Consider the following 139910-nt stretch of genomic DNA (forward strand, 5'->3'; position numbering starts at 1 on the left):
AAGTTGTACGTGATGAGAAGAACAAAATTAAGGAGGAGCTGACTGATCTGTGCTTCTCAGACCCGCTGGATCTCCATAGGAGGCTTCATCATGAATATCTGGAGACTGAGTCTGACTTGTTTAAATTGAAGCTTCAGAAGGTTGTGGCAAGTCGCTTTGTGTTGCCAGATATTTGCAGATCTTATATTGACATCATTGAAAGGCAGCTTGAAGTCAGTGATTTATCTATGTCTTCTCGTGTGCTGTTAATGCACCAGGTTACAGTTTGGGAGCTTATTCGGGTCTTGTTCTCAGAAAGAGCAACTGGCAACCAGTTAGAGCCTACTGGTGATGAGGACCAGGAGGGGATGATTTTAGATAAGAAAGAAGGTACTGTTGCCATAGACCTTGAAGCACTCCCTTTGGTTAGAAGAGCAGACTTTAGCAATTGGTTACAGGACAGTGTTTGTCATCGGGTTCAAGGAGAGGCGGGCTCCTTAAATGATGCCAGGTATCTGGAACATATTATTCTGCTTTTGACTGGTCGGCAATTAGACACAGCCACAGAAGTTGCTGCCTCGAGGGGTGATGTTCGACTGGCAATTTTGCTAAGCCAGGCAGGTGGGTCAATGCTAAATCGTTCTGACCTTTCTCAGCAACTGGATCTGTGGAAAACAAATGGTCTGGATTTTGATTATATTCAGGAAGACAGGTTAAAGATATATGAGTTGCTTTCTGGTAATGTACAAGGCGCGTTGGTAGATTCATCAATTGACTGGAAACGGTACCTTGGTTTAATAATGTGGTATCAACTATCACCTGATGCATCACTTGATATTATCATTCACTCTTATCACCAGCTCCTTGGTGAGGGCAAAGTCCCATATCCTGTACCTGTATATATAGATGAAGGACCCCTTGATGAGTCACTTCAATGGTCCCCAGGTGACCGCTTTGACATATCCTTTTATCTAATGCTGCTTCATGCAAATCAAGACGAGAAGTTTGGGATGCTAAAAACTATGTTCAGTGCATTCTCATCTTCATATGATCCCTTGGACTACCATATGATCTGGCATCAGTGTTCCATTCTGGAAGCTATCGGTGCTTTCAGTTCAAATGATCTTCATGTGCTAGATTTGAGTTTTGTTTACCAATTATTGTGTCTGGGGAAGTGCCATTGGGCTATCTATGTCATTCTACATATGCCTCATCTTGATGACGCCCCATACATCCATGAGAAGTTGATCAGGGAAATTTTGTCACAATATTGCGAATCATGGAGCAAGGATGAAACTCAGAGAGTTTATATTGCAGAACTTGGTATTCCAGTAGAATGGATGCATGACGCTCTGGTGAGTAGCAACTTCGTTTTATACAAATTTTCTGATAGAAATGCATGTAGCTTTAAAAGTGAAATGAGCATTGCAAATTCTTAAGAATGCGACTACCAGGAAAATATTGCACTTCAACCTTGTGTAACTGATTATCTTTATACAGGCTCTTTACAATGAATACTATGGAGATCAGCAAAGCGCACTGGAGAATTATATTCTGTGTGGCAACTGGAAGAAAGCCCATACAATTTTCATGACATCCATTGCTCATTCTTTGTTTCTGTCATGTAAGTTTTTCATACATTACTCTAAACAAATAGGTTTTCTAAATACTCTAATTCAGTTTTGCGCCTTGTTTCCTGTACATAAATGTACAACTATATTGACCCCAAAACCTAATAATATGAAGCTTCTTACAGATATCTTTGTTATTCTGTTTAAATATTTTTTGTTCATATGTTTCATGAAGGTGTCTTATAGATTTTTTTTCTGCTTGTGTTGATAAATATTGCATGGTTGTCATCATGGTATGAGTTTTCAACCAGACGTTCTGTTAACCCATTTTTCAGCTAAGCATCAAGAGATCTGGGACATTACAAGCTCTTTGGAGGATCACAAGTCTGAAATTGCTGACTGGGAACTTAGTGCTGGAATATACATAGACTTCTTCATTCTAAGAAATTCTATGCAAGAAGAAAGTACCATGGATGATCCAGTAAGTTTTTGTTTTTTACAGTTTCAACATGTTCCTGAAAGTTGTGGATAACACAACCTTGTTTTATCTTTCAGGATCAACTTGAGAAGAAAAATGAATCATGCAGCGCTTTCTTTGGCCGGTTAAATGATTCATTGATAGTCTGGGGAAGTAAATTACCTGTTGAGGCAAGGTAAGATGTGATTCTATGTTGTAACAGATCCAGAACTTGAAAAGAAATCAAATATCGATCTCTGCGTGAAATTACTGCCACTTATTTTTCATGTTTAAAGTGAAGCAGCCTCAGTCCGAACGACATAACACAGTGAATTCGTAACCAGATTTGCAATAAGCTATTTTCATTTTACCAGGATTATATATTTCAATCCAAAACCAAACTATGGCCAGTGTGGAAATTCATGGTCATTACACGATCATGCACGGACAATCTGACTATGTCTATTTTGAGTTCAACACATACTGGTGCATTTTCTAGGCTTCTTTTTGAATCTATTCTCAGGATTTGTTCTCAATTTTGAGTATGCAGGGCATGCTTCTCGAAGATGGCAGAGGAGCTGTGCGAGCTACTAATGAACTCCCCCGGCGAGGGCTTGACGCCAGATCTCTACATGGGCTGCTTTCGGACGATGCTTAACGCTCCTGTGCCCGACGACCACAGGTCATCCTACCTGCAAGAGGCGGTCTCTGTTTTCACCGACATACTTTGCAGGGACTGATGCATGATTGCTTGAAGATCCATGGCATTCTATGATATCTGCAGAATTGTTGGAAGTTTCCCTGATCTATCTATTGGGTTTTAACCTATTGGTTATTCTGATCATACACGGGATCTGGGTGCACAAGAAGCTCCCGGCTGCCAAGTCGCAAGTCAGTAATACAGTGAAGAGCTCCAAAAGTTCGTCCCTTGCTCGAGTGCAGTGAGGAAATGTAGATCAGCTATTGATGGTGCAGATAACTGCCATGCTCATCAAACTCCTGAAGAATGTATAAGCTGTGTGCTAAGCTGTACCAATCAACTTTCAGATGTGAGCTGTACCCGTCATCTTTGTTCGTTTTTGTACTGTAATACTGTTACAACGGAAAGCAGCAAATCGTGTACGGTGTATGTTGTGCTGAAGAGCTCGACGAAGATAAAGCATCCAGCTGGGCCCAATTCTCTGCCGAAAATACTGAGGTTTTACGGAGCTGTAGGCCTGTAACAATTGCAAGGGGATATTTTTTTTTTCTCATCACACGGAAAATGCACAAAGCAACAACCCCACACTTGCACACTCGTAAATTGGACTGTGTCAGTGTGGCAAAGATTTGAGAGCTTAGGTAGAATATTTCTTCTGTCGTGCACGCGATGTCGCGATGAAATGAAAAATCACAATGTTGGAGTGAGCCAAAACTGCTTTTGCAGAACCATGTGAAGCTGTGGTTTGTCTGAGGAGAAACATCCAGAGTGCCCAAAACCGTGGACAGCTAACGTGGGTTCCTTGTATTCTTCTGTTTTATTTTCCCCTGCTTAATTTTTGGTTTTCTCATATATATGTACCTTTTATTCCGTTATATTTAGCGGCATTCCTGGTTTTGTAGGACCCCTGATTTCGTTTTCTCATCGTGCTTTTCGTCCCGTAATCATTCACGCGCATGAATAGCAGGGAGACAGCAACGTTTCCCACTCGCAACATCGCAAACCATACTGTATCTTCACTCAATTATTCTGCAACTGAAACCATTATTAAACGAGAAAATTTTGATTAAACATACTAATGCGTCTGATTCTGAACGCAACGATTTGACTCCAAACTTAGTCCTTGTTGCCGGCCGGTGGTGCAGTAGTGTGAGCCGCATCAAGCGTAGGCGACTTTCACGTTAGTTGCATATACAAACGACCACTTGTCTCAGAGTTTTTGTAGTCAGCTGCACATGGAAATGATAGCGCTATACCCTTACACCCAGTTGCCTAAGTAAAATAAAAACTTGGGTGAAAACTCGCAATCACAAATCTCGTAGTACAATTGTACAAATCAGCAGGATGAGGGACGTACAATTAACCTGTCTGCCTCACCGAGGCCTGCACCACTCAAACGAGCACGATGTGGTGTGTACTGGTGTGTGCCTCCATCAACGGCTCAACGCTGGGCAAAGAGAGAGAAAGGAAAGATATACTACTGCTGCCACGACATGTAACATGTGACTGTTCACGGTCATTTTCATCCCAAAGACTATGCGATTGTGCGATGGTAACGTGCGATTGTGCGAACGATTAAAAAAAAAAAAACTTATCTCAACCCCATGAGGCCATGGCCCTGTGTTAGCTTTTAATTCAGTTGGTTATTTTTTTTCAGAGGGGTTAGGGGCTTCTCCTACCACTCGATATCAAAAACTATAAAAAAAATATTAGTGTGTGTTTATCGGTAGATGCTGGATATGTATAATGTATACCATTTTCATTATTAAAAAAAACTCTCTTACAACTTCGTGTCCAATCACCCAACAACTCATAACTCCGTAGTGATCATTGTGACAATTTTGAAAGAAAGAAAAGAAAAGAAATAAATAGGTTATTGACCAAATTATTATAGTGAATTATCTACATTATATATATATATATTAAATGTTTCGATAAATGTATTAACTTATGATTGATTAAGTTTTAATTATTATAAACTTGAAAAATAGATTAATATGATATTTTAGAATAACTTTCGTATAAAAAGTTTTCGCACGAAACGCACCATTTAGTAGTTTGAAAAGTGTGCCACGAAAATCTTAATCTTCATCTAACTCTTGTTGGAGAAAAGAACATAGCAGTAGTAGTATTTCACTCGTCCTAAAATAAAATAAATCTTATGTCTAGTACTACCTCCGTTCCATCCCAATATAAGTACAGTGTAGGTTTCCGTGTTCAGATCGTCCGTCTTATTTGAAAAGATATTATTTTTTTCTTATTACATGATAAAACATAAACAATACTTTATGTGAGACTATTCTTTTTAAATTTTTCATAAATCATTTAAATAAGACGAATGATGAAACGTTGAGTGCGGAAAACCACGACGGCGCGTATAGTGGGACAGGATGTAGTACTACTCAGGCACCAACAGGAGGGGGGAAAAAAAAGAATCCATTTGCTACAGAACGTTTCGCACGCAGGAATGGACCATGACCGTGGTGTCGGTCCAGGAGGCCACGACTCCTTCAGCTTCACCCACCCACTGACCCACCCGCCAACGGAATTGAAAAAGCGCTAGAACAACCAACGTGAACGTACGGCCGCACCCAGAGCCGCGTCCGCAAAAACAGGCAAAGCGCACCCAGTAAACAAGGAAAACCCAACAGCGACCCATCCACTGATCCATTCCAAAGCCACGAGCCCATCGACTTATCCGCACCCATCACCCAGCCTCCTCTCCACGCAAACGCAAACGCAACCCAACCCAAACCCCCCTATAAAATCCCTTCTCCCACACACAGAATTTCACAAGCCACCCACAGACACGTACTACGACACCGAGTTTGAGCTTTGAGCTTTGAGGAGTGTGTCTGAGAGTTTGGTCATGGCGGACATCGCGTTGCTGGTGACGGAGGAGTTCGAGAGGAAGCTCAAGAGGGGGGCGCCGGGCGAGGAGGGCGCGGCGGCGGAGTCCAGGAGGAACTTCGGCGCCGTCATCAAGGTGTGCAGCTCGTGGGTCGACGCCGCCGCCGCCGGGGTGACGGTCAACGTCGCGCTGCTCAACGTCGACCCCAAGTCCGGGCCCGCCGTCGCCGCCATGGACGGCGCCTTCTCCGCCTAGTCGCTTCACAGTTTTTCCTTTTTGTTCTTCTTCTTTTTTACTCAAAAAAAAGATAAGTTAATTAGGAGGATGAACTAGTCTATTATGTATCTCTCCTCCTTTGATACAGCTCGGTCACCGTGTTGATGTAAATATAGCCGCTTAATTTTTGTCTTTTGATTTGAAACAAGCTCATCATTCATCCATTCGTTTTGGTTTCTCTGAATTTGTCGATTTGCCATGTGTTCGATCGAACCCACAGGAGGACTTTGACCAAAATATCCATATTTTTTTCCCGTCGCGGTCTCGCGCAAGTGGCAGGATGGAAGAGCTGACAAAATTCTCTTTTTTTTTTCCTTTTTGAGAGGAAGGGCGCACACATTAGTAGTAGTAGAGGCTATCAAGCAAACGGCCCAGTTACAAGTTCAATGGACAAGTAGCCCAAACCACAAGCATCGTAGCAGTAGAATCAGCTTGATTTCCTTTCCATTTGGTTAGATTATGATGAAGAAAACGAAAACAAGAGGAACTCCACTCTCTGTGGATATCAACGCTTTCTCCGGTTGTTTGATCACATGGCCGATATCTCGGTGACAACCTGGGCTTTGTCGGCCTCGAACTGCTGATCCTCTGCAAGAACAGAGCAAGTGTCTTAGCAAACCGGTTTTGATTTATGATTTATGATTTTATCATGGAAAGAAGTGATCACAAAAGGTACACTTTACCTTTTTCTATTGTGAAATCTGCCAAGAACCTGAGGATTTTGCTCTTGTTTGTCACCAGTATACCCACGATCTCAGGTGGCTTCTTCGGATTGCAAGTGAACAGCTGAATGTACATGCAAGAAGATGTTCAGTATTCGTTTTGCAAACTGACGAATTTTTCGTGCGTTAACACGAATTGTACCTTGAAAACGCGAAAAGCCTCAACTTGAATGGCCCTGCTTTGCTCCTGGTAATGACAACACATCATATCATATTAAAATAAACTCATATTAGCTACGAGATTACTGAACAAAGGAAAATTAAGGAACCAAGATGCGACAGTACTGTTGTATTTCAATTTTTTTTGAAAGTTGTATTTCATTTTTTAACAACAAAAAGAACATAGACGGCCTTAAATATAGATTGAGATTAGGACACAAAAATGGTATATGAGATATGAGATCTTACCCTTAAAAGGTTCATTAGTATTATGAGGTTATCCTTTGAGCTAACATAGCGCACCATTGCTGTTGTGTTTGACTTATCCAGAAGAATGTCTCCTAGTAGCTGAAAAACATATCATGTGCATATCACAAATCATCAAAATTCGAGTCAATCATCATGTAAAATTTAGGTGAAATATACAGCTAACGCAAGAAAAAATGTGTACCTGAGTGGCTTGCCTTCGAATGATATAGTTGGATGATGACAGCAATTTTGAGTTAAATTCCGGAAAAAACTGTCACATGAATTGCAATTATATGTCAATGGAGGTTTGTCAAAGGTCAAAAATAGAAGTTGATGAATACTAACATCTCCGTTACTAGCAATGAGAAATCTTACCCAATCGTAATTATTTGAAAAGAACTCAGCAGCACTTGATCTATGCCTTGTGAGGAGTTCCTGTTAAAAGTTAAATTGAGCACAATTGCCATTATCAACACCAAAAGACATTTGTTCAGACAACACACTATGATGATTGCTCATATTCTGTTAAAATCGTTTACGAGTCCCAACAAAGGCAGAAGGGAGCATAAACAAACATGATCTAGAAAAGGATGAGTCTCTCCTTTGGAATAATCGTCATTCATCAAGGAGAAGATTAAAAGTACAAGATGGACGACATAATCACCTTAAAGGTCTTGAAGGCATCAGATGCTATGTTGAAGTCTGGATATTGTATATAATCAAAAAATTTCTTCATATGCTGAGACTCTAATACATACCTGCAAAATTATGAAGTTGATTAATTGAAGATCATGAGAAAGTGAGTGGTAACTGGTAACCATATAAATAATTCGCCAAGCAAACAATGATATATTGGATAAAGAAAGAAGAAACATGATATTAACGGTGATGCTTTGTCCTGTGAAATTTACTTGCTATATTATATATATTTTTTAATAAAATGTATATATTTTTTTCATAATTAATTAAAAATAGTAATGTAAATCATGGTCTTGTTACCTTGCAGCGACTTGGTGCCGTATGCAGTCCCTTAGAATTGCACTATAATGTATTGCAATGTCCATGTTGTCATACCTGTACACAGGTTGTGTAAATGTAAAGAATGAAGATCATATAACTCTTTTATGGGTTGAATGTGAAGAATGAAGTCCATAACATTTATGTCCTAGGGAAAAAAACATATCATAGAAATGCATGGTTAAGGAAGAACTAACTGACTACTTACCCAGACATTAGAACATCCAAAAGATCCTGGTTTTCTTCCAAATAATCAGAGGCAACCATCCTATAATCTACCTTTTGCCTTAGCAAATTCGCAGTAACTTGAGTGACATCCTTCTGAGTCTGAGTAAAAGCGAAAGAAAAACCCTCTTAAATTATAAGAAGTTTTAAATTATATGTGTTGGTGCAGATAAGCTTCTTGAGGATAAAGTGGGTCATGGTCCTATATGGGTTTCCTTTATCTAGAGAATTTCTTAAACAATAACTTAGATTAAACAAAATGCAGAATCTAAATTCTTGAAAAATATCAAATATATATGGATCCCTTTGACATACTTCCAGGTCCATGTATGGAAGGCAAACAACTAGTAGATGAAGACTATTGGTATTCTCCTTGAAGAACTCCTTCGTCAACTGCGAGCAAGCTTCATCGACTGGGTCTGCCTCGCCATTTCCATAAAGGATGGATTTCATCTCCCCGATGCTTTTGGCTAGATCTGCCATCTACATGTTAGTTCAAGTGCGTATTTAGTCACAAATGCATAAGATCCCCCTATATATGATGATATGAATGATTAAACGTATAAATTGTAGTGTCTAACCTTAACACAATTTTGGACAAACACAACTTCCCCCTACATATGTTTATTGTTTTGTTGTTATACTAAGTTCCTGCTCATTTTGATGAAAGCAGAGCGACTAATATAATCATGCCTAGTTATTCTAGTCAAATCTTCTGTTTAATTGGCAACAGGCTCAGCTGTTAATTGATTCTACAATAATAAGGTGGTGTTTTAATCCAAGGACTTAACTTTAGTCCCTATATTTAGACACTAATTTAGAGTATTAAATATAGACTACTTATAAAACTTATTACATAAATGAAAGCTAATTCATGAGAAAAGATTTTTAAGTCTAATTAATCCATAATTAGAGAATATTTACTGTAGCATCACATAGGCTAATCATGGATTAATTAGGCTCAATAGATTCGTATCGCGAATTAGTAAGATTATGGATATGTTTTATTAATAGTCTACGTTTAATATTTATAATTAGTGTCCAACATCCGATGTGATAGGGACTAAAAAGTTTTAGTCCCATCTAAATAGGGTCTAATACAATCTTTGGTTTGAAATTAATGTGGCTTTCGAATATGCGCAGACAAAATTAAACACTTTAATCAATAATATGTTAAAAACGGGGTTCAAAATAATATGTTAAAGTAGTTTCTCTTTTTTCCTACCTGCAGTTTTTTTTCTCCTTCCCCTGGCATAGGCCTATCTGGTTGATTGCGATGTGTAACAAAAACTCTTCTACCTTCTAATATATTGACGTGTAATTTTTTTTATACGTTCGCGAAAAAAAAGTTGAAAAACGTCGATGTATCGTGTGAAAGCGACATTGGTAAATTGTCATATAAAAAACTTCCATATCGTTAAAATTGGAAAACGTTTTCACGTTTGTGTTTTCTATTTTTTTAGAAGTGTATTTTTTTACCCGGTCTCTACATCCAACTGGATATATGCAACCTTTAAACTTTTGCGTTTTCAGATCAGGCTTTAATTTAGGACATATCTCGTCATCTCTCGGTTGAAACGGAACGGAACGAGCGAACGATACATGAAAAATGTGTATCACCCACCTTGTGTTCGCGTTTGACGTCGCGCTTGTCACCGCACGCGTCGTGGTTCTCGGCGAGGAAGGCGAGGAGCTCCCGCGCGTGCCGCACCACCTCCACGGGGCCCCTCGCCTTCGACCGGAACAGGCTCCCCGCCCCGTCCGCCGCCGCGCCGCCGCCGGTCACGCACGGCCACAGGCACCCCGCCATTAATTCACGCGAACGCGGTCGAGCTCGTTCGCTCACCCAGCAGCCGGTGCTAGGCGCCGTACGTCGGCAGTGACGACGACGACGACCCAGATTATCACCTCCTGCGGCGCTACAATGGTGATCGGTATGGTGGCCGGCCTTCTTCCTCGCACGTACGCCGCCGCCGGCGCCGGCGGCCGCGTGCTCGGCCGTTCGTGCGTGCGTGCGTGCGTGCGCTGGGTGGCGAGATCGCGGGGAGATGAGGAATTTGCCGAATTGGATGGGGAGCGACGGGCGCGGAGCGGGCAGCGAGCTCACGTTGCGCGCCTCCTAAAGTTTTACCGATTCGGCGCTATTTTTGGATCCAAACCGGCCGCGATTCTGATTCGATGGATCAAAACCGGGGTCACGCGAGATTTTCGCGTGGCTGGGCCGGATCAGTATGAGTTGGGCTCGTCCACGTTGTCGTGTCCTTCTCGGTTCTCCTCTCGCCCGCCCGCCCAATTATGTTCTTCCGCTGTGCTATCTAGTACGAGTTGAGAGAAGAAAAACCGTACATATCTTCTTCGAATTGGGCAAAGAAAGAGAATACCGATAGCATGACATTCACGACGTGTACACATTTGCGTAATGCCTTATTATAGTTCAACGAAAATAAGATTTTCTTCCCCCTCTTTCGTATCTGATATAGCAATACAGTATTGAATATGATATATCTTTAATACTACAAGTTTAGGCTTTCATCGGATGGCCTATACAGCCAAAGAAAAAGCCAAAATTTAAATTTTTAAACTTAATTTTGATATTGATTTTGGGATATTTTCAACGTAGTTTCTTTTTCAGCATTGACTTTTAAGTAACCGAAAACACATATATAAAAGTTTTACCAACAAATTTAATTTTATTCTCTAATAAGCCGTTTTGGTTTATTACGAAAAAAGCCAAACGATGAGGCCCTTACCATATTATAGAATGAAGGGAGTAGCTGATATAAGAAACAAATGACATTTTATTCTACCAGAGCGAAATTGAGAAGGGATTGACAATGACACACATCATCGCTACGATCGCTTGGGAGTGAAGGAGCGGAACCACCAGTGGGTCGTCGTCCCGGGGATGCCCCACACGTCGGCGTCGTACAGCGTCGTCTTCCAGTTCGGGCCGCCATACACGGTGACCACCAGCCGGTAGTTGTAGCCGCCGTTGTACGGCTGCGTCTGGCCGCTCACCACGCTCACGTACCGCAGAAAATACAGACGTGTGATCTGCCTATAGATCCACAGGCCGAACTGCCCCGCCTGCTGGATGCTCTTGTCGTTCACGTTCGCCACCGCCGTCCACCCCGCCGCCGCCGCTGGCGGCGCCGGCGGCAGCGAGCTTGCTAGCGCGCCGTCGGCGTTGTTGGTGATGGCAACCAAGGTGACAGAAATGACGACGACGATAATGCTAAGACAGGACGACTGCCTCATGTCGCGAGTACGTATATACCCTATGTGGTAGTGCTAATTGTGAGATTACGATATGATTAGGACGTGTGTTGAGCTAGTTTGTGTGATGACCTAGAATTTATAGGGGTGTACGATCGTGTCTTGTCTCAGACGTACTACAGCTAGAACATACTCCACACGGTTATTAATTAGTAGCGTTGACAAATTTTAGCTTTAATTAATTAGACAACAATCATACTTTAATTTGTTCGCCTGTACTAAATGCAGATGCAAATGCAAATCCTTTTAATATTAAATTGGTGTTTGGTGGTTTTGTTGAAGGTTTCAAACAACCGATCGAGCCTACCGCGCGTGAATACGGTCAATATGTCAGTTAGAAACTATGAGCGCTTTGGTTCGAACATGCCTAACGATTTCCAGAGCTCAGAGACGACTCTATTAGGTACTATAATTTGATTTAATTTTCTTAATTAAGACACGATTCCGCATTTATGCTCCAGTTAGAGTCCAGTGGTGCTTAACATATCTCCTTAATCGGGATCTAATCACATGATAATTGATTAAGCCTTAACTAGAAAGAAATTCGCAGGAAATTTACAAGGCCATGTGTGTATGTGTGCAACAACTATACAACCGACATCTACAGCTAGCGAAGCTCATGGCCTCATGATCGAGGCCCCTTCGTTCCACACTTCCACTTCCAAAGTCCACAGCGCGCCCGAGGGCAGGCTCAAGCTGGACCCCGGCTGAACAACAGATCAAATCTAGACACGGCTAGTTATAAATTCCTATTTTTATAAGACGCTTTGAGTTTTTCTAGTTTCATCATTTTTTTTGAAAAAACATAATTTTCTTTTTTAAAATATAGTACAAACGCACACACTCATAATGTGTGCACACTTATTTTTAAAAACATACACAACCACACCCTACCCCTATAAACACCTCCGAAAAATTGGACCGGTTTATCTTATTATTGATGAAGTCATCACGGATGACTCGTTGTCGACGGTTACATCGCCTACATTTTGAATGTCAAATAAACATACTATCAAAATATATCCTATTTTAGATTTAATGAAATTATAATTTGGTGTTATAAGAATTGCTAAATTTCGTTAAGATACATGTTTGACTTACAAATATGTACCCTCTCCTGGTTATATATGAATGATTTTTGAGATGTGGCGGCAATGCATGCAAATATATATTTTTGTCAAAGGACGGCCGGCTAGCTAGCTGAGTATGCATGTCAACACCAAACTGCCAGAATGGTAATGAATTGTTTTGGCATGTGGGGAAAATGCATAATATTTTTTCTCTTGCACTGAATTCAGAACGTTGTACCCTAAAAAAAATTCAGAGTGTTGTTAAAAAAAAAGTAGGGATGGCAACGGGTCGGGTCAGGCACGGGTAGAGCAAAACCATGTCTGACTCGTTGCTCGATGTTGTCTACCCAAACCCTGCCTGCGAGGGTTAGCGGACAAAACTCCATGCCCGTTTCCGGGCCACGGGCATTGGCTGATGGGTACCCATGGGTCTCACATGCATAGTATCTCGATAGATATATAATTTAAAGAGAAACAAAATCAATAATTTACCAAATTATTAGTTGTCAACAATAATTTGAATTGCACAACAAGTTATTATTAGCTAGCATCACAAATGAGTCAAGAGAAAGAGATATGAGAATAAGAGATGTACCAAAATCAACTAATACACATGTATCGGATTAGACATGGGTTAGGTATGGGTAAAATATAAAACCCGGTTGTTGCCCACTAACATGGGTTAGGTATGGGCATGCCCACGAGTAAAAAGTTACACCCACGCACGTAACACTTTGCTCTCTTATCTAATAAAAGTGACAAATAGTTAAATGTACGTTGTAACACTTTGCTCTCTTATCTAATAAAATCGATTGGCGATCCTCCGCCAAAAGAGAAGGGGGGAAATTAAAGACAAAACACAACAACATAACGTTAACGAATTTTTGTTTCAGTACTTCAACGTTCATGTGCGTAATGTGCTCAACGCAAACGAGATGACGACCCAGCCCACTAATACCTACAGCCATGAAAAAAAAAAACCAATGTCAACAGCGTAATTAAACAGCTAGTACTAGAATATGAAACATGCACATGCACATGCACAGTGCTTTAAGTGCAAGTTTAATAGTATAGCCAACTACTAACTCTAAATCATCTATAGCTAATTTAATAGGTCAATTTATACAATAGTTACATATAAATATATGCTACACCATTGATATATGGTCCCATCTCTCATACACACAAAACGTGTTTTGGAGTCCGTGTTACAGGCTTACAGCTGGCTATAAATTTGTATCCCGCTTTCTTTCTCTCTTCTCTTATCATGCCCACGTGTGTTTATAGCCTGCTATTATAGTCGCTCTAAGCCTCTAAAAACAGTCTGATCGATATGCAGGGTTGCACTTGCACGCACACATGCATGACAATTGACACACATCGATTTTCACGTGGCTGGGCCGGATCAGTATGAGTTGGGCTCGTCCACGTCGTCGCGTCTTTCTGTGAGCTGGGCTCTCGGTGCTCCTCTCGCTCGCCGGCCCAATTATGTTCTTCCGCAGTACTGTCTTCTAGTACGAGTTGAGAGAAGAAAAACCGTCACATATCTTCTTCGAATTGAGCAAAAGAAAGAGAACACAATAGCATAACATTCACCATGTGTACACATTTGCGTAATGATCGATCTTACTGATAGTTCAATTAAAACGAGATGTCCTACCCTCTTCATCCATAATATAGTAAACCTAGTATTGAATATAACATATTTTAATACCACACGACCTCTCGTGTACAGTACCATACCATGTTACCATATGGGATGAAGGGAATAGCTGGTACGAGAATCAAACGACCTTTTCTTCTAGCGAAATTGACAAGGGTTTGACAATGACACACATCATCGAACACCCAGTTGGTTTAGGGTTAGGGCCCTGGCAAAATTGAGAAACAAATGACCCTAAGGTCACTTGGAGTGAAGGAGCGGAGCCTCCAGTTGATCGTCCCGGGGATGCCCCAGACGTAGGCGTCGAACAGCACCGTCTTCCTGCCCGGGCCGACCACGGTGACCACCAGCCGGTAGTTGTAGCCGCCGTTGTATGGCTGCATCTGGCCGCTCACCATGTTCACGTACTTCAGATAAATCTCCTGTATGCGCTCATAGATCCGCACGGCGTACTGCCCCGCCTGCTGGATGCTCTTGTCGTTCACGTTCGCCACCGCCGTCCACCCCGCCTCCACCGAAGGCGGCGAGCTTGCCACCGCGCCGTCGGCGTTGTTGGTGATGGCGACCAAGGTGACAGAAAAAATGACGACTATAACGCTAAGACGGGACGACTGCCTCATGTCGCGAGCTAGCACGTATATACCTAGAGGGAGCAGTGCTAATTGTGAGAGTACGATATGATTAGGACGTGTTTGGAGTTGAGAGCTAGTTTGTGTGGTGACATAGGAGTAGTATTTATAGTGGTGTACGACCTTGTCTTGTCTCAGACGTACAGCTAGAACATAGTACACGGTTATTAATTTGTAGCGTTGACAAATTTTAGCTTTAATTAAACTGGTGTTTAGTGGTTTTGTTGAAGGTTTCAAACAACCGATCGAGCGTACCGCGCGTGAATACGGTCAATATGTCAGTTAGAAACTACGAGCGCTTTGGTTCGAACATGCCTAACGATTTCCAGAGCACAGACCACTCTATTAGGTACTATAATTTGATTTAATTTCTTAAGACACGATTCCGCATTTATGCTCCAGTTAGAGTCCAGTGGTGCTTAACATATTTCCTTAATCGGGATCTAATCACATGCTAATTGATTAAGCCTTAACTAGAAAGAAACCCACAGGAAATTTACCCTGCCATGCGTGTTAGTGTATAACAACTACAACCGACATCTACAGCTAGTGAAGCTGATGGCCTCATGATCGAGGCCCGCTCGTTCCACACTTCCACTAAGTCCACAGCGCGCCCGATGGCAGGCCCAAGCTGGACCCCATTTGGACTTACAGATCAAAAATAGACACGGCTAGTTATATATTCCTTTCATTTTTATAAGACGCTTTTTATCAATTTTTTTAAGTTTCATTAAATTTGTAGAGAAACATAATAAAAAATAAATGAAGCAACCACAAACATTTTTTAAATTTTTTTATATCTCTATTCTTAATGGTTTAAAAGCCAGTGCTAAGAAACAAACTATGAAAAAAACCAAATCAGCTATAATAAAATTTATAATTTAAATTTTTGGTTGCGACTGATATCTCATCAAACGGATCGACTAAGATGAATTGCTATGAGTTATTATTATTTTAAATTAATTTCTATGAGTTATTATTGGGTAAGATAGACTAGTGATGCTCACTTATCTCTTACAAATGTTCAGACAAAAACCCAAAAATAAACTCTAAGATTATATCTTAAAATTCAAATGTTGGTTGCAGATGATAAACGTTTATCAACAAGCAGTCAATGAGAGGCTTTGCTATTTATTGTGGTGCGAGATGTCAGTGATACTCACTTATCTTAATTCTTATGAATGCTCGAAATAGTCGTTTTTCCTTGTTTCAAGATGCAAATATCGTCAAGCACGTTTCAATTTCACATGACCTGTTCATCAACAGGTTACAATGCTAGCCTAACATGACGCAATTGTAGCACGTCGGTAGGACCGGCTTGGGTGCTTAGGCAAATGCTAATCAATTTTAGGACAACACACTGGCTCTGATTTTAGACACAGTTTTAAAAGTGTGAAGAGAACAAGGAGCTCATACATACTTCATGTCGAAGTTTAGAAGTTACCGTTATGTAGATTTTCGCCAACTATAGATGGAGATTAATAAATAGACTTCAATAATTATTTTCTCCTTTATTATTCTAGTTCTTATTGTTGCCTAATACTGGCACTTTTTGAGAGTTTTTTTTTAATAATAAGTGATGGTAACTTCTACAAAGGCCAGAATTTATATTTCATTATTTTTTTAAAAAAATGCTAATCAAATTCATAAGCTTAGTACGTCATACATAGTGACCTCTATGATTACCTCTAGCACATGCCACTACCACTTTCAAGCAGAAAGGGTTGGGTGCAGATATTGAAAGCTGATTTGGAAGGCTAAGGCCTATGAAAAGTGCAAATTTTCCATATGGTTAGTCAGCCGAAGCAGATGCATGGAGAACAATCCTCTGATTGTTTTAGATGAAATTATCACCAGAATGGTAGATTTTCAGTTAGGTCAATGTATCTAGCTCTTATTAATAATGGTTATATTGAGAGAAATAAGATTATTTGGAAGCTTAAGATGCCGCTTAAGATTAAGATCTTTATGTGGTACTTGCTAAAAGGGGTTGTGCTAACTAAGGACAATTTGGCAAGACGAAATTGGAATGGTAGTTTAAGATGTTGTTTCTGTATGAAAAACGAGACCATTCAACATCTTTTTATAGATTGTCATTATGCAAAATTTGTTTGGAGAGCAGTTCAGTTCTCATTTGGTTTATACCTTCCTGGAACCATATCTAATATGTTTGATAGTTGGCTTTTGAGGGTTGACAAGAAGAAGAGTAAACTCATACTTGTAGGAGCATCTGCCATATGTTGGGCTCGGTGGTTGAGTAGGAATGATATGGTATTTGACAAATCACCATCTATCTCATATTTGCATGTAATTTTCAGGGCAACATATTGGCTCCGGTGTTGGGCACAGCTGCAAAAGTGTGAAGATGATGGAGAGCTTATGAAGGTTGCATGTCGCAGGTTTGAGACGACAGTTATGCAACTTTTTGCAAACTATGGATGAAGATTAACAAATAGACTTAAATAAATGTGTACTCCTTGTCTCGGTTTGGTCTTTCATTTCGGTTTGGTCTTTTATTTTGTTAGGTGTGTTTAATTTCATTATGAACTACGCTCTTCGTTTGAGTGATACTTTATAATAATTGGCTATAACTTTGATGAGTAAAGGCTGGAATATTCATTCCATTATCTAAAAAAACAATATAATCTGCAGAAGCGTGGGTGGCCAAGTCAAACATTCTGCCCTCTTAATTTGTCACACGGCAGAGGAAACTTGCAACCACTTGCTGTGCGTTTTCACGAGCCAAGTCTGGACGTTGGTTTGCCAATGCTATAGGGTTCAGTAACTGTTTCCTGCCGATGATGTCTTTGCCTGGTTGATTCTATGAGTAAGATCTTGATTAGATGGGACCAAAACTTTTTAGTACCTATCATATCGGATATTTGGACGCTAATTATAAAAATTAAACATAGACTATTAATAAAACCCATTCTATAACCCTAGACAAATTCACGAGACGAATCTACTGAGCCTAAGTAATCCATGATTAGCCTATGTGATGCTACAGAAAACATACGCTAATTATAGATTAATTAGGCTTAAAAAATTTGTCACGTGAATTAGCTCTTATTTATGTAATTAGTTTTAAAGTAGTTTATGTTTAATACTCCAAATTCATCCGATATGATAGGGACTAGGAACCGGATCCTATGATGTAGCGATTTCTACGTCAGAGGGACGTCCGGCTATGCTGCTCCGTCCGATCGCCATTGGACGGGAGCGATCGAGCAAGCTAGCTCTTGCGGCCCATACAAGAAAAATCGGCCCACGAAGAGGCTCCACCGCCGTCCCCCCTGACAACCGAAGCGCCGCCGGTAAGGGAAAGAGAAGGCAAAGCATAGGCGCCGCCAAGGGGAAAAGCTGACTGACGTGGTCTTCATCTCTCTCGAGCTACGGTGTCAGGAGGTCGCAGGAGAGACGGGTTGAGGTGGCCTTGGCTTTGTCCGAATCTTCCCTGCGCTCCCCGGCAGGGCTCGCGCGCACGGCCGCGCGCATGTGGTGAGCAAGGCAAAGGTGCTGGTGCGGCGGTGCGGCTGGACATCTGGTGCCCAGGTCCCGAAAGCTTGTGTTCCCGACGTTGCTGGTGGAGGCGTCGGATTACATCGCGGCGTTGGAAATGCAGGTGCGCAGTGCGCTCCACGGCAAAGCTCCAGTTTGTGCTTCAGTCACGCCAACGGCGGCGGCGGCGGCGTCGTGATCTCCAGTGGTCCAGCTCCAAGCAAGGAAGGGCTCATATGTATCTGTGCATCTCTTTTTTGGGGTGTTCGTGATCCCATCTATGGTGAAAATCATCCATAATCAGTGTAAGATGCTAGTGTTTCTTTTTAGAGTAAATTGCGTTGACGGTACAAGAACTTGACGGGTGGGTGCGATTAAGTGCGAGAACTTGAAAATTGGACATACCGATGCAACAACTTGGCTAGGTGGGTGCGTTTGTGGTTCAAAAGGCTGCCACATAAGATTTTTTGCCACGTCAGCTTTCCACCTTGGACAAAGTCCCACGTTAGCATCAGCATCATAGAGTGATATCCCATCTCATTTTATAAAAAACCTCCTAGTAGTTTTTATATTCTAATTGGTTCTTTTGTTTTAACACAGCAAAAAATATATGTGCCTTGGTTCTGTTTTTCTGTCCGTGATTTACTCACCTCAACAGATCGAGAGGCGACGGCGGCTAGCAGCGAGTGCACAGCAAAACTGCATCGCCTCTGCGCCGGTTGCGAGGGCATCATATATGAGCCAAGCTGATATGAGATCATCCCAAACTGGTGCGCTTAGTAATTCAGACCTACGAATTGATCTGACGTGATCGCCTCGTGCGCTGGGATGGCGCCGACTCGGCGAATTCTTGGGGCGTCCCCTCCTTCTTATGGTAAGTAACTCCCTAGTGATTACATATTTTCGTTTTTGGTTCAATTGATTGTTGTTGATAAAGTTAGGGTTTCATTGATTTGTACCGGTAATTGCATGTTTCTCTGTTTTTTCTTGAATCTTGTGATTGTATAGTTTGGTCTCTATAGCTACAGTTTGATGGTTTGGTCCTTGCTTCCTCATTTCTGTTTATTCATCTAATTAATCTCCATTATAACCTATGAGACAAAGTGATTAAGTATATGATTAATGAGTAATATGTTGTTGTAGCGCCCGTTCCGTCTTGGCGCCCAGCGGCAAAACTAGCTCTTAAAAATCCTATTTGCGAAATCCGTTTCTTTGCTTGTTGTCTAGTGCCCGTGCCATCTCAGGTCTCAAATCCCCGAACCATCGTCGAGTTCAATCCCGAATCCAAACCCTTCCCAAATCAAATCCCTCCGCAAAAGTCTATTTTGCCTCCCTAGGGTTCGATGGGCCGAATCCCTCTCGGCCCATCTCCCCCTCCCTCCCCGGCTCTCTCTCTCTCTCTCTCTCTCTCTCTCTCTCTCTTTTACTCCCTCCCTCTCCCCGCTCTGCCCGAGCGCTGCACGCGCGTGCGCGCGAGCCGCGCGGAGCCGAGCCCTCCCTCGCGCTACCGCTTCCCGCCGACGCCGCTCAAATCCCCGCGCCGCCCGTTGCTTCCCGCGCGCGCGCGCCGTGGTGGCCGACCGCCTGGTCGCCGCCGCCGTCAGCCTCTGCCGCGCCTGCCGCCCGTGTCGCCGCTCCGCTCCAAGCCGCCTCCGCCGTCTTCGCCGTCGTCATCGACTCGGCCCCGCTACTCCCCGCGCGTGCTTCCAAAGGATGGAGGCAGAGCTCCTCCTTATCGCCCTCTCTCCTTCCTCCTTTTTCCGAAGAGGAAAGGGGCAAGCCCCCTTTCTCCCTTCCTTTTTCCCTTTTCCCTTCCCCGCCGGCGTCATCCTCCCTGTCGCCGTTTTGGCCGCTAGCCGGAGCTTCAGCCCGCTGGCTCGACCGCCTAATGTCGGTTTCCCCCTCCCAAACCGACATTGCCGCCCTATAAACCCGAGCCCTCCCCAAACCAATCTTCCCCGTTTTCGCCCTCGCCATTGCCGCGCCCTGCCCTGTTCGCCTCCGCCATTCGTCGCCAAAGCGCCGGGAGAGCCGGTGCGTGCGAAGGACGCGGAAGGGGACTCCGGGCGCTCGTCTACTTCCTCTTCCCCGGCCCGAGGCCGGAGAGATCGCTCCCGTGCCGTCGGCCTCTCGTCACTGCGCCCCTTCACCCCGCACGGTAGTGTCGCCCTCCGTTCTCCCTCCTCGTTCCATCTCCTCCCCTTAGACTCGGGTAGTAGCACGAGTAGCCTCCCCGTAGCTAGCTGGCGCCGCCCCGACCATTGCCGCCGCCCGCCGTGTGCTCGCTGCCGTCGCCGCCCGAGCTCGGAAGCGCCGCTCGTCGCCGGCCTCGCTCGGCGTAGCTCCGCCCAATCCGACGCTAGCAACGGATTCCCGTAGCCGCGTGGATGCTCTCACCGCCGGGAATCGACCCCTCGTGACCTCATCGCCGTTTCCCCCTTCTCCTGCCGCCGGTTGCCGCCGCCGCAATCCGCCGCCGTCGAGCATCCCCCGGCGAATCCGAGCCGTTGGCTCGTCTCCTCTCGTCCCGTGCAACCTCCCGGTGTGCTCGCTTTCGCCTGTATCGCCGTGGTTCGCTCCGCCGCTCGCCGCCACCGCCCGCCGTCCGTTTCGGCCGACGTCGTCGTCTACCTCCCGCCGGCCCGCGTGGCAGCCACGTAGGCGCCACGTCGGCGCCACCTCGGCCGCGACCGGGTCAAGCAGACCCCGGTCCGCCGCTTCCCTCCGCCCCCTCGCGCGCGCGGTCCACCGCGAGCCGTGAGGCTGCGCGTGGGCCCGCCGCACCGCGTCCTCCGCGAACCGCGCGCATGCGCCGCGCCCCCCTCCCCAAACCCTAGCACGCCCGCGTGCACCTCGCTCACGGTGAGCCGAGCCGCCGACAAGCGGGTCCCACTCGGGACCACGCAAGGATGGACCCGGCCCACCGGCTCTCTCTCTCCCCTCCCCGCCCGCGCGCGCCTTGGGCCGCCTCTTGGGCCGGCCGGCCCATTAAGCTCGGCCGAGCCGCCCCTTTCTCTCGGGCCGCGCCCTAGCCGCCCGAGGGAAGTCTAATTTCCCTCCCTCTTTCTTTTTCTTTTTTTTTTCTTTCTTTTTCAAAAAGGGTTTAAATAAATCCTTTTCCTTTAGACAAAAATCCAATAATCTTAGAAATTCAATATCTTCCCAACCGTAAGTCCGTTTGACTCCGTTCAACTTCCAAAATTCCTCAAATCTCGAGATCTATCTAATGGCATGCTTAGAGGTCAATAATAGGGCTTTATTTTCGCCGTTTGTTGAGTTGTCCCGTTTCGCGTGTAGTTCCGGAGCCCGAAGACCCGCAGTGCGAGGATTTCGAGGATCAAGCTCAAGATCTCGAGCAAGGCAAGCCACCTTTGAACATCTTGAGCCTATATTTGAACTTAATTAATTTGCTTGCAAAATATTATGCATTGATAGGATTGCACTCAATCTGTTCGCCCCGTCTGCAAGGCAGACCGGTGGGCCTACCCAACTTGTTGCATCTGATCCTTCCACTGTTAATTGTTATACCATGTTCCCTTGTAACCACCTAGTTGCGCCTCGATATTCGTGCACTCTGTGCGAGTATCGACGGTCGCCTTCAAACTTAAAATCTGAGTAAGTTCTTGGGTAAAACTTGGGTTTTTACAAAAGACTTGGAAAACCCGACACCTGGGTCGGTGCTTGCGAACTAAACAAATTTCCAAAACCGCGGACTAGGAAACATACCGGGAGTACGGTTTCCCGCTCTTGCACTTAAGGACCGTTTCCTTGGAATTTCATCCGAACATAAGACAAGTACGACCACATGGGTGGAATGGGACACCCCTGGCTGAGTAATTAGCTAATCGGGGGAGCCTTGATGCCAAGAGACATGTGGATTCGCCGGGGTGGTGTCGGGGAGGACCCCTGGGCTTCCTGGCACAGTATGGTCTGGGACCTAATCTGGTGTTGGTCTGGGACCCCTCTCGTTGGCATATGGTGAACCTGTGTCGGCTTTCGAAATGCCTTGTCATGAAAGCCTTAAGGTCTCTAGTTGTGGCCGTTCTGCACGGGCTGGATGATCCGGGTTAGTAATGTCGTGTGGGTAAAGTGTACCCCCTCTGCAGAGGTTATTAAACTGTCCGAACAGCCGTGCCCACGGTCATGGGCGGATGTGAGGTGATTCCTAGCGTAGTTTTGTTTGACTACTGCCTTGTGAAATTTTGCTGTTGTGAAATGGGTTTGATGTTTTGGAAAACCTGCGGCTGATGGGACCAGCCAGGCCCGGGTGGCCGTTTGAAAGCTATTGGCCGGGTGCCAATCTTGATCAATTCAAAAGACTGATACATTGCACAAACTCCGACCGGACGAGACGCACTTTCTCATCCGCGTCGTTTGAGAAGCACTCACTTAGTTGTTTCAGGAAAGAGTTCAAATAAAATCGATTGCAAAAACAACAGCCCTTCTTTGAAGCCTGCATTAACACTTATTTCCCATGGCTTGTGGAGTACTCTCGTACTCACCCTTGCTCCATATAAATAATTCCCCCCCCCCAGTTGCTGAAGAAGATGAAGCGGATCCCGCTGACGAGGAGTTCCTTCAGGAGCAAGCCGGCTACGATGAGTTTTAGGGTTTCGGCCTAGTTCCCAAGTCGCGCCTGTGATGTGTGGTCCAAGTCTTGGCTTCCGCGTTCCTTTTGTAATGCAGTTGTGAGCTCGGGATCTGTCCGCAGCCCAACATGACTGTACCCCTACTCTATAATAAAGAGACCTCTGTTGCTGTGATATTCTGTCTTCCTGTTATACCAGCACTGTTTCCTGGGACTGGTATCAATTAACAGGTTAATTTGGAGCGTCACGGGCTAGTTCCGCTTGGGACTAGTTCGGGGCGTGACAGTTGTATATGCATTGGAGCAGTGTTGTACGCATGGAGCCTGGGCAATTGCCTGTGGTGGCCCGGCGCTGCCTCCGCCACTGCTTTGGTGTTTTATAAGGCTAGGTGTCATATAAGTAATCCTTCACGAATAGTTTGTGATTAGAAATAATTTTTGCTCTAAGCATGAATATGTACTCTGTATAATCTTTTTGTGTATAACAGATTAGATAATTATTTACGATTTGACACATCAGAATGGTTTGTCTTGTGATGTAGGCTGCGAGGATGAACAGTTCACAACTGAACTACATCATGGTGGTTTTTTTCTTTGGAGTTGGTAGTAGCAGAATTTATTTGGATGAAAAGGTGGATTGGTTTGATTATTGTGACAATGACACATGGTCTTCATTATGGCTTGATGATTTTATTGAGCAACTAGGATATGATATGTCTGAGAAGGCCAAGGTTTATTGGTTATTGCCTGGGAAGACATTCAGTGATGGGCTAAGGAGAATTAACTCTGATGCAAGCACCAACAGCATGGTTGCATTAGCACCAAGGTTTAGGACATTGCTTTTGTATGTGGATCACCAAGACATTCTGGAATCCATCAATTGGGATGATGTTGCTCTTTCTACCCCTGCTTCTATACCTATCGTGGCTAGCTGTGAGAGGTCTACAATGAATCGAAAAGATTCAGATGTTAAACCTATAGAAGGTCATGACATTGACGATGACGATGACATCGATGTAGATCCTGACTTTGTTGACAGTGATTATGAGGCTGACAAGGGGGATGATGATGTTTTTGACAACTGTGTCGAGATAGAAGAAGTGGCTAGCAGCAAGATGGTTGTTAAGCTTCCTGAACATGACTCTGATGATGAAGGCTTGTTGCTTCCAGAGTCATCTGATGAAGATAATGAAGGCATTAAGTTAAAATTTAAGAACTTTGTGGTTGCTGTGGACATGGAGTCACCAATCTTTAAGGTTGGGATGTTGTTCTCTGATGCTATTGAAGTTAGGCAAGCAATAAAACAATACAGTGTGAAGAATAGAGTCGCAAATTTACAAGAAATACCAAGAAAAAAAATTGAGGCTAAATGTAAAGAAGAGTGCTCATGGATGTTGGATGTAGCTGAGGACAACAAGACGAATTGTCTTATGGTAAAACGATATATAGATGGCCACAAATGTCAGAAGGAGTGGGAGTTGAATTATGTAACTGCCAGGTATCTTGCAAATAGATATGTTGAAAACTTTAGAGACAATGATAGGATGACACTCAAGAGTTTCTCTAAGGTAGTTCAAAAGGAACTAAATGTAACACCATCAAGACATAAATTAGGTCGAGCAAGGAAACTAGCTATGAAAGCGATATATGGTGATGAAATAGCACAATACGATATGTTGTGGGATTATGGACAAGAGCTTAGGACTTCAAATCCAGGTAGTAAATTTTTCTTGAACCTACAAAATATGTGCTTCCATACATGCTATGTGTCATTTGATGCTTGCAAAAGAGGATTCCTAAGTGGTTGTAGACCTATCATATTCCTTGATGGATGCCACATCAAAACCAAGTTTGGGGGACATTTGTTGACTGCAGTAGGCATTGATCCTAATGACTGCATCTATCCTATAGCCATGGCTGTTGTGGAGGTGGAGAGTAGAGCTAGTTGGGGTTGGTTTTTGAATACTTTAAAAGAAGATCTCCTTATCGACAACACTGGACCTTATACTATCATGACAGACAGGCATAAGGTATGACTTTATTCCATCATATTTGATTTTGTTCAACTTGTCATTTTTTAAAAATATTTGAATTATTTACTGTTCAATGGATTGGTACTCACCCTTCTTTTTAAAATTTTGTAGGGATTGGTACCAGCTGTGAGGGATAAATTCTCAGATTCAGAACAAAGATTTTGCGTTAGGCATTTGTACCAAAATTTTCATGTTCTATACAAAGGGGAGACTCTAAAGAATCAGTTGTGGGCAATTGCAAGGTCAAGTACTATACCAGAGTGGGAATTTAACATGGAAAAGATGAAGTCTCTTAGCAAAGATGCTTATGCCTACCTGGAGGAAATACCACCCAACCAGTGGTGCAGAGCATTCTTTAGTGATTTCCCCAAGTGTGATATTCTACTCAACAACAATTCCGAGGTATTCAACAAATACATTCTTGAAGCCAGAGAGCTTCCAATTTTATCCATTCTCGAAAAGATTAGGAGCCAAATCATGAATAGGATACATACCAAACAAGAGGAGTGTGTAAAGAAGTGGTCAGGAAACATATGCCCAAAAATACAGAAAAAGGTTGATAAAAATGCAGAATTGTCAAATACATGCTATATATTACCTGCTGGTAAAGGGGTGTTCCAAGTAACTGATAAAGAACACCAATATATTGTTGACCTCATGGCAAAACACTGTGAATGTAGGAGATGGCAATTGACAGGGATACCATGCAACCATGCAATTTCTTGCTTGAGGAGTGAGAGGACAAAACCTGAAGATGTGGTATCCTTCTGTTATTCAACTGAAAAGTACATGGAGGCCTATGGATTTAACATAATGCCTGTTAGGGACAAGGCATCTTGGGTGAATATGAATGGACTAAAGGTGAACCCACCAATTTATGAGAAGAAAGTTGGAAGGCCTAGGAGATGTAGAAGAAAGCAGCCACATGAACTTGAAGGAGGAACAAAAATATCCAAGCATGGTGTGCAAATGCATTGTAGCTACAGTCAAGGAGTTAATCACAACAAGAAGGGCTGCAAGAAGAGGAAGGAAGATATAAAAGCAGGAAAGCAGCAAGCCAGTGCTGCTCCTTCACAACAACATGGTAATGAAGATTTTATGCCTCTGCAGGTCATGCCTGAAGTTCTGAACAGTCAGACTAGTATTTTAAGCAGCCAACCTAGCTATGATCAGTTACAAAATACCATATTGTCTTCCTTGACGAGAGAGGTTAGACAATGCTTTGCCAATTTTCCATTTTATAGCTTTATAAAACAGTTTTCACAATTTCAATGTACTTTCTGCAGAACATTATAAACAACTCTTCTAGAGTTGACCTTGGTCCACTGCCAGAATCAAATTTTATTGCCACAAACCAAAAAGCTGCAGTGCAGCCGCCAATAACGACAGCAACCAAAGAGGGCAGGGCAACAATTCGGAAGAGAAAAGCTAAGCCAAGGAAGAGAAATACGCAACCCAATAAGAAATCAGAGTTGAAGAAAAGGGAGGAGACAAAGAAAAAGTGAACAATATATTCTACTTGATAAAAAGGATTAGCTTATAATTTAGCCAGAAGTTCTGTTTATTTTTTGCCAACCAATTAGACATGTTTCATTTTGGACTGTGCTCTGTTACATTGCTCTAAGTTCCAATTCAGGAACATCTCTTGTTTTTCCTGTTTATACAACAGCTATTTATGGTAAAACATTTCAGAATATTAGGAGCACATTTCTGCTAGGATTTGTCTATGGACAAGAAAACATACCACATATGTCTGTACAGAAATTGCTACTGGTCAAAGCAATGTTAGCAAAATTCAGGTTATCACTTGGACATACAGTTCCAAAAGAGAGAATACAAGCAGTATTTGCTACATCGTGTTCACCATTCATTTAAGTAGCTGAAAAATTCATGTATCCCTTATATAACAAAAGCACTTCCAGAGTATTTACAAAAGCACCTACACTGCCATTATTCACTCACATACTGCTTTGACAGCAACAAAGAGTCAAAGAGTCCTCTCACTGTGGTACACCAGATGCAGTTATCATGATGCTGATTCCACTATGGACGAAGAATCCCATAGAATTACAGCACAAAAAAAAAATAGAAGGTTCATATTCTCATCAGCTGAAGGGAACCTACTACGGCCATGGGCGGCGACGGTGGCTTCGAGATCTAACAACCCCCTGCACTGGCTTTGAGTCCTGACGGCTGCCGTGGCCGGGCTTCGTGTCCCATTGACCGCTGACCCACGCCGGTTTCGAGTCCCGAGGACCGCCGCCACCAGCTTTGAGTCCCGACGACTGCTGCCGCATGCCGGCTTTGAGTCCCACCGACCGCCGCAGCCGGAAGCTACATATTTGAGGTCCTATCCCTCATGGTGATTAATTGATCCGTACTAGAAAATGTCCTCAAATGGGAAAAACAGCAGGGGATTTGTGCAAAATTATTATGATATGTAAAGGGCCCTCACGTAGACTTTGTCCAAGTTGGAAAGCTGACGTGGCAAAAAATCTTATGTGGCAGCCTTTTGAACCACAAACGCACCCACCTAGCCAAGTTGTTGCATCGATATGTCCAATTTTCAAGTTCTTGTACTTAATCGCACCCACCCGCCAAGTTCTTGTACTGTCAACGCAATTTACTCTTCTTTTTAATTAACTAGCTTGGTCGTCAGAAATGATGTTTAACGGCAATCTCGTGGCTTCTGCTGCAAAAGCAAGCACGAGAGTATTCACACGCGTTTTTTAGACCGTATGTTCTCGAATGAAATCGTGGGCGCCTGCTATTCGTGGGCTGATTTTTTCCAGCGGTAGGCGCCGCTCTAGCTTGTTCGTTCTCGCCGGCGGGTGGCGGCAGTCGGTTGCGTTGAGAGTGAGTGGGACAGTGGTCAAGCCTCATCATGTGGGCCGCGAGAAGCTTGTTCGATCGCTCCCGTTCGATGCCGATCGGACGGAGCAGCGTAGCCGGACGTCTCTCTGATGTAGAAATCGCTACGTCAAAGGATCCGGTTCCCTTATCTAATATGTTTGGTGGTTGGTGTTGGGTACATCCAACACGCACGAAAAATGAAGCGGTATATTAGCGCGTGATTAATTAAGTATTAGCTAATTTTTTTTAAAAAATAAATCAATATGATTTTTTAAGCAACTTTTGTATATAAATTTTTTTAAAAAAATATATACCGTTTAGTAGTTTGAAAAGCGTGCGCACCGAAAATGAGAAGAGGAGTTGCGAACTCCCGGTATCAAACACAGCCTAAAATCGATTGGTGACCCTTCACCGAAAAAAAAAAGAAGAGGTAAATTAAAGGACAAAACACAGTAACATAACGTTAACGAATTTTTGTTTTAGTACTTCAACGTTCACGTGCGTGATGTGCTCAATGCAAACGAGAATTTAACAACGAGTGTACTAGAATATATATGAAGCATGCACATAGTCTGATATGCAGGGGTTTGCACGCACACATTACACACACATGACACATCGATCGCGATCACTTGATTCAGTTGGCTAGAGTGAAGGACCAGAGCTTCCAGTTGGTGGTGCCGAGGATGCCCCACATGAAGGCCTCGTAGCGCGCCGTGGTGGCGCCCGGGCCGGCCACGGTGACCACCAGCCGGTAGTTGTAGCCGCCGTTGTACGGCTGCGTCTGGCCGCTCACCACGTTCACGTACCGCAAGTACGTCTTGTTCGTGTTCAGCCCGTAGATGCGCACCGCCGACTGCCCCACCTGCTGGATGCTCTTGTCGTTCACGTTCGCCACCGCCGTCCACGCCGCCTCCGCCGGCGGCGGCGAGCTTGCCACCGCGCCGTCGGCGTTGTTGGTGATGGCAACCAAGGTGACGGAAATGACGACGACTATAATGCTAAGACGGGACGACTGCCTCATGTCGCGAGTACGTATATACTCCTGCTAATTGTGAGAGTACGATATGATTAGGACGTGTGTTGAGCTAGTTTGTGTGGTGACCTAGTATTTATAGTGGTGTACGATCGTGTCTTGTCTCAGACGTACAGCTAGAACACACACGGTTATGAATTTGTAGCGTTGACAAATTTTAGCTTTAATTAATTAGACAACAATCATACTTTAATTTGTTTGCCTGTACTATATGTAAATGCAAATGCAAATCCTTTTAATTAAACTGGTGTTTGGTGGCTTTGTTGAAGGTTTCAAACAACCGATCGAGCGTACCGCGCGTGAATACGGTCAATATGTCAGTTAGGATCACTGCGAGCACTTTGGTTCGAACATGCCTAACGATTTCCAGAGCTCAGACGACTTTATAAGGTATAATTTGATTTAATTTCTTAAGACGCGATTCTGCATTTATGCTCCAGTTATAGCCCAGTGGTGCTTAACATATCTCCTTAGTCGGGATCTAATCACATGCTAATTGATTAAACCCTAACTAGAAAGAAACCCGCAGGAAATTTACAGGTCCATGTGTGCGTACAACATCTACAACTAACCGACATCTACAGCTAGCTATTGAAGCTCATGGCCTTGTGATCGAGGCCCGTTTGTTCCACATTTCCACTTCCAAAGTCCACAGCGGGCCTGAGGGCAGGCCCAAGCTGGACCCCAGCTGGACATACAGATCAAATCTAGACACGGCTAGTTATCAAGCTGGTCTCCTTCGGTCCTTTTTTTAAGTTTCATTAAATTTGTAGAAAAACGTAATAAAATTTTGAACGCCAAACAAACGTAGTTATCAAAATATATTATATTCTATCTTAATCTAATAAAACTATAATTTGATGTTATAAGAATCGCTAAATTTCGTCAAGATACATGTTTGACTTACAGATACGTACCCTCTCGTGGTCTGGGCGTTTTCACGAGCCAAGTCTGGGCGTTAATTGGTTTGCCAACGCTATAGGGTTCAGTAACTGTTTCCTGCTGGTGATGTCTTTGGCTCTTTGCCATGAGGAAGCAGCTTGACAAGCCACGGCAGAAGAGGAGATGGATGCAGTGGTAATAATCTTATCTTGGCGAATTTTGGAAGAACAGAATGGGCATATTTTTCAGGCAGTGGCACTTTGTTCCCGCGGCATCCCTGTGCTAGCTGCGTCTGTAACACTTTGCTCTCTTATCTAATAAAATCGATTGGTGACCAGCTTCACCGAAAAAAAGAAGGGGGAAATTAAAGGACAAAACACAATAACATAACGTTAACGAATTCTTGTTTCAGTACTTCAAACGTTCATATGCGTGATGTGCTCAATGCAAACGAGAATTTAACAACTAGCACTAGAATATACATGAAATTAACATGCACATGCACAGTGCTCTAAGCCTCTCTAAAAACATAGTCTGATATGCAGGGGTTTGCACGCACACATTACACATACATGACACACATCGATCGATGGATCACTTGATTCAGTTGGCTGCTAGAGTGAAGGACAAGAGCTTCCAGTTGGTGGTGCCGAGGATGCCCCACATGAGGGCGTCGTAGCGCGCCGCGGTGGCGCCCGGGCCGGCCACGGTGACCACCAGCCGGTAGTTGTAGCCGCCGTTGCACGGCTGCGTCTGGCCGCTCACCACGTTCACGTACCGCAGGTACGTCTTGTTCGTGCTCAGCCCGTAGATGCGCACCGCCGACTGCCCCACCTGCTGGATGCTCCTGTCGTTCACGTTCGAGACCGCCGTCCACGCCGGCGGCGGCGATGGCGACGCGGCGGCCGTGACGCTGCCGCCATCTGCTTTGGCCGCAACGGCAAGCAAGGCAGCGGTGAATATGGCAGAAAGGAGTACAGCGCTATGGGATGACGGCCTCATGTCGTGCCTTTGTATGTGATGTAGCTTATGCTTAATTATGGCTGCCTAATGGTTAATGCTCTACTGCACTTGTGACACACAGTGAGACTGTGACTGTGAGCTTGTGCAGTACTGCAGTGGCATATTTATAGTGCAGCTAGTGACTGAACAAACTGCTCCAGCTAATTAACGTAGCAGCGGTATGGCCAGCAAAATGCAAGTGCAGAGAAAACAAGAGGTTAAGATTGACTTTATTAGACCCAGTACGTACGAGTTCATATTGTTAATTAGCGCACTAGTAGCTGACTGCTCATTTCATTGTTAATTATAATACACGTACTACGTACATATGCAAAACGTTCAAATCAAGTTTCAAACAATTACCGCGTACACCGCGCGCGTACGGTCAATACTGTCAGTTAAAAACTTGCATTTACACGTCCCAACATCGTGCCTAACATGTATACATTTAATTACTCGGACTAAGCTAAGGTACGCCGGTGATTTATATTTACTTTCGAGCAGAAAGGTGACGAGCTGATCTCCCGAGTTCAGACTCCAGTTCAAGCCATACTTGGGCTGTGTTTAATTATCTTCAAACTTTCAAAAATCCCTTCACCTCAAATGTTTGGAGTAGTAAATATGGACGAAAAAACTAATTGGACAGTTTGTATGTAAATTACAAGACAAATCTTTTGAGCCTAATTACGCTAAGATTTGATATTTGCTAAAGATGAATTAATTAGACTTAATAAATTCGTTTCGCAGTTTACAGGTGGAATCTGTAATTTGTTTTATTATTAGTTTATATTTAATACTTTAAATGTGTGTCCGTATACGTTAAATTTTTTTTTTTAGGAACTAGCATAGTAAATTCGCGGGTGATTAGTTCCAGCCGAAAGCCCTATATCATGCTGAAATATCTCTTCCCACACCTTTTTATTATGAGGTAGCATAGTAAAATCTTTAATGCCAGAAAAATCACCCCGGAACATTCATTCCTGCACCTTTTCATTACCTAGTAGTCATAGTAAAAGTTTTAGTGCTATAGTACGATGATTTCTCTCGCAGTAAAAAGTTAACTACGTTAGACGTAATTTAGCTATATCGCGCCCTAGTTGTAGTATAGTATATCAACTGTTTAACATAATAAGATTTATATTTTTAGATTCACCAAATATTTTTATAATTTATAATTCATATTTTAAACTACAAAATGATGGTCAAATCTAAAAATATTTGATTAGGACAGATTTAGGACACTATTTGACTTAGAACGACAAGAACATCGTGGTCATCGCTTTTACAGAAAGAACTTCAACATGGAAGCTCGTACTAATATACATATGCTCACTCTGTTCATAACTATAATTAATATTTAACTGCTTAATTAATTTGAGTATCGATCAACTATTAACACAACAATACTACTCCATGCGTTTCATATCGCAAGTAGCTGTGACTTTTTCTCTAGTCAAACATTATTAAGTTTAATCAAATTTAGAAAAAAAAAAAGCAAATCTAAAAATGCAAAAATCTAACTTAGTTTGATTAAATCTAGCATTAAATATATTTTAATAATACGTTTGTTTAGTTCTGAAAATATTGTTATGTTTTCTATAAATTTACTGAGTTTTGACGAAATTAAGCGGCTATATGTAGCATTGCTGAATATACGCATGCCAATATCGATCCCGGTTCATCAACGACCAGAAATCGAATAATGCATGAATTGTTTTGGCATGTACCGAAGTCCCGAAATTTTTCTGCATGCACACGGTCTAAGAAACTGTTTTCTTGCAGTCTCTAGAAGAAAATGTTTTCCTGCATGAAACGTGCTACGTGTGCTGGGATCGTTTTCTTCAAAAACCTGTTTGAATTTTGTTTAGTTATTAATTTGACCTGAATTACAATATTACACATAGAGAATAAATGCATCAACTTATATGATCACGAAGCTAGCTAGCTGTCATTCGACATTGAGAGTTGTTCTGAACTTATATTATATACTCCATGACCACATCGATCGGCAAGCATGCTTTTGTTAAACTGGACGTCTAGCCAGTGGCGAATCTAGAACAAAAATTATTCGGGGTCCAATATATAGTAATTATCTAATTATTCACTAGTATACTAATCAAAATAGCACAAATTAGTTAGAATTCAACAATTTTACTCTGTGTCCTGTGACACCGGTAAATTATATGTGGGCACGCCACCGCGTCTAGACAAGGGCAGGGAAATTACATATAGCCAGTCCAGCTCAGTCTACAGCCAAGTCGCACCTGTGTTCATCGATCGCCGATTAATTCGAGAGAAGAGCCGCAATACGAGTGTCATCAGATCGACGATTTGACTGGATTAGCGCCCGTTGACACGCACAGTCCGGTCCGCTGTCCGGCATTTGTCCGCACGCGGGTAAGGGCCGACGGCGAAGACTCAAACGCACAAGTTGGAGCCCAAGATAAAATTTGATGCACCACCCGACGTACTCGCATTAATTGGATGCTTATATATACATTGCCAATTTGCCATTGCCAAGTACCGAACCGCGGTGACCGAGCAGCGAGTTAAACATGCCCAACTCAGCAAGTCAGACAGATCTAACATAGCACTGGGGTTGTTCAGCAGATTGTTCTGCTGATACGCTGCGGCCAGCACGAATAGTGCCACGCACACAAGGCTGTGTCCTAGTGGCAGTCGTAGCCGTAGTTTTTGGCCTACCGAACAGCTCTACTCAGGGACGGATCCAGTATGGGGTGGCGGGTCTCGAGCCCCGTTACTAGCGTGAAGACTATAAGAACCCCACGAAGATTCCACTAAAAATTTTACCATATATAGATAGTAGGGGGATTGTAACTCTATCTAGTTTCCTTAGACCCACTGTTGTAACTCTATCTAGTTTGCTTAGACCCACTGTTATATCTTTCTGGATCCGCCACTGGCTCTACTACTCTCTCCGTTTCAGGTTAAGGTTATAAGATATTTTGACTTTGGTCAAAGAAGTTTAACCAAATTTATAGAAAAAAGTAGTAACATTTTCAACCCAAGACAAATTTATTACTTTCTCCGTTTCATATTATAAGACTTTTTAGCATTGCTCACATTCATATATATGTTAATGAATCTAGACATATATGTGTGCCTAGATTCATTAACATCTATATGAATGCGGGCAATACTAGAAAGTCTTAAAACCTGAAACGGAGGCAGATGAAAATATATTCAATTATTGATTTGATGAAACTAATATAGTATTATAAATATTAATATATTTGTCTATGAACTCAGTCAAACTTAAAACAGTTTAACTTTAACCAAAGTTAAAACGTCTTATAATCTAAAACGGAGGGGCTACATATTGCTAAGTTCTAGAAAACATAATAATAGTAGTAAGATGTTTTCCTTTGCATGAGGCTGATCGAGATATAGATCTTTTGTGTGTGAATGTGGTCGTGTATAGGAACACTACGGCGCTATTCGAGCCATGTGTGAGTGTGATGAGAAGCACACCACCTGATCCCATGAATCCAGCGGAGTATGTATAAGACTTGTTTATCACAGCTCTATCTAAAATGAGAATGGAGTTAGGTGAAGAGCTCTCACAAAATAAATTAGAGAGATGAAACTAGGTTTAGACTGCTTCACAATTCTAATCCAGTAGTTACTAAAATTTAAAAGTTGGATCTCTATCTAACATACCCGTACACACCGACCATCGCGCTATTCCATCGATCCAACGGACCCGCGAAACTGCGCAAGATCACGCCGATCCGCATCTCCGCCCACGCCAAACTTGGGTTTGTCTCAAGGCCTCGTTTGATGGCCCTCAAGTCCGGCCCATCCAAGTGCCCAGGCCTCCCGTACGACAGATGTATGGGCTGGGATTTAGCCCATGCCAAACGAGGCCTAAAAACTCGAATCGACACACGACTCGCGGCCTCACGCAGTCACGCTCGATCGATCGGCAGTAAAAAAACGCCACTTTTTTTAGCGAACGCGCAAAAAACGGCACTCGATCGCATGTGAGACGATGAACAAAATTGCCACTCAATCGTTGCAGCATTGCAGGGTACGGGTAAACACGAACAACTCCACGCTGAACAAAAACCGTACAAACACGGAAAATGAACAACCAAGGCAAAATACAAACACGGAAACACACCCAGTCATCATCTCTCAATCTCTCATTCTCATTCTAACTAGTACTTCCTCCGTTTCACAATGTAAAACTTTCTAGCATTGTACATATTCATATAGATGCTAATGAATCTAGACATTATAATATATATAGATTCATTAGTATCTATATAAATATGGGCAATGCTAGAAAGTCTTACATTGTGAAACGGAGGAAGTAACGTAAAGCCAACGCATTAATTCTCTTGAGTTGACGCGTACGTTTACGTACGGCCACACACTCAACGTGTGCCTAGCTGCCTTGATCGATCAGTTCTTGGGCGTGAACGACCAGAGCTTCCAGGTGGTTGTCCCGAGGATGCCCCAGACGAACACGCTGTACTGCGCCGTCCTCACGCCGGCGGCGACGTTGATCACCAGCTGGTAGTTGCTACCGCCGCCGCTGCACGGCTGCGTCTGCCCGCTCACCACGTTCACGTACACCAGCTTCGCCCCGGTGTTGAGGCAGTAGCTCTGCACCGCGAACTTCCCCACCTGCTGGATCGTGTAGTCGTTCACGTTCGTCACGGGTGACCACGCCGGCGGTGGCGGCGGAGAGCTCTTGACCGGCGACGGCGGTGGCGGTGGCGGTGACGGAGGCGGAGGCGGAGGGCTGGCCGCCGGTGGTGGTGGTGGTGGTGGAGAGCTTATAACCGCCGGTGGTGGTGGTGGTGGTGGAGAGGTTGTAACCGACGGCGGTGGCGGAGGCATCAGAGGGCTGGACGTCGGCGGTGGTGGAGAGCTTGTAACAGACGGTGGCGGCGCAAGCGGCGGCGGGCTGGCCTCCGGCGGTGGAGACGGCGGGCTTGCCTCTGCCTCTGAGCTTGGCGCTGGCGCGGCAGCGGTGTAGTCATCGGCATTGGCAATGGCAACGACGAATGTGGCGAGCATGAGAGCAAGGAGAAGAAGCGACGGTTTCATGTCGTATATGTATGTGTACTACGTTGCTAATCGTTCAGTGGATTGCTGTCAGCTTGTGCTATGTGTGTCAATGTGTGTGTTATGCTAGAGGCTAGAGCGTACTGCGTACGTTCACGTTGAGAATTTGCAGGGAGAGTTCTATCAACACAGCCTATTTATAGTGCAATGCTGATCAAGTGATGAGATTAACACAGGCTTCGTTTCTAAAGGGAAAAAAAATCAGCACACGAGAACAGCTAGCAGTGACCGTGTACGTATTTTACGTGGTCACACTTGTTACGGTTTGCCAAGCAAAGAAGTATGCATCATGCAACTATGTATATATTTAATTGTTTGACCAAACAGTAGGAGCGTCACGTCAATTGCATATAAGCAATATAGTACTGTATAGCTTAGCGCCTGTTTGACCGAAGAAGTTTCCAGCTTGTTTCTGGTTTCCATCTATGACTATGATTATGTAGCCAGAACCTCCTGATGGTTGGAAAACTTGGAGATTAAGGCTGTGTTTAGTTCCACGTCAAAATTAGAAGTTTAAAGAAATTGGAACGATGTGACGAAAAAGTTGGAAGTTTATGTGTGTAGGAAAGTTCGATGTGACGGAAAAGTTAGAAGTTTGTGGAAAAAAGTTGGAATCTAAACAAGGCCTAATTTAATCTTCTTGTTGTGTACGTCTACCTGTTTCTTACATATTGACTAAATAGTTATTAAAAAGTTTTTAAAATAATTTACAACATAGTTTTATATGTGATATATCACTCAACAAATATGCAAGTTCAAATTCAATTGCTTGGTTAGCACACTCAACAAACCTGCATGTGGAAATGGCCGCATTTTTTGCGGCAGTTTTGTTAGGGCGGTCTGCCCACCTAATTCTAAAAATGTTTTTTTTTAAGTAGTGAGCCTACTTGGAACTTTGAACTTTAATTCAAAAGAGAATTGCTTAGAACTGAACATAACATAGAAGAGATGTTTTGCGAGACAATGAAGTTTGGCCTTTCTCTGCGACCCCCTTTGAACTTCAGGTGTAATTTATGATCATCCAGTTGTGTATTTTTTTAGATACCCAGTGCCAGTTGACTAGCGTTGATCTAACTAGGCATGCACTTGACAAAACGTGCCCGGCCACAAATTACAGAAAATGCACAGCTTGCACATGAAGATGAAGTCCACGGCTCGTCAGTCGGGTCGTTTTTACAGAATAAGGAGACTAGCTACTTGCTCCGTCAGGTGTTCATGTCAACGACTGATACTTTACTAAAGAGATGCACTATACCACATGACATTAACCACTTGCGTGCTTGGGCAAACGCATCAATGCATGATCGAGTAAATTTCTTCGTTCATAATGACTATCTAGCTAGCATGGACATTTTCTCTGTCAGAATATACATAGTTACATACTGGAGAACTGTATTTGGCTAACTATTGCTCTTGTATTGTTGAAATTGAAGCACTGGAGTTGAAAAACTTCAAATGCTTGCAAGGTTACACCAAGACGTAGTTTGGGGTTAAGTAAAAGGAAACTTTACCCAACAACTGAAACTACGGCAACTTACAGAAAGATGATGAACCTTCGACGAGTTAGCAACTTACCAGCTGCATATAGAAAAAGGATTAAAAAAAGAAATGCGAAAATGCTATTGGATGAAATTGAAGCTTTTGTAACGATTGAAAAAGTACAAGTACTTGCCGCCCAGGAAACTGTAGTTGATTGAGAATGCAGCTTCTGCATGGCTAGTCTTTGGTAACGAAAATTTCTATTGGCCAAGTACATACTACCTCCATCCCAAAATAAGTGCAGCCCTGGATATCCGTGCCCAATGTTTGACTGTCTGTCTTATTCGAAAAATTTGTGAAAAATTTGAAAATATTTAGTCACAAATAAAATACTATTCATGTTTTATCATCTAATAGCAATAAAAATACCAATCACAAAAAATTTTCAAATAAGACGAACAGTCAAACGTTAAACGTGAATAGTATAAAACTGCACTTATTTTGAGACAGAGGGACTTCGAAGCCAGAACTCCAATGTTAAACAGAGTACTACTCTCTCCGTCACATAATATAAGGGATTTTAAGTTTTTGTTGGTACTGTTTGACCACTCGTCTTATTCAAAAAATTTGTGTAAATATAAAAAACGAAAAGTTATACTTAAAGTACTCTGGATAATAAAGTAAGTCACAAAAAACAAATAATAATTTTAATTTTTTTTGAATAAGATGAGTGGTCAAACAGTGCAAACAAAACCTTAAAATCTATTATATTACGGGACGGAGGGAGTACAACTGTAAGCTTTTCTTACTGAACAGTTACTAGACTGTACATACCATAGCCAGCTGTCATCCTAGGACGTCGGCAATGGGCAACACAGTAACAAAAACTAATTAACGATGTGCTGCTCATTGGAAGCCCATTGTCATAGTCAACTGTTTGCCAATTCTCATTGTCAACTGTAATTCACATCCATCACCGCGCTACTGTTGCTGGAACTCTAGAATGGCCTGACCACGACGACGATGACGAAGCTCATAAACTGCTTCGAGTCTCGAGAGGTGTTGTCCTTTTCTACCACTGCAAGTTGATGCGAGTGCATATACTCTATTTCACCGTGCCTTTGGCTTGACAGCTCGATAACATCGGTCGAAGACAAGCCGGTGACTATCGACGCGTGCACACGTTCTGATTCGATCAAGTGTAGAAACAAGGTGAAAAAGAAAGAAGGTGAAACTGTGGAACGGTGGAAGTGGTGATCAAACTGTGACCGGACCGGATCCTATCCGAACCAATAGCCCACTTACCATTGGACATCGGCCCACTTCGTGCAGAACGTACGTGCCCATCCCAATTTAAGTTTTGGCCCAGCACAACTCATAAATAGATTTTATTCCATTTTATTACCCGTTCTAGAAAAAACCAACTCCTAACTACTCCCTCCATCCCAAAATGTTTAACGCTATTGACTTTTTAAAAAATGTTTGACCGTTCGTCTTATTCAAAAAGTTTAAGTAATTATTAATTCTTTTCCTATCATTTGATTTATTGTTAAATATACTTTTATGTATATATATGTATGTATATATATATATAGTTTTACACATTTCACAAAAGTTTTTGAATAAGACGAACGGTCAAACATGTTTAAAAAAGTCAACGGCGTCAAACATTTAGGGAAGGAGGGAGTATGTATCTAGACGTAGTCAAGGTTTACAAAATCATACGGTTATCATGGTTATTACATGCGGGAACCTTTTGAAACCGTGCTATACTTCGCGGTATGCGCATGGTTTTCGTGGTTACCGTGATAACCGCCGAACTGTAGGGTGTAACCCCACCCAAAACGGTTTGCTGAACCCTGAAAGTAGTCCACATGCAAATACATAGCTAAAAGTTGTTATTTTTTTTTTAACGGAGGGTGTGCATTATAAAACATTATGTGTGTTGCTATATTCGCTTCTATGGATATTTGAACCCAGGTCACTACGACCACTAAGTTGTTACATGACATTTCGCATATTTTTCTATAACTAGATCAAATCCAAAATAAATTGATTTTAGACAAACACAAAATGCTTTGTAATATAGAACAGAGAGATTAATTAGTTCATTATGCAAATATATAACTCGACTGTGGAAATGACACTACTAGATCTCCTGACAAAGGAGAAACCTTATTGCATGCCCACCACTTGTGTGCGAGAAATGGACACGAACATCGGAACACGAATCAAAAAGAGAGCGCTATCATACTAGCGACTAGTACAGTTTAATTTCGGCTCATCCAAGCTTGAATTAACCGATATCGATGTATAATGAGGTCGTAATGGGTATATATATATATATATATGTATTGAGTTTGGCATGTCGTTGGATCGATCGGGTCGTGTGTGCATGCAGCGTACATCACGGCAACCGTATCCTCCTGAACCTGCGGAGCTTCCACGTGTCGAGGCGGGAGCCGGGCACGCCCCACACGAGGCACTCGTACTGCGCGGCGCTCCCGTAGGGCTTGGTGACGGCGACGGCCAGCCGGTAGTTGGTGCCGCCGGCGCCGCCCGCCGCCGCCTCCGTCTCGCCGCGCGCCACGCCCACGTAGGCCAGGTCCGTGTGGTGCGCGAGGCTGTACACCAGCACCGCGAACCGCCCCACCTGCTGGATCACCAGCTCCTGCACGTCCGCCACCGGCGCCCACCCGGCGGCCTCCGTCGCCGCCGCCGCGGTGACCACGGCGAGCGCGGCTCCCAGCAGGAACAGCGGCGACGATCTGGCCATTGCGATCGATCAGTGCTTGAGCGATGCATGCATATGTACTTGTAGAGAGATGTGGGAAGCTTGTGTGGCTAGCTAGAGGTGTATATAGTGTGGGAAAAAGATTCACGCGAGGCGTCCACCTGACGTTGTTGTTGGTTTTTTTTTTCTTCTTCTTCCTTTTCTCATTTTGATCATCACGCAGGTTGTTAGCCAGCTTGACGCCTTGACGGGGCGGTGCTCTCGGGGAATGTCGTTTAATTTTTGTGCTACGTGTGTTGGAACTTGATGCAAGTCTTCAGTAGCTTACCAAGCTAGCCGGCTTGTCGGCAGTGGGCCGGCATTTCCTCGGCCGCGCCATCGCACTGCATGTGCGCGCGCGCGCCGATGCTCGCCGCGGCGAGCCGGCCACTACCCGTGCGAGAAGAGGCGGTAGTTCGATCGAGCCGGCGGCCGCGCGCGATGGATCGCGTCGGCACGGTGGTCGATCGAGCTGTGGAACTTGGCACGCCACGCGCCTGCAGTACACGAGATGGCGCGCGGGGAAACGGCCGACCCACCTGCTCTGCTGCAGCCCTGCAGGCAGAAAACCATGGGCTTCGTTGGGTCCCCTTGCCAACCAACGTTGTCTCCACCGCCCAGGACAACAAGGGCAAAAGCACACAGAAAGAAAAACTGAGAAAATTTCGGCAGAAAATGGCTACTACATCCGTCCAAATAATATAACATGAATTTTTGGTTCTTATAATTTATCCTAAAATATAATTTTAGTGGCAACTTCTTTACCTGCTTTATATTTTTAATTAATCGTAACCTTCTGCTACTTAATTTTGATATTGTTTTTATCTTTCGAACAAATTCACAACTTTTCCTTGTTTCATTTTACTACTTCCTTAATATCTGTATCGATGGGAGTAGTAAGAATACCCGCATCGAAGGGAGTAGTAGAACAGTCTAATTTATGAACAAAAATTTTTACATATAAGTCAACATTGAAAAATAAACTTCATCAAAAATAAAAAAATAAGTTTTAGAATTTTAATTTTGTGAGCGGCTCATAAGACACGATGAGGCCCTTAGGGTATCTGTTCATTGGGATGAGAAAAGAGAGAATACCATCTCTCATTTTTTACATACATATTTTCGAACTAATAAATAGTTAGTGTGTTTTGTTAGGAAAGTCGCTATAAGAACATACTATAATAATCAACTTTTAAGTTTAAAATAATTAATATTAAATTAATTATACACTAGTAATTCATCTTATGTATTTGTTTTCTTCTCTTCTTTTGTCCTTTACGCAAACACAGCCTAAAATGCAACGCAGCTGTCCTCTTTTTCCCTTTTGTCGAGTGAAGCGAATGTCTCTCTCTGTTCCTTGTAGTCGATCCCGAGCTAGCAAAGACCGAGAACACCCGTCATTTCCACTTTTCCAGGCGCGACGCGTGTACTACGCACGCATTCAAATAAATCCTCGGATATATCCTCGGATCGATATGTGTTTCTTCGCCTACTGCATTGGCCTAGAGATCACCAGTTCATCGCCATTGAAAAGCCTCTTTGCTTCACGTAGAGGAAATGAATGCACATTGGCCATTGCAATGTTAGGCTCTCTTCCTCTCTCCCTGCCACACAAAACCATCAAAGGACGTAAACAAATTAATGAGCTGGGTTTCTCAAACACCGAAAAGAATTCACATGCCTGTCTCCATCTTCAGAACGTGGACCGGCTGCGAGAACCTACAGGTCATAGATTGATCAGTTGAATTCGGACTTAATTTGGTTTCTGAACAGTTTTTTGGACGTGATTAACAAGCAAGCTAGGTTGAGATGTGTGAAACAGAATTACAGCTGTACATGACAAACAAGAAGAGATACATATATCCGCTGCTCACTACAGGTTGGGTGGGTTGATTTTAGACAAAGCACATATATGACCCATCATATAAGAAGAAATTACTAAATTCTACGGTGATTATGCACCACTAATACAAATCCTTCCATCTGTGACGGCCCATAACAAGATTGGAATTTGCGAGCCGTCACAAGGAAGTACTCTCAATCGGGCCAAAGTTTCGCCCGATTGAGATATGGTCGCACAGCCATGGTATATCGGCATAAAAATAAAGCCCGTCACGGATGACACTTATCTGTGACGGGCTATAGTTGAGGCCCGATTGAGATGAGGGTTCCATATCTCAATCGGGCCCTAAAAGAAGCCCGTCACAGATAAGTGTCATCTGTGACGGGCTCCAACTAGAGGCCCGATTGAGATAAGTTTAGTGCCCGTCACAGATGACACTCATTTTTGACGGCCTTTTATTAAGGCCCGATAGAGATTACTTGTATGCCCGTCACGGTTGATTGTTTTAGGGCCGTTACAGATATTTGTTGCACAGTATAAATACCCCCCACCACCTAGTGTAACTGTATCCTACTGTTCACTATTTTGGTGGGAGGCGGGGCGATTTTTTGTCCTTTTCCAAGGAAAACAGAAATTAAATTCCTGTAGGTGATCAAAATGGGTCAATCAAGTGAGTAATATTAATCATTAATTGAGCAATTTCATCACGTCTTACTTTTGCAATAATGATCTTATAATATGTGCCTCTAATTTGTTTTTTTTATTTTGTAGCAATTGATCGAAGTTGGATGTATGCGAAAAATTTGAAACGTCATTCTACGGAGTACAGAAAGGGCGTAATAAATTTTATGAACGCCGCGGAGGAGGATCGGATAAGAAGAAACAGTGATTACATGTGTTGTCCATGTGCAGATTGCAAGAATGAGAATATGTTTGATAGCGGAGAGGACGTACACGGTCATCTAATACAACGAGGATTCATGGAGGGCTATACATGTTGGGTGAAGCATGGAGAGCAAGAATCAAGAAGTGGAGCAGCAGCAGACAGAAGTGGTGCGCATAATCAGGAAGATGAAGATGAGCATGACATGTTTATACCTTCTCCATTGGGCGGTGAAATGGTTGATGTGGATCACGATCTGCTGCAAGACATGTTACGAGACATTGAGGACCCAGCCTAGAATGAGAGAGATGGAATGAAGTTCAACAGGTTGGTAAGTGATTCCGAGACGCCTCTGTACGCTGGATGCAAAGCAAAACACACTAAGTTGTCAGTTACCTTGGACCTAATGAAGCTGAAGGCAAGTAGTGGATGGACAGACAAGAGTTTCACAGATCTTTTAGGAATTTTGAAGGCTATGCTTCCTGTTGAGAACACATTGCCCGAGACAACATACGAAGCAAAGCAGGTTCTGTGTCCACTGGGGTTAGAGGTCCGTAGAATTCACGCTTGTCCCAACGACTGCATATTGTACCACAAGCAATATGCGGACTTGGATGCTTGTCCTGTCTGCAAGGCTTCTCGATACAAGCGAAAGAAAAGTGCTAACGAAGGAAATAAGTCAAAGAAGGGTGGTACGGCAAAGGTTGTGTGGTATCTACCTATCATTGATCGTTTCAAGAGAATCTTTGCCAACCCGAACAAAGCGAAGTTAGTACGTTGGCACGCCACGGAGAGAAGGAATGACGGTATGCTTAGACACCCAGCGGATTCGATTGAATGGAGGAATATCGATCGAAAACACAAAGACTTTGCTGCCGACCCTAGAAACATGAGGATATGTCTGTGTACGGATGGCATGAATCCTTTCGGTGACATGAGTAGTACTCACAGCACTTGGCCAGTTCTTATTGTGAACTATAACCTCCCACCATGGTTATGCTTTAAACGGAAATATATTATGTTGTGCTTGTTAATCCAAGGTCCAAAGCAACCCGGCAATGATATCGATGTATTCCTGGAGCCTGTTATCGACGATCTGGAGATTCTTTGGAAAGAAGGTGTGGAAACTTGGGATGCATATGGTCAGGAGAACTTCAAGCTAAGAGTTCTATTCTTCTACACCATTAATGACTACCCTGCACTCGGTAATCTTTCCGAACAAACTATAAAAGGAAAGAAGGCATGCTCCGATTGCAAGGAACATACACGAAGCCGGTGGCTGAAGAAATCACGAAAGATGGTATACATGGGTCACCGGAGGTGGCTCCCGCTACGTCACGCATTTAGAAGAAAGAAGAAAATTTTTAACGGTAAGAGAGAACTTCAGCCTGCTCCCAAAGATTTGTCCGGAGATGAGGTCCACAATATGGTCAAGGACATAAGCAATGAGTTTGGAAAGAAAAGAAAACGTAGCAAGACAAAGGAGAAGGGTATGTGGAAGAAAAAATCCATATTTTGACGGCTACCTTACTGGAAAGATCTTGATGTCCGTCATTGCATTGATCTCATGCATGTAGAAAAGAATGTGTGTGAGAGTTTGGTTGGCCTGATGCTGAATATTCCCGGGAAGACAAAGGACGGGCTGAACGCGCGCCTTGATCTACAGGACATGAATATTCGCAGTGAACTCCAGCCCATACGAGATGCAGAGACAGGTAAGGTGTACCTCCCTCCAGCCTGCCACACACTGTCGAAGGATGGGAAGATCGCAATGTTATCATGCTTGAAGGATATTAAAATTCCATGGGACCGTCTTGGATTGTAGACACATGGCAAGGATACGATATAAATGGATACACATTTTACACCGTTAAACAAGATGACAAAAGCACAGTGCAAAACAGCGGCGTCCGTATAGATGCATTCCAGGATCAAGTTGGGTCAAACACATACTACGGCCGCATTGAGGAGATATGGGAGCTAAACTACGTCAAGTTCAAGGTTCCTTTGTTCCGCTGCCGTTGGGTGAATCTACGCACTGGTGTCAAAGCCAACAAGGAAGGTTTCACTTTAGTAGATCTATCTAAGGTGGGATACGCTGATGAACCATTTGTACTTACGAAACAGGTCGAGCAGATATTCTACATAAAAGACCCTTCAAACAAGAAGATGCACATCGTGAGAGATGGAAAGCGCCGAATTGTAGGAGTTGACAACGTCGTCGATGAAGAAGAATACAACCATAATCTTCATGTAAGACCTCACATTGACCTTGACGATGATCCCCAAGAGCCTGTGGCATATGCTCGTTCAGATCATACGGAAGGCATAACCTTGTGACTGATGCATTTGTACTTATCTATTGTAATGAATGAGGTATTTTGTTTTATTGCAAAGACTTGATATGTGTAGTCATTAATATGGCTAATTTTGTTTTATTACAAATGACCAAAATAAAAGTTGTAGATCCTGATGAGAGGATCCAAAATGACCAATTCAACTAGCGATAGATGAAGCGTGGGCCCAATACGTGCAAAGAGGAGGCCTCAGGAAGACAGGAGATGACACCATCATCCACAAAAAAGACTTCCCGGTGAAGCAACAAATAGGTGACCAGTGCGGATTCCATGTGTGCCACAACATGCGCCTTCTGTATAGAGAAAAGATGAAGACTTTGGCTGAGTTTGAGGTCGGTGGTCCCAATTGTGATAGACTAACTACATTTTAGTACTTATATATGATCGATCAACTAATCTGGAATTATGACAATGTAGGGCACAATAACCAAGTCTCTGCCTACCAGCTTTGAGGAGGTTCGCGAGGAGATAGCAAGCTTCATCCTCCGCGAAATAATTAACCCCAAAGGAATGTTTAGGCTTAAACTAAAATGATGAACAATGTTGAACTTTTATGTTTAGGCAATGATGAACACTTATTATGCAACTGTGATGATGTAACTGTGATGTTTATATTTATGTATATATTTCATATGTTTATGTTAAGACTTGCTAAATAAATATTTGATCCAATTAACTCAGTTTTGCAGGTGAAACATGATAAATATTTGAATGGATGTGAAATATGTGAATGGATGTGAAATATGATATGGCTGTGAATGTGTGGTTGTGTGAAATATGTTGATGTCTGTGTATGTGAATGCATATGTATATGAATGGGTGATGCTGGGGAGCTGGATTGGATATCTGTGTTTGTTTCTGTCATTTTTGCAGCGGGCATGGCTAGCAAAGGCCTGAGGCTAGCCAAAAAATAAAATTTATTTTTTTGTGTGTATTATAGTCATCTGTGACGGGCCATAACTAAATGCCCGATTGAGATGAGATCATCTGTGACGGGCTCTAGTTTAGACCCGATTGAGATCAGTAGTCATCTGTGACGGGCTCTAGTTTAGGCCCGATTAAGGTCAGTAGTCATCTGTGACGAGCTATAGTTTAGGCCCGATTGAGGTCAGTAGTCATCTGTGACGGGCTATAGTTTAGGCCCGATTGAGATGAGTATCATCTGTGACGGGCTCTAATTTAGGCCTGATAAAGGTTAGTAGTCATCTGTGACGGGCGCTAGTTGTGGCCCGATAGAGATAGGTCATCTGTGACGGGCTATAGTTTGACTGGTCGTCTGGGTCAAAGCTATCTGTGACAGGCTTTACTTAGGGCCTGATTGAGATATATTTATTCGTGACGGCCGTTTGCCCGATTGAGATAACTCTTCACATCAGTAACTTCTAGCCTGTGACGGACGTTGTGTCCGATTGAGATGGGGCTTACCACCCGATTGAGATGAGGGTATCCGTTCTAGTGCACCCACAAAAGAGGGCACGACCTTCTGCATACACAGTGAGAAGGATGTATGACTGCGCTTTTATAGTAGAGATGAATATTTTTTCAAGATAATAAAAACGGCTTGCATCTCCAGCTAGCCTCTGCCACGAGAAACACAACAAAAATTTGGCCTTAATTTGGTGCGATTCATTTTCACCCCGCACATGAAACTACTTAATTTGTGCGGATCATCTATATGTTATATGAATGTTTTTTAACCTCAAATTAATCAATACTCCCTCCATCCCACTTTAAGTGCATCCATGATTTTCCGCGTCCAACTTTAACCGTTCGTCTTATTTAAAAAAATTTTAGAAAAATTTTAAAACATAAGTCACGAGTAAAATACTATGCATGTTTTATCATCTTATAACAACAAAAATATTAATTATAAAAAAATTTAAAATAAGACGAACGATCAAAATTGAACACGAAAATATATGGTTGCACTTAAAATGGGACGGAGGAAGTACTTTGCCAAGGACTATGTTATGAACATGTCCGCCCGTCGACCCTCCAGAAAGTATGCCGAATAATATTTTAGTGTGGTAACAAAATGATGTTCCAGCTAGCACGGTGTATTATGATATAGAAGTGTGTCGATATAATCACATTTCCATTTATCATGCATAATGTCATAAGGTTACATTAATTAGCATCGACATGGTTTAATTCGCTTGTGGCACAAAAATTAATCATAGCAAAATGCAGTCTCCTTTCTAGTGGGACAGCTTATTCCCAATCCAAGGAAATTATATATCGCGGGGACACAAAAACTAACATAACTCGAGAAACAAAATGGCAACTTAATTATGCATGCATGAGCATCCTTGTACGCTGAATTGAACCAGCTAGGTCGCCGTACGTCTAGATCGCCTTGAAGCTGAGCAGCTTCCAGGTGTTGGCGCGAGAGCCGGGCACGCCCCAGACGACGCACTGGAACTTGGCCTTGCTCCCGCCGGGCGTCGTCTCCGCCAAGATCACGAGGCGGTAGTTGGTGCCGCCGCCCACCGCCGCCTCGGTCTCGCCGCTGACGACGGAGACGAACACCAGGCTCTTGCGGTGCGACAGGTCGTAGACGAGCACCGAGAAGCGGCCCACCTGCTGGACCACCAGGTTGCTGGTGTTGCCGATCGGCCTGTACGTCGCCTCCGCCGCCGGGAGCGTCTCGGCGACGACGACGACGGCGAAAACGAGAGCGGCAGCGACGAGCAGCGACGACGACGTCCTCATGGCGACGATCTTGCTGGTGCTCAGTGCTCACTGGATCACAGGCTCTGCTTGCGGTTTTGGTCTTTGCTCTGCTCTGCTCTGGCCTTGATACTTATAGCTCGCGAAAAAGAGCAATGAGCTGCCGCCATCGGAAGCCATTGCCGACGTGGATGGCGCGGTGGATTTGTGCATGAGAATTGTGCTTGCGCGTGGTGGCCAACTTGACGCGCGGGAGCGCGCGCGGGGGGCGCCGGGGCCGAGAGGGCGGGCATTAACGGTGCGAGCTTGAGGAGGCGACATCTGGTGGGGAGCAAGCTGGAGTGTGAGCTTGCACGGTTCGAGGCCACGTACTGACGTGTACACAAATTTTTTTTGGCTCAGTTTTCACGCAGTTTCTTGGTTTTGTAGGGGTGGACTCGCCAACCGCGGCCATTTCTCCGGTGCAAGTAGGCTAGTTAAAGGCTTTACAAGCTTAGGCTGTGTTAAAAATTTTCGCCACGTCACATTAAATGTTTGAGACATACGTAGAGTATTAAATATAAACGAAAAAATAACTAATTACACGGGTTACGTGTAATTACGAGACAAATCTATTAAGCCTAATCGTTCCATGATCTGACAATATGGTGTTACAGTAAAAATTTGCTAATGACAGATTAATTAGGTTTAATAAATTCATCTTGCAGTTTACAGCAGATTCTGTAATTTGTTTTATTATTAATCTACGTTTAATACTTCAAATGTGTGTCTGTATATCCGATGTGACACGCTAAAATTTTATATTCCTGGATCTAAACACAGCCTTATTAAAACCATGCGGTTTTTTTACAGTGACGATGAATAATTTAAAGTGCTCGATGTTATGCGTGGAAGTTGTTATAGGGTGACTTGCATTGTAGCCTGCTTTAATTTCATGGCGATCTCGATGCATGTCAAATTGCACCATCCATATGCAGATCGAGCCATGCATGTCAAATTGCATCTTTCCATATGCAGAGCTAGCTTGGTTTCATGGCGATCTTTGATGTGATATTGTCAATGCGCGTACGTAGTATGCGTGGAAATGACCAGAACGTTACATACCATGTCGTCGTATACGACGAGAGAAGACAGCTGTTCGTCCTGGAAAACATGAGATCTTCGATCGTGCCCATGATAACCTCCGTGCAAGTTGCGCTCCATGCATATTTTACAAGTTGAGATCCAGAGGCGAGGCGGGTCAAGTCAACGGCGCTACCTTCATTGCAAAATATAAAATGTTATAGCTAAACGTAGGTCATATATATTGATTAAGTTTATATATAAAAATACACCAATATATAATATATAATTATTTCACTAAATATTGATTAAGTTTATATATAAAAATACACCAATATATATAATATCAAATTATTTCACTAAATCTACCATAAAATAGGTCCGGCGAACAATCCACCGTATTTAATGTCGTGAGATGGTGTATTTATAAATGGGACTGTCTATACATCTATTGACAGAAAATCCCACCTCCTATCTTTTAAATTTTGGACCATTGGATATGCTTTGGGATTCGTGCACAGCTTTAACCCTAACTTTTTCCTCCCATTCCCCACCTCTTCGCGCATTCGGCCGCCGCCGCTACCCTCGCACGTCGCCACCGCCCGATCCCCGCCGCCACCGCGCCACCGCCCGCCTCGCCGGCTGGTCGAAGGGCGTCAACGGCGCTGACGAGGGCCCCCCCCCCTCACGCGCCCTCCACCCTCAGCCAGCCTCCTCCCCCTCTTCTCCCCCTCCCCCTCCTTCCTCCTCGAGCCGTCAGCGGCGAGATGCCCCCGCCACTAACGCTAGCCCACCGCCATCCTCCAGCCCCGCGGCTCTGGCGCCCCACCGCCCCCCGATCCGCCGCCCACCGCCGGGCTGCCGTCTCCCCTAGCCATCCCTCTAAGCCCGGCGAACTCTCCCTTATTCCCCCTCCCCCTCCCACCCTTCCCACCCCCACCCCACCCCGGGACCCTAATTCGTTGGCCCTTCACCGGAGTTTGGGTTGTTGCCGGCGCCGGAGAAGAAGAAGAGTTTGTCGTAGTTGGAGAAGAAGCAGCTGGAGCACGAATCACGAAACACATCCAGTAAACCAAAATTTGCAAGATTTGGAGGTAGGTTTTCTGTCGACAGAAGTTTCGCAATTCCGTTTATAAATATATATACTCTCCCTCATCTAATACGTGACATATAAGTACACGGAGGTGATTAATAAGAGGAGTATAGAAGCAGCATCATACAGTGATGATTGCATAAAAATATTAGCTTGAGGTCTTCCACGAAGATCATGTGTGATCTTTGGAGCCTCATTTTTGAGTCTTGAAATTCAATACAAGGTACTTCTCAGTTCTCGTTGGTTTTCTAATAAATATTTTGCGGCACTGTTAATTGCTGGCTTCGAGATCTTCAAATGTATTTTCTAAGACCTGTACACGTACTAGATGACTTAGGTGAGACTAAATGGAATCGGTGTACATACATATATAGGGGTCATGTTGAAAAAAAGTTTGTTAATCATTTGAGAAGTTAATGCTAATATGCTTATAGTTTTAAAGTTTAACCTATATTGTCTTAGACATAAAATAATATTTATAACCAGATGGTACCTATCCATCTATCTATATATACTAATTGAGTAATCTTGCAATCTGAAAAAGATCACACGTTAATCACAAAGATCTAGCAGCTGATCAATCAGATTAATCATATCATTGTGAGTAAATTGTAACTGGCATGCACTCTTTTTTCAAACTTTTCATAATCTGCTATAATTTAAAAATAATTAGGAACTAATATATATGGAGTTGTACTTATTGTGAACTACTATCACTTAATATTTTACTATTTACTTTTTAATGTAAAATTAGTAATTACCGAGTTGTAACTTAAGTTTACTTATCTTTTAGTTTAAGAAGCCGCTATAGTTCTAAAAACACCCAATTTATTTAGCATTTTTTACATCTATAATGTGATAACAGTAGTATCTATGCAAACCCACGGGTTGATGATTTGTGTGTTTAATCGATGCCTAGCTTCCTCTTCATGATTGCATTTATATATATGGCGGAAGAAATTAGTGACAACGATAGCCTGCTTAATGTTGGTTGGTCACCATACGTTCACCAGGTTCCCCAACATATAATTAAGGGTTTTTCTCATTAAGATTTAGATTTTATCTTAATTTTCATTAGCATATTTTTAAAGTGCTAAATGGTATATTCTCTGTGAAAACTTTTTATGTAGAAGTTGCTTTAAAATATTAAATAAATTTATTTGTCAAGTTTATAATAATTAAAATTTAATTAATTATATGCTAATAGATTTCTCATTTTAGTGCAACCTTAATCCTCACATTCAGCAGTTTCAAACAGTAACACACGGATAATTCCACGTTATCATTACGTGCCGGAGCTAAAAGGGGAAAAAAACAGAGGAAACTAAAACTACGTACGCCCGCATTCTCTTGGGAGGTGCAACTATTTTCTGTTTTAAATTGTGGGACTATTCGTACGTACCTATGGTTCGTTAAAAAAAAAAATTATATATGCTCTTATGCAACATTTTGATGTTGTCCAACAATATGTATTCATATCATCCATCTTCTTTCCACGTAGATCGATCGACACATACTCTGCTTCTTTTATTTGCTTACAACCTATGCGTAATTGCATATACATGGTTGCATACCAATTGGGCTGCGCACATACATGTACGCGTAGACATCGATCATACATTATATATTACGATCATCAGTTGATGCGGTTGAACTCCAGGAGCATCCACGCGTGCGTCTCGGGGATTCCCCACACCACCGCCCGGTACGGCGCGGCGGCGCCGCCGCCGGCGTCCGCCGCGGTGACCACCATCTGGTACCTCACGCCGCCCTTGTCCGGGTGCTGGTCGACGAGGGACACGCCGGCGTACGTCAGCCTCCTGTTCCGGTTCAGGCTGTACACCAGCACGGCGAATCGCCCCAGCAGCGGCCCGCGTGGGTCAGCCGGCATGTCGGCCACCGGAGTCTGCTTGAACTCCGACTCCGACGCCGACGCCGCGACGGCCGCGGCGGCGAGGACGATGAGGACGGCGGCAAGGGACTTCATTGTGATCAGATAGTGACGGTGTAGACGTATTGTAGTATAGGTATAGTAGCACAGCTAGCTAATACTAGCTGGCTGGCTAGTTTGATTTTAATTAGCCTCCTTTGTTTTGTGTAAGTGTGTGCAATGAGAGGATCAAGATGGTGTTTATATAGGCAGCTGCAGCAAAGAGTGAAATGGCAGGAAGGAAGGATTGTGTGGCTTTGTGTAGAGGCAACTTAAGTTTCTAAACGACATAAAGGTTATTACGCGGTTTCGTCGTCCTTAAACTTCAATATTGGAAATGGAGCTGGGCCGTCTATGTATGACTCCAAGGCCAGGCCCTAAGAAGGCCGTTTCTCTACATAGAAAGTTTACTTTAGGTCCCTCATGTAAGAGTCAGAGTTTCGCTTGCATCCCTCAATCACAATTCACAACAATAAAAATAAGATATAGGTCCTGTTTGAGAACCCAATATAGGGGAGAGAAAGTTTTGGATTTTAGTGGCGCGCTTTTTAAACTGCTAAATGGTGCGTTTTGTGTGAAATTTTCTATATGAAAGTTGTTCTAAAATATCAAATTAATCTATTTTTCAAGTTTGTAATAATTAAAACTCAATTAATCACAAACTATTACCATCTCGTTTTACGTAAAACACTTAATCTTCATCTTCAAAAAATTCAAACATAGCCATAGAGCACCTCACCTTCTACAGTAAGTACTAAAAAAATGCTTTTGGATGGTTTTGGAAGACGTTTTTAACTTACATGACACCCACATAACATTAATTTGATTTTTATCTGATGTGGCATCTACATAATGCTTACTTGACATAACAAATAAAGTAACTAAGGTCCACGAGAAGATTTTCTCCTGCAATGAGAAGATGCCCGTCTATTCAACCAGCTTCATTAAGAATAGGATCATCACGGGCACTGTAAAATCGAGTAATTAGCATACTTATAGCAACACAAATATTCCACAAATGAACTGGATATAAGGATCTGATGGCATTCTTTCCTTCTCCAAATTTAGTTATGAAACAAATTTGGAGGAGGCAAAGTGACCAAATCATCAAAATTTCAAAACTCTATTGAACTTGAAACTTTGAACAAAATTTAGCAAAATTTGACATGGAAGCCATAAAAATAAAACTTGGTTAAAATTCCTCACTGCCTCCCTTTAAATAATGTTGAGATTCATTAAGAAACGACAAAAAGAAAGTTTACAAATTTAGGGGAAAAAAAGAATGGTGAGCTGGCTAGTTTGCCTCCTATGAAATTCATCATTTTTTACATGATTTTAATGCATATAATTAATATGAATAGATATTAAAAACACGTTACCTTTGGTAAAATTAACACTTTTTTAATCGATTAACTTAAAAAACAGACGCTTCAAAGTGTTCACGGTCTTTCAAGCTTGTACATCCATTGGGTGGTTTTGTGAAATGCTTTTGCAGCAAATAGTGTGGTTTTGTTATAGCTGCTGAAAGTTTTGCTTTTGTGATCCATTGTTCTAGTACCTGATGAGCTCTGAACGGGATATGGGGTGGCAGTTCCTGCTGCAGGGTACCTGCCTGCGGCCATACAGCACAGGCAGAAAGCTGATGCTGTGGAGAAACAAAAACAGGCCACTGCATTGGAGTAACAGGAGGTCCAGGCAGAATTGGACCAGGAGTAGCGAACGTCTGCATTGCGAGCGATCGAACCGAAGAACAGAATGGCTGCGATGAGGATGGCGGAAGCATGGTACCACATGCAGAAAACTGCTGTGATGGGTGTGGCAGAGGCAGAGTACCAAAAGCTGAGGGCTGCTGCGTTGGGGGAGGTGGAGGCAGAGTTCCACCAGCAGAGAATGGCGGCCTATGCCAGCGAACAAAGTTGGGTGCAGACAAAATGAAATCATTCTCCCGCTGCTCATATCCATGCTGAGTGAATTGATTCTCAGGATGCCTGAAGTACATCAAATCCAAGAAAGAAAAAATAGTCAGCAAAGAGCTTGGAAATATACAGCAAATTAAACAAAATTAATATCATTAGTGCAGAAAACTAAACAGCACAATGCTCTCATAACACATAGATAAAACTTACCTCGGGGTTGTGTTCGCAGTTGCACGGGGATCATTTTCAAAGCAACATGTTTGTGCCATATGGTAACCAGCTGTGTTTCTAAGGCCTACAAAAGCAATTATTATACATGATTATGCTCACATTGCCTCACTATAAAGAATTCAGTAGGAAACTAGTATAGTACATTTAGCAGAAATGATCGAGTGTCAGAATAAGCACCATAAGTCGACGAAACTGGAGAAAGTGATGGTGGGCATGACCTCCAACTCAGAGCTGGTTTGGCAACTCTCGCAGAAGGCCAGCCACGAAGTGCAGGAGACCATCTCGTGGCTGATCTTGACCTTTTGTTTCCAGTCAAACGGTTAGACTCAGGCATAATGCTCTGTGCAAATAAGGAAGGGAGAATTAAGTGATCGGAATTTTTTTAAAATAGAAGTGGCATTAAGTTATTTACAGCTGCTATCGTTTTTGGATGATTCTCATTACTGCTTGTTTCGATGAACCGACCTATGTTTTCAGGACCTGCAAAAGCCATTATACTAATAAGCATAATAATAATCATAGGAAATCGGCAAAGATCAGGTGTGCTCAACACTTTTTTTTTAGAGGAAAAGAGAACTTCATTACTTAAATGAAACAGCTAAATCGTTGTTCACCAAGTTACAAACAAACTCAGGAAATTCCCCTAACCAAACTGCAGGTGTAGAGGAACCCAAGGCACATTATCACATCAAACTATTACAAGCTCTATGACAATACACAACCTTTGTCACATCAAACTGCAGAGAGAGTAAGTTCCTAACTTCACGAATCACAGCAGCATTCATACCATTATCTAATTCATCATCCTTAAGAGCTTGTACTAGTTGTTCAGAATCAGTTTCTACAATGACATGATTTATACCAAAACAGATAACCAAATTGAGAGCTTCAATACAAGCCATTACTTCTGCATGTAGTGCATCTTGTACATTCATTAGACTACCAGCTGCTGCCACGAAAGGTTGACCTTAGCAAATCTCTCACAATTACACCCCAGCCACCCCTGTTTGTTTCAGCATAAAAAGAACCATCTATGTTTAGTTTCAGCAACTGACCCAATGGAGGTATCCATTTGGCAGTAGGCTTTTGTCTAGTGGGAATTATAGATGCATCTAAATTGTCTGACTTATGAGTTCAGAGAATATTTAGGTGTGCACAACACTTACCAGGTAGCACTGTCAGATGGTGGCATAATACACAAGACCGGAACATCTGTACAAATGGGATATGTCTTCCATTACAATACGGTTTGAGAACTTTTATTGTCTTTTTTCCAATGTCAATGGAAGACACCCAACCATTTAAATCTTTAAATTTCACAGTGCTCTTGAGGTAAAGAAGATCACCAGCACCATTCAGGCTCAGGGTGGGAAAAACTGAGAAGAGATCCCTGAATCTTAACATCTCAACACCTTTGTCTCTTTGTGTAGATGTCAACACCTCATATGTTGATTGCATGTCATCACTGTCAATCACGTAACCTTTCTGCCAGCAATTTGACGAAATTAATCTACTCCAAGTCACTGCCCTCCAACCATCACCAACAAAGGATGGTGTCTCCTCTTTGGGCAAATCGTCCATGTGTGCACATGACATCAGGTATGAATCATCTAAAACATCCCTGTCACAAACATCTTTAGATTCTTGACGGACATCTTCTAGCTCTTGAGGAATAGGTTGTATTTTCCTCTGTCGTTGTTCCAACTCAACAAACTTGATCTCACCGCTGCTGCTACAAATGACATCCCGAAACAACATAGGGCAGCTTTCCGAGCGATTGGATGGGCGAAAACTTTCCTTGTTAAGTGGCATGGGCAAAGGCAACGGGACATACTGAATCTGAGGTTGTTCATCATGTGCATTGAAAATTAAAATTCCATGCCAAAGATCAACCCAACCTAGTAGACCCCTCCCAAGATTGATCACCTTTTGAGGTCGAATAGCCCTAATTCCAGGAGGCAGATCCAACCTTCTCGTGCTCCAAGTCTTGGTGTTGGAAGTGTAGACGTAAACTTCATAGTGAGTCAAACGGTTTCGAAAACCAACAAGTAAACAGCTTCCCCCATCATCATTGTCACAAGATGCTATGCCTAGCAAAGAAAGGTAAAAGATAGGAGAATTATAACCTGTGGGATCTTGAACCCGCTCTAGTGATGGCAACCCTGGACCCGCCCTGTAGATGAAGAATTCAGAGAGCAACGGCGAGGATAAGTGAACGCGGAGGACGACAACAGCACCTTCCCCGGCCACTATGATGGGCTCGGTGAAGAACTCAACCTTAACCCTGGGATTGTAGCAGTGCGCACAGAAATATGAGATCACAGGCGCCTCGGCGAAGCAGAAAGAGATTTGCACGGTGTGACCATCTCTTGACTGCGCTGTTGCGGTTGTAGGGTTCTTGCAGTCGGCGATGTACGCCCGGTTAGCCAGAATTACCGACTCCGGCCAGCAGCGGGAGGCGGCGAGATTGGGTAGGGAGGGGGGATTGAAGGATTCGCGATTCATGATTCTTCGGGACATTGTCGGAAGAAGCGGTGGATTTGGAAATTAGGGTTTCCTTTTTCCTCTCGTGGAAGTGGCGCACGGTGGCGGCGGGTTGGTGGCGCTCGACGGTGGGAGCGGTGGGGCGGCGAGCTGGGGCGGTGGCGGAGAGAGGCGGCGGCGGCGGCGGCGGCGTTCGGCGGCGGGGTGGTCGCGATCGGGGGCGCCGATGCCGGTGGCTGGTGGCTGGTGGTCGGGGCGCCTGCCGCCTTGAGGTTGAGGGACCGACCGATCCAGAGAGAAATATCTCTCTTTGATCTGACAGGTGGGTCAGGAGAAAAATTGTCCACGAGCCTTTAAAAAATATAGAAATGAAATTAAGAAATAAAAAATATATATGTCTATCTTTACTATTATAAAAATTAAAAATGTTTCCGCTAATACTTTGATACGTGATTCGTATTTGAGTCAGTTTTTAATTCCTTTAACTTTTGAATATACATAAGGAGTCGTATAATAACCCATTTTAAAAAACTCGCATGTTACTTGGGACGAGAGTCGGATTCCTAATTGCTTCATAATTTTTACTAGGCTATAAAAAAGCAGCGTACGGATGAGAGTTCCTAATTGGATATAAATACAATGAAAATAAAAAAAATCTCATAGACTTTTAATAAAAAAATTCTAACAATAATACGATTAAAATAGCTTTACCCGTTCTTCTCTAATCTTGTGTTAGGAGGAGTTTTGGTGATTAATGATAACGGTTGTTAGAACTAGCCTTTGCTATATGTTTGTGATGACAGATTATGTTCTGGCATCAAGAAATAAAAAGGGTCGATAGCTCATATGTGAGAATCAAGTTATAGGATTGTGGATTAATGATAAAAAGGATGATACCTCACGTATCGGGAATCAACAAGAGTCAAATATTGATGATAATAATACTTGATGAGATCCCATCATAAGTTGATGGACATGTTGAAGAATATACACCATAGTCAAGATTGTTAGAAATATGAGTAAGTTCACCGGAGGTTCCTCAACTTAACAACCTGAGGTCTCTTAACCACAAAATTAGAAATGTGTACCCCTAAACTCATACAAACTGTGCACTCAAAGTCTTATGGCAGTATATATGGGTGGTTTCACTGACGTGGCATCCTAGTCAGCAAAAAAAATTAAAAAGTACGTGGGGGCCTACAAGTCAGCTGCATATCTTTTTTTTCTTCTTTTTTCTTCACCTTCTCTACTCTTTTCTCTTACTCTTCAGTGATGGAGGACGGTGGCCGGCGAGCGGAGCGATGGCGGGCCCGCTCTGGCGGAGCTCGGCCCACCGGCACGCGTGGGCGAGGTGGCGAATGACGATGTCGTAGTGGATGTCGTTGGGCGCGTACCCCAGGAGCGCGCGCATGCGGTCGAACAGATCGCGGGCGCGGCGCCAGTGCCACTGCCGCGACAGCAGCGCCGTCTGCTCGCGCAGGGACATGGTGGCGAGGCGCTCATCGGACGGATCGATGACAGCAGCCTCTCTTGCGCCGCCGCCGCCGCCGCCGGTCAGGGTGGGGACAGAGGGTTGCTCTTGGAGGAGGACAGCGCGCCGGAGATCGATGAAGGGTGTCTGGACTGTGTTGCAGAGATCGATAGCTCGCCGGAGACGGCGACGGCGGCAGCTCGCATCCTTGATCTTCCTGGCCTTCCCGTAAAGATCAATCATTGTGTTATATGTGACATCAAGCTTCGAAATTCTAGCAACTCCCTGAATGCCAGATGCACCAGCATTGTCGACATTGCCATGGCACATCTCCTCAAGCAAGAACTGCATCGGTCCACCTGAATCGAGCGCGTTGTAGTCAAGATCAATGAACCCAACCTCGAACCTGCCATTGCACCAGTTATCGAAGAGAGTGGCCACGTCGGAGTAGCGGCCGACGTCCTTGAGGATGAAGACGAAGGTGTTCATGGAAACCGGGAAATTTAACTATTTGACACTCTTGTGACATGGCAATTAACGATTTGCCACACCCTGTCAATGATATGTGGGCTCTCATGTGTCTATGACATATGGGCCTAGTGACAAATCGTTAAGTAATATCCGTAAGAGTGACAAATAGTTAAAAGCCCCCATGGAAACCTCGTCGGGAGCCACACCTCAGGCATGCATGTGGCGGAGCAGCAGGGGTCTCTAGCCTAATAGAGCCACACCTCTTGGGGTCTCTAGCCCAATAGAGCCCAACTCACCCATGTGCTGCGACATTTGAAGTATCGACGTCCATGGGCTTCGCTACTCCACGAGATCCACCTTGTCGCCTTCACACTGCACATGCACATCAACGTGGGTTGGTAGTCGAACGGACCAACCCATTGCCCCTTCGAATGTGATGAAAATGGTGGATTAAATTTTGGATTAAAGTGGCACGCTTTTTAATCACACGTTATTACTATCTCGTTTTGCGTAAAACACTTAATCTTTATCTTCATCTTCGGATTCAAGCACCACCATAGAATGGGAGAAGCATAGCTTTGACAGGATTAAAACCAAATAGCCATTACTCCACGAATTTACCATCACTGTGCTTGCGTTCTCCTCATTGTTGCCACAACAACCAATGTTGTCGTCGCAAAGGCCATGCTGACTCAAGTAATTATACAAGTCAATGCAACACGCCATTTAAAACTATATTTAATTCTATACCGCGGTTTATAATTTAGATTTGGTTTAAAAGATGATGGGTGTAATTTAGATTCGGTTTATAATTAAGGGATCTAAGGTGGAGTTTTTTTTATTCGAATTAAAGTCTTGTTTGGTAGGGCTCCAAACTTTAACTCCCAACTCCAAACTCCTACTCCAATTAAAGCTAGCTCCTGTTGGAATTGAAGACCCATCTAAAAGTGTTTGGCAATTTAGCTATAGATCTGAAAAAAATTGAAAAAAAAAATGGAATCCCCGCTGTAGGCCATGCGCCACCCGAGCGTCCTCTCCGCGCGTCGGCCGTCGCCTATCGCACGCTGCCACTCGTGCACCGCCCGCGCGTCATCCCCGCTCGCGCCGCCCGCCCTCGTTGGAGCGCCACCGCCGCCGCAGTGTGCTATCCGCCATCTGCCGCCCGCCGCGCCCCTATCTGTTAGGGCCGAACTAACTCACACCGTCGGAGTGCTGTCATCGGTGCCGCCCATACACCGTTGCTGCTCGCATCGCGCGCCACTGCCGTGTGTCGTCCGCCTGCGACCGACAACTATGCCCGCCCGTGTGAATTTTGGGAGAGAGAGGGGTGAGGATTGAGGAGGTGACTTTGGGGTAGTTCGATGGCATTTTTGTTTAAATATGTTAAAGAATTAAAGGATAGTGGTCTTTTCGTTGGAGTGGAGCTATGAAGCAGCAATAACTCAGCTCCACCCCCGTAGTTCATTTTTTAGGAGTAGCTATGCTAACTCCACTTATAAAAGCATAGAATCTGTATCATTTGGCATAGCTTTAGCTATAGATACGTTAGATTTGAGAGTTAGAGCTGTGTCAATTGCCAAATAGGGGCCTGCTACTACTATGGTGGTACGCCCGTGTCCCTCGAGAGGTCCATAGACCGGGTTCACGTGCGATGCTTGAGGGTGCGGCTCACAGTTTGTTCTCTCCTTCCTCTCCCTCTAGTCCCTTCTCCCATGCACGCTTTTCAGCGCGAAAGCAGGAAAAGGAGCGGGGGGCGGAGGGAGACAAAAGCGACGAGCAACAGCGGGGCCACGGGCCCACCCCCGACGCATCCGTTCCCCCCCCTCATGTCCCCACCTGTCATCCTCACCGCTCGCGCCCGCGTGTACCGCTGCTGCCGTAGGGAAAGAGGAATTCCAAGCGTCACGCCGCCCGCGAAGGACCGACCGGTGTGTGGGCCGCGGGCCCCACCCGGCTCGGCCTCCGTTGCCGCCTTGCGTACACCCCAAGCGTCCTTCGCGCACCGGAAAGCCTAACCGCACCACGCACCTGCGGGTGGGGCCCCGGTTCACGTGGCCCCACATGCAGTGAGAGAACGCGGTGCGGGTACGAACGGAGACAGCTCGCTTGGGGGTTGGAACCCGGGTCGTTGCCCCTTTCGCTTTATCCGAATCTAACAGTTGCTTGCGGGGGTTAATTTAGCAGACTTTGGATAAAAATAGCAACTGGTTTGTTCATAATTTGGCAAGGTGGTTGATTAGACCCGTGGTTTTTTCTGGCTTCGGAGGGGCATCCTCCAACCAGTACACGCCACGTGGATGCTTTCGGGCGCTGATGAAACGATCGTGAGAATGGAAGGCCCTCACTTCTTCAATTGGGCCGACAGTGCCATGTCACCGCATCTACGTGTCCTACCATCCACTCCTGTATCCACGTCACGCTTGACAGGATTTTACTACTGCTCCAGTACAGAATCCTGCTCAATTGGCAACTGGCACCATATCTTACGTGCAGATCAGTAACGCTAAGACATCGCAAGAACATTAGATGGCTAGTGCTTGTAAGATTTGGGCTCTAGCGATGACACTACCTGCAGCCCCACATTACTACTACTAGGATAAATAAGTATATAAATTTTGGAATATTTTCTAAACATGTACTCCATCCGTTTCACAATATAAGTCATTCTAGTATTTCTCATATTATATTGATTATATCTATCTAGATTCATTAACATCAATATGAATGTGCAAAATGCTAGAATGACTTACATTTGAAACGGAGGAAGTACTGCACATTGAGTGTGTGCATTACACTACAAAAATAGTACTCCATACGTCCCAAAATATAAGGGATTTTGGGTGAATATCTATCCATATTTATATCCATATTTATATTATTAGGATGTGTTACATTCACCTAAAATTTCTTATATTTTAGGACAGATGGAGTATAAAATCCCTTATATTTCACATTTTCACCGTTCCGTAATATCTTACTGGAGAGGAGGAAGGGATTGCAATTGCTGGATGCCTGCAAAATGCGATTAATATATGGGAAAAAATATCCAAAATTATGTGGTGGTAGTATTGTGGACAAGCATGCCTGAAAGACAGCGAAAGCAGTTGGCCTGCTCAACTGCAGGGCCCCGTTTGTCCCACACCCGCACAGTCTCTCTCACTGTCACGCACACAACACACCAATCGATCTCTCTTCTTCTCGCGATACATAGCTATCCCCGCACAAAATCACCGAAGTACCCTTTGGAAATCGCATCCCCAGTGTACTTTAGCCCACATAAAGTCTGTACCTGTGCGTTAGTTTTATGGCGTTATTACTGTAATGAATTCCATGATCTGCTAATTATCGACTGGGGCTTTGGGGTACAGTAGTTTCCTTTTATAAAGCTGTCGCATATGCAAGTCTATGTACATATTGGCAACTCCTAGTATTCATTTCAGCTAAGCTATTTGATATAATTTCTGTGGAGCAGTTAAGCTAGTGGTAAAAAGTATGGAGCAACATCTTTCACTAGACCAATTTTTATAATGAATAGTAAGCTTATTCAAAAGAGCATTCAAACACCCAATATTGCTTGGATTCGAGGGAGGTAAAAAGAAGAGAAAGTCAAAAAAAAAATCACGGACAAGCGTCTTATTTCAAGTAATGTCATCGATAGATAAATATGAGTTTTATAAAATACCATTATATTTGTCCTAGAAATACCATTGTTATTAGGGTTCCATTAGCAGTCATCTGTTAAGTGCTATAGGATGAATATTGCATTTAACGGGTAGGATGGACGTAATCTTAACAACGATGATATTTCTAGGATAAAGTCACTTGTGCGATGATATTTTGTGAAACTCACACTTGTAAATGATACATTTCTTGGAACTAGAGTTTGTCAATGACTTTTCTTGTATTTTATCTAAAAAGAAATGAAATGAATTTTGCGAATATTAATAAGGCAAATTTTACGACAATATAGTTGTTATGTTCTTACAATGTCCATCAGTAAATTATATAAATTTAAATGTCATATGGCAAAAGTTTACTTAATAATAATAATACCATCCTGATATATAAAGACGTACATATCCCACCAAAATGTACAGTCCTGAACAAATCGAAAGAGAAACAACAAACACAGCCCACCTGTGCTAACAGTCCTCCAAAATTTACTCACATTGACAAAGTTGTTGGCTCAATCGTGCTTAGCATAATAACTACTCCAAAACACAACCATTCGTTTTATTTTGCAAATATAAAAAATAATAAGTCATAATTAAAGTACTTTTGATAATAAAATAAATCACAAACAAAATAAACAACAATTCCAAATTTTTCTAAATAAGGCAAATAATCAAACATTGCAAACAAAAATTTAAAGCGACAAGTAATATGTGACAGAGGTAGTAGTTAAAAAAGCAAAATCTACCATAATCAACCCGCACCTATTTCATTATGTAAACAAACCCATTGAGTAAATTGCATCGTCGGTACACGAACTTGTGAGGTGGGTGCAATCTAGTGCACAAACTTGTAAAATGCTCGTTCTGGTGCACGAACTTGTGTGGTACGTCGGGGGTAGTAAAAAGGACACTACATTTTAGATAATGGGTTAAAAACCCAGCCTCTACATCCAACGGGATGTACACAGCCAAAAAAAAGGACACTACATGACTAATCTTATTGACTTAGGAGCTGATTAGGATACTATGTAAAAATATATATGAGAAGGTTGCCATTAGACATACACATATTCAATAAAGAATAGGATTTAGTGATAGTAAAAAAGATTAAAGAAATCGAGCACTGATATAAGGGTTAAAAACATATAAAATTCGTCATTTCAATGATGAATGATAAAGTAGAGACCACATTTATAAAATGTTGCATGCATCTTATGCATACTCACTGCACGTATGCACGTCACATTCTAATCAACATCAACTTCATAAAATTAACATTGCCAAGTTACTTTGTTCCTAGTTCGCACAAACTAGACAAGTTCGTGTACTGAAACGAGCATTTTACAAGTTTATATACTAAATTACACCCACCTAATAAGTTTATATACCACCAATACAATTTACTACAAACCCATTTCATTAGCGTCAAGCAATCCACATGACAGAATCACACGAGAGAGACACTGAAGTGACACGCTGGCAGGTGAGGGGGCGGATCCGTCCAGCGAGCCCAGGAGGAAGCCCGATGCAGAAATCCAACCCCAGATTCTTCCCCCTCCTCCTCCTCCTCTGCCGCTACCACGACGAGATATCGCGGCGAGACGAGAGAGGGGCGAGACGAGACGAGACGAGAGGGCGCCGCGCGACGCAACGCAAGGCGACACTGCGCCTCGGGGAATGGGTATAAAGCGGGGAGGGATAGGGACGAGCCGGGCGGACAAGAGGACGACAGCACGCGAGCCACAGAAGATCTCGTCTCCCTCCCTCCCTCCCTCCACCCTCTCCCCCCTCCCCTCCCCTTCTCGCCACCGCCACCGCCACCTTAGCCGCGCGAGGCATTGCCCTCCTCCTGCGCGGCCGCCCCCCACGACCGCGGCGGAGGCTGCTCCGGCTGGAGCGGGATCGACGACGACTGATTCGGTGCGCGCTCGCGGTCCCCTTTTGGATGAGTGGTGTTGTGTGCGTGTGTCAGTGTGTGTGTGTGTGGCAGTGTTGAGTGAGCGTGGGTGGAGTCGTCGCGGATGAGGTGATCTGCCGCTGCATTGGCTGTTCGGTCGATTTTTCTTTTTGGGGTGTTGTTTTTTTTTCCTTTCTCTTCTGCTGCGCCATTTGGGGGCGTGGGAATGGGTGTCTCGAGGTAATTTCAGGTGCCGAGTTTGCGAATGTGGGTGATCCGGTGATGCATTTGCGATTCCGTAGAGTTCCTCTGGGTTTTGCTCTAGTTGCTTGTTGAGAGTCTGAGTGGCGGCCTAAATTTCTAGAGGTTTTTCTATTTGGATTGGAACTGGAAAAGAAAAATTATAATCGTTGCTTCGCAGCGATTCTCCTTGTTTTGGGCGTTTGAAGTAGAGACTTCGATTCTCAACATTGTTTTGGACTGGATCGCGCATTGATTCGTGCAACGGGTTGGTAGTTTTGCGATGTGATGAAATATTCGTCAGTGGCAGTTGGGGCGAAAGGACTGCTTCTGCTAGATCATTTTACGGTAATTTTGATTGTTTGGTTGTTATGATATCAATGCGAATTTCACCTCTGCAAGTTGTGCTGCCAAAGTAACCGTGCAATAATGACTGATCTATGTCATTTCACATTTTTGGTAATGTGAAACGAGAAGATCCGTAGACTTCTAGTACTGTTCAACATCTTATTGTTCAGTACTTTTTGATTCAATCGGAATAATAAAATGCAAATATAATCTTATACAAGAAGACAAATCCATGAATATATCATTCATTTCATCATGAGCTGACAGCACTAGCCTGGGGTGTTTGAGTTGAGTTAACAAAAGAAAAATGCAATGATTTGTGGATTGCCGACATTTGGGGTAAACATTTCTTGTTTCTGATTTTCTTTTTGTGGCTTGATTTCTTTTAGGTTCATGATCCATCAGAAGGAATGAACGGGAGTCGGCAGATGGAGCTGCACTACATAAATACTGGATTTCCATACACCATCACCGAGAGCTTCATGGATTTCTTTGAGGGCCTCACATATGCTCATGCTGATTTTGCTATTGCAGATGCTTTCCATGATCAGGTGCCAATTACAGGGCTGTCATTATTCTTAATAGATCTTTTCCAACTACTAGTTTATTCTACCACGATGTACCCTTTGTTTATCTTAAGATGTATATTTGCCATGGAATATTAAGTGACTTGTGTCCTGGGTAATGTCCCTCTTTACATATCTCCAGTTGCATTGCAAATCGTGTTTGTTTGTTTCAAAATTCTTTTGGTGAATTTCATGAAACCTCACTCTCCACATAACTCACAAAAGCACTCAAGCTAGGATATTAATCAGAATGAATATAATGGTTTCAATCATAACCTTAACCTCTGATCCACTATCATTATCCGTTTATTTACTCTTATTTGCTCATAATGTGCAGGCTAATCCATACTGGGCAATGATGCATACAAACTCGTACAAGTATGGATATTCCGGTGCAGGAAATTATTACAGTTATGGGCATGTTTATGATATGAATGATTACATGCATAGGGCAGATGGTGGACGCAGAATCTGGGATAATGCTACACCTGTAAACAACACTGAATCCCCAAATGTAGTCTTGCAGGGTGGAGAAACTCCTCATGCAAATACAAGCTCTACTACTGAGGAATGTAAGTGCAAGTTCACAATCCATTATCACTTCTAGTCATTTTAAGTCATAAAAAAGGAACACTGGTAGGCGTATCATTTTTTTTAATATTCATTACCAACGCGAAATCAGCTACAGGACCATCTCTGGTTAGGGTGCTGAGAATCAATTACGACGTATTTCAAATGAGCACCTTCAATTTCTTGTGGTCTACAGTGGAAAATTATTTTGGGGTCTGAAATAATTCTACATGTTTCTCCTTTTAATTTCCAATAAACTCAAGTCTGCTCTTGTCAAGCTGATTCCTCTGATTTCACTGGTTTAATTCATTTGGATATCTTTTAGTTGTAAAATTGTTCTTCTTTGCAAGTCGAAACACATTCAGTTAATGCGGCTATTCATGAGTTCCAGACTTCCAGTGTTTTATAGTATGGTTCGTTACATCTAAATCAAATCATAAAATATTACTCTTGTTAGCATTTCCTTACTAAGAGGACAACAAACACATACACATACACATACTCATGGTTCTACAATAATGAAGAAAAGGCGACCTTTCTGTTGATGGAAGCAATGGCATCATTTCTACCTTTGCTCACTTACTGTCATATGGCAAGAAATATTTATTTGTGTATGATTGTGTTCAGCATTGTATAACTGAAAATTTTGTTTTAACATGGTAACACCTAAGTAGATGCTCACTAAAAAGGATAAGTGTGATGAGTTTCTTAATGCTTTTGCCATCGTTTTTTTTTTTGCTCCTCAAGTGTTATTGACTTGTTTCATTGTACACCCATGAGTTGTTCTAACAGCTTGGTTATGATACCGAAAGATTATTTTGGCAAGCATACACGTGAAATAAGTCCTAAGAACTGTCTATGTTATGTGTTAAAACTGTATGCATTTACCTGGAACTTGAATTGTAACTGAACCTTTATAGAATTTGCACCTTGTCTTTCAAGTCAAGTAACTGAATTGAACTTTATTTTGGCTCACTGATTTTGCTTTCACTTGCAGGTATCCAACAACAAGTACACCAGAATTCAAGCAGTCCACAGGTACATGAGTATTTCAAGCATGTTTATCTTTTCCTAACTTTTATTTTCCATGCAAATGCATTTTTCCACTTATGATTTCAGGCTTTACGTGCAAAATGCCTTTTACATGGTTCCACCTATCTTAACGATTCCAAGTCAAATGATTTTATTTCTTTGACTATATTATATGCCATAAAAATTTAGCTAATAAAATTATTTGTTTTTCACCTATCAATTTGCATCCACATTCTATATGCTATAGAATTGTATTCTTTTGTTGCATGTATAAGATGCAAACTTTTGATCTCATTCATCCAGAGGGTGATGAGATATGATCGCTGTAATTTTTAGCATGTGTTATGTGATGTCACTTACCTGCTGTGTGTTGATATTTGTTCTGGGCTCATGCCTCCAATCAAATCACTGAAAATCATTACTGTTGTTAATATTTGCAGGTCATTTGGCAAGACAATATTGATCCTGACAATATGACATATGAGGTTAATGACTTAAGCTTGCATCATCTTCTGTCATCATGTTCTCATTCAGGCTTTTTCATGTAACATCAACACTTCAAACATGCATCTTCTTACTTTTTCATACGATCTACACGCACAACTTGGGCTAGATTGGTAAAAGACTGCAGAGATTATACCATGCATTTTGTTTGGTCAATGTGTATGATTTTCATTTGGATGCTAAGATACCTATTAAAATGGATGCTGTGATACATACTAATTTCAATTTGCACTATCAGTAATCTATTGTCCTTTCCTAACTGCAAAACATTAATTACTTTTTCTTTGTGTGGCCTCACTTGGGGTACTTGGCACAAAAGGTTAACTGTCTCTGAGGCCACATATTAGCTGTTTCTTGAAGTCACCTGATTATAAAACTCAGTGTCACAGGTGGTAACCATTTGGACTGATTGATCCTATGTTTGGTTTGTGAACAAATGTTCTTCGTGAGAGTTTTTTGTCTTGTCGAATATATGATTCATGACTAAAAATGAACTCCCCTTATCTATGACGATCGTTGCTGATTTCTTCCTTTGTAACTCAAGATAAGAGTGCTATAAGCATTGTCATTTTCACAGCTAGATGTCATGTAAGGCAAATCATAAAATAAATGTAGAAGAGTCAAATCAGCCAGAATGGCAATTCTTCTTGTCTCCTCTAGATCTATGGACTTAGTTGCATATCTTGTTTGATGAAGACATTGTTGTTAATTGAATGATCAATTGCTGGTCTTTTTTAATATTATCTGAGAGTACTTCTTGGTTCCTGCTTGTCACAGATTGCCCTTTCTGAGACTAGTAATGCTTCGATGTTTAAATTGTATTTTCACTGATCATTGTTTAGGAAAAGTATCTCATTCATTTCATCTAGAGGTGGAATCCTGTATGTTCCTTTCTTATCTGATTATCCTTGGTTCTTGGTATACTAAATGCCTTTTCTTGGCAGGAATTGTTGGATTTGGGTGAGGCAGTTGGAACCCAAAGCCGTGGTCTCTCCCAAGAACGCATTTCATTACTTCCAGTCACCAAGTACAAATGTGGTTTCTTTTCAAGGAAGAAAACACGCCGTGAAAGGTTAGATCTTGATAAAATATTTATGTACCTCTTTTTGTCTATTTAATTGTCTTTACCCCTAGAAGCATGTAGAATTACTTCTAAGTTCTGTCTTCATGAATAATGTTATGGTACTGCATCGTTGGCGTGGAGCATGGAACTGGTTCAACGAAGTAATACATGTGAAGTTAACTTGTGGGACTTCCTTTTTCGGTAACAGGTGTGTAATTTGCCAAATGGAGTACAGGAGAGGGAATCTGCAGATGACGCTTCCCTGCAAGCATGTGTACCATGCCAGCTGTGTAACAAGATGGCTTAGCATAAACAAGGTCAGCAGTCTGGGACTGAAACGTGCATATTTTCTCATTTCACCACCTGCTTCTTTCGCTTAATGGAATATAATTTACTTCTGTAGGTTTGCCCTGTTTGCTTTGCTGAGGTTCCTGGTGACGAACCCAAGAGGCAATGAGTCAAGGCCGCCAAAATGTTCTTGCGCCCAGACTCAGCCCACACTGTACCCCAACGGATGCATGATTTCTGCTTGAAGGCAGCTTTCCCCTTTCTCTCTAGATTTGTGTATTAGAATCATATCGCAAATATAGGTTATAACCAGATGTAGTTGGATCTTGGAACCTGTTCTGAGAGGTTTGCCGTAGACTGTAGAGTTCGAATGTGAACTGTAACCCTGTGCTAGATGAAGCATGCTGGATCACGCGCGCTTGCGAGGTGTTTTTGTCCACTGCAAAGAGCATTGCACTAGCCTGTGTTATTTGAATTCAATTAAGATTTTGTGGACAGAAAAAATTCATTTGTTACATCCCCTGCTTTTAGCCTGTCAATCACAGTATGTCCCCTGTTTTTCCCATGAAATGTTTCTCGATTGTAATCATGAGTTCACATTCCTTTTTATTATTTTTCATGCTAGTTGTGTGCGCTGTTTCCTTTTCAGCGTTGTGTGGGTGGAAATCTTTATTCTCTTCAGCAGTGTGATCTGCTGCAAGAAGCTCCTTTTCTGACTTGTGAGAACCCTTATTCCTTAGAGAAATTGATAAAGTTACAAGTGTTGTGCACAACTTGATGCGAGCAGCAGGCGTGGGTAACTTTTTTGATGGATCAGAACCTCCTCCCGTTTTCTTTTTCGCAAGAAAAATTACAACGTTGATCATTTGAACTTTGATGATCAAAACAGTAAACTATAAATCTCTGTTCAGTTATGAAGAATTACTAGTAGAGTGTAATAGTAATTTTTCCAGCCATTTGGAAACGGATGTAGAAATACTATTCTATCTGTACGTACGTACGTACCCTGGGGCGTCCTTAAAATGTAATAATATTTTTCATTTACCGGTTACATGTGCAATAGAATATATACAATTTATTTAGTTGAAATTAGACATGCACTTTTTTTATTCATAAATTGAAAGGGGTAATCTCACCGTAGGATATAGAAGAAGGTAACCAAACTCATCTATCATGCGTCCAACCAAACAAAATCACCCGCATACAATGTCTCTTCGTATGGCCAACCAACCTCTATCTCATGTCGTCTAGGCTTAACAGATACGCTTAACCAAACAAGCGTGTTGTATTCACCCATCATAACCACGACGAGTTTGGATGGCTCGTACAGGCCAGCTAGGGTGGTGCGACCAACCAAATACACCCTTAGAGTAAGGTTAATAATACAGCTTACTATTGGCTCCAAAAATAATACCATCTTGTTATAGCTAGTTTCAAAAGCTAACAAATACAGTAATGAGCTCTATGGTTATCTTTACCTACTTCTCATGTATAACTTTTATTTTTTAGTCTCAAGTAGTATCCTTTGATTAGCTACTCACAAAAGATGCAGAAAGTCACACGCATGCACGGAAAATGCAGCCTGGGGAGTAGCGTGCAGCCCATCGGCAAAATAGTCGCCGGCGCCTCTCTCTCCTGCCATTTTCTCTCTTTCAACTAGGCAAAAATCTGCTATATGGTAACTATAGCCTGCTATAATGTAGACTTATTATACCTGCTCTTAGCAGCACGGATCATAACGCGATTGGAATAAGTGTACTTTGACTCCCTCAAAAGTTACCCGAATCTAATTCATAACCCTAAACCACAAAACCGGATATTTTGACCCCCGAACTATTGAAACCGGTGTAATTTGACTCCTTGGATGGTTTTGGAGGGTGGTTTCGCTGACGTGGCTGTGTTGACCTAGTCTATGGGTTGATGTGGTGCTTAAGTGGCATCTAAATTAAAAACATATAGGTGGGACCCGTTCATCATTCACACGCATAAAAAATTATGGGGCCCACTGGTATGTGGGCCCCATATGTCATCCTCTCTCTTTCTTCCTCCATTCTCTCTTTCGCTCTTTTTCCCCCTTCGGCCGACGGCGGGCATGGACCGGAGTGGTGACGGCCGGCGGGACCTGAGGCGGCGGCAGCGGCGGGAGCTGACGCGGGAGCGGTGATCCCCAGAGTGGAGGAGTTGACGATGGCGAGGCAGCGCTCGGCGAGATGGGGTCGACGTCGTGGAGGAAGTCGACCTGCGGGGGTTGTCCTTGGCGTCGTCGATGGCCGACGACGGAGGCGGAGGTCTAAGGCGGCGGCCCACGCGGTGCCATCCATTGAAGCTCCCTCGCCGAGCTCTATCCCGCTGCTATCGCCGTCCACCACCGGTCACCGTCCCGCAATCCCTCACTGCCCCCTGTGAAGAAGAAAAGGAGGAGACGGGGAGGCGGAGAGGCCAGCGAGCTGCTCCTCTCCTGCCGGCAGGCGCGTGCCGCTGTCTTACCTCCTCTCCCACCGGCTGTCGCGCGCCGCTCTCTCCTCACCCGCCGACCGACGCGCGCTGCTGCCTCGCCTTCTCTCCCGGCGGTCGGCGCGCTCCGCCTCCTCTCCCGCCGGCTGCCGCGCGCCGCTTGCTCTTCCGCTGGCCGCCGTGCACCGTTGTCTCCTTCCTCACTGGCGAACGACGTCTGGCACGCGCCGGCGGACCGCTTGGCCACCTCACGGCGCCGGAGCTCCTCTGCTACCGCCAGATCTGACTAAGGCTCGAGAGCTAAGCTCGGCAGCAGCACCTCCTTCTCAAGCGACGATCGCTCTCCCGCCGCTGCTGCCACTCCGGCCCCCACTCGCCGTCGTTGCCGCCGCCGCCGGCGGTCCCCGCTTGCCAAATGGGGAGGGAGAGAGAGATAAGAGAGAAGGGAGGGAGAGGGATAGACTGACTTGTGGGACCCACAAATTCTTCAGTGCGAATGACGAATGGGTCCCACATGTAAGTTTTTAATTCAAATGCCACCTAAGCGCCACGTCAACCCATAGACTAGGTCAACACCGCCACGTCATCGCCACGTCAGCGAAACCGCCCTCCAAAACCACAAAAGGAGTCAAATTGCACCGGTTTCAATAGTTCGGGGGTCGAGATATCCGGTTTTGCGGTTTAGGGTCATGGATTAGATTTGGGTCACTTTTGATGGAGTCAAAGTACACTTATTCCTAACGCGATTCATGTCCACACGTGGGCCAAAAGAGGACGAAATCACAGCTGGTATTTGGGCCCAGGAGGCCCAAAATCAGATAAGAAGAGACAGTGGCCAGACTCCAATCGACCTCGACCCTAACCGACCTCCTCACCGCCGCGCCTCCGCCTCCGCCTCCGCCTCAAGCCGCCGCCCGCCGTCGCCAGGAGCGGCCTCTCCATGGCGGCAGCGCCGTACCACCAGCCGACCAGCCTGGAGGAGGTCAGGACGCTCTGGATCGGCGACCTCCAGTACTGGGCCGACGAGAACTACCTCTACAACTGCTTCGCCCACACCGGCGAGGTAGGTTTACACGCTGCGCTCCCATGCCGCGCGCCCCCGATGAACTAATTCCATGGTTCTATCTTAGTTCATTCGTTAAGCTAGGGTTCCTATTTAGGCGTTGGATTGACGCTTTGTCCCCCCCCCCCCCCCCCCCCCCCCCGCCCCTCTCGGTGGTAAGGGTTGGATGGGTTTAGGGAGCTAGGGTTGTGGAGTGGCCGTCACGTTTTGAGATCGCTAATTAAGATGGTTACATGTTTCCCTTTACTAGAATTAGCTACGCAGTTGTCAATGTGAATTGGGAAAAATAGGCTGTTTGTGTTACAAGCCTGAAAAGCCTCATTTGCTCAAGTGAAGTACCGAAGTGATTTTTTGCTTGTCATGTTTGTTGAATCATGTCATTGCAACAGTAGTGATTTACTTCATATAAAATCCAGTAAAAGTTACTCGTTTTGCTGGCAATCTGGCAGCAGTACTGTTCTAGAGTTATGTACAAATATAATTATCTTTTTGTTATATACTTATGTCAGAAGCAATGGAGGTTTTATATTTTGTAATAGGCAACAAGAAGTTAGATGCTCTATGGACTTTCATAGCTCAGATTTGCTACCGGATGCATGAGTAACATGGTGCTAAGATTTTAATTAATTGTTGTGATACAGTGAAATTTTCCTCGAAATTTTATACCTTGACATCCTATATGAATTATGAAACTTGCTAATAGTTGGATTTATGATTCATCCTCTTCCTTTGTTTTATTTGGCCTAGAGTAGAAAATATATGCACATTAACTTTTATATCATATATATATGCAAATTTATTGCAATATTAAACCTTATCATGTTGATTTCAAACCACTCTTGAGGATTACCAGCTGCCATTTTGTCCTATTGAATATATAAGAGTACCATTTGCACTCAACAGTACTAAGAATTGTTTATTTGGAACCGCAGTTACAATCTGTAAAAATAATACGTAACAAGCTAACAAGCCTTCCAGAAGGTTATGGATTCATAGAGTTCATTTCTCATGAAGTTGCCGAGAAAGTTCTACAGACTTACAATGGCACACAAATGCCTGGAACTGAGCATACATTCAGATTGAACTGGGCCTCTTTCAGCTCTGGTGAGAGGCGTCCTGATGCAGGACCTGATCATTCGATTTTTGTGGGAGACTTGGCGCCTGATGTCACAGATTACTTGCTACAGGAGACATTCCGTGTGAGCTATCCTTCTGTCAAAGGGGCTAAGGTTGTCACGGATCCAAATACTGGGAGGTCCAAAGGGTATGGATTTGTAAAGTTTGCAGATGAAAATGAAAAGAATCGTGCAATGACAGAAATGAATGGTATGTATTGCTCAACAAGACCTATGCGGATAAGTGCTGCAATACCTAAAAAAACCACTGGATCTCAGCTTCAGTATGGAGCTGCTAAAGGTAATTCTTGTCTATAATATACTACTATTCTGTTAGTTCTGATGCAACTCACGATCTCACTACTACATGTTATTTTTAGTTGCTCTGTTAATATGTACTCCTGCTTATGAGGCATTTATGACAGATCACGTTCTTGTGAGCTCGTATTATTTCTCCTATTAGCAGTAATAAGATAGAGATTCATCTGTAAGTGGATTTCTGCAGCGATTCATTTATATTGGCAGACAATGCAGCATATATCACAATTCACAAGTGTATAATTCATTTCCATAGACAGGTGCTTTTCTTGAATTTGTTTTAACCACCTGTGTTATTTTGATATGTAGCCATGTATCCAGCAGCAGGTTATGCAGTTCCGCAAGTCCAACCAGTTCTACCAGATAGTGATCCGACAAACACCACTGTAAGAACCCTTATCATTTAGCCTGCTGTTTGCACTGTTGAGTATGCAATTTACCCTGAGACACATTTGCAGATATTTATAGGTAACTTGGATCAGAATGTGACAGAAGATGAACTCAGGCAGATCTGTTTCCAATTTGGGGAGCTTATATATGTAAAAATTCCAGCCAATAAAGCTTGTGGATTTGTACAATATGCATCTCGGTGGGTAATCTTGCTTTAATTTAATAAATGGACATTCTGTGCTGTATGTTCTTTCAAGTTTCAACTTTTACAGAATCAAGCTTTCACAGAATTAGTTAGGAGGCTTAACTTATAATGGCATCATAGGTGGCTGGTTACTTTAAATTAATAAATGAAGCATACAGAGAAGGGTATCATTCGTGGTCTACCTTGTATAATTTTCATAAATACACCCAATAATGAATTATATCGAAGGAGAACCTTTGAAACTCATAGAACTATATCGAAGGAGAACCTTTGAAACTCGTAGATTCATATGCCACTCGGTGAACTGAATACTTAAATAAATTTTATACCTAGGAAAAGATGTATAAAAAATTAGTAACAGACTGAATGATTTATGCCTGTAGCAGGGACTCATTGAATCAGTTTGTTTTTCTAGGTATCTGCATACATTGTAGGCAAAACTTTGATACCTCAGACACTCAGGTGCAAATGTTGCTCTGCATTTATAACTTAATAGAAAGGAACAAAATGTTACCTTTGGTCCCATGTGTTCTTTTTCCGCTTAAATATTGGACGATTAGGCAATGCATTTCTTGGCCTCTTTGCGAGCATGGGAATTTGTTTGGATGATGTGAACGATGTGTAACTGTTTCAGGGCATCAGCTGAAGAGGCAGTACAACGTCTTCATGGCACAACGATTGGCCAACAAGTAGTCAGGCTTTCATGGGGCAGGAGTCCTGCGAGCAAGCAGGTAATCTCATTAAGTTTCTATATCACAAACCTAATGCTCAATAAATCTCTTTAACCTCAGACGCCTTGAAATCCACTTAAACCAATATACTAATTGACAATGCAAATTATACTATATAAGCATGCAAAAGAAGAATATATTAATTGTAGAAGAACGCTCGTATCCCCAGTATATTGTTCTTGTTTAGTCTAACTGATTAAGGGCATACTTGTTTGACCTTTCTTCTTTGGTATTTTCTCTTCATGTTCTTTTCTGATTTTGATATCTGTTCTATTTTGCTTTATCTCTTGGCATTTCATCAAGTTTTGTATGCAGGATCAATCAGCTGTCTGGAGTCAACAAGCTGATCCTAATCAATGGGCAAGTGCTTATTATGGCTATGGATATGATGCATATGGATATGCCCAGGACCCATCATATGCATACAATTCTTATGCAGGATATACCCAGTACCCCCAGCAGGCAAGGATTTCAATTAATTTCACATTCATTCACACCTGAAGATTTTTTTTTTCTAGTAGTACAGAAATTTTGCCTTAAGCTAAAGATGTTGGGTCCAGAAAGTGTATATGTTGAATTATTTGACTTGTTCCTGCCAGTATGCTATCACCATTAGTATGCTATCACATTGATTCATCTTGAGAATAATGGCTGTTTTATCTGCCATCTTCTGATATCGACAAACTTAGGATGTTTCACCTGCTTGACAATGAGACATGATAAGAATCGGCTAACATAATATCTACTGCACTCGATTTCCTTTTGAACTTCTGATTGAATTAGCAATCTTGCAATTTTCCAGGTTGAGGGAGCGACCGATATGGCATCAGCAGCTGGAAGCCATGCCCCAGGAATGGAAAAGGAGGAGGTGTATGATCCAATGAACTTACCTGATGTTGACAAGTACAGTTCCACTTATCTCACTTCCCCCTTTATTTTATATATTACTACATTGATGATGTGTCCTAATCCACGCACTGCTCTGTTTAAATCTAGGTTGAATGCGTCGTACATCGCTGTTCATGGTAGAGCCATGCTTGGGCGACCCCTGTGGTTGAGAACTTCATCATTGCCTCAGTCAGCTTGAGCGCCTATTTATCACTCCTCGTTTCCTTTTTTACTGAAGACTGCAATGCCAGTAGAGCCAGTTGGTAGTTTGCAAAAACGGAGAAACTGTGACAGGCTGACTGACAGCTTAATGTATGTTGATTTGTCATCACATGTATGATTAGGGAACCCCTTTTGCTGAGCCTCTTCTAAGTGAACAGATTACTGCCAATGATGCGGCTACTTTATGATGCCAAGTTACTGGATGAAAATCATCAGAAAAAAAAATTCTGTCTCGATCTCATGTTCAGAATTTTTCCGCAGTTCTTTCCTGGTTCTCCGTTCTTGCTGTATCTTTCCTCCCTTTTTACCATCAATTGACGTTTTTTTTTACCATGGTAAAATCAGATTACCATAGTAGTAATAAAATTGATCCTATCGGACGGATGAAAAGAAACGGTCGCCATCACTGTCCTGAGATCTCATCAGTCATCGGGTGTGAGATCTGCGACGCTAATCATCTCCTCGGATTCTGTCCACTCTCACTCGGAACGTTCTATTAACAGGGCGTCAGGGCCCCTCCTCTCCTTTAATAACCCTCCACGTGCTCCAGTGCGCCACCCATCAAGTGGGTCCCACATGTCAGTGTCTCACCAGAGCTGGCCATCCCCCCAACGGTCGAAAAGATGGACCGCGAGCCAACGGCTGGTCATAACATCGTAACGGCTCGACGCCGCGCAGCGCTCCACAACTCACGAGACGAGGCAGAGGCGCTCGCCGCGGAGGAGCCACCACCACCCACCGCCGCCGCCGCCACCGCAAACTCTCTTTCTTCTCTCGCCTGGACGAGCCGCCGGAGCGCTCGGGGGAGAGCTCTGCTGCTTGGGGAGGGGAGGCGGAGGCGATGGAGTCGATGGAGCCCAAGGACATCGACTGGAGCAGGGTGGTGTCGCGGTACGTGCGCGACGAGACCTACGAGGGCATCGAGGCCCCGCACTGGGCCGACCTCACCGATCCCGAGGCCGGCGTCGCCGCCGTCGACGACGAGGCCTGGTTCTGCCGCCCCGGTACGCTCGCCTCCAGGATTTTCAAGAATCGGTTCGGTTCTTGATCACCGAAGCCGTCTTCCCTTGGGGGATGGATGGATTCCGCTCTCGTTTTCGCTCGATTTGTTCTCTGATCTTGACACAAAAGAAAGAAGCTCTGCTTCTTGATGGCACACGCTCTTGATTTGATTTGCTACTGTTGTCGCTGCAGATTGCCGGCATCCAAAGACGGTCGAGGACTTCCTCAAGATGAGCCCCAGCCCCAAGGTATGTGCTGATTTCTCGCCTGTGTTTCTCCTTCTCTGAACTTCGATTGGTTCGGTTTTCTCACTTTCTTCCTCGGATCAGGGCAAGCTACTGCGATCAGTGTCGGCCATGATGATGCCGTTCGGCGAGAGGGACACCAACCTTAGGTGAGCAGAGTTCTCCGGTTAAATTCAGCTGCTCGTCACTCACCTACTTCGATGCGACCATGTTCTGACCCCAATTTGTTTGATCCATTTTGCTCAGAGACGGCAACAACAATCTCAAGAGGCGGGGAGCCGTCGCCGGCAGCGGCATCGCCGCCCCCTTCACGCCGCCCAAGCCCAAGGCTGCGGCCAAGAAGAGGTTCCAGGACGACAGCGAGAACCAGGACCCGGCATTGGCCACTCCACCTCCGCCGCCACCGGCGGCGAGTAGGCCACCGTTCGGCGCGGCACGGTGGGCCAAGAACGCCAAGGACGCCATCAAGTCCAGCGCGGAGAAGCGGCCGGGCAATGCAGAGAAGGAGGCCCTGCTCAGCAAGAACGCCGCGCCGAGGCAGCTCAAGAGCACCCTCTCGGCGAGGAACCTCTTCTCCGGGAAGGACATACTTGGCCAGATATCGGACTTCTACAATGAGCTCAAGCGGATGGCCGGCGGCAATGGCAGCCGGCCTGGGTCGGAGGCCATGGAGGAATTAAGCTCAAACCCAATGTAATTAATTCTCTTCTCACTGAACTACTGAAGCGACGCAGGAATCTGGTTCTTGCATCCGTACTTTCATGTTCTTGACATACTGATCTCTGCAGAAATGAGGGCGATGTGGCCGAGAAGAAGGTCGATTGTGGCTGTGGCACTGGTGATCAGGTTCCCTCTGAAGAAGCCATCAAGGAGAAATCAAGGCAAGAAACAGCAGAAAAGAGTCCAAGCACAATGTAATTTCCTTGTCACTAGAATGCAAAACAACATTTCAGATCATCAGATGAATGCTTCCATGGTTGCTGGAGGTGCTGACAATTGGTTGGTTTTGTGCAGGAAGGGGAAGAAGATGGGATTGAAAGTGGAATCTGCGAAGCCCACCAGGTCCTCTGTGTTGAAGGAGGTGAAGGCCACACCACCGACTCCGCAGCGGTTCCCATCTCCCTCGACGAACCGTGTCAAGAACGTGAAAGCAGGAGGCATGTCGATGGCAAGCTCACCACTCAAGAAGCCACTGAAGGTGACTACAGCATTCTTACTGTGCTAATTTAGTTGTTTTACTTTATTTATGTTGCTAAGTTGTTTCATTGTGGCCTTCCATATAGGTCTTCAGTTCAGGCATTTTTGTGTAATTACTTGACATCTGCATGCGACATTAATCACTGTCTTATCACTGTGGCAACTGACATCTGCATGCTTCTAGTTTACTAATGCTGTGGTTCCCACTTGTATACTTCTCATTTCAAGTTGATTGTGCAGTGATCTAATTACTGTGAGAAATGCCTTTTTCTATAGGAGAAGGGGACACCTAGTAAGGATCTGGAGAACAGCAAAGATGCTAAGAGGCAACCTTTTGGTGTCAAGGACATGAACAACACCAAGTCTTGTGATGCAGAAGGCTCTAGTAGCATGTTTTGGTTCTTGAAGCCCTGCACCTTCCTAGTGGAGTAGCAGCAAAATAACGGGAAGCTTTAAAGAACTGCATTTTATGTAGTTAGAATACATTATTTCATTCTATTTGAGATACCTGTTTGGTTGATTCATTTGATGGACATTTTTGTCAGGGAAATAAACAGCAAGCTATGTATAGTTACTAGCAAAGTCATTCAAGTTTGAGAGATTCTTTCCATATGTGGGGTTCGAGATATAGCAAAATGTTGTTGTTCTTTATGCTGCCTAACCGTTTGGCCGGGGATCTGCCATTTTCTTGAAGTGATTTCGTCCCATCGCCCGAGATGTTGAAACTCTATCCACCTGTTAAGTTGAGTAGATTTTTCAGTCCAGGTCCACTAATTTGGATCAAACATATTTTCTTCTTCATTAAACTGATGATGATGGTGATATATCTACTTTACGTTTGTCTAGTTTCAGAAGTTTGACTTGCAACTATTTAACCCGTAACTTCTAAATATCAGATAAAAGAAATTTTACAATCTTTTAGAGGTACCAAGAGATAACGAAATTCCGAGAGGTACAGGTACCAAATCTTCAGCTACAGGTACCACAGTTGGACTGGAAATTTATCATTACTCAATGGAGGCAATTTTATCATTATAAAAACTAGGTGTAATTCAATGTCATTGCCCCTTCCGTTCCGTTTAGTGTTATACTCCATCCATTCTAAAATATAATAATTTTTAACTATTTAGATGACTATATTCATAGTTAAAAGTTAATATATTTTAGGACATATGCAGTAACAGTATTTTGGATCAGGTGTTCTATAAACTGTTAAGTACTGTAGGAGTACTTGGTACAGGTGTTATATAAACTGAGCTGTATAAACGTTAGATTAAACCAGTAGCACGAGGAGTTCTTTCAATCACAGGGAAGTAGACCATTTCAGGAACGCAACGATTTTTAACTTCCTCTTGTTACAAACCAAACATTTCCCACAAATTAATGCATGCCAACTCCCAAAGTCAAATATGTACTACTCTTAGGGCCGGTTTGGTACACCTCCAACTCCTAAATTTAGCTTCAGGAGTTGGGTCTGGAGTGGACTTGTGGAGCTGCCTAAACTCAGCTCCACAACTCTAGTTCATTTTGTGAGAGAGCTCCACCCAGCTCCACTCCTAATTTTGGTGGAGCTGAAACTGTTTGGCTGAGCTCCAGTTCCAGGAGGGGTGGAGCTGGAGCTGTGTCAAACAGACCCTTATAATACGCCAACCAAAATGAATTTGCTATTACACTTGTCAATTCTCCCTTGTGGCACGGCTTAAAAAAATACCACCATTTCCTGCCCAATACCACCTTGTCAACAAAAGAAGGAGAAGGAGAAGAAGTTCTTGAACATTAACGGGTATTGGGGTATCAAATTCCCGGAGCCCCGGTCAAACTCCGAACATTCCCCCCATAAACAGTGTCCCAATACAAATTTTTTGGGCTCCTGTCGGATCCGAAATTCCGTAGACACCACTTCACCTGGATCCGCTCCGACCGCTGCGCTTCGTGCTCCTCCGCGATTTCGTGATTCTCTCGCGTTTGCTCGATAGCTTCCGCCTCCCCCATTTCCTTCTTCTCCATCGAATTTCTCGGAGACCTGCAGTAGCGCAATTTCTCTTTGCCGCGGCGGCAGCGGCAGGGCACGGGCGGGAGCGGCAGCGGCAGCGGCGGCGAATCGAGGGGCCGGCGAGGACCGGGTGATTGGGGCCGGGGCGCAGCCGGTGCGGCACGGCGGAGCTAGGGCGGAGGGGGGAAGCCCGGCGGGCGGAAAGCAGGTTGGAAATCTGTCTCGATTTTGCTGCGGTTTGTTGCGAACTCATTTTTAGCTTGTCTGATGTGGTGAAGTTGTGCGTGGTTTTTAGGCATAGCTCGTTGTGTCCAGGCTCCGGGAATTTGTTGGCTCCGCCGCCACAGCGCCACTGCTTGGGGGTAAAGCTCTTGGGTCTCTGATCCAACTCGCGTCGATTTGGTTGTATTTTCGGTTGATATATGGCAAGAACTGTGGCTTTCAGATGATGGTTTGACCATGCGCACAATGCGTTCGACGAAATGTCCATGGGCATTCCTGGGCGTGGCTGGCGCCCTGGTGATGCTCGTCGCCGCGGTCCATGTCTTCATGGTGCCAATCCTCCCTTCCTCGCTCGATTTCTTTGGTGCTGGTCACGGCATTGGCAAGCCAAGGAATGTGCTGCCAGGCGTTGGAGTGGTGGACTCACGTCTCAGTGGGCAGTTCCCTTCTGATTCGTATGGTGCAGTGACATACCGTGGTGCGCCGTGGAAAGCTGAGATTGGCAGATGGCTTGCTGGATGCGATGCCGGCTTGTCGGTTGTCAATATTACTGAAGTAAGCACTTATCTTTGTCACTGACCATTGCGCACTGCTTTAGCTTTCCTCGGATTAATTTGGCTGTTCTTCTGGAACAGTTTATAGGTACAAAGCGGTGCGAGCAAGACTGCAATGGGCAAGGTGTGTGCAACTATGAGCTGGGAGAATGCAGATGCTTTCATGGATATGCTGGTCAGTCCTACTTTGTCAGCTCAATTAATGTGTTAATCTTGTTAATAATTGATCAATGAAATTGCAATTTCACAAGGGATTTCGATCACTAGAAAGATTTAATGGTTAGAACATCAACTTGCAGTTTAACAAGGTTGGGTTTTAATCACATACCATTTTGATAAGATTGGCTTCTTGTTAGATCATTCCCTTGCCTATCTACTTATGTTAACTGCCATCGGTTATGGCATATTAGTTTCATTTTTACCAGTTTCTGTTTCTTCTCCTTTTCTTTTCCTGAAAAGAAAAAAGAATCATATGTACTGCATGCTATGCATGGTGGAGGCATCTGTACCATTCTTTGCTCTTTTTTTTTTTTGTTATTTCTTAAGCTTCTCGTTGTAACAATTTAAAATGTATCACTGTGTTGCTAATCTCTACAAAAGGTTATCATATACAGGAAAACGATGTGAGGAGGTTCAGAAGGTGGAATGCAACTTACCAAGTTCTCAAGAATGGCCTGTGGGACGGTGGATAGTTTCCATATGTCCAGCCCATTGTGATACAACAAGGGCAATGTGCTTTTGTGGACCAGGAACAAAATATCCAGATCGCCCTGTTGCTGAAGCTTGTGGCTTTAAAACAATGTAAGGAAGAATATCATTGATGCTTATGTCTTTTCGATAAAACAATATAAGAATATTATTTATACTTCAGTAATCAGTATCATTGAACTTCTCTAGCTCATATTTTTAGCTTGCCTAAAAAACCTGATGACCCGAAGCTCACTGACTGGAAAACACCTGATCCGGATGTATTCACGACAAACAAGAGTAAGCCAGGATGGTGCAACGTGAATCCTGAGGATGCTTATTCTTCCAAGGTGAAGTTTAAAGAAGAATGTGATTGCAAATATGACGGACTCTGGGGGCGATTCTGTGAGACACGTGTTGAATGCAGCTGTATTAACCAGTGCTCAGGGCATGGACATTGCCGTGGTGGTTTCTGTCAGGTATCTCTCAAACAAGTTGATCGGATAAAAGTCATGAAAATGTGTTGACAGACTGATTTGTGTTTGCTACCTTCTTAAGCTATAATCTAATTGAGTATAAATTTCTTTCAGTGTGACGGTGGATATTTTGGAATTGATTGCAGCATGCCATCAAATTATTCAGTTGCATATGGCATGCCCTCATGGCTCCAACCACCAATGAATTTACCAGACTTGAAAAACATAAGCTCCAGCTCCATCAATGTTAAGGTTGTTGCTAAGAAAAAAAGACCACTTATTTATGTATATGATTTTCCAGCAGAATTTGACAGTCATCTTCTTGAAGTAAGTACATATAGTAAGCTTAATTCATTAAATTCTTAAAGCTTTACTGCTGATTGAGATAAAAAGACGTGTTCTATTGTAGGGACGGCATTACAAGTTTCAGTGTGTGAACAGAATATATGATGACAAGAACAGAACCATATGGACCCAGCAACTGTATGGTGCTCAGGTTTGTTAAGCTAATTACTATCAGAGTGGCACTTATGATATATGTTCGTTGTTCCGTGTTGATAGTAAACATAAATCTTGCTCAGTAGGGCACATTCGGATCTAGATCTGACCAATGTATGATGCAATTTTTTCTTTTCCATGTAGATAGCACTCTATGAGAGCATCCTTGCTAGCCCTCATCGCACACTAAATGGTGATGAAGCTGATTATTTCTATGTGCCAGCTCTTGACTCGTGTCTAATAACTAGATCTGATGATGCCCCGCATCTGCAGATGCCGGTAACATCGATCATCCATTTGTTGTCTCGAATTGTTTTTGTTCTCCTTCAATAATTTGATTCTTGATTTTAGAGGGACTTGCGCCTCAGGAGCTACCATACTCTGGAGTACTACAGAATGACTTATGATCACATAGCTCAGCGGTATCCTTACTGGAACCGCACTTCTGGAAGAGATCATATCTGGGTGGGTATTGTGTTTATATGTAATTAATATTATGATGATTCTTGAATCATTATTGCATAGTCACTAATTGATAGTTTTTCAACATACGAATGAGCAGTTCTTCTCATGGGATGAAGGTGCCTGCTATGCTCCTAAAGAGATCTGGAACAGCATGATGCTCGTCCACTGGGGAAACACTAACACAAAACATAAGAATTCAACGACAGCTTATTGGGCAGACAACTGGAATTATATTCCTATTGACAGAAGAGGCAACCATCCCTGTTTTGATCCAAGAAAGGATCTTGTGCTTCCAGCATGGAAGCAACCTAACCCAGCAGCCATCTGGTTAAAACTATGGGCGAGGTGTGTTTGAGTACTTTTGAATATTTTTGAACCAATATCATTTAGAGCATTAAAATATATTTTTCGCAGGACAAGGAACAACCGTACAACACTATTCTATTTCAATGGTAATCTAGGACCAGCCTATAAGGATGGCCGTCATGAAGACACGTATGCATCTCTTCATATGTTTGTACAAAAATATATGGCCAACTTGTATCTAAATCTTCTACTGCATAATGCAGCTATAGCATGGGGATTCGGCAAAAGCTGGCCGCTGAATTTGGTTCCACACCAGATAAGCAGGGGAAGCTTGGAAGGCAGCACACAGCCAATGTTACAGTTACCTATTTGCGAACTGAGAAGTACTATGAGGAACTAGCAAGCTCTATTTTCTGTGGTGTCTTGCCAGGGGATGGCTGGAGTGGGCGTATGGAGGATAGCATGCTTCAAGGATGCATTCCTGTAATAATTCAGGTGCCACAATATCATTTTCTCCATTTCTATTATTGTGGATCAAGGGAGGTTATAATGTGCAATTGTGCATCTCTGAGAATCATTTGACCTACTACTCATAATTATCTTCTATGTTGGCTTAAATTGTAGGATGGAATTTTGCTTCCCTATGAGAATATGCTTAATTACAACAGTTTTGCAGTCCGCATACAAGAAGATGATATCCCAAACCTCATCAGAATACTTCGAGTATGTGTTTGCATTAACTCCCCTTTTCGTTCGGTTATAACTTTTGACACATACTTGGTGTTTCCATCTCACCAGGGGATAAACGAAACACAAGTAGAGTTCATGTTGAGAAATGTGCGCCAGATATGGCAGAGGTTCTTCTACCGTGACTCTATATTGCTAGAGGCTCAAAGGCAGAAAAGATTATTCTCTGAGGAGGCACCGTGGTCTGTTGAGGTGTCAAAACTAGACAAGGTTGATGATGTCTTCGCTACTTTCATACAGGTAATTACTGGAAAAGCTTGCCAGATTGATCTGTATTTAGGGACTTAACATAGTTTGCTCTGACCATACTTACATAGTTACATTTGCCATAGCAAAGCTTTAACAGACCCATACTTACTATACCACAAAAGAATAAATGCTTGCTCATGTCTCTCGCCTTTTACCTTCACCTTAGAATTGTGGTTCTGTTGACATTTCGTATTTGCTGAGTACGATGTTTTTGCAGGTATTGCATTACAAATTATACAATGACCCTTGGCGGCAAGGTGTCCTCCAAAGAAAGGAAACCGGGTTGCCTGACATCTGCTCGAAAGCTTCCTGAAATGTCTGGCAGACACTACAAATGTAAAGCTAAGATAGGCATATATGTAGTTCTAGATTCCTAGAAAGTGACCTATTACCTATAAATTCTGTTACATTCAGGAAGATTCAAACGTTACCTTTGGTAGTTCATTTCTTCCAGAGTTTTGTCAGATTGACCCCCAGGCCATTTTCTGTAAGGATAATAGCAATAGTACCTTGCTTTCTTGATTCGGAATTGATGTATAGGGCACATTCTTTACACACACACACACACACACACACACACATACTGAGAATCCAATACGTATACTATAATTTTGTCTTTTGTGAGGAATTGAAGTGGTTTGGATTCTGTGTTGATTGATTCAATAGTTAGTAGTACTGAAAAAAGGTATCATCGATGCAACCATTTATGTATTTAGCAGTGTTAGTTGAGAAGTGAATTCAGCAGTGTTGGGAGTTCCTTACATACTCCCAAGTCCCAACACTGCTAAATACATAAATCACAGAAGTACATTACATGATCACACAGAAGCATATACAGTACAGTACTTTTTTCATAGATTTGTGGTGGTATCCTATCCTGAATTGCTCTCCGTTGGTCAGAGAGACAAGGAGACCGATAAGCTCAGATTGCAGGAGGCAAGAGGGCTAGAGAGCCGAGAATCATGCGTTCATGGAAACATGGGCACATGCACCCTGTCCGACGTGGACGAGAAGCATGTGAAGTGGACGCGCTCGTGAGAGCCAAAAATGCTGTGAGGTGGATCTTTATACCTCGCATTGATACCATGGTAATATGGTAGTAAACTGTGTACATGGAGCATCAACATGCACGCCATGCTATCCGCCTATCCGTACGTACGTTCTCTCGGTGCATGCACAGATCGGTAGTGCCCAGTATGCTAATCCTACAGATACCATCTGTAGTATATTATATATCAAGTATGCAAAGAGCAAAGTAGTTCTCTAGGATTAGTGCCCAATATGCTAATTAATTCTGCAGATACAATCTGATGTAAACTGACTGTTGAGTGTTCAAGTTTACAAGGATTTTTTTAGAGATAACGAAGATTATGACTAGCGAGATATATCTACTACTCAAATTCCAATTTCCAAACGTTGAACCTACAAAATCCATAGGTTATCTTGTTATTAAATTTGCCATGGAAGCCTCTTATAATTACAATAACCTAAACCAGAAAGAATCGTTTGCAACAATGCACTGCAGAGACTGCAGCACATCATCCATCCTAGAGATGCCCCCAACGGTCACATGCGCGCTAAGCTCACAGGTCCTCAGAAAGCGCGACACCACCGTGCCAACACAACGCCACCACCATGCATTCTCCCCTTCCGGCCCGGCCGTGACAACATTTAACACCCAACCCCATCGGATCACACTACTTATCCCGCGCCGCGCTCCCCCTCTCCCGTCTCCTCCTACTCAGTCACACTCCCCTCACTCCCACTTCACTCCACCCCTCGCGCTCCCACTTCAAAAACCTCGCGCCTCCCCCCATCTTTCGACGACGAGTCGTTCAAACTCCAAACTCCAACCCAAAAACACCGCCCGCGCCTAGCTAGCTATATGTGTTTGCGTACGTGCGAAACCAGGTGAGATTACGTGCGTTTCGCTGTGATTTCACGTACGCCGGCTGCGTCTCGCGCGCGCGCGCGATCGATCGCCGTATGGAGAGCTACGGGAGGAAGCGGGCGTGGAAGAAGGGGCCGACGAGGGGGAAGGGCGGGCCGCAGAACGCGGCGTGCGAGTACCGCGGCGTGCGGCAGCGGACGTGGGGGAAGTGGGTAGCCGAGATCCGCGAGCCCAACAAGCGGACGCGCCTCTGGCTCGGCTCCTTCGCCACCGCCGAGGAGGCGGCGCTCGCCTACGACGAGGCCGCGCGGAGGCTCTACGGCCCCGACGCCTTCCTCAACCTGCCCCACCTCCGCGCCGCCTCCGCCGCCGCCGCGCACCAGCGCCTCAGGTGGCTCCCGGCCTCCGCCGCCGCCGCCGCCGCAAGGGGGGGCGCCGCCGCCGTCCCCGCCTACGGCCTCCTCAACCTCAACGCGCAGCACAACGTCCACGTCATACACCAGAGGCTGCAGGAGCTCAAGAACTCGTCGTCGTCGCCGACCAAGCCGCCGCCGCGTACGCCGACGCGCGCCAACCCGCCTCCGCCGCCTCTCCCCACCTCGTCACCCTGCTCCACCGTCACCAACAGCGTCGGCTCCGCGGCTCTGCCTCCGCCCATGTCGTGCTTCCAGGCGCTGGAGCAAGCGATGGCGGCCACGGCGGCGATGGAGAGCGCGCCGTGCGACGACGACGCCGCCGTCGTGGGCTTCGGCGCCGACAAGCCCCAGCTCGACCTCAAGGAGTTCTTGCAGCAGATAGGCGTGCTCAAGGCCGACGACGACGGCGCGACAGGCAAGAACGGCGCCGTCCACGGGGACGACGGCGAGCTGGCGGACGCGTTTGGCTTCGGCGGCAGCGGCGAGTTCGACTGGGACGCGCTGGCTGCCGACATGAGCGACATCGCAGGAGGCCACGGCGGCGCGCTGGGCGCCAATGGCGGGTTCCAGATGGACGATCTGCATGAGGTCGAACAGTTTGGCGGGTGCATGCCCATCCCTATTTGGGACATTTGAAATCTCATCGGTAGTCATGCACAAGCTTTGAGCAAATTTCTAGCCTATCTGCATGCAGATGGGTCATTTCAGTGATGCAAAAGCTTTAATTCTTCCAAGTTCATGTAGTCTGATCATCTGATGGGTAACGAGTTTTTTGTTTAAGAATGATGGGTAATGAATCTGCATGCATTTCATGAATCTGCAACAAAGTCTTGATCTGTTAAGTGCAAAAAACTATTCTAGAAGTAGGGGAGATCAGAGCTTGTTTTTGCATACCATTTAAAACCTTGTTTGGATTAAGAAAAAACAAAACGCAGAAATATAAATATAGAACAATAAACATAGAAATGCACGTGTAAAACAGAAAAAATTTTAAAAAAACATGTATAGGTGTTTGGAACGCATGAATTTTATGAAATAAGACTCTTGTTGCTTAACTAACAAGGTAATAAATTCCCTTTTTATGGTTAAAAATCACCTCATTGTTGCTCACTTCACAGGGAAAGTTTCCCTTAGCTTTGACCTTATTTTTCCCTTGATTTCGACTGAAGGAGTAAAGAATAGAGAAACTCAGGAAAAGTTTCCGAAAGAATTTTTATGCCATTCATATATTCCGAACACCACGGTAGGAAAGAAAAAAAACTATAGTTTTCAATTCTTTGATTTGAAAATCCTCCATCCAAAACAGGCCCTAAAAGGTCGTTAAAAATTTGACAAAAAAATCCACCTCCTAGAAGTATCATATTGCGTGGGGTCGCTTATCTCGAACACAGTCTATGTGGGCTGTGGTTACCATATCACAATCATGAAACGCAAGGCCCTAAAATAACTCTTCTCAAGACGGAATCAACACACAGTTCGTAGAAAAAGATGTGATGCAATATTTGTCAGGCTTCCAAGCAAGAAATTTTTCGTGATTATTAGCGCAGAATATAGGGGTCTATAGCACCAAACAAGTAAAGTCAAAAGATAAATACTATAAAGCAACCCAAAATTATTGCATCATTGTTGACGTCTTGGAAGATTCTTAGAATTATTGCAGGCAATTGCATCACATTACCAGTCAGTAGCTTTTCCCATGTATTACAGGTACAACGAAATAGCGGTAAATACTGATGAGCGTCGCTCAAGGCCAAGTTAGGGCTGAAATATTTTGGTTCAATTGATGACCAAATGGAGTTGCTTTTACTTGTATATTAGAGCATCCCTCCCAGGTCCAACACCAATGTAGTGGACTGGAACACCAACGAGCTCTTCTATCCTCTCGACATAGCGTTGGGCAGCTAGGGGAAGTTCACTGTAACTCCGGACAGACGAAATGTCACTTTGCCACCCAGGCAACACCTCATATTTGACCTGAAATATAAGATTCAGCGAATGAGAGATGAAAGATATAAACCTTACATAAGCCCTAGTACAGAACAGCAAATACCATAGGTTTAACAGAGGACCTGATGCCAAGACATTCATGGAAATAATCATATTGCATCTTACAACAAGATAAAAAAAATTCAGCAAGAAACAGTTACATTACACAAATACCTTACTATTCAACAAACAGAAAACAATGGCATCCCAAATGCTTACCTGTACTTGCTCCAGAGTATCAAGATCCCCTGGGAAGGATTGTAGCTTCTGCCCATCAGGTTGGTTATAAGAAACCCCCAGCTTAACTTCTGGTAATCCAGACAGAACATCAAGTTTGGTCAGATTAAGAGATGAAAACCCATTTATCTCGCAGCAGTACTTTAGTGCAGCAATGTCAAGCCAGCCACAACGCCTTGGGCGGCCTGTTGTCGTCCCAAATTCCATTCCTGATTTCCTAAGGAGATCACCTTCCTCTCCAAACAGTTCAGTTGGAAAAGGCCCAGAACCAACCCTTGTTGTATAAGCTTTTACCTGCATGTGAAATATTGGAGTGACTCAGCGCTATATGATAGAAAGAAGAGAGGTCTTAGTTACAATAGTTCTAACTTACCACTCCAATCAGGTCACCAATACACCTTGGGGCAATCCCAAGGCCAGTGCATATCCCACCAGCTGAAGGGCTAGAAGAAGTCACAAATGGGTAAGTTCCAAAATCAATATCCAACATAGTTGCTTGACCGCCTTCAACCAGAATTTTCTTCTTCTGTTGGATAGATTCATTCAACACATGAACAGTATCAGCAATGAACGGCTCCAAGCGCTCTGCAAATCTTTTGTACCTCTCAACCTCTTCCCTGAGCATGCTTTTGCTGTACTCAAAGCCTTCAAACCTTGAAGCGGCATCTTTAAACAAGACATCAAGCTTATCCCCAAAAGTGTCCATGTGCCTTAGATCACAGACTCGCAGTCCGTTTCGAGTGACCTTGCTGGAATAACATGGTCCAATGCCTCTCTTAGTTGTCCCTATAAAGGAATTAGCAAGCTCTGCTTCCCTAAGTCCATCTACAGCCTGATGCAGATCAAAGAGTAAATGTGCCCGGTCAGAGACCAATATTCTTCCATTGCAATTGACTCCATTGGATTCAAGACCATCAATTTCATTAAAAAATCCTGGAACATGGATCACCGCTCCATTGCCAACAACACACAGCGTTCCTTCATGGAGAATACCAGATGGAACAAGATGAAGAGCAAATTTCTTTCCTTCAGAATTGTAAATGGTGTGTCCAGCATTTGCTCCGCCCTGATGATAAACAAAATAGAAATTAAGATTAAGGCTTCCATGCTTAAGACCAACAGACAACTGGTACCGTGGAGCATACTATATGGTCTCCCAGGGAAACCATAAGGAAACCATAAGACAATAACAATAACTTTTGGTTATCAATAAACTGACAGTAATTAGATCACTATTGGGCCTGTTCAGCTGCAAGGGCTGCTGCAGCCTGCAGGAACAGTTAAGCAAGCAAAAATAATAAAAAAAAACAGTGGGCTGGCTGCAGCTGGCTGCTGCACCTGCCTGCCGAACAGGCCCGCTACTTTGAGATCTTTGGCTGTGCATCTATTGTGCTGACTGCTGAGACTGAAGATATAATATCATCTTCAGTTACCTAAAAGATGACCACTAGTCCATATGCTGAAAAAGAATAAGTAAATCCAGCAATTAAATTAAACTACCCAAGAGGTTGATCTCTTGACTGAGTTAAGCAACTCAAATACTTTACCCAACAGAAACTACAACGCTGCACGCTTGCAGTCTTGCACATAGTATCACCACACATGCACTTGTTATGCAATGAAATAATTGCATGCTTTTCTGCTAGATTCAGAAGCTACAGCAAGGAAGGATGTTAACATTTGCTCCAGCGTGTACATGCATGATTATGACAAGCTGTTTGACATCCATATGAAGGGGAATTATCATCGATAGTCAATCCTGCTGGTGATCCAAAAGGAGTCGTGTTTTAACAGTTCAATTTTTGCTGTCATAATCAAACGTCCAGGCCTCTTTTGCCACCACTACCACAAAGCCCCAGCCAACTTACAAGAAATGTAAAAATTCATCGTCTACAAGACTACAACCCACAAACAAAGGGGGAGATAAGAGGTTGCAAATTTATTCTTCTGCACACACACTTCAGAGATAAACCCAGGCTATCTGCGGTGATTTCTAAACCATAGTAACCACAAAAGTAGAAGCTAAAAAAGCTGAATTTCTAGGAACGGATGATTCTACCACAGATGAGCCTACCATCCGGATCAAACATCAATCAACCAAAACAGCCTCGATTCCAAGGATTCCTTCCGATTAACATGCAAGATCAATTTCTATCACCCAGTAGTAGTGCAAGCAAACAAGCCATCAAGCATGGATTAGAGCAATAGTAAGCATTCCACGGAAAGGGAATCGTATTCGTCTCTCGTCACCTGGCAACGCGCGACGATGTCGAAGCGAGGGGCGAGCACGTCGACGAGCTTCCCCTTCCCCTCGTCGCCCCACTGCGACCCCAGCACCCCGGAGACCTGGCTCAGCGCCGACACCCTGTCCGCCGCGGGGTCCGCCCCCACAGCCGCCGCGGACACCGCGGCGGCAGCAGGAGCCCGTGTCCTTGGCAGGCGCACCGATGGCGCCGCAGGCGCAGCCGCGGAGAAGGATTTCCCCGACCCCGCTGCGGCGGCGGCGGCGGCGGCGGCGTGGTTGACAGTGGAGAGCGACATGGCTCGAGGGTTTTAGGTGCTCAGAGACAGTGGGGGCGCTGTTTGCTTAAGTACACAGATTGCACGTGTTGGAAAGGAACAAAATGCGCCAACGACTGTACGAATACGTATTTTGTGGGGGCGCCAACGAAATTGAGAAGAGAACACAAACCCAATCCAGAGGAGGGAGGAGCGCCGCCGCCGCCGCTCAGGCGAGAGGTTGCCGGAGCCGCCGCCACCGATGCTGCGCGTGGTCTCCACCCTCCCCGCGCTCCGCCCGCTCCTCGCCGGGAGCACGCTCCTCCTGAACGCTAGACCTCTGCTCCGCTCCCGCCTGACTCGGCGGCCGTTTCGCGCCGTCTCGTCCTCCACGGCGTCCCCGTCGAGCTCCAGCTCCGGCGCCAGGGACTTCGGGGGTGTGGATTTCGGCGATGAGCGCCTTCTGCGGTGCGCGGCGGCGGGGAGAGCGCCGCTGCGGGTGGCGGTGCTGGTGAGCGGCGGGGTGGACAGCAGCGTCGCGCTCCGCCTCCTCCACGCCGCCGGCCACCGCTGCACCGCTTTCTACCTCAAAATCTGGTTCCAGGTACACACGCGTTGCTCATTATGTTCTCTGCTACCACCGCTGATCTGAATGATCGATTGCATAGCTGAGTGCTCTATCTGTAGGAAGATTTCAGGAACTTTTGGTCTGAATGCCCGTGGGACGACGATTTGAAGTACGCGCAAGCTGTGTGTGACAAGGTATCATCGTTCAAATATTAGCTGAAGCATGGAGTTTCGTTAATTGCTGATGGGCATCATATATTTATAAACTAGTTTTCTCGACATGAACTCAGTGTTCCAATGGTTGGTTCTGTAGATTGATGTACCGTTGGAGGTAGTCCATCTATCTGATGAGTATTGGAACCATGTGGTAAGCCTCGTTGGAGTATTTTGTCACCTTGTACAATGTAGTGGTCGCGTTAATCATTCTAAGAAAAACTGTGAATGTTTGCTAGGTATCTCACATAATTAACGAGTATCGCAGTGGCCGTACTCCGAACCCTGATGTTCTTTGCAACACAAGAATAAAGTTTGGTACAAACACTGTACTGTGATAGGTTTCCGCTATGCAAATCTGGCTGTAAATTGAAGTATGTTTTTTAACTTTCGTCTTGTTGGTTATTCTTTTGTTGCAGGAGCTTTCTTAGAAGCTATTGAAAATTTGGGATTTGATTACATAGCATCTGGACATTATGCACATGTAGTTCATCCATCACCTGACGATGTTGAAGGGCCATCAGTCCTCCAACTTTCAAAAGACAAGGTATTTGTACTTCACACTAAATAGCTGGGTTTGGCTTATAACAACAAAGAAACAAAACCAGATAGTTCGCTTAACAACATTTTTCATAAGAAATCGCCTTATTGACTCTCCTTGTTTTTTCAGGTGAAGGATCAAACTTATTTCCTTTCACATCTATCTCAGACCCAGCTTAGAAGGCTTCTTTTTCCACTGGGATGTATAACAAAGGTTGGATGATTTATCAATAAAGGATATTTAATTCTGGTTAGATGCTGCAAGTGGCATTCCTAATTGTACTAATAATTTTCAGGATGAAGTGCGCAGGCTGGCTGCTCAGATGGACTTGCCTAACCAAGATAGAAAGGATTCCCAGGGGATATGTTTTCTTGGCAAGGTAATTGCTTTGCCATTGTTAATATAAATTGTAGTCAATTCTATTTCCTTAGAGTTATCTCATTATAACTATGAAAACTCTCACTTTCTAGGTCAAATTTAGTGAGTTTGTTGAAAGACAGATAGGAGAGATGGAAGGAGTACTGTTGGAAGCTGAAACTGGAGACTACCTAGGGACACACCGTGGATTTTGGTTTTATACAATTGGTCAGCGACAAGGATTGCGCCTTCCTGGCGGACCCTGGTAAGGACTATCACTTTGGAGATACTAAACTAAGTTAAATATTGATTTACCACAATATCCAATGGATACTATCGTTTTGCCATGTAGCACACATCTATTCATCTAATGTCCATCAAATTGCATCTATTTATCTTTTTCAGGTATGTGGTTGAGAAAGATGTTCAAAACAATGTGGTTTTTGTCTCAAGGAATTACTACTCGCTGGATAAGAGAAGGCGGACATTTCGTGTTGGATCGCTGAACTGGTTTAGCAATTCTGGACCAACAAACAATGAGCAACTTAAATGCAAGGTACCAGATCTATGCACTAGCCTCTGTGGTACTGTAGCATATGGTTGATACCCTTTAGCCTTTTCTTTCCAGTTATTTTTTGAACTTATCGGCTCTCAACAGTCAACACCAGCAGTTATTATGGTGCTTTTGAAAGATGGGAATCCGATGTGCTAATCTGAGGCCGATCATCCTTTTAAGCTATCAATCATATTGCATGCCTTTTCTTGGATTTAGCATTCAGACGTCAGATACAGGGGGTGTGTACTTGTGGGAAAAGAATTCTATGGCACCAAGTGCTACAAAACATCTATAGCACCTCTTATCAGATGAAAACTTGTGTTGGATACAAATCTCAAAGCATCATCTTCCTCTCTCCCTTCTTTGTCCTTCTCCTTAAGCTAACTCAGTATCATTAATGCTGCACCTGGCATGCATGGTCGGCCATGGTCTGTCCATGTTAGAGCAGATCAATAGACAACTGTAGATCATGCACCTCACGTCAACACCCCCAATTTAAGTAGCAGCACGGTGAGACCAAGAGTGACAACGCCTGTCATCAACTAGGGTTACTGTATGGTAATGGCGAATCAAGGTTGCCGGAGAGATTAGTGACAAAGGTCGTGGGAGCGACGGTGGGCCACAGGCGGTCTCGTCAACGTACCCTATAGGTTGCATTTTGTTGGTGAATGTCTTGAAGTATCAGGAAGATTTGCCTGTTGATTTTGTTCCAGGGTGATGCTACGAAGATAGTTGATCTAGATGATCCAGGGGCCTTAGATCTTGATTTTAGAGTTGATACATCTGTGAGAAGAGATAGAATGGAAGATACTGATGCTGCTCGTAGATCTGTTTTCGATACGTGTTTCTACAGGGGTGCCACGGATGTTTTTATAGCACCTTGTGCCATAGAATTTTTTTCCCATACTGGTGTGTCCCAGGACTTTTTTTTTTTACAAGCAGTTCCTATGTTACTCTCTTTTTTTTTATCAAATATGACCAAATTGTCTCCTAGTTGCATTGGTTAGGATAGCATGCCCATGCTGGCAACTTTATCTTGAACTATTTGGTGCTGGGGTAGATGAGTGGCTTACAAATCCTGTTGATTTCTCCTTTTAGCTAAGCCATCCTGAAACAGATTAACTCTACAGTAATCCTTATTCTTGAACTTCGGGAAAATGGGAAACCTCTGCAGCTTCAAACCAATGCCAAAGATTCAACAAGCTTATGACTCCCTCTGTTTCATATTACTTGTCGTTCTAGCATTCAAAATGTGTATCAAAAAACTTGTCGTTCTCATGTTCCAAAGCACTTTTAGAGGTGATCTTCCCTCTCTACCTGTTTGATGAATTTTTGTGCCAAAATTCATAGAAAAAATAATAAACCATTGGGCATTAATTTGCAACCCAATTTTACAAAATATACGAGAAGCGTGTCTCTATGACGTGTGGGACCAAAAAATTCAAATATCATACGATGTCCAAATATAATCAATATTGGACTCGTTTTGTTGTATGTTTTGATTGGAAAATAATGGTTCCGACAGAATTCATATTTGATATATGATTAGAGAGATATAAACATTTGAAGGAGAAGATCAACTAGTGTTAACCGTATATCCTTAATTGGTTTGCTGATCCTCACCGGTTGGTAATTATCCTTATGAGGTGTGGCGTCCACCGTCAATTAGCCAAGTTAATCCTCGTGATTATCTCCAGCACACACACGTTCTTTTTATCTGGAGCACAAAATTCTTTTTATCACGCGCAGGTCATTGGATTAACAGACGCGCTGGCTTATCCAGAGAATTAACGCGTGATTTCGCTGGCTTGCGCTGGAATCTCGGAAGGGATTAGGCGAGGACGCCGGCCGTCGCCTCTACACTTATATAAGGCGCTGTCCCTCACGACGCACGGAGGGGGTGGGAGAAAAAACCCCCGGCGCAGAGGCGGCTGGCGGAGGAGACGTAGCAGGGCAACCCTGCTGCGTGCTCTGATCTGATCAATCACCCATACATCCAGAAGCCTATATCAATAGATACACAATCACACGCCGTCGCCGGCGCCGGGCGCTTCACAGCACGCAAGCCTGAGCCGGCGATGAACCTTATACCACACATACACGCACCCACAAATATTTGATTAGGAGCTTGATTTCGATTAGGCAAAAGGAGATTAAATTCCATCGGCGGCAATTCGCGAGGAGATTAATCATTGCCGGCGACGATTGTGCCGGTGTTCGTCATCAAGCTAATCTGCATGTGCTGCAGACCTGATAAAACATCAGGGGAGCAAAAAGATCAGATGCACGCCGTAGTGCTGCGCGGTTGCGCGGCCCGGCTGACAGAAAAGTAAAGTGGAGTACCGATGAACATGTCGTGGATGTGTTGTGAACTTGTAGCCATGGATATAAGTATTCCCAGCGGCGCATGCACACGCACACGTCATCTTTGTCAAGCGATTAATGTGGGCTGCAAATAAATACAAGGCGAGCCTGACCCTCGTGGGGGGTTGGACCGTCGAAATTATCAATATTAAGTATTGGATGTGATATTTATTTGTATAAACTTGGGATGAGTTTGAGTCTTATTGGCATCAGACCAACCATGATCTATACATATTTATATTCATGCTGGATGAGTCACGTATTGCCTCGTGCATATCATGTACGGGAGCAATTCATTCCCTCTCCAAATTCTACCGGATGGACGGGAGCAATTCTCACAATTCCTGAAGACAAGCATTATTTGCTAAATAAAACAATGCTAGCCAGGAGGGCGAGGGCATGCAGATTTAAAACACACGTCGATATCATGGCCGAGTGTCGACGAGATGAAATGGCCGATTTATCAATATTTGTGCTACGTCTGAGACCGATGAGGCCAGACAAAGCTATTCATTCATTTCATTTGTCTATGACCGACGAGGCTAGACGAAACCATGGCCGAGTGCCGACAAGGCCATGTCACTATACTATTAACACGTCTAAAACGGACGGGAGCCGGATACACCGTTGCTGGGCACCGACGAGGCAAAAGCAACCACAAAATCTATGTTTGATGAAGGCCGGGGTACATGACTGGGCACCGACGAGGCAAAAGTCACCCGCTTCACCAAATTCCCTCCGCACACCGACGTGATGGTAGTGTATTGTGATTGGGTTTTGGCGAAACAAAGCCATCCGTTCCACATTCACTATATTCATCGTTAAATCTGCACGAACCTCAACCTTCGGCGAGCAATTAATTTTGAAGATGACGATCACAAAGCGCAGCTTAATCGGAGGTGTTCCATAGGCTCGCTCCTGTGGATGTAATTAACCGGTAGCCTCATTGCTAGGCGCCGAGAATCAGCGGACTGCACGCAATCTCCAGTCAGCATACCTTTTCGCAAAATCTATTTCGAGAGGCATCTCGATTTAGACTTAACGAGCGACGCGGACAATTACGTGAGAAGTACTAGTAGCGTTACAGACATGCATGCGAGTAGTTTTTGCTATTAGGTTGTGCATATTTTTTTTCATCTTATGAAATTTTCTATTAAATTACTTATCTGATCTATGATCCGATTACACCGTTATGTTCGTAACGATTAAATCTTTACAACAAGATCTCACATGATTATATTTTGATGAAAAATCACAAATGACTTTTATGATATGTCTAAATTACTTTTAGATTTCACTAAGTTACTTCTTAGACATATAAAAGTAAATTCAGTAAAGCCTAAAAGTAATTTACATATATTATAGAAGTAACTTAGAACAAAATGAATGTAATTTTGGCATGTCATTTGAAGTAAATCCGTTGTAGAGATAAAAATATGACTCTATCTAGAAATTAAATTAATCAGCACAAATTATGGAATTAACTAAAAACAATAATGAAAGTAATCACCTCAGAGCATTATGAATGTATAGGAAGTATTTTAATCAAATCTAAAAAAGTAACTTATATATATGATAATTATATATATGATAATTTGTTCAATGAAAAAAGGTATTAATTAAAGTTACTTTCTTTTTGTTATAAGTTACTTCTATAATATATGTAAATTACTTTTAAGCTTTACTGAATTTACTTTTGTATGTCTAAGAAGTAACTTAGTGAAATCTAAAAGTAATTTAGACATATCATAAAAGTAATTTGTGATTTTTCATCAAAATAAAATCATGTGAGATCTTGATGTAAAGATTTAATTGTTACGAACATAACGGTGTAATCGGATCGTAGATTGAATGAGTAGTTTAAGAGAAAATTGTATTTGAAGTATAGGTGGATGGTGTCTCTTATAGATGGAGTGATAGCTGGTTTAGACAAACTAGCTACCACTAGCTGTGTAGTCACGTCCATACCTTTTCATTAAGCATTTCTCGCGAAGGCAAAAGGCGAACTTCTGCGGGAGCCCTCATGTATTTGTAAACATTCATGATAATGAATCATGATTAATAAAATACAAGGTTTCCCTATTTTCTGTGTGTTCGTTGTTTTGTTTTCATCAAACACTACCTTTCATCAATGTAGTCATACACTAATGCAGTAACAACTCTTATTGGCTCATGCTTTGGAAAAATAATTGAGATGTATTTAATGAGGGTAACCATGTAATCTTCCACATCTTCTTGGTTTGTGTGAGATTTGTTAGAAAGACAAGTAATTTGGAACAGAGGGGTATCTAATATGTGTGTATTTATTTTCCTTGACATTTTTTAATCAGTTGTGGCTTTGCACTGTGCATTCATTAAGACCAGTCATATGCACCTACTCCTATATCAAATTACCAATTACTTTATGCACATGCTAATATGGATCATTGCATTATCAGGTACGTCATAGTCCTGAATTTCATGATTGCACCGTGACACAAGAGCAAACATCAGAAAATGGAGTTATTTTGGTGGTGCGTCTGTCTGAAGATGATCAAGGTTTAGCAGCTGGTCAGTTTGCGGCCTTCTACCGTGACAATTTATGCCTTGGGTCAGGCATAATTCTGGATTCTTGGGACGAAATGAATTTTCCAGTCTGTGCAAGGGCTTTAGAAATTGCTAGAATGGAGGATAAGTCCAGACTGGGGAAGCCAGTAAAGATAATGAACTTCGAACATATCGTGAAATCAGAAAAGGAGGCTATTGAAGTGGCATGATAGGCACAGTCCCTGCAGCCTTCTCTTGAGTCTTGACTACTCCGTACATTCGTGGTTCTGTAAAGTTGCACGTTAACCCTGCAAAAGCAAGAATCGTGTTGTCCCCAGGAACTCCAGCTGGTTCTTCAAAGGAGGTATGGTTGGCGAGCTTGCATTTCTGAAGAGGGTTCTCTGGATAAAAGAGGCGGATGAACATCATTATCCATGCAAGAATTGACCTGGCATAAATTTTCAGCGGTAAGCTGCCGATCTGGCAGGAAATCACACGAAGGGTCTCGGAATTCCACTGATGAGCCAAAGCGTCTAGAACTCTAGATCCGATCGTCAGTTAAGCATTACAGTATCCTCTTATAGCAGTGTATCAGGAGATGCTCCTTTCATGCTACTACTAGTACCGGTTTTATTTACGTTGTACAAATGTTAAGGTTATTGTAGGCGAACATCGAATGGTAGAATTTCTACCATTCTGATCATATGTTTATCACTTTCTCGTCTCGGTTCGGTTGGTTGGTTCTGTGCCAAATCGAGATGTTTTTTCACGAAGTTTGTTGGACGATTGATATTGTTCACGAGCCATCGGTGCGACTTGCGACACGATATCTGTCGCTACCGAAAATGAAAAGTACAGGTCGCCTGTTCAGGCTGGCCTCAATCATGCTCCCTCAGGTCTTAATAATTATTAAGCTCACTTAAGAACCTTCTTAGGGATTTCGTCTTCGGATGTACTTTTCGCGCGAAGATGGTACAATGTTCTGGAGAGTTCCGAGCGATTGGCCATGCAGCATCTGATTCACTGATTGGCATCACAACCATTTTGGATTTCGCCGTTTCTGCTTCTGCCACAATAGTGCATGCAGAGCCTCATTACCTGAATTCCAGTAAGAGTCAACGGTGTCTATAGTAGCGAGGGTTATTCGCTTAGACTTTTAAGTCAGCTTATTGGCTTATACGATTTATAAGCCGATGAATTAAGTGTCCTAAGTTTAGTGGTGGAGTCATACATCTACCTCACATAAACCCAAAAAAGCTTATTTAAGCTAGCTTTTGGCTTAATAGTGTTAGAGTGACTTATGGCTTAAAAAAGCTAAAAAAAAAAAAAGCTGCTTATTTGTTTAGATTTAGACTTTTTGACTTATAAATTAGCTTATAAGCCTAAACAAAGAGGGTCATATATTCTCAACACGCCGGGCATCTGGCGGCTGTTGAGATTTGAGATCGAATAGCAAAATGATTAGTTGACGAGTCCATTCTAGAAGCTTACATGTTTCACTTTCATCCTATATTTTTAGGTGCATAGAAACAAACTAGTTCATGCCACTAGTACAGAGTTTTTTACATGTAAAATACCAAGCAAATCGGAAGTTCTCGCCTCTTGCTTATCTGGACGCAGTAAAAAATACCTACAGTCTATTCATCCAAAGGCCAAATCAAATCTCTGTGACGCCATTTGGGCTTATCATTGAACGGGCACATTGGCACGCCCGGAGTAGGCAGGGAAAGACGAGAAAACAATGGGGCCTCTCAGTCTCCCTGACACTGCCGCTGAAACGTGCGCAGCGGCCAGCGATGCCAAATGGCTACAGAAAATTGCTGTTGAAATCGCCGGCTCAGCGCGCGTGTCGGCGAAAAGTCTCCGTCGTTTGCATTAGAGAATACCTAATGCCGTGACTGATCCGTCAGGAGGGCTGTTTGGTTCTTGCTTTTTTCTTTCATCTGCCAATTGCTTCCTAGGAGTTGTTATTTGGGGGGAAATTTTCAGGAGTTCTTGACATTTCCTCTTCAGATTGCACATACAGAAATGGAGCGGTTGGATCAAATTATCAGACCAAAGAGTCAAATGCTTCTATTCATTTCAGTTCTCAACTACAGCTTCTGATCAAGAACGCAAACTTTCCCAATTATACACAGCACATCCCCATACACGCACACAAACACGCTAATTTTCTCACAAAATCTCGATCCCCTCTGAACAGATTACTAAGCTTGATTATTCCCTTCTCTACATGCTACATCCAATCCCCAACCCAAAAAAAAAGGGAAAAGAAACTAGGCAAAAACTACAAGTGAAGGGGGCAAATTGAGGAGAAAACAAGATGCAAGAGAGATTCACAATCGCACAAGCTGATGACGTGCGGGCCGCGGGCGATTGTAGCCGACATACATGTATCCGATCAATAGGAAGAAGAGAGGTGTCACCGGGCCGGGCGTCTAGCGGAGGGCGCGGGCGAGGCCGGAGAGGATGCGGGAGAGGCCGAGGCGGAAGCGGAAGATGGCGCCCTGGGAGTACGGCGCGCAGTCGCGGAAGACGGCCTCGATCGCCTCGACGAAGAGGCTGAGGCTCCGCACCGGCGGCACGTACAGCGTCAGCGGCGCCGCCGAGAAGGCCAGCGCCATCAGCAGCTGCAGCATCGCCACACCTCCAAGACCAAAATCACCACCAGCTTAGCTCCCTCCCCACGACCAGATCCAGGGAGGCAGCCGGCCGGAGACACGGTGTGTCTAGCCAGATGGAGGAGTGGACGCCGCGGCCGCGCACGGTGCTTTGCTAATTGCTAGTAGTAGCCGTGGTGATGGTGGTGGACTTGATGGCGTGGTGGTGGGTTTTTTTTTTTCTTTTTTTGGTCTCGCGCGACGCGCGGTGCGGTGGTGCGTGTGGTGGTGCGTGTGGTTTTGGCCTGTGCGTCGGGGGCGGAAACGCGATACGGTGGCGAGAGCGAGGTGAGCGGCCGTGCGGCGCGTCGCGTATCGTTTTCGGCGAGCCGGGTGGTGTTTGATGGGCTCCGGGCTTTATAACTTCGGGGTGTGTCCAAGTGGAGATAAGACCGGGGACAGGATAGGAGGCGGCAGCGTTTTCTGGAGGGAGCGACTGCGAGTTCGTACGTGATTCGTGATAGATACTAGTAGCTCAGTGGTTGACGTTAGAGCATGTACAATAGCAGCTATAAGCTAGCTATAAATATATTATAAAGAGATAAATGAAGAGATAGAAGAGTAGCGGGCTATATATATATATGTAGTCAGCTACACTACGGACTCCAAGACGTAATATGTATATGACAGGTAGGACCGGGTATTAATAGTATAGTAAGCAACTATTGTATGAATCGACTATTAAATTAGTTATAGATGAATTGAAACTAATAGTGGGTTGTACTATTAAACTTGCTCTTACACAATCGGGCTCGGCACGGCGGCGGGGAATTACTAATCCGGTGTGCCAGGAACCCGGGATATGAAGTACTAATGTATGTCGTCAGTGTAGACCGCGTCCCGCTCCCCAAGGGAAAACGAGTGCAAAGTTACGCGACCAAGTCGCTTAATTACAGCCTAAGAACGCGAAGAAAACGATTAGGCGCATCACCACTTCACCAGCGACCGGTATTTCGTCAGTTGCACTTCCATCTCTAGTTTCTATGGGCGATGTGTTCGATGCGACTCACCGTTTGTTTTCTTACCTTACATGAAGAACGATTTCAGATTTTTCTGGTGCGCGAGAGCCTCGTGCCTTCGTGAGAGCGGAAGAGGGGAATCAATCATGTGGTTCATGTACCGGCCGGAGCTTAGACCTCCCTTTTCGTTCCTACGGAGACACGTAACGACGAGCGGTTGGTTTCCGTCTCTCTGCAAAAAGCTTTCCGATTTGGCGCAATCTAAGCATGCGCGGAAAAGGCATGTACGGTATACCAGAAAAAGGCTTTCCGATTTGGCGCAATCTGTCGCTGCATGCTGGTATCTGAAAGTTGGGCTTCTTGTTCCTATTTATGGCGCCATATTTTTTATCAAAAAATAATCGGCATGTATTTTTATTGTAAGTCCCTAAATTACATATGTAATTTTAGTGTATTTACAATGTAAGTTTTAAAATTACATATATAAATTTAAAAATTACATACTAATTACATATGTAAGTGGGGTGTAAATGAGGTGTAACTAATGTGTAAGTGGCTAAAAAAATCGACTGTAGCATATGGCGCCATATTTCTAGCAAGTCCGCTGTAGCAGTAAGATCTCGATAGGCGACGATACGATGGTTGGTTGACGCGCACACGCACATCACCACCGAACAGTATTTTCCTCCTGGCCTATTCGACCTATACGTCGCACAAAATCGCCGAGCCTTGATCCAATGCTTCTGGACGTCTCGCGTCGCGCGCTGCCAGTTCCACGTTATCCCGGTTTGGGCTGCCCGCGGAAACGAGACGCAAACCGGTGGGTGCTGGTCTTTTGCCGTGCCGTGCGGCGCAGAGCGTACCGTAAGGATGGCGCGGTCACGCGAGGCGCTCGACGACTCACCGCTCACGGGCCTCACGGGTGAGCTGCATCTGCCCATCAGCCACAGCCAGGGAAGCCCGCCAGGCCGCCATGTGTGCACCGCGGTGGCAGCCGTGGAGGCCGTTTGGTGGTGTCGAGCCGCCTCGCGATGGCCCGCGGAGCACGGGTACTCACTCAGGTAGGCCAGCCGTTTGGTCGCGTAGTGATGGGCCGCATTGCGGCGGCCGGCGGCCATGCTGCTGGACGTTTGACCAACGAAACGAAGCGGGCTACCGGCCTATATAGTGGAGGAAGAACGGGCAATATGGGCCGTATAGGGAGGTCCAGGGGTGAAACAAAAAAGAACTTTCTATGATTTGCTGCATTTTTCTCTAACATCTGAGACTTTTTTTTTTTGTTAACAAGCTAACAACAAGCCGAGCCAAGGTGAAACCAACCTTTGTTCAAAATTAAATAAGTTTATCGCGAAAGAACTAGATCAATCGAAGCAACCCCCTCCCGCTGACGTCGAGTGCTTGCTTACTGAATGACCACCAAATTCAGAAGCCAGGAAACATAACAGGGTGCTAGTTTTGTCCTTGTCACAAGTCTAGCATGATCAGATTACTGCTACCAGCTGCAGCTGCACCGTCTCCTCCAAACTAAGGAGGCAGAGGAACAACAGACACAGATGTCAAGCACCCTAGTTACAGTTGCACAAAACCCACCCATACCCATCAGTTTACACACAGGTTCAGTCAGATTTTTTTTTGCTGGGCACCACACATAAGCCAAGGATGATTTGCCATGACAGCAACGGCGAGGATCTCAAGCGCCCTCTTTCGCACGACGATGATGGAGATCACTGGACGACAAGCTGTGCTCGTGCTTTGAGAACACAACGCCGTTTGCAGAGACGAGCCTTGGGGTGCCACCATCTGAAGCTTCAGGCTGCTGCTTTGTGTTGAGGAATCTCCCCCCTGTTCCCCGAGCTCTCTTCATCGCGTGTTGATGCCGGGATTCATGGAGGTACGGCTGAACACAAATATAAACGTTATGCCGCTTTTAGTGAAACCGTGAGCTAGAATTCATGAAGGGAAAGTGAAAGGAAGAGAGGAAATTTTCCGCACATTCTGAGCAAAAAGGGCCAATGGCTAGTCTCTCAAGAATTTCTCCTAATAAAACTTCAGTCAGAAAGAGCGACGAAATACCTTGCGGTTTTTCACCAGCTTGTTTTCAGCCTCTAACTTTGCACGGAGCTGTCTCCTTCGGAGAATCGCATGGTATTGCTTTGCATTTACATAAATAGGCTCTTCGGTGGCTGGTTCTATTGGTAGCGGGACTCGGGAGGATGACATCACGCCCACAATCTGGGGATGCATCTGTTTGAATTATTGATATTAGATGAGGATGACTTTGTGATATTGAATAGAAACATATTGGGCCGAGCATATGCAAGAAAATTAAACTATTCTCATCAGGAGGATGATAATGAGAAAAGATAAAGAATAACACGCTGCCTTTGTACAGTAAAAAAATGATTGGAATTTTGCTTAGTTTAGTCAAAACAGTCAGAGATTATCCCACAAAAACGAAATCCCATTCTTAACAACCCATGAATATACCTAAAGCACATAAGCGCGCACACAAGAACATTAGGCTGGAAGTTTGGAACCAAAAAGGTAAATGAGAATGAGATAAAACGAAATCCCATTCTTAATTTGATTGGAATTTTGCCGAGTTTGGATGAATTCCATTTATAACTGCCAGATCAAGAAAGTAAATGGAATTAATAAAGGAAACCTTGGATAGCACAAAGGTCACTTACAATAGCATGTGTGCCATAAGTCGCTACAGCACCACCATAGAACGAATCAGCATATGGATATGATATGCCCTGAAAAGGTAAAGCATCTTTCTTGACTCACAGACTTGCCAATGAAGAAATTCAAGTTACCAAGATTTATGCCACGTAAAGACACTTACAAAGGGTTGGCTACGGTCAGGTTCCGAATGTGCATACACAGTTTCTGATTTGCCCAGAGATAAAGCTGACATCAACTTACCTTCATCACTCTTCGTGTAACCATCAAGATTACCTAGCATTAGTACAAGAAGAAAAGAAATGTCACATAACTTCAGTAGTGTAGATGCAAACAAACTTTGCATCCATCAATATTCCTTTTACCCTGGAGGTGCTGTATTGCAATATTATTTACTGATACAAAAAATGCATATGGTGTGTCTAGTCCAAACCAGATTGATCATTCTGCTCATTGAGGCTTCCTTCGCTCATTCCAGACACTTCACGAGGAGATCCACTAGTTGATTGGGTAGCTGATGACTCGTAGTCAGGCATTTTATGACCAAACTGAATCATTACTGTGCCATTTTCTGCAAGAATAATGAAGTAGATGTTTTAAATTTAGTTGCATGAAAGCTAGAGATGCAAGAAAATAGACATCTAGTTAGGAGAGCGGTATTTGCAATATTAGGCCCTATTTAGAATGCAAGAATTTTACAAGCAGTTCAGATCATACAAAAATTGGAAATTCTCGTGTTCCAAATGGTGCCTTAGAATTGAACAATATGTTTTCTCTTTTCCTAATGCCTCTTCTCATGGGCTTTCTCATCTCTTGCTTTTCAGTTCTACTGTCTGAGTTTTTTAAGGAGAAGATCAGTCAATCGCAAGGACAAATGAAATATTAATGAATAATATTATTTTCCATATTCTGTTACTGAAAATAACTTGTATATCTATCAATTGTGTAGACAGATTCACTTAAAACTGATCAATCTAGACATGTTGAATGTTGCCCTGATCCATGTATTTGCCAGAACATGACTAAAAATGTTCACAGAGCTGTTATAAATAAACTTGTTAACTCCTTTCAAAAATTCGATCGTTCATGTCAGATGTAAAAGCTACTAGCCTACTACTATCAAACTATGTGATGAGACAAATCCCTTCAATAACTCACTTCAGCACTAGCCAGTTCCAAATCGCTGTGACACAAAGCCAGCGGTTCTCCCCACTCCCAATAATCATATTACTCAATACTCATGTGGAAAAGTAAATTTATTTGTAAAGAAAGCAATATTAATTCAGAAGCTCACAACTAACCCCTAAAATAAATTCAAAGCTGACATGCCATCTGGATCCTACTACCTCTCCACCAAGCGAATTTGTGTGCAAAGAAGTAATTAATACAGAAAAGGTTTAAACTAATTAAGTTCTACTCGGATCCAATATTCCAATCATCCAATACCGTTCCAATCATCCAATTCCCCTCACTTGCCCCCTTGTCACGGACCTAAACAAACCGAACTAACAAAAGTGATGAATTCATAGGAACTAAGCAGCCCACCCAACCATGGACAATTAGAAACAGATAGTTGAACTATCAAACTGAACAACAGAACAAGTTACAAGCATCGTCTTATGGGCTTAGGTTGCTACCACGGAGAGTCAGAGACAACGCAGTTGCAACCACCCTCACCTCCACCCAAGAATGCATCTACAAATCACGGCGCCTCATCAACTAAAAACCAAGCCAACAACGAAGAAACCGGCCAGATCCACCAAGAAATCAAAACCACCACAAACCCAGCCGGGTCCAAGATACGGTCAGCAATGGCAAGAATCGGCTTGCGTTGGAACAGAGTCCACAAAGTGGAGGAGAAAGAAACAAGCCACGGATTACAAGTCTACGGAGAAGCGAGTCAGAGAAGCGGATGAGGAGGAGGAGGAGAGAGGGGATACCTGTGAGATGAGGAGGGAGCATGTCCCCTCTCCGGCAAACCTCCTCCCTTGCTGCCTCCTCACTTCTCACCTTGCTTCTCTCCTCTGCAAGTGCAAAGCCCCTCTCCTTCTCTCTCTCCTCTGCCTGGTATTCTGTTGGCTTTATCTAACACTCTCCCTCTCTCCGTCTACTGCTCACCAACTAGACTAAAGTACTAAAATAAAGCAGATAATTAGTACTCCCATCGTCCAAAGCATAAGTATTTTTAACCTGACACAGTCTACGATATGCTATTTTAACCAACAATATCTATAAAAATAAGATGTTTTAAATAAAAAGAGTTACATAATATGATTGTTTGTTTAATGATAAATCTAGTAACATCAATTTTACATGATTGATCTTTTTTTCTATTATTGGTCAAATATAAAAATGTTTGATCTGTCACTATGCTAAAATTGCTTATATTTTGGAACGGAGGGAGTAACTCGCAAGAGGTCACCGGTGACAGGAAAAGTAGAAAAAAAACATAAATATTGAACAGGGTGCAAATTTGCTAGTACTAGAATTAGTAGGACTGCAATTTACTGAATTTACAAAACGAGCTGCCAATACAAATTGTACTTCTTTAGCTATAAACGAGCTGCAATTTGTTCTGCTTGATGTACTAAATTGCATTGTTATTTAACTTGATTGGTTGTGTACTCCAGAGTCAGTGAGGCAATTAACGACTTTAACGTGGCACTTCCGGAGTTACCGTTAAGATTAAGAAATGTTGTGAAGCTGAATGAAGGATGATTATAATCAGCTCAGATAAGAAAGTAAATGAAGAAGTACTACTAGCTAATTCTATATTTTAGAGAGAGGACATTGCACCCTCCATCAAATATAGCAGTCATCGTGCGCCCATTTATTCCAAAATCACTATGCCGTATTCTCTAATTAAAAATGGAAGGTGAACTAGGAGTACGAACTGCAGTGACGCCAATTTGACAAAAAACAAATGAAGTCGATTCGAAGACTTTAAGGCTTTTAAAATACATCCCCAAGAACCCAAATGGCACAAGTTGAGCAGACTTGGATGCTCGCCTTTGCCATATTTTAACAGAGATCTTTTTCTCGCAAAACCCATCCTATCACGCACTCAAGATGAACTGGTCATCCTTGTCGTGATCCCGCGCTTTAATTTATGCTCGTGTTGCTTTCAGTTCACAGCCATCGCGGCGTGTCGCTTGCCGCGCGCGGGCCGCCACTTGTGACGGACCCCGGTGACTCATCTCATCGCCTTGCTGCAGAAAAATAATAAAAAAAACTTTTTTTTCGCTTGTTTTCATTCCATGGTGTATGATCCATGCATCTCTCTTTACTTCCCCATTTATTCATTTTAGTATATATATTATTTTTTTGTCTCTAGCGAAGGCGTTAGTTCTTCACATGACACGTTGATAAGTGTTTCTGAGCTTGTTTTCTGTAGTAATCTTTAATGATTTTGCGTCCTGGAGATAACAAAGCACACATCGCCGAACAAAACTTTGAACAAGATGCCCCTAAAACATCTTTTGCAATAGACTGCATAAAAATAAACACTCGGAGAGCAACAGGTTTTTAGAACCTTCTTGTGCACAATTTAAGGGTTCATCATTTGTTCCTGAAGTAAAAAAGGTTGTTCAGATTATAACTAAAATAAATCTTACTAAATTCTGGCAATACCCAAATTTTAGTAAATTAGCAATGTTATTAAGTTTTGGTGGGATTTCTTATGTATTTAACAAAGTTTGGTAAAACAAACTAAATGCATGCATATCTTTAACAATTTCTTTTTAAGAAAATGATACGGTTTAAAATGATATCAATCTGAACAATCAACTTGCAATGTACTGTGGCGTACACACGCTTACACAGTTTCTCACATCCTAGATACCCTGCTACTTGTAAGAAAGACCTACATAAGGAGTCAAGAGCACAAGCGATTGCGATAAGCACATCACTAATTATATACTGATTTAAGTCGTAATCGCGCATTACAATAAGTTAACTACGATCTCAAACCATGGTACACGTGATGCCACGACGATAGAGGGAAAAAAGCAAACTGGTTTGAACTTTCAAAAGCTAGTGCTCAGTTAGAATATTCTAGAAGGCAGACACCTTTGCCAGCTTCTTCAAGTACTTTTGGGATTCTTATCCATTGTAACAACAAAGCCAAGGAGCATTACATTGTACTAGAGGATTAGGTATTTTATTGGTACATCTAAAAAAAGAAAAAAATTATTGGTACGACAAAATATCATGTCGCCACCTTCAAACTGGACGGTGGACACCACTGCTGCCAAAGATTAATCTTATCCAAGTTCTCAACTGACAATCCCACCAATATACTACACTAAAATTTGTCCTGATGTCAAGTGAATAAATTAGCTGAAAAATGGTATGAAGAAAGCTAAATGCATAATGTAAGATGATGCAAATAGGATGAGAATATCTGGGGGAGGCAAGGGCCAAGGAGGAATCAGATTAAGCAGGAATCAAAGTCAAAGAAATGCAACTCCTTGCTTAGATTGAAAGCAGATCAAATAATCTTTAATACATTACACATGTGCTGGCCAACCGACATTAAAAAAACTCCAGTTGACAATAGGATGTATGTGATACCATAATGATACACTTGCATGACAAAAGCCACAAATGCTGTGATGCTTAAAATGCTGGGGAAACGTGGGAACAGTCATCTTCTTATTGCAAGAAGAGCCTAGAACATTAGCCTGATTGTGGAACCAAAACATTATATAGCGTTCTGTTTAATGTATCTATACCAATCAAGACTAGTAGTATAGTCATCAGTTATGTGGTGCCTGCCAATTTTCAGGAGATGAAGAACAAAGGTGATAGATAGTAATACTACTAGTAGCATGGTAATCATGGGCTATGCCTGCATTCTTTTTCATGAGATGAAGAACAAGGTGGTTGATAGAAGACCAAATGCTCAAAACCAGCACCAATAACGGTGCTAGGTGACAGAACCTGGGGACTATATGGAAGTTCTTTTCATTCTTTTGCTTCTCGTCCTTGTTGGCGCAACGGTGTTCACTCCTTAGTGTTCAGAGAAAAAAAGTTCTGAGATGAAGTTATATATCTAAGAGTACTCTTAGTTGGGAACATAGGGCCACTTTGTCCAACCTGCTCGATATTTTTGTAGTACATGTTTGGCATAAAGTATTCGCCCAGTATTGCAAGTTTGTAAAGCTTTGTAGAGTACCTGAGATTAGTTCCAATGAGTTGAATTCCCTCACGTTATGTAGATCCCTGCGTCTTCGTCTTCAGAACAGATTCAATTGCATTTGCTTTGTCTCTGCTTTGTAGTTTTCAGAAACACACATCCCTTCAACACGGTCTTATCAGACTCGATTTTCAATTGTTTTTTTTTCTGAATATTCATGAACTATCTTCTGGATAGGTTTAGTCATTTCAACTCCTCCCACACCTATGATTGGCAATGAAACTGAAACTTCCCTTGCAAATCATCCCTCCCTTTTACCACCTTGACTATATGGCAAGTATTTTATGGATGTTCCAAAACTTATTCATCAAACGGTGATCTATTGAGACTTCAGCGGTTAATTTCCTCAGTCAACAAATAGGGCTATTTAAGTATATACACTCAGATCAACATAGACTTTTACCTAGTTACCTAGAGATAGAGCGTAGCTTCAAGTTGTTCTATTTAATTCTAATGTCAACCTCGTGTGCAAAATAGATTTACTGAATCAAGTGAAACAAAGAGCAAATAGAGCCAGGAAGGCAGCAAGAGGAGACATGGAAGCAACACCGGAACAGTATAGTATTCCTGTGCCTTTAGTCCAAGTCCCACTCATGTTGATTGTGCAGAATGTCATCTAATTAAGATGGTACTGACATTCCTGGTATGATCACTTGATCAGTGATGTTCTTAATGGACGATTGAACAATTGGAAGGACATGTTTGAAAGAAGAGACATATCACGGCAGGTAACCGTCGAATGTAGAGGGGTGAAATACGTCATATATCTAGTGAAATTCAGACAGGTCATTCTCACAAAGAAAAGGTAAAAGTTCAGAAAAGTCAGTGAGCGCGTGCACAATTTTATTCGATAATTGACTTCAGTGAGATTTTGTTCTTTTTAACGATTGTTCTAGGTCTATGACAAAATCAAGGGCCTGTTCATTTTGATGTCATTTTCAACCTTACCAAATTTTGATAAAGTTATCAAAAAAAGTGGCTACATTTAGTTTGCTGCCAAATTTTGGTAACTATATAAGAAATTCTGTTAAAATTTTGGCAAGTTGCCAAAAATTTTGGTATTAATGCCAAAATTTGGTAAGGTTTTTTTTGGCATCAAAGTGAATAGGCCCCAAATATGTACTCCAACCTATAACTTCGGCCTAAGTTCCATTGACATTGGAGGAATGTTGGAGAAGCAAGCACCATTTTGTCATGGGAGAACTAAAGCTATGATGTCAAGAGGCTAGGCAAATACCAATCGGGAATCAGGAATGGATACTGAACTTCAAAGCACGAACGCAGCAAGCAAGATCTAAGGATTGGCTGCGGAGCATGACGCGTCATGGAAACATGTTTTTTTTTAACTGGAAAACAACATGTTGGGCTAAATTAAGTCGACTTCTTCATATAGAAGGACATTACTAAGATAGTAAGATCCAGACTCAATTCTCCAGTCTATATATAAGTTATAAGTTGTGTACATGCAAATATATTAATAAGGCAACATATCCTATGCACACAGCCCCTCACGTATACACGTGCACACCAACTAAAAAATGTCACCAAAAAATCTAGAAAAAATCATACACATACTTTCAATTGTATTACACCTAGGGTTAAAATCTTAACGTCAAATTCATTATATTTTAGCCGTAACAAAAAAACAAAAAATCTAATAGTTTTAAGGTTGCAATTTTGTCAGAATTTTATCTTTTTTGTTATTCTTTATGCAGAATGAATTTGAATATGCGACTTTGCACGTAGATGTAATACTACTATTGAAAGTACATGTATGAATTTTCCTAGAATTTTTTGTGATAGTTTTTAGTTGATGTACATGATGTGTACACGCGAGGGCCTGTATGCATAGGGTACGCTCCCTGAGAATCTGCATATTCCTTGCAAAAAAAACAAACAAGGACAAGTCCAGATGAACGCAAATGAAATAAAATAGTTTCATAACACTACATATAACTTTTCCTGGTAACTCCTCTTCAAGTTGAAGCACTCGTAACAAAGGGACTTCACTGATAATTACCGTATGGACAGTTTGATAATCAGAGCAGGGTTACCTCCGGTCGCGATGGGCGCTCAACTGCTGCACGCGGCGGCGCGGCCGCAGCTCACCCCTCATCGCCTGCGCCGCCCTGAGAACTGAGGTAGCCATGGCATTTGGGCCTGGTCAGTGCTGGATCCTGATCAAAATTCCAGCACGGGCCGCGCAACGCGAAGTCAACGAAACAGCCGTTCTGGCGTTCTTTCCTGGGCCTTGACCTCTCCTTCTGTTTCGGCCCAACTCTAGTAGACAGGTCACCGCAAAGGCCCATCAGCCCAGTTCACGAAGCAAAATCAGCCCAGTTCAACGCCGAATCGGTGGTCGCGACTCGTACGAGAAGCAAACGTCGTTCGTATCCTCGTCGTCGACGTCGTCTACTCGTCTCCTACGTGTTCGGTGTTCCTCTCCATGTACTACTACTCGCTCCTTTGTGTCTGTCCGTACATGCTACGCGTCACGTCTACGTTTTCGCGGCTCCACGGTTTGAGGAAGGTCAAAAACCCAATCACATTTACTCGTACTCGTGTAGTCGCGTGCATGGGGCCGAGGTAGGAAACGAGCAGCCTTTCGATTGGAACAGGGTGGTGTCAGTTAAGTCCGGCCCTTTGGTCAGGGAAAGAGCTGGATTAGCTAGCAGCTTCTCGCAACTAGCATCTCTTCATGACTTCATCCACATTTTTTTGTGCTCGTGCTTTTTTCATGAAATCGAACAGTAGAACGTATTGTGCGATCATTAATTAGTAACCACTACTGTCCATTCGATCTCCCGGTTAGATCTTCCCGTCCGTGGACGACGACGGCCGGTGTTCGTGTGCTAGCTGACGCAAACGGGGTCTCTCTCTCTCTAACCCTTGACTACGTACACAGACTGAATTTTCGAGCTGAATTTTCGAGCTGTGGTACCGTTTTCTTCAGATTCTGGCTGTTGCCTATTTGCCCCTGTTTCACTGCTGACCACTCACTTCTTCCAAAGCTCCAACTGGTGGCACCACACCTATAGGTAGCCAATTTTAGGAATCTTCGGCAACGGTTCAACGGCTTTACTACCTCCCATTGTCTTCGTTTTGGTCCATAGCATTGGACCGCTCGCCAAATCAAATAATCTATGTGCTTTGGCGATTTGTTTTTCTGCATACATTTTTCCAGCATTGTACCACCTCATGCTGCAATATTAAAAAAAGCAACACATGCAGATAAGCAATCTCCACTATGTATCAGTACAAACAGACTACCGGGCAATGGCTGATTTGTGCCTTGGCTTGACCATCAGGTGCAAATTACTCAGACCGATTGAGACTTGAGGCCGACTTGGGCATCAACGTCACTCAATTCACGATCCAATGAATTATTCCGAGTCTGTCCTCAAAAATATACTTGGGCTCATACAATAGTACTCCTAGATTTGAGTTGATCCAGTGACGTAATCAACAATGATAGAATAGTAAACTCATCACCTACTATATCCAGCAAGCTATAGCCCACAATTTGATAGAGCCGTGATAAACTGCCGTAGTAATCTTCAGGAGGATCACCAATTCGCCATGTGAGGCCTAGTTTACGGTCAGGAGACTCAGGATAGAACAGAGAGGGGCGAGCATGTGTCTCCATCTGGGCAACAGAAGTACTAGCCGACTATGGCTCCGTTTCACTCTAAAATTTTTCACCCCATCATATCGAATGTTTAGACACCTATATAAAGTATTAAATATAGGCTAAAAAATAACTAATTATACATATTGCTACTAATTTACAAAACGAATCCTTTAAACCTAATTGCTTCATAATTTGACAAGTGTTAATGACGGATTAATTAGGTTTAATAAATTTGTCTTCTAGTTTACTGATGGATTATGTAATTAATTTTTTAATTAGTGCCTGAATACCTTATACGACACCTTATATAATACCTAATATGACACGCCAAAATTTTATACCCAAAATATAAACACCACCTATACATTGGAAACTGTACACGAACGCGAGCGTAGAGCGAGCCTAGCCTCGCGGCGCACCGGCCGCCTCAAGTTTCGTCTCGGCCTCCGGCCGGCCGTGCAGCGCGCGTGCAGGCGTCCCCTCGAGAATCCAACGGCCACGTTTGTCGCATCCCGCCCACTAGATTCGGCCCACCATAGCCCACCGATCCTCCCAACTCTACGGGCGCCCAACAACCCGCATCGTCGCCGGCCACACGTACGCCGCCGCGCACCCACGCGACTAAACAAAGCCGGCAGCAAAGGGGCGGGCCCACCTGTCGGTGAACGTGATTCGGGGTGCGTGTAGTATCATGATGCATCAGGCATGGGGGGACCTGTGTGCAAAAACCACGCGGGATTGGTAGTTGCATGCTTTTGGATGATCCTCGTTCCTTTCGAATTGACATGGAGTGCAACCACCACGTCCACTGTCCACACGTCTTACTTTTACTTACCTAGAAATTTCACTTCAAAATAGAAGTTATATGTATGCATTGTACTCCCTCCGTTTCAAAATGTTTGACACCGTTGACTTTTTTAGTACGTGTTTGACCATTCGTCTTATTCAAAAAAATTAAGTAATTATTTATTTTTTTCATATCATTTGATTCATTGTTAAATATACTTTCATGTACACATATAGTTTTAAAAATTTCATAATTTTTTTAGTAAGACGAACGGTCAAACATATGCTAAAAAGTCAACGGTGTCAAACATTTTGAAACGGAGGGAATATAATATTAGCAAGTGTTCTTGGTAAGTACAATGGGAGATTGAAGCATTGACCATTGTTGATCTGGGCGTTTGTTTTTTTTTTTTTGAGTTATGGGTCAGTGTTTTCGTAGAAAAATATTTACAAAGTGCCACATATGTAATGAAGTGATTATCTTAATAAAATAAAAATGTTTATTAGCTAGTCAGCTAGACTTATAGAGAAAAAGCATAATGTGCACAATATAAATTAATTGTGCATTATAGCTATTGGTGCCTGTGGATAAATATAGCAATCACACTTTATGCGTGACACTCTTGATACTTTGGTTTGCCACTCTTAATATTATGATAACATGTATCCTTTCACGAGTGACACAACAATATGTATGGACCGATCATTCTAACATAACTTGTAAGATTTTCACGCTCGAATTGTTTGGTTGGGTTAGCTCAAATGCCTTACTAAATAAATTTTGTCCATATCATGTTATCACGGGACACGTCCTTTACATAAATAGATAAGGAAGACCCACAGATATATCAGAAACAACTCACGAAAGCTTATCATGTTGTTCTGTACCTGACAATCTTCTTAATTATTTCTTTCACACAAAGAATAATATACGTGCTTACAAAACATTTCACTTTTTTACCACAAGTATCATCATCATCATGGATGCTTATAAAGATCAATTATACTTATATCTCATCAATCCAATATTGTAACATCCGAGAGTGTACACGTAAGAACCATCAAAGTTTCAAGTAAAAAACTGACGAATGGATTGACTCTCTGACTCTCTGTGTAAACCCAGGTAGAAATCATGATCTGGCCACGTCATGCAGCAGCACACAGAAAACCCATGGGCCCACACGTCGGCGACTCAGCTCGCCATTTATTGCGATTATTATCGTGGGCGCGCGCGAGGTGTCTCTGTGTGCGCAACACTCCGACTCGCGCCCATTATAAAAAGTGCGCCTCTGAAACGGTGGCCTGCTTTCCCGCGATCCAGCCAATGGGCGAGCACCCACCGTCTCACCGGCGATCCCCGGTCACCGTGCCCAACAGTAACCGATAAGACGAGCTCCCCGACAAGCACCGCCACCGTCACGTGGCAGTGGCCGTCCGGACATCTCGCTCCAGGGCTCGGGATAAGGCACAGCTCGGCCACGCCACCAGCATTTCGTATAAATATTCGCTTACCCCCTCGGGATCCCGAGAAATCGCTCGCTCTTCGCAGCTTCTCACTTTCCCCGTTTCAGGAATCCCTAGCGTTGATCTTCCTTTTTCCTTTTTGTTTTCTTGCGATCGCCGGAGTTGGTGCCGTCGGTGACCGGGGTTTTTTGGTTGTTCGCCGGAGATGGTTCATCTGGTCGTGGCTTGAGTTGTTTGGATCTGGATTTGGTAGGTGAGTAGTAGTACTAAGGTGTTTGGAAGGCGAGGGTGGAAGGATGAGCTTTGGTGTTGTGGATATGGATGAGGAGGGCGGGGCGGCGGCGGCGGCCGATGAGATCCGGCGGCTGCCGGCGGAGGTGAACTGGGAGATGCTGGACAAGTCACGGTTCTTCGTCCTCGGCGCGGCGCTCTTCTCGGGCGTCTCCGCGGCGCTGTACCCGGCCGTCGTGGTCAAGACGCACCTGCAGGTGGCGCCGCCGCCACAGGCGGCCACCGCGACCGCCGCCGCCATCCTCCGGCGGGACGGTCTCCGGGGGTTCTACCGCGGGTTCGGCGCGTCGCTGGCCGGCACGGTGCCGGCGCGCGCTCTGTACATGGCGGCGCTCGAGGCAACCAAGAGCTCGGTCGGATCCGCCGCCGTCCGGCTCGGCGTCTCGGAGCCCGCGGCAACGGCCGCCGCCTCCGCCGCGGGGGGCGTCTCCGCCGCCATCGCCGCGCAGGTCGTGTGGACACCCGTCGACGTCATCAGCCAGCGGCTCATGGTCCAGACCTCCTCCACCTGCCGCTACCGCGGCGGCGTGGACGCCTTCAAGAAGATCCTCCTCGCCGACGGCGTCCGTGGCCTGTACCGCGGCTTCGGCCTCTCCATCGTGACCTACGCTCCATCCAACGCCGTGTGGTGGGCGTCCTACGCCATGGCGCAGCGCTTCATCTGGCGCGTCGTCGGCGCCGAGCGCTCGGAGAGCTACCCGTCGCTGATGGCCGTGCAGGGCGCGAGCGCCGCCCTGGCCGGGGGCGCGTCGGCGCTCGTGACCATGCCGCTGGACACCGTCAAGACGCGCATCCAGGTAATGGAAACCGACGGCGCGGCGGCGGCGCGGCCGACGCTCAAGAGCACGGTGCGCGGCCTGCTCAAGGAAGGCGGGTGGGCGGCGTGCTACCGAGGGCTCGGGCCGAGGTGGGGATCCATGTCGCTCTCGGCGGCCACCATGGTCACCACCTACGAGTTCTTGAAGCGGCTCTCGGCCAAGGAAGGGTCTCTTGATTAGAGGTGTCCTTGATCTAGTGATCATCAAGTGACCCAACCAAATTAGCCTCGAATCGATCGAACCTCGAAGGGTGGTTAATTAGGATTCGTGTATATAGGCCTAAGATCTTTGATTTAATTTCTTTTTTTTTTCTTTCTCATTTGGTTTCTCGATCTGCCGCTATAGAGGAAGGGCAAGGAGAAGCGCTAGAAGGGGTTTTAGGATGCAAAATTTTGCTGGTTTTGCTGTCATGTTAGCGATGATGATGAAAAATCTCGGTGGTTTTTGCTGTGCCGATGAGCCGGCAGCGATGATGAAGAAAAATTTGGTTAACTGAAGAATTTCCAGTCAAAAACTTCTTGCTTGTGATGTTCTGGGTTATCATTGTCTTGCTAGATCTTCATCCTGTGCGCCTAACTTTCCAGTGTTAAAAGTCTCTGCTTAGCTGCATCACTGCCATGGCTTTTCTTCTTGGAACGGGAGGCTGTGGGTGCTCATCTGTGGTCGCATCTTGTTACCAGTTTCTTCGATTTGTTCTCTACTGGAATTGGGAGCTGGAGCTCGAGACAACGAGTGGACAGCACTACCAATTGATCAAGAACATGTTCCTGATTCCCACAGCTTGGAGACGAGGAAGAAGGAACCGTCTCATCCAGTTACAGTTAACCTCTGCTCCGAGATGGTCTCTGAACAAGCATTGAGATTGGAGCTTGGCAGCAGTTGCACGCTTGGAAAAATTGGTCATGACGGCGATGGAAATATAGAATTTAACACCTGTAAAAATCATATGGGTGGTGCTGATGTCCGCTAAGATACATGTTAGTATAACTTATAAGCAGGTAAACTAAAAAAATTGTGCTCCCGTAACCCCTGTCCTGAAACACCAAATTCTTTGACTCGTCAAGCTGAAGAATTATCACGAAACTACTCCAACACCAGAACATAAACGGAAGGAAACGACCCAAGGGAGCAAGCAGGTGCACATCAATGTGTCGTTGGCGCATTATTAATTTCTTTAAGCTCTAATAATTCGCATGTCAGATCAGAGCATGAAGACGATAGGCGAGTCGCTTTATATCGCCGTGGGCCGTGGCCCTGGCCCCGTGCTGCTGTCCGCGTCGTGACGTGCAACCATCCGTTCCGGATCGGGTTTGGTGGTGGTGGTGGTGAGAGGGACCCGGCGAGCAGCGAGTGGCACCCGCTCCGCTCCACGACGACGCTGTGGCTCGGTTGTTTTGGCGTCGCCTCTGACCAGATCCGGCTCCGACACCTGCCGCTGCCTGCCTCGCCATGCGCTCGGTCACTTGTACCGTTCTGAAGTGGGTGAATAGGTGGCAGGGTGATTGATTGATTCGCATTGACTCTGCCCCCCTCGCCGTAGGATCGGATACTCTGTCCTTCCGATTCTATCTGCTGCTTACAATCAGATGAATGCACGTAGTACTCCGTAGTAGTGGAGTAAGTGTACAGTATTACTGCTCCTGGAGGAGTATAAAGTAGGTTTGACATTTGTTTCATCGTGTCCCAACTCCCAAGTGTCCAGAGACAGCGGAATGTGAGAAATATCTCACGCTCTTTGGCCATTCACGGCACATGTGCGTGTCGTCTAACTTAGATCAAAACGCAGCGAATAGTTTTCGTCCATTCCAAAGAGAAACGAATACATATATCTTTTCAAATAGCTAATTTTTGGATAGTTCAGATACGAATACGAATGCATATATTTTCTCCCAAATACGAATACGATATCGAGGTTCCTGATGGATAAAAATACAGATATCCATTAAACAGTTCTATTCGGATATTCGCTGAACCCATGAGACACATCTCATTTCTTTATAACTCTACGATCTTCAATATACCCTTAAAGCTTGTAATCGTAGCACATCTCTTAACACTAATCCATACTATTAGTATTATGTAAACTTTAAACATTTTTATAAGTTATACTATATTTTATATAAAATGAGTTAATTATATATGATGACGATTGTTTCTTTCTAGTAGAAGTTGAGATGGTTTTCGTGTTCCGAGAAAAAAAATATTTTTGTATTCGTGTCCGATCATATTTGATCATTATTTGTATTCGAGATAATTCGTATTTGTTTCTGTATCCAAGCTATTTGTATTAGTTTTCACATCCGGTAAAAAATATATGATAACAAATATAATATGAGCATTATGTGTCCATATCTATTTTGTTTTCATCCCTAAACTTAAGTTACCACATTGGAGATGTTCCTTCACATAATCTTTGGCCATGCCCTTGCGAAGGAACTAGTCTCACGGCAAGGACATTTGTGCCCTGAGTGACGTGGTGCTCGTAGTCCCTTCGCCCTCCCCACAACCCGACCACTTTCGGCACGGAGCCCTGAGTGGCGGTGAAAAGGATTGCAAAGGGAGAACGAGCGTTGTGGAAGGAAAAGAAGGGCCTATCGATGACGATGCCCTTAACCATGGATACACTCTAGGGCACTCCCGTTACTTGTTGCGCCATCGAGCTTGATCCACCGTTGTCAAGCTCAATTCCCGCTGTCGGACGGAGGGGCAGATGGAGGTGAGGAGATGACGAGGAGAGGCCGACTCCAGCAAAAAGGGTGATGGGAGAGGCTTCACCGGTGGAAAACATGGTTTCAAGAGGGGAGTGCATACATTGCTGTGGAGATGGAGAGAGAAGAGGTAGGCAAGTGGAACTGTTGTGGTTAAGATGGAGAAGCGTATTAGCTGGGGTGTACAGAGAGGGGGGCAAGGGGAGGGAGAGGCTGACAGGTGGGTATGTGAGGTAGATTGTGGTACATGTGTTGGTTTTTCTTAAAAAATGATATAAGGGCTGCCACGACAATAAATAAAGACTGAAATGCAAACGGCAGTATAGAATGGCTTGCATTGCCCCATCCTTTTTCTCTATACATCATTAGTCATTAAAAAAATGAATTTTAAAACTTAAATTGGATGTTGATTTCAAAGTTTATTTTTCATATTGGCATTTAAGTCGCTAACAACATATATAAAAATTTTACTCATAATTTATTTTTTTTTCTAATACGCCGACCAAATGGGAGCCGTAGAGATAATATCTCTAGAGTGACTCATCTCACACAGCACACAACCTTTTGGTACGAAGGAGTAGTCTCATTGCGCGTGCCCTAATTAACTCCCTTGTTGAATTCTCTTACCTTTTTTTAGAACAGAATTATCTTTCCATGGTTAATTAGTATACAGTTCATACAGTTGATTATTTTTCTGACGGTAAGAGCTCCCAATCCTTTTTAGATAATGAAATGAAACATCCCGGCCTTTACTCCGAAGAGATATAGCCAATTATTAAAAAAGTAACACACTTATAAAGTCTTAATCCAAGATAAAACAATCAAACCAACCAAAATTAAAAGAAAGACCTAACATGACAAGGAAAACATTATTCCAGCCTATTAGAGAATCTCCATCCATGGTTAGCAAAAAGTTGCATAACTGTTAACTCAAGAGTACGACATGCAACATTCAGTAAAACTCCATCTTCCTCACACTTTTGTAGTTGAGCCCACAGCCGAAGCCAATATGTTGCCCTGAAAATTACCTGCATATAAAAAACAGATGGTGATTCGTTAAAAACCATATCATTTCTACACAACCACAGAGTCCAACATAAAGCAGAGGCACAAACATGGTATGGTGTTGGCGTGTTGCATTAGGAAAGAAACATGCAAAATGAGTTACAGGAGCCATGGCATCTGGCTTCCACAATCCACACAGTTGTCCATGCAGCGGCGTCGAGGAAGTATCTGGTGGTTTTGACAAGAGTGGTCTAAAAAGGTGAAAAGCGAAGCAAAGAGGATGTAGAAAGGGGGCGAAAATGTGACCGAGAGCGAGTCAGCCATCACCATTGGTGGCCAGCTTGGACAAGATGTTGAGCCTTTGGGGAGCCATTACTTCGGTGCCATCATCTTGGAGCCTAGGGCAAGACCATAACGAGAAGCAAACCGGAAATAACATGTACGCATTGGCACCTATCGCTGTCCCGCCCCGCCATTACATTACATGCTCCGTGCTGATCGTGTCAACAGTCTAAACGATATCATATCGCCTTTAAATTCCACGATGCACTTTTGAACTTTTTGATCTGGACTTAATGCCTTAGCCATCACTAACTGACTAATAACTCCGTATATTTGGTTTGATGGATCTTACCGTCCAATCCAACAACCCGAGCTAAACCTCTCGTTTGGTTTGGGTCGCAAGACCAAGGTCGCCACCGACCTGTCCTTCGTGGCCATCCTCACAAGGTCACAAGTCATACGCGCGGACCCGTGATCAAGTCGTTTTTGTACGAAGGACGTATAGTACTCCTCAACCAAACACGTAATTGTTATGAAACGATAGGCGAACAAACGATAAAGAACAATAGATCAATCACAAAAGACACGAGATTTAACGTGGAAAACCCTCCCAAAACAGGAGAGAAAAAACCACGGGCGCCAGCCAGCAAAATATCTTCACTATATCTGAGGTGAGGTTACATCGCCGCACGGCGGCTTACAAGAGGTATATATATAGTGGAACCCTAAAAGGGATGATGATCCGTACCGCGGGGGCTCCGCCCCCGCACCCCCGGGCGTCCCCACTTTCGGGCGTCCCCGGGCTACGGCAGAAGCTGGCCTTTATTAAGTGCAAATGAATTTGGATCACAACTCAACAAACTCCACCTTGAGACAAATTCCTTCTTGTAACATGAATCAATCCTTCACTTTGAACACAACAAAGACAAAAACCACTTTCGGCGCCAAATAGCCTCTCGGGCTAAACCACTATACCAACTAAGCTTGAGCAAAGCTCAAACTTAGCAACAGGAACAGGCTTTGTCATCATATCAGCAGGATTATCATGAATACTTATCTTGCATACCTTTAGCTTACCTTGCGCGACTACATCACGAACATAATGGTACTTGATATCAATGTGCTTTGTCCTCTCATGAAACATCTAATCTTTGGTGAGGCATATAGCACTTTGACTGTCACAAAACAAGTTAATGCAAGAATCAACTCCACAAAGCTCAGCAAACAATCCTTTCAGCCAAACTGATTCTTTACATGCTTCAGCAATAGCCATGTATTCTGCTTCAGTGGTAGACTGGACAACAACAGGCTGCAACGTTGCCTTCCAACTCACAGCACAACTACCAATGGTAAACACATAACCTGTGAGTGACCTTCTCTTATCCAAATCTGCAGCAAAATCAGAATCCACATATCCAACAAGCCCCTTATCAGTCCTGCCAAACTTCAAGCAAGCATCAGTTGTGCCTCTGAGGTACCTGAAAATCCACTGAACAGCTTTCCAGTGTTCTTTACCAGGATTAGCCATGTATCTACTAACCAAACTCATAGCATGAGATAAATCTGGCCGGGAGCAAACCATGGCATACATCAAAGAACCAACAGCACTAGAATATGGAACTCTAGACATGTATTCTACATCCTCATCAGTACTAGCACATTGTAAAGCTGATAATTTAAAATGAGGTGCAATAGGAGTGCTAACAGGCTTTGCATCATGCATGTTAAAACGCTGAAGAACCTTCTTAATGTAGCTTTGCTGACTAAGAAATAACAAACCAGAATTTCTGTCTCTAGTGATTTCCATACCTAGAATTTTCTTAGCAGCACCAAGATCCTTCATATCAAACTCACTACTCAACTGTTTCTTCAATGTAGTGATTTGTTCCTTGCTCTTGGCAGCAATCAGCATATCATCAACATATAACAGCAAGTATATAGGTGATCCATTAACAAATTTAATATACACACAGCTATCAAATTCAGACCTCTTAAAACCATGTGACAACATAAATGAATCAAACCTTTTATACCATTGACGAGGAGACTGTTTCAAACCATACAAAGATCTTTTCAACTTGCAAACATAATCCTCCTTACCAGGTACTATGAACCCTTCTGGCTGGTCCATGTATATCTCCTCCTCAAGCTCTCCATGTAAAAATGCTGTCTTCACATCTAACTGCTCAAGCTCAAGATCATGCATAGCAACAATACTGAAGAATGTGCGAATTGAACTATGCTTTACAACTGGAGAGAACACATCATTATAATCAACACCAGCAATTTGACTGAAACCTTTTGCTACTAACCTTGCCTTAAACCTCGGAGGCTCGCTAGGAGATAAACCCTCCTTTCTCTTGAAGATCCATTTACAACGAACAGGCTTCTTCTGTTTTGGCAAGTGCACAAGCTCCCATGTGCCATTCTTCTCAAGAGACTGCATCTCCTCCTGCATAGCTGAGATCCACTTCTCACGGTCTCCAGAAACAACAGCTTCAGTGTATGTGGCTGGCTCAAAAGTATTCTCCACCTGTTCAGCACAACTAAAAGTATAATAAACCATATCACATTCCTCAATAAGACGGACTGGAGCTCCACAACTCCTCTTTGTTCTGCGATGGGCAATAGGTTCATCTTGAGGCTGCAAAACAGGAGGTGAGTGTTGAACAGTATCATTAACATCATTACCAACAATTTCAGTTTCCTGATCATCCACGTGCTCCACCTGCACGCTAACATATTGCTGCTCCTCATCTGAACCACCTGGTATGACATCTGTGGGCAAGCTGTCATTAAACATAACAGATTCATTGAAAACAACACTCCTGCTCATGAAGGTCTTGTTAGTTTCAGGATTCCATAACTTATATCCTTTTACTCCTGAACCATAACCTAGAAATAGACACTTAATAGCTCTAGGCTCTAATTTTCCATTATCAACATGAGCATAAGCAGTGCATCCAAAAACTCTCAACTGCGAATAATCAGCAGGCATACCAGATCATACCTCAATGGGAGTTTTCTTATTAAGTGGGATAGAAGGCGACCTGTTGATCAAGTAGCAGGCGGTGTTAGCAGCCTCTGCCCAAAACCGCTTGTTCATGCGAGCGTTGGACAGCATGCAACGAGCTTTGGAGATGATGGTTCTGTTCATGCGCTCAGCTACACCATTCTGCTGTGGAGTGTACGGGATGGTGTGATGCCTAACGATGCCTTCCTTCCTGCAGTAATCATCAAAAGCATCCGAACAAAATTCACCACCATTGTCAGTGCGAAGTACTTTTACCTCCTTTTCAGTTTGCCTTTCTATCATAACTTTCCACTCCTTAAAAGCAGCAAATGTATCATCTTTATGTTTCAGGAAATAGGGCCACACTTTTCTAGAGTAAGCATCAATAATGGTAAGCATATAACGAGCACCACCAAGAGAGGGCTTACGAGAAGGCCCCCACAAATCAGCATGTACATAATCAAGTATACCTTTGGTGCGATGAACTGAGGTATTGAATTTTACCCTCTTGTGCTTACCAAAAACACAGTGCTCACAGAACTTCATGTTACCCTGAGTGCAGCCATCCAGCAGGTTCCTCTTCATCAATTCTGCCATACCAAGTTCACTCATATGTCCAAGACGCATGTGCCACAGGTTAGTCTTACTAGGTTCATCTTTAGTAACAGCAGCAGCGGTAACAGAACCATGTAATGTACTTCCTCTAAGGACATATAAGTTTGCAGAATTCATATCACCAATCATGTAAACAAGAGAACCTTTCGATACCTTTATAACTCCACCTGAACCGGAGTATTTGTATCCTTCTGCATCAAGTGTGCTGAGAGAGATGAGATTTCTCGCCATCCCTGGTATGTGTCTCACATCTTTCAGCGTGCGTGTCATGCCATCATGAGTCTTGATCTGAACGGAGCCAATGCCCACGATCTCACGTGGGTTATCATCTCCCATGCGCACAACATCTCCATTCTGCACAGACTTGTAAGAACTAAACCAATCTCTGTTAATGCAGATATGAAACGAACATGCAGTATCAAGTATCCATTCATCATGACTAGCAACACAACCAGCAAAAACAACAAGACAATCTCCTGAATCAGAGTTTTCAGCACTGGTAACAACAGAGGCCTTACCATCAAATTTCCTTTTCTCCTTATTCTGCAGCTTCCAACATTCTTCAATGAAGTGATTTTTCCTTTTGCAATACTTACAGAACTTTTTACCTCTGGATTTAGAACGGCCTCTACTCTGACTCTTGTCACGATCATTGCTGTCGTTGTAGGTTCTCTGCTCAGATCTGCCTCTGACCTGCAATGCTTCGCCCTTAGAGGACGACGCATCAGACTGAACCATACCTTTCATCTTCTCCCTATTTTGGAGCGCCTCATAAACTTCCGCTAGGGTTAGTTCATTACGGCTTAAAAGTATGGTGTCACGAAAATTTGCATATGAACTAGGCAGTGAGCATAACAGTAAAAGACCTAAATCTTCATCATCAAACTGTACCTCCATCGACACTAGATCGGCAACGATCTCCTTGAAGACCGATATGTGGTTCAACACAGAACCACTCTCCTGCAACTTGTGCGAGAACAACTTCATCTTGATATGCATCTTACTGGTTAGATCTTTAGACATGCAGATCGATTCCAGTTTGAGCCAAAGTTCTGCAGCAGTCTTTTCCTGCAACACTTCTTGCAAAATATCATTAGATAGATGAAGTTGGATTAGCGACAGAGCCTTACGATCTTTCCGCTTCTCCTCAGCGGTCCACTCAGTCGTTTTCTTCTTCCCGAAGCTTTCCAGCGCCTCATCAAGATCCGAAGTTTGCGCCAGAACAGCCCGCATCTTGACTTGCCACAGCGAGAATCTCGTCTTGTAGTCTAGCAGCGGTAGATCATACTTCATCGACGCCATCGCGAAACCCTAATGTGGAAACCAGCTCTGATACCACTTGTTATGAAACGATAGGCGAACAAACGATAAAGAACAATAGATCAATCACAAAAGACAAGAGATTTAACGTGGAAAACCCTCCCAAAACAGGAGAGAAAAAACCACGGGCGCCAGCCAGCAAAATATCTTCACTATATCTGAAGTGAGGTTACATCGCCGCACGGCGGCTTACAAGAGGTATATATATAGTGGAACCCTAAAAGGGATGATGATCCGTACCGCGGGGGCTCCGCCCCCGCACCCCCGGGCGTCCCCGGGCTACGGCAGAAGCTGGCCTTTATTAAGTGCAAATGAATTTGGATCACAACTCAACAGTAATAACCGCATGGTTTAAGTGCCGGAGATTTGCTGACTGTTTTCTACTGCCTTATCCACACGGAAGTTGACTTGAGGTGGTTTTGGCTGCCTTGCAGGGCATAATTTGCGTGAAACTTTTTCTCTGCTTCCGAATCGTCGACGTGTGAAATGAGCTGAAATTTCCCGTGTGACCCTGACTTGAGTTAATTCGCTAAATACATTTTCAGAAACTTGATGCATCAACATGATGTCGAAAGGCAGGCCGCGTGCCAGCTCTCCGTAACATATGAACAGCGTAACACATGAACAGCAGCACTGACTGGAACAATTCAAGATTTTAGGGTTATAATTAGGAATAAGGCTGTGTTCTTTTGGTTGCTTTCTCGTTGTCCTCTTTTTTTTCGTTCGCATGCTTACCAAACTGTTAAACGATACGTCTTTTACAAAGACGCCAACAAAGATGAGGGAAACCAGAAAGAAGAAGAGACTTAAGTGGAGGTTCACTTGGAGAGGGATGGTCGTCCACGAGCCCAATGTGGCTGGTAGAACTAGAAGAGAAAGGGGAACGAACTGACGCCGCAACAAAGGAGAGGTGAGAAAGAAAGAGAAAAGACAGGAAAAGGAGTGGACACTGTCATGTGGGCCCTCCAGATGCTGACTCAGTCCATTGAACTAGTCAACGAGCCATGTCAACGAAAACCGCTTTCAAAACCACTGAGAGAGTCAAATTGCACCAGTTTTAATAGTTAGGGAAAGGGGGGGCAAGATATGCGGTATTGTGGTTGAGGGATACGAATTAGATTAAACGTATATTCTGAGGGAGTGAAAGTAGACTTTCCTTATAAGAAAAATAATACCAGTATACATTGGCCCAAATTTCTTTTCGTACTGATCAGCCCACAAATACCAAGCAGACCATAAATTTGTACCAAATTTGTTTGGAAAAAGTACACCGAAGGTCCCTCAACTTGTCATCGAGTTACAAAATCGTTCCCTAACCGCAAAACCAAATATATGACACCCCTCAACTTATAAAACCGTTCACTTTAGATCCTTAGGTAGTTTTGACCCCGGTTTTGTCCGACGTAACGGCTGAGTCAGCGTGGGAGCCACGTGGGCCCCACATGTCAGCGTGGACACATTAGCCCCTCTTTCTTTTCCCCTCTTCTCTCCCTTCCGCATCACTCTCTCTCCATCCTCCGACTCAGCCGGCGGCCGGCGAAGGGCGACGCGGCGGCGGTGCTGGCGGCGACGGGCGACGCGGCGTCGGTGGGGGGAGGAGCTGCGGGCGGGCGGCAGGGAGGGGCGGCGCGCCCGACGCTAACACACCCATGGTGGTGGTCGTCGGGAAGGGGCCCCCTTCGTCGTCGTCACACGCCGCTGGCTTCGTCGGTGGCAGCGGCGTCGCCATGGACATGGAGGAGGTCCGCGCGTGCATGGACCTCGGCCTCGAGCTCCCCTCCGACTACACTGTCGAGATACAATGCTACGGCCTCTTCGCCACCAGCAACCCCACCCACACCAACTCCGGCAGCAGTAGCAACGACGAGGAGGGCGCGAGGCGGGAGAGGAGGGCATCGGCGATTGGAGACGGGTGACGTGGCGGCGGTGACGGCGGCGGCAGGGCGAGAAGGCGACATCAGCGGCGGGGTGGCGGCGGCGAGGGGTGTGTGGTTGGACAGGGCGTGGGAGATGAAGAGGAGCTGGCACGAGCGGAACGGCGGTACGCCCGTTGACACGCCCGTGGTGGTGGTCGTCGGGATCCCTCTCCGCTCGGCCGCGCGGGACGCTCCTCCCCCCACCTCCCGCGCATTGATCCTCACCGCCCGCGCGCGCTGCCCCTCCCCGCCACCCGCCCATGCGCTGCTCCTCTGCCTTGTGGGCCTCGTGGGCGGCGGTCGGCTGGGTAGCCACTCGCTCGGCTTAGTCGCGCGCGCCGTTCCTCCCCCTTCCGCCTGCGCTCCATCCCTTCCCGCCACCCGCCCGTAGCTCCTCCCTCCACCGCTGCCGCGTCGCCCGTCGCTGCCGCGTCGCCCGTCGCCGCCGCATCGCCCGGCTGAGTCAGAAGAGGGAGAGAGAGTGATGAGGAAGGGAGAGAAGAGGGGAATAGAGAAAGGGGGCTGATGTGTTCATGCTGACATGTGGGGCCCACATGGGTCCCATGCTGACTCAGTCGTCAGGAAGGATAAAACCGGGGTTAAAACCACTGAAGGATCTATTGTGACCGGTTTTGGTTAATTAAGAGACATCGGATATTTGATTTTGTGGGTGGAGGACGATTTTGTAACTTGATGACAAGTGAGGGACCTTCGGTGTACTTTTTCCAATTTGTTTTAGTACTAGCCCAGTGTTGCGGCGGATTTGTGGCTGACCGGGCCGACAAGGATGGAACATCCAAGCGGCAAGCACTGGGCCTCGCAGGCTCGCACTAGGCAAGTATTGCAGCCCATTCACGCTGGCAACTAGTGTTAGGAAAAAGTACACCGAAGGTCCCTCAACTTGTCACCGGGATAAAAAACGTCCTCGAACCGCAAAACCAGATATGCAGGGTTCCTTAACTATACAAAGCCAGTCACCCAAGGTCCTTGAGTGGTTTTAACCCCAGTTTTAGCCTACGTGGCGCATGGGACCCACGTGGGCTCCACATGTCAGCGTGCCTCGTCCATTCCCCTTTCTCCTCTTCTTCTCTCCCTTCCTCCCCTCTCTCTCTCGCACTCTTCTTAGGCCGGCCGACGGGTAGGGAGCAGACGACCGGGCAGCGAGGAGGGTTGAGCGGCGAACGGCGGAGGCGGCGTGTGAGCGCGCGGCAGCTGGCTAAGCGGAGGCGCGGAGCTGCGGTGGCCGGCAGATGGGGAGCGGCGCCGGGACATCGTCGACAGGCGGGGATCCACGGGGAGAAGGGGTGCCGGGACGGGCGGTGGCCGATGGGGAGGACAACCGACGAGCACCGGCCGACGGGGAGACGGGGCGGCGTGCGTGCCGACCCGGGCTGCCAAATATTTGAAGTAATGGTACCTGCGGCAGATGAGATCGGCAATCAACCATTAATTCATCGCACCGAACACTGTTGTTTCCACCGACAAAACTCGCATGGCCCGGAGATCACTGATGACAGAACCATGGCTTCCCTAGCATGAATTTCCATGTAACTTGGGACAGGATGATTGTTGTTAGCTTGCTTGACACCGGAGTTGGCTGATGGATGCCCGGTTTCGGTCTGGCCATAGCTGTTGCGCTATCGAAATCTCCTACTCCATGCAGTGGTTGGTGTGGCACATGTGAGTGACTTCAGGAGAGGAGGACATGGACGGAGGCGATCTTGGTAGCGGCGCAGACGGTGCAAGCGTCAACGGCGGCCTCGCAGGCGCCGCACAGGCACAGGCGGCGGCACGGGAGCAGCGGCACAGACGCCTCCGTGACACGGCAGGCCTTGCACGACGTCGCCCCGGACACCGCGTCGGCGGCAGTGGCGGCGGGGCGCCGCCTAGGGTCTCGAAGCAGCACGACTGCGCGTCCTCGGTGTCGCCCTCCCCCGCGGCGGCGGCGACGGCACAGAGGGACTGGAGAAGCTAGTCAAGCGTGGAGCGGAGGCCGGCGGCGACGGCCTCATGGCTCTTGGCAACGCCCATCCACGCCTACCCCTCCGCGCTCATCTGGCGGAGCTTCTCTTCTAGCTCCGCGTTGCGGCAGCGTGCGCGATCCAGCTTGGCCTCCGCCGCACGCACCCTCCCCGTCGTGGCGCGCGCCACGGCCGCCACCAGCGCCCGGACGTGCCGTCGCTGCGCTTCCTCCAGCCCCGCGCGCATCCGCTCGGCTTGCTCGGCATCCACCAAACACCGATGCCGATCAAACACCACTCACCAAACACAAACAGTGGATGCCAGCGGCGTGAGCGGGTGCGTGGCCTCGTCGTAGGTGAAGAAGAGCGAGGCGTTGGCTGTCGGGATGGGAGGCCTGTTCCCGCGTCGCCGCCACCACCACGTCGCCTGTCGCTAGCCTAGAGAGAGGAAAAATGAGAGAGATGACAAAAGGAAAGAGAGAGATGGTGATGACGTGGCACGCTGACATGTGGGGTCCCACGTGCCACATAGGCCAAAACCGGGGTCAAAACCACCGAAGGACCTCGGGTGAACGGTTTTGTATAGTTAAGGGACCCCGCATATCTGGTTTTGCGGTTCAAGGACGTGTTTTATCCCGATGACAAGTTGAGGGACCTTCGTTGTACTTTTTCCACTAGTGTTACGCTGACGTTGGGCCCCACTGGAAAGCCCAAGACCCCTCCCATCTCCAACCACCTCTCCGGTCGCCGTCAATCCTCCCCACACCCCACGCCGCCTTCCTCTCCTCGGCTACTCCCAAATGAGAGCCACAGCCGCAGCCGCCTTCTCACTCCTCACCTGCTCCTGTCTCCGGAGCACCAGCCCGACCAGGCTCCCCTCCTCCTCGCTCCGCCTCCCGCTCCGCCGCGGCCCGCTCGCCGCGATGGCCACGGCCGCCTCCTTCCGCCCGGAGGCCGCGCGGTCGCCTCCCGCCGTCCAGCCCCCGGCGCTGCCGCTCTCCAAGGTCGTACTCCGCTTTCCCTGGTTTTCGAGTGGAGTCCGGGTGATTCTGAGTTGGGTTCGTTCGTTTTGATGATCTGAGTTTTGTGGGGTTCGATCTTCTGTGGACTGTGGGCGCGCAGTTCAAGGTGGCGCTGTGCCAGCTGTCGGTCACGGCGGACAAGGCTCGCAACATCGCGCGGGCGCGCGAGGCCATCGAGGCTGCCGCGGCGGGCGGCGCCAAGCTCGTGCTTCTCCCGGTGAGCGCTCGGTTGATCATAACGACCTCTCGTTTTGTCTGCTCGTCCGATTTAAATGGGAGGCGGAGAGGTGAGGATTGAGTGTGATGGAGTCATAGCTCTGCAAGGGTTCGCGGATAGGATCATAGGACCACACGATCTTAGCGTGGTTACGTACATTGAACTGTGAATAGCACTAGCACTGTTATGCACAGTGACAGAAGACACCTCTCACTTCACATCTTAGAACCATGAATGTGCCTCTTGGATTGTGTTTCCGCATGATTTGGTGACCAGATGGAATAGTTTGTACTGTTGCTTGATCGGGTTATCTCCTAGCTGTGACAATTTGGTCTTGCTCTTATGGGTGGACTCTGTATATTTCCAAGATAAGTGCACCATAAGCTGAATGCAGAGAATTCAGCTCCTCGAAGCTGAATCAGGAGCAGATTAAAATTAGAACCAAAAACAATGTCAGAACGAGTGCAACACTAACATGCAGTAAACTGTAGCGTGCATACATATATATATGGGACATTTAACTTCTTGCCACTATAGTACAGCACTTTTGGTTTCTCTTTTTTCTGAAGATCTTTTGACTTGGACATAATATACTTTTACACTACCTATACTACATGACTTAACATGTATCCACTTGTTCAAATCTATGATCTGAGTTGATAATGACTTGGCAAGGTCATGTTGAGGAATGCTATTTGTACAATTGTACTTATGCTTCTTGATTACTTTTCGTCTGTAGCAGTTCTTGTGTTTATTCTTTTAGGAGATATGGAATGGTCCATATTCAAATGACAGCTTTCCAGAATATGCCGAAGACATCGAAGCCGGTGGTGATGCAGCTCCTTCATTTTCAATGATGTCAGAGGTTGCTCGCAGCTTGCAAATTACTCTTGTTGGTGGATCCATATCAGAACGTTCTGGTAACAAGTTGTACAATACATGCTGTGTCTTTGGTTCAGATGGCGAGCTTAAGGGCAAGCACAGAAAGGTACAGATAGAAATCCATGTTCATATATTGTATTAATATATTTATATAGAGCACTCGACATAGTTTATCCAGGACATATAATTCTATCTTACTATTGTTGTGTCATGATTCTTGCGAGCTACATCATCATTTCCATATAGTTAGGCGCATTTAGAAGATGTCATTTACTTATTTGAATGTTAAAATCAAAACCATTATCATTTCATATAGTAAGACCAGATTTAAATATGAATTCAGATAGAGAAGATAGTGTTATCCGAATGGCAAAAAACAAAACCAATTTGGATCCAATAATGAGACCAACTTGCATCCCTAATCATCTGTAGCTCAATCATGCAAACTTCAGGTGTTACCACCGTGTTCTTCTGACCACTATAACATGGTCAGTTTAAAATATTTGCAGATTGATCACTTCATCTCACTGTCACATTCTGATTTACTTCATTTTGCTTTATTTGCGGTGTCCCGTTTTTTCTCATTCTCCATAATGTGCATGCTATAATACTGAAATCACATTCGTGCAGATCCATCTTTTTGACATTGACATTCCTGGAAAGATTACATTCAAGGAATCGAAGACTCTTACTGCTGGGCAGGATCTTACTGTTGTAGACACAGGTTTGTCTTATTAGTCTGGAGTACTGAAGAATGCTAGGATTAAGATGGTTCCTGAACCATAGGGTGCCTCTGTGCATCTCCAAATTTTGGTTTGGACAGTCTTAGTCAATTTGAAGCTGTACCTTTAAATGTATTCTTCTAGTGTAGCTTGGTTTTAAGAATCTCTTTTGGATGTGTTGTTTAAGATTTTGCTTCTGATTGTTCACCCCTTTGCTGTAGTGAAGCATATTTTGTTACACATACTTCTCACAGCCATCTAGTGCTATTATCTAAGCTTTATTTGCATGTTTCTTCTAATTAGCCAGTTATCTCTGTTTTGTGTTTTCTCAGTACATCACTACCATTTCGTTTATGCTCTTATTCATTGTTGATTGTTTTCAGATGTAGGCCGGATTGGTATAGGTATTTGTTATGACATTCGTTTCCAGGAATTGGCAATGTTGTATGCTGCGAGAGGTAAAAAATCGTCATTCCTTTTCTGTACAGTTTCCATATGAATCATTTATCTGTTGTAGTATTATTCTGTTTAGCGGTGTCATCATCTTCTTTTTTTTTAAATAACTGGTTTCATACCTGCGAGATGTATAACATTTCACTGTATTAGATCATGGCAACTAGTCAAGTACTGAACTATCGTGTACATGTAATGAATACAAATCCAGGTTTCTAAAACTGCTAGTACAATATAATTGATTCTGTTATGCTTTCATACATTTTCTGGTTCCTAGTTACTATTGGCATGTGTGAATGCATAAAAGAAAGAGCTTGCTGTTGTTTGTTGTTCATGTGAAAAAGGATGGAAGTGTAAAAATATACTGAAGCTCTTCTGTTCATTGCAGGTGCTCATTTGTTATGCTATCCCGGTGCATTTAACATGACTACAGGGCCATTGCACTGGGAGTTGCTGCAAAGGGCAAGGTATTGCCTTTTATAAATCATTTGCACCTAAAAATATTACGATTATTCAACGAATAAATATAAGCTTAAGGGACAAAATAAGAAACAATGAATTGGACTGGTAATGAATTTCTAATGCAGTCGACAACTTAAGCTCTTCACCATATTTTCTCTATAACAATAATGGCGATAAGCATGAGTAGTAATCTTTCCTTCTTGTTTCACTGTACTTCATTCCTATTTTTTGCATCTGTACTGATGATAGTATCTTCTCCTTGCCAGGGCTGCAGACAATCAGGTATACCGCACACTAGTCTGTTGGATTTTATGTTTTACAGAAACTCATTATTCATGTTGCCAATTTAGTGGTTTCAAATAGTAACCGGACATTTTGTTATCAGCTGTTTGTGGCAACCTGTGCACCAGCTCGAGACACCAGTGCAGGTTATATTGCTTGGGGACATTCCACTCTTGTTGGACCTGTAAGTTGATTTGAGACTTTAGGATGCAATACCTTCTGGAACTTGTAGCTCTGTCTGGGACCTCCATCATGCTCCAGACTTAAAATTCAGCTCTAACACAAGGAATATTATCTTACTGCTGTAGAAATCCTTGTAACGCAACCTTTTGCCGGTTGATTTTATATGCTTAATCTGAAAAAGGTGCACATTGGCAAATATATGGTCATCTCATATGGAACTTTTGAATTTTATTGCTAGTTTGGGGAAGTGATTGCTACCGCTGAGCATGAGGAAACCACTATAATGGCAGAAATTGATTATTCATTGATTGATCAGAGGAGGTAAACAGAGCGAATATTTGTTTTAACCGGGTTACAGTGAATATTTTGCCTGTCCATATCACTGCATTTTCTTCTTGCTCTAACATCCTGACCAAAATTACCTGCAGGCAATTTCTTCCTCTGCAATATCAACGCCGGGGCGATCTCTATCAGTTGGTAGATGTCCAGAGATCCGGCTCTGATGAGTAGCCAGCCTGGATGCATTGCGCCACTAGGCGTGATCCGTGAAAATATTATTCGTCCGCGAGATGCATGTGCCCACCCTTATCCGCAGCAGTTCACCCAGGAACATTGACTTCGTGTGTGAAGAGGTGACCTGTAACTCGTACCTTGCCAAATTGATTTACTATAAACATTATCATGGTAATAATAAAAAGTCGAAATTAAATGCTCTTTTCTCTGCTGTCAAAATTATCTAATGTTCTGCTGCCATGGTTCATGTGGACAGACATGGCAGCTATACTCGCTAGAGTATGGCCTGTTTAGGTTCCAACTTTTTTCTTTAAACTTCTAACTTTTCCGTCACATCGAACTTTCCTACACACAAACTTCTAACTTTTTCGTCATATTGTTTTAATTTTTTAAAACTTTCAATTTTAGCGTGGAACTAAATACAGTCTATGTAGAATTTTTCTTCTTATCTGTTTTCAGCTTACACCCGACATAGAGGGCGAGAAACAATTAAGGCTGTGTTTGAGAGTGAGCGGATTGGGAAGATTAGAAAGATACGCAAAACGAGGTGAGCCATTAGCGCATGATTAATTGAGTATTAACTATTTTAAATTTCAAAAATGGACTAATTTGAATTTTTAAAGCAACTTTCATATAGAAATTTTTTGTAAAAAATACACCGTTTATTAGTTTGGTAAGCGTGCGCGCGGAAAACAAGTGACAATCTCCCCAATCTCTTTTGAAAGAACACAGCCTAAGCAACCCAAAAAAAAAAAACCGTAGTGTGGCATTATAACAGCTCCATAAATGAGTATCCTGTGTAGTGCAACCTGCGAACTGTGAGAACCATAAATGGCGGGGCAGGGGCCCTGGCCTGGCCACGACGCTGCAGCCTCCACTGGTGCTGCACAGCAGCAGGAGCAGGGTTTCTGGAGGCAGCACTGGTCGTGCAGGTGTTAGCTACACGCAGAGCTCACGAGCCAAGAGCCAGCCTTTCTTCTGCCCTGAGCTGTGAGCTCATTTACACCTATAGTGAGCGCGGGTTCGGGGGTTCAAATCAGTTCTCTTCAATGCGGCCGTGGAGAACGCTTTTAAGCCCGGACGATCAATAACGTTTTTCAATAACCGACCATTCTTTTAGATGTCTGCAATGGTCAATGGCCTACTCCCTCCGTCTAAAGAAAGAATTAGAACATGATGAGATACATTCTAGTACAATGAATCTAGGATTGTGTTTAGTTCACGCCAAAATTAAAAGTTTGGTTGAAATTGAAACGATGTGACGGAAAAGTTGGAAGTTTGTGCGTATAGGAAAGTTTTGATGTGATGAAAAAGTTGGAAGTTTGAAGAAAAACTTTAAAGCTAAACACGGCCTAGACAGAGATATGTCCATATTCGTAGTATTAGATGTGTCACGTTCAGTACTATTTTGATTTTTTATGGCACGACCATCTTAAGTACTTATGAATCAGAATAAGTATTGTACTTAAGTAGCATTCACACAAGGTTGTTAAAATTGTAATTATGAATTGGAATAAGAAGTTATAAGTAGAATCGCAATCATAGAATCATATAACGTAAAATCGTGTATATTTTACCTATATAGAATCGTAGAATCGGACACGTAAAGTTGACAGTCAAAATTTTGACAACCTTGACTACATAACATGGCAATGGCGAGGGCCCAAATGGATAGACAACTCCATGAATGATTCTATCCGATATGGTGAGTGACCTCACCGTGTCTTATTGTCTTACCTCTCCATGTTAGAGTTGTTGCTCAAGCTTGGGCATTCAAGTGGCCACATAGCAATACCAGTCTGGGCACGACACCATAGTTTTACGCGGTGTGCTGGGCGAGGCCATCGTCCTGTGTGCTCTCCTTCTTCCTCATCTAAGCGGTAGCCGTGATATCCGAAAAAAAGGTGATAGTAGTGGTCGAATAGGGAAGAAGGACCTGCGATGCTGGGCTGAGTGGGAGCTCGAGCAAATACAACGAGCTTGTCCCTAAGACCCTAACTCGCATTGCCACAAACCTCGTCAACCCGAGCTATCGTTGCTTGATCTACTTCGGGCTTCAGAGGCGATAACAACAAAGTTGACAAACTGAGCACATATCCTCCTCAGCATTATCCTGCTCGACCACCTCACTGCTCCGTTCGTGCACGCCGCTATGACTCGGGACTTCTACCTCCTCCTTTACTGCAACGGGAGCACTCTTAGAGCCTGTTCACTTTAATATTATTTTCAACCTTACCATTTATTAGCAAAGTTGGCAAAAAATATTTATATTTAGTTTGTTACTAAATATGGTCAATACATAAGAAATTCTGCCAAAATTGATATCTTGTCAAAATTTTAGCATTGCTAAAACTTGGTAAGTTTTTTTTTTAAGCTACAATCTGAACAAGCCCTTAATTATCACCTTCCTTTGCTAAGCTGTTACTTCGACACCCTCATCGTCTGTCTCGAGACAGATGAGTTGTTGGTACTGGGTGGTGAGGAGAAGATGGAGGAGAGGAGTTGTGACTTGTGAGCACTAGGTGATAGTAAAGCTGTGTTGATATACTTCTTGGGGAGATGGAAAAGATGAGTGAATTTATATTTTTTTTTGTCTATTTATAAGGTCTTTGTTGAAGCTACCACTCGAAGTAATTTGAATTTGTGGGAGACGAATTTTTGAACATGTGGCATCAGTCTATTTGACACCTCAAGGACACTCTTAGAGCACCCACAATGATAAAGTTAGGTGCTATCTATAAACATGTACATCTCAATAATAGACTAGATTAATAGTAAACCATCTCAATAGTATGTTTACATGGGTATCTATAGCTCTCTAATACATTGTCTCGTTTTTCTCTATAGACTATCTCCAGGTTAGTAGATAGTTTTTCTCTCTCTCTTCATTTAATCTCTTCCAAGTAAAAAAATATGCTGACATGTATCCTTTATATAGAGCCTATAGATAACCATTGTGGGTGCCATTATGCGAATGCCCTATTACCCTTTGAATCACTCATGTTTTAACACGTCTGGGTCGGCCAGCTTGGCTCCTTGTTTGGCCTTCTCCATCAATGAATGCTCAAACATTCATTCCTCCCTCGTGAATCAATGTTATAACACGATCCCCGCAGATCTCACGCAGCATCCGTTGGGTTGCCCTACTCCTACTTCTGCCAGCCGGGCTCTCTGCCATTTTGTCCTGCCCTGCTCCCGGCGATGAGGCAACGTATCTCTCGCCGAATGTAGCAGCAATAGCAGTGTACTGTAGGTCACATTACGTACTCCCTATTTTCTCCGTTAAAAAAAACAACCTAAAAAGATATATGGGGATATAGTCCTTCTAGTGCAGCGAATCTGAACAGATCTAGATTATTTTTTATAAGACGAAGGGAGTAGTGTGCAGAACAGCACATGCTCTCCATCGTAGGATCGGCACGTCGTACGGTTCGGCAAGAGCAAAATCGTGTGATCCACCACAGGGCCCCCTCTCCGCGTGCAGCGTTGCTGCTGCTCATCTAGCGTGGGAGCACTCCTACTCCGCTGCTGCTCTGACTTCGCCCAAGATTGTCAGAAACTTCGGCTGGCCAGTGGCCACCACCACCACCCGCACCGCAGGAAGGGATACGTGCACATTGTCAGCAGCGGCTGGATTTTTCCCGGTGCACGCGCGCGGTTAAAAGCGAGAGGGGCCCAACGGCGGGGCACACAGCGCGTCAAGCCGTTTTCCTCTGGCGCTCTTGCCGGCTCGCACCTTCCAAGAAGAATAAAGCGGGAGGGGCGATGGGGGAATCGAACCGGATCCGATCCGATCGGCCCGATCCCACCACGAGCCAGCTGAGCCGCGAGCCGCGAGACGAGTCGCGCGTGCGTGCGTGCAGCGGGGGGCGCCGCTTTTGATCAAAGCGAAAGTTGCCGAGAGGAGAGGAGAGGAGAGGAGAGGGAGAGCTTCGGCCTCACGCTGTCACGCCTGGCTTGGCTTCTCCCTGGGATCGGTGCCACTTTGATCGTCCGTGGGCGTGGGGGACCTGACCGCCCTGTGGCTTGATGTTCTTTTGCCACTGCACCTTTTGACCTCCTCTGCTTCTCAAGATTTGGTGGTTTGTTGTATACTTGTATCCCAGCATTGCGAGCTGTGTTCACAAATCACAACGGAATTGACGTTCTCTCACCAATTGCTTCCATGACTATTTCAAATCGCGTTTCCGTTCTCTCTTTTCAACGTTGCTGCTACTACCTCTGTTACAGAATAATATAATATAGCAACTTATAACTAGATTAGATATATCCTAATATTACGAATCTGAACATGATACGTCTTATCCGATGCTATGTTGTTTATATTTTTAGACGGAGAAAATACTTGTCTGGTATTTGTACAAATGCTAGCACAGTGGCACATGCTGGTATTATTTGGTGCTGATACTCCATATTAATTGAAAATTGTCCAGATCCTGCTACCAATATTTGACAAGAATGTGGCAGGCGCGCAATTGTCAAACGGTCCATGTGCATACAGCATACGTGACGTCAAAACTTGCACCCATGTAAGCTGTGTGTATGCACATGCACCCGGGATTCTCATGTAATTTAATTTTTACACGGGTGCATAGATTTGCTTGGAAATTAGTTTTGAAACTGTTGATGCGACAGTCGGATTATGATCTTGTTGTTTGTATTTGTTTGATTTTTTAGAAGGGAAATTAGTTTTGAAATTGTTGATGTGACAGTTGGATTATGATTTTGTTGGTTGTATTTGATTTTTGAGAAAGCAAAGCATGTTGGGGTGAGTGAGTTGGTGTCAAATGCATGCCCACGTAAAGGCTACTCCATAATGTTTATAATTTTTATACGGGTGCATATAGTACTCCAATAGCAATTAATCTCATATTTAGGCTTCTTAGGTCTGTAGGCTTGTAGCTCTATATGCTGTTTAGATGCTACCTACCTCACACGCACGTACAACCACACTAGCAATTACTCCAATACCATTTTATAATTATACTCCAATACCATTTTATAA

At 44.1% G+C, this 139910-nt stretch overlaps 16 protein-coding genes and 2 pseudogenes across 20 annotated transcripts in view; 10 read left to right on the plus strand and 8 right to left on the minus strand.

Annotated features, from left to right (window-relative positions):
• LOC127766850 (nuclear pore complex protein NUP96) overlaps positions 1 to 3414 on the plus strand; it is a 4996-nt gene extending 1582 nt beyond the window's left edge. The window contains exons 2-6 of the mRNA XM_052292011.1: positions 1 to 1334; positions 1480 to 1603; positions 1886 to 2031; positions 2106 to 2203; positions 2558 to 3414. The exon at positions 1 to 1334 is cut by the window's left edge and continues 1289 nt beyond it. Of these exons, the coding sequence (XP_052147971.1) occupies positions 1 to 1334; positions 1480 to 1603; positions 1886 to 2031; positions 2106 to 2203; positions 2558 to 2747 (1892 nt within the window). The 3' untranslated portion in view covers positions 2748 to 3414. The remainder of the gene's footprint in view (positions 1335 to 1479; positions 1604 to 1885; positions 2032 to 2105; positions 2204 to 2557) is intronic.
• Positions 3415 to 5445: 2031 nt separating this feature from the next.
• LOC127765889 (uncharacterized) lies at positions 5446 to 5998 on the plus strand. Its single transcript, XM_052290858.1, has one exon. The coding sequence runs from the start codon at positions 5577 to 5579 to the stop codon at positions 5811 to 5813; it is 237 nt and encodes a 78-aa protein (XP_052146818.1). The 5' UTR covers positions 5446 to 5576; the 3' UTR covers positions 5814 to 5998.
• Positions 5999 to 6060: 62 nt separating this feature from the next.
• Positions 6061 to 10311, minus strand: LOC127765888 (putative MO25-like protein At5g47540). Its single transcript, XM_052290857.1, has 11 exons — positions 9831 to 10311; positions 8522 to 8689; positions 8190 to 8308; positions 7964 to 8038; positions 7629 to 7722; positions 7340 to 7399; positions 7167 to 7235; positions 6965 to 7063; positions 6699 to 6743; positions 6518 to 6620; positions 6061 to 6422 (listed from the first exon to the last, which is right to left on the minus strand). The coding sequence occupies exons 1-11, from the start codon at positions 10014 to 10016 to the stop codon at positions 6364 to 6366; spliced, it is 1077 nt and encodes a 358-aa protein (XP_052146817.1). The 5' UTR covers positions 10017 to 10311; the 3' UTR covers positions 6061 to 6363.
• A 24737-nt stretch (positions 10312 to 35048) lies between these two features.
• Positions 35049 to 35605, minus strand: LOC127768880 (uncharacterized). The gene has a single exon (XM_052294547.1). It carries the CDS (start codon positions 35603 to 35605, stop codon positions 35165 to 35167), a length of 441 nt encoding a protein of 146 aa, XP_052150507.1. The 3' UTR covers positions 35049 to 35164.
• A 4114-nt stretch (positions 35606 to 39719) lies between these two features.
• On the minus strand, positions 39720 to 40088 carry LOC127766127 (cysteine proteinase inhibitor 5-like). Its single transcript, XM_052291191.1, has one exon. It carries the CDS (start codon positions 40086 to 40088, stop codon positions 39720 to 39722), a length of 369 nt encoding a protein of 122 aa, XP_052147151.1.
• A 7167-nt stretch (positions 40089 to 47255) lies between these two features.
• On the minus strand, positions 47256 to 48018 carry LOC127768917 (cysteine proteinase inhibitor 5-like; annotated as a pseudogene).
• A 4413-nt stretch (positions 48019 to 52431) lies between these two features.
• Positions 52432 to 56842, minus strand: LOC127765201 (uncharacterized). 3 transcript variants are annotated; one of them, XM_052290050.1, is made up of 6 exons: positions 55237 to 56839; positions 54483 to 54550; positions 54248 to 54410; positions 54050 to 54134; positions 53482 to 53911; positions 52432 to 52891 (listed from the first exon to the last, which is right to left on the minus strand). In XM_052290050.1, the coding sequence occupies exons 1-6, from the start codon at positions 56588 to 56590 to the stop codon at positions 52883 to 52885; spliced, it is 2109 nt and encodes a 702-aa protein (XP_052146010.1). In that variant the 5' UTR covers positions 56591 to 56839; the 3' UTR covers positions 52432 to 52882. The 3 variants fall into 3 exon arrangements, with proteins under 3 accessions (XP_052146010.1, XP_052146009.1, XP_052146008.1); XM_052290049.1 differs by lacking the exon at positions 52432 to 52891 and having other exon boundaries at positions 52912 to 53911; positions 55237 to 55909; positions 55997 to 56842; XM_052290048.1 differs by lacking the exon at positions 52432 to 52891 and having other exon boundaries at positions 52913 to 53911; positions 55237 to 56841.
• Positions 56843 to 63917: 7075 nt separating this feature from the next.
• Positions 63918 to 69340, plus strand: LOC127766582 (E3 ubiquitin-protein ligase BIG BROTHER). Its single transcript, XM_052291664.1, has 8 exons — positions 63918 to 64090; positions 65045 to 65206; positions 65559 to 65793; positions 66789 to 66829; positions 67264 to 67308; positions 68272 to 68399; positions 68599 to 68707; positions 68794 to 69340. The coding sequence occupies exons 2-8, from the start codon at positions 65066 to 65068 to the stop codon at positions 68845 to 68847; spliced, it is 753 nt and encodes a 250-aa protein (XP_052147624.1). The 5' UTR covers positions 63918 to 64090; positions 65045 to 65065; the 3' UTR covers positions 68848 to 69340.
• Positions 69341 to 71955: 2615 nt separating this feature from the next.
• On the plus strand, positions 71956 to 76324 carry LOC127766581 (polyadenylate-binding protein RBP47B'). Its single transcript, XM_052291663.1, has 8 exons — positions 71956 to 72195; positions 73128 to 73611; positions 73938 to 74014; positions 74087 to 74217; positions 74858 to 74954; positions 75270 to 75416; positions 75757 to 75857; positions 75951 to 76324. Exons 1-8 carry the CDS (start codon positions 72073 to 72075, stop codon positions 76039 to 76041), a joined length of 1251 nt encoding a protein of 416 aa, XP_052147623.1. The 5' UTR covers positions 71956 to 72072; the 3' UTR covers positions 76042 to 76324.
• Positions 76325 to 76738: 414 nt separating this feature from the next.
• Positions 76739 to 79540, plus strand: LOC127765750 (uncharacterized). Its single transcript, XM_052290697.1, has 7 exons — positions 76739 to 77068; positions 77259 to 77314; positions 77396 to 77460; positions 77558 to 78004; positions 78100 to 78225; positions 78326 to 78509; positions 78785 to 79540. The coding sequence occupies exons 1-7, from the start codon at positions 76906 to 76908 to the stop codon at positions 78938 to 78940; spliced, it is 1197 nt and encodes a 398-aa protein (XP_052146657.1). The 5' UTR covers positions 76739 to 76905; the 3' UTR covers positions 78941 to 79540.
• A 797-nt stretch (positions 79541 to 80337) lies between these two features.
• Positions 80338 to 85333, plus strand: LOC127765127 (probable glucuronoxylan glucuronosyltransferase F8H). Of its 3 annotated transcripts, none has more exons than XM_052289965.1 (17): positions 80339 to 80709; positions 80797 to 80863; positions 80947 to 81053; positions 81190 to 81278; positions 81359 to 81452; positions 81892 to 82078; positions 82188 to 82443; positions 82555 to 82767; positions 82850 to 82936; positions 83083 to 83217; positions 83290 to 83403; positions 83501 to 83748; positions 83818 to 83898; positions 83973 to 84204; positions 84334 to 84432; positions 84508 to 84696; positions 84923 to 85333. In XM_052289965.1, the coding sequence occupies exons 3-17, from the start codon at positions 80984 to 80986 to the stop codon at positions 85016 to 85018; spliced, it is 2190 nt and encodes a 729-aa protein (XP_052145925.1). In that variant the 5' UTR covers positions 80339 to 80709; positions 80797 to 80863; positions 80947 to 80983; the 3' UTR covers positions 85019 to 85333. The 3 variants fall into 3 exon arrangements, with proteins under 3 accessions (XP_052145924.1, XP_052145925.1, XP_052145926.1); XM_052289966.1 differs by having other exon boundaries at positions 80340 to 80709; positions 81878 to 82078; XM_052289964.1 differs by having other exon boundaries at positions 80338 to 80709; positions 80947 to 81278.
• Positions 85334 to 86645: 1312 nt separating this feature from the next.
• On the plus strand, positions 86646 to 87737 carry LOC127768424 (dehydration-responsive element-binding protein 2E). Its single transcript, XM_052294005.1, has one exon. The coding sequence runs from the start codon at positions 86692 to 86694 to the stop codon at positions 87646 to 87648; it is 957 nt and encodes a 318-aa protein (XP_052149965.1). The 5' UTR covers positions 86646 to 86691; the 3' UTR covers positions 87649 to 87737.
• Positions 87738 to 88602: 865 nt separating this feature from the next.
• On the minus strand, positions 88603 to 91788 carry LOC127768816 (adenylosuccinate synthetase 1, chloroplastic). The gene is made up of 4 exons (XM_052294471.1): positions 91486 to 91788; positions 89609 to 90301; positions 89218 to 89529; positions 88603 to 88986 (listed from the first exon to the last, which is right to left on the minus strand). Exons 1-4 carry the CDS (start codon positions 91774 to 91776, stop codon positions 88816 to 88818), a joined length of 1467 nt encoding a protein of 488 aa, XP_052150431.1. The 5' UTR covers positions 91777 to 91788; the 3' UTR covers positions 88603 to 88815.
• Positions 91789 to 91886: 98 nt separating this feature from the next.
• LOC127768559 (uncharacterized) lies at positions 91887 to 99577 on the plus strand. The gene is made up of 10 exons (XM_052294166.1): positions 91887 to 92338; positions 92422 to 92496; positions 92615 to 92668; positions 92754 to 92832; positions 92934 to 93061; positions 93185 to 93268; positions 93351 to 93434; positions 93526 to 93677; positions 93818 to 93968; positions 98771 to 99577. The coding sequence occupies exons 1-10, from the start codon at positions 91997 to 91999 to the stop codon at positions 99086 to 99088; spliced, it is 1467 nt and encodes a 488-aa protein (XP_052150126.1). The 5' UTR covers positions 91887 to 91996; the 3' UTR covers positions 99089 to 99577.
• Positions 99578 to 103787: 4210 nt separating this feature from the next.
• On the minus strand, positions 103788 to 107254 carry LOC127769043 (nuclear transcription factor Y subunit A-7-like). Its single transcript, XM_052294746.1, has 6 exons — positions 107103 to 107254; positions 105596 to 105733; positions 105326 to 105438; positions 105168 to 105236; positions 104551 to 104721; positions 103788 to 104374 (listed from the first exon to the last, which is right to left on the minus strand). The coding sequence occupies exons 1-6, from the start codon at positions 107122 to 107124 to the stop codon at positions 104168 to 104170; spliced, it is 720 nt and encodes a 239-aa protein (XP_052150706.1). The 5' UTR covers positions 107125 to 107254; the 3' UTR covers positions 103788 to 104167.
• A 9014-nt stretch (positions 107255 to 116268) lies between these two features.
• LOC127765362 (uncharacterized) lies at positions 116269 to 117847 on the plus strand. Its single transcript, XM_052290243.1, has one exon. The coding sequence runs from the start codon at positions 116537 to 116539 to the stop codon at positions 117527 to 117529; it is 993 nt and encodes a 330-aa protein (XP_052146203.1). The 5' UTR covers positions 116269 to 116536; the 3' UTR covers positions 117530 to 117847.
• A 12051-nt stretch (positions 117848 to 129898) lies between these two features.
• On the minus strand, positions 129899 to 130895 carry LOC127768897 (probable BOI-related E3 ubiquitin-protein ligase 2; annotated as a pseudogene).
• A 28-nt stretch (positions 130896 to 130923) lies between these two features.
• LOC127768607 (omega-amidase, chloroplastic) lies at positions 130924 to 135107 on the plus strand. Its single transcript, XM_052294219.1, has 10 exons — positions 130924 to 131173; positions 131292 to 131408; positions 132172 to 132396; positions 132921 to 133014; positions 133396 to 133470; positions 133854 to 133932; positions 134194 to 134209; positions 134313 to 134393; positions 134631 to 134713; positions 134821 to 135107. The coding sequence occupies exons 1-10, from the start codon at positions 130970 to 130972 to the stop codon at positions 134900 to 134902; spliced, it is 1056 nt and encodes a 351-aa protein (XP_052150179.1). The 5' UTR covers positions 130924 to 130969; the 3' UTR covers positions 134903 to 135107.
• The last annotated feature ends 4803 nt before the right edge of the window (positions 135108 to 139910 follow it).

Source organism: Oryza glaberrima, chromosome 3 (genome assembly GCF_000147395.1).
Source record: "Oryza glaberrima chromosome 3, OglaRS2, whole genome shotgun sequence".
Lineage (NCBI taxonomy): Eukaryota > Viridiplantae > Streptophyta > Magnoliopsida > Poales > Poaceae > Oryza > Oryza glaberrima.

Coding starts and splice junctions, on each gene's coding strand:
- LOC127768559 (XM_052294166.1), top strand. CDS start 91,997: ATGCTGCGCGTGGTCTCCACCCTCCCCGCGCTCCGCCCGCTCCTCGCC. Junction 93,435..93,525: donor GGATATGTTTTCTTGGCAAG/GTAATTGCTTTG, acceptor CTCACTTTCTAG/GTCAAATTTAGTGAGTTTGT. Junction 93,969..98,770: donor ATGAGCAACTTAAATGCAAG/GTACCAGATCTA, acceptor TTGCATTATCAG/GTACGTCATAGTCCTGAATT.
- LOC127765888 (XM_052290857.1), bottom strand. CDS start 10,016: ATGGCGGGGTGCCTGTGGCCGTGCGTGACCGGCGGCGGCGCGGCGGCG. Junction 7,236..7,339: donor TTTCAAATAATTACGATTGG/GTAAGATTTCTC, acceptor TTCATGTGACAG/TTTTTTCCGGAATTTAACTC. Junction 6,744..6,964: donor TACTAATGAACCTTTTAAGG/GTAAGATCTCAT, acceptor TGTCATTACCAG/GAGCAAAGCAGGGCCATTCA.
- LOC127765201 (XM_052290048.1), bottom strand. CDS start 56,590: ATGTCCCGAAGAATCATGAATCGCGAATCCTTCAATCCCCCCTCCCTA. Junction 54,551..55,236: donor CCATCTGACAGTGCTACCTG/GTAAGTGTTGTG, acceptor TGGCTTTTGCAG/GTCCTGAAAACATAGGTCGG. Junction 54,135..54,247: donor TCCAGTTTCGTCGACTTATG/GTGCTTATTCTG, acceptor TTGCTTTTGTAG/GCCTTAGAAACACAGCTGGT.
- LOC127769043 (XM_052294746.1), bottom strand. CDS start 107,124: ATGCTCCCTCCTCATCTCACAG. Junction 105,734..107,102: donor GCTCCCTCCTCATCTCACAG/GTATCCCCTCTC, acceptor TTATTCTTGCAG/AAAATGGCACAGTAATGATT. Junction 104,722..105,167: donor CTTATGGCACACATGCTATT/GTAAGTGACCTT, acceptor TAATTCAAACAG/ATGCATCCCCAGATTGTGGG.
- LOC127768880 (XM_052294547.1), bottom strand. CDS start 35,605: ATGCCTCCGCCACCGCCGTCGGTTACAACCTCTCCACCACCACCACCA.
- LOC127768424 (XM_052294005.1), top strand. CDS start 86,692: ATGGAGAGCTACGGGAGGAAGCGGGCGTGGAAGAAGGGGCCGACGAGG.
- LOC127765127 (XM_052289964.1), top strand. CDS start 80,961: ATGCGCACAATGCGTTCGACGAAATGTCCATGGGCATTCCTGGGCGTG. Junction 81,453..81,891: donor ATGCTTTCATGGATATGCTG/GTCAGTCCTACT, acceptor TATCATATACAG/GAAAACGATGTGAGGAGGTT. Junction 84,205..84,333: donor GCATTCCTGTAATAATTCAG/GTGCCACAATAT, acceptor CTTAAATTGTAG/GATGGAATTTTGCTTCCCTA.
- LOC127766127 (XM_052291191.1), bottom strand. CDS start 40,088: ATGGCCAGATCGTCGCCGCTGTTCCTGCTGGGAGCCGCGCTCGCCGTG.
- LOC127766581 (XM_052291663.1), top strand. CDS start 72,073: ATGGCGGCAGCGCCGTACCACCAGCCGACCAGCCTGGAGGAGGTCAGG. Junction 74,218..74,857: donor TTTGTACAATATGCATCTCG/GTGGGTAATCTT, acceptor TAACTGTTTCAG/GGCATCAGCTGAAGAGGCAG. Junction 75,417..75,756: donor ATACCCAGTACCCCCAGCAG/GCAAGGATTTCA, acceptor GCAATTTTCCAG/GTTGAGGGAGCGACCGATAT.
- LOC127766582 (XM_052291664.1), top strand. CDS start 65,066: ATGAACGGGAGTCGGCAGATGGAGCTGCACTACATAAATACTGGATTT. Junction 67,309..68,271: donor CTGACAATATGACATATGAG/GTTAATGACTTA, acceptor TTTTCTTGGCAG/GAATTGTTGGATTTGGGTGA. Junction 68,708..68,793: donor GATGGCTTAGCATAAACAAG/GTCAGCAGTCTG, acceptor TTACTTCTGTAG/GTTTGCCCTGTTTGCTTTGC.
- LOC127768816 (XM_052294471.1), bottom strand. CDS start 91,776: ATGTCGCTCTCCACTGTCAACCACGCCGCCGCCGCCGCCGCCGCCGCA. Junction 90,302..91,485: donor ACATCGTCGCGCGTTGCCAG/GTGACGAGAGAC, acceptor GTTTATCATCAG/GGCGGAGCAAATGCTGGACA. Junction 89,530..89,608: donor TTGGTGACCTGATTGGAGTG/GTAAGTTAGAAC, acceptor TTTCACATGCAG/GTAAAAGCTTATACAACAAG.
- LOC127765750 (XM_052290697.1), top strand. CDS start 76,906: ATGGAGTCGATGGAGCCCAAGGACATCGACTGGAGCAGGGTGGTGTCG. Junction 77,461..77,557: donor GAGAGGGACACCAACCTTAG/GTGAGCAGAGTT, acceptor CATTTTGCTCAG/AGACGGCAACAACAATCTCA. Junction 78,005..78,099: donor GAATTAAGCTCAAACCCAAT/GTAATTAATTCT, acceptor TGATCTCTGCAG/AAATGAGGGCGATGTGGCCG.
- LOC127768607 (XM_052294219.1), top strand. CDS start 130,970: ATGAGAGCCACAGCCGCAGCCGCCTTCTCACTCCTCACCTGCTCCTGT. Junction 131,174..131,291: donor CGGCGCTGCCGCTCTCCAAG/GTCGTACTCCGC, acceptor GTGGGCGCGCAG/TTCAAGGTGGCGCTGTGCCA. Junction 134,394..134,630: donor ATTCCACTCTTGTTGGACCT/GTAAGTTGATTT, acceptor TTTTATTGCTAG/TTTGGGGAAGTGATTGCTAC.
- LOC127765362 (XM_052290243.1), top strand. CDS start 116,537: ATGAGCTTTGGTGTTGTGGATATGGATGAGGAGGGCGGGGCGGCGGCG.
- LOC127765889 (XM_052290858.1), top strand. CDS start 5,577: ATGGCGGACATCGCGTTGCTGGTGACGGAGGAGTTCGAGAGGAAGCTC.